This window comes from Aethalodelphis obliquidens, unplaced genomic scaffold (genome assembly GCF_003676395.1).
Source record: "Aethalodelphis obliquidens isolate GAN/ISIS:26980383/991018 unplaced genomic scaffold, ASM367639v1 scaffold2, whole genome shotgun sequence".
NCBI lineage: Eukaryota > Metazoa > Chordata > Mammalia > Artiodactyla > Delphinidae > Aethalodelphis > Aethalodelphis obliquidens.
Window position 1 is genome coordinate 81,643,933 of NW_020837946.1, and position 144,179 is coordinate 81,788,111.

Sequence of the window (144,179 nt, forward strand, 5' to 3'; positions counted from 1 at the left end):
AACAAAAACCACATTCACAGAAAGATAGACAAGATGAAAACACAGAGGGCTATGTACCAGATGAAGGAACAAGATAAAACCCCAGAAAAACAACTAAATGAAGTGCAGATAGGCAACCTTCCAGAAAAAGAATTCAGAATAATGATAGTGAAGATGATCCAGGACCTCGGAAAAAGAATGGAGGCAAAGATCGAGAAGATGCAAGAAATGTTTAACAAAGACCTAGAAGAATTAAAGAACAAAAAAACAGAGATGAACAATACAATAACTGAAATGAAAACTACACGAGAAGGAATCAGTAGCAGAATAACTGAGGCAGAAGAACATATAAGTGACCTGGAAGACAGAATGGTGGAATTCACTGCTGCAGAACAGAATAGAGAAAAAAGAATGAAAAGAAATGAAGACAGCCTAAGAGACCTCTAGGACAACATTAAACGCAACAATATTTGCATTATAGGGGTCCCAGAAAGGGAGGAGAGAGAGAAAGGACCAGAGAAAATATTTGAAGTGATTATCATAGTTGAAAACTTGCCTAACATGGGAAAGAAAATAGCCACCCAAGTCCAGGAAGCAGAGTCCCATACAAGATAAAACCAAGAAGAAACATGCCAAGACACATAGTAATCAAATTGGCAAAAATTAAAGACAAAGAAAAATTATTGAAAGCAGCAAGGGAAAAACGACAAATAACATACAAGGGAACTCCCATAAGGTTAACAGCTGATTTCTCAGCAGAAACGCTACAAGCCAGAAGGGAGTGACATGATAAAGTGATGAAAGGGAAGAACCTACAATCAAGATTACTCTAGCCAGCAACGATCTCATTTAGATTCGATGGAGAAATCAAAAGCTTTACAACAAGCAAAAGCTGAGAGAATTCATCACCACCAAACCAGCTCTACAACAAATGCTAAAGGAACTTCTCTAAGTGGGAAACACAAGAGAAGAAAAGGACCTACAAACACAAACCCAAAACAATTAAGAAAATGGTCGTAGGAACATACATATCGATAATTACCTTAAACGTGAATGGATTAAATACTCCAACCAAAAGACACAGGCTTGCTGAATGGATACAAAAACAAGACCCATCTATATGCTGTCTACAAGAGACAAGGACCTAGGGACACTTACAGACTGAAAGTGAGGGAATGGAAAAAGATATTCCATGCAAATGGAAATCACAAGAAAGCTGGAGTAGCAATACTCATATCAGATAAAATAGACTTTAAAATAAAGAATGTTACAAGAGACAAGGAAGGACACTACATAATGATCAATGGATCAATCCAAAAGAAGATATAACAATTATAAATATATATGCACCCAACATAGGAGCACATCAATACATAAGGCAGCTGCTAACAGCTATGAAGGAGGAAATCAACCATAACCCAATAATAGTGGGCGACTTTAACACCTCACTTACACCAAGGGACAGATCATCCAAAATAAAAATAAATAAGGAAACAGAAGCTTTAAATGACACAATAGACCAGATAGATTTAATTTTATTTATAGGACATTTCATCCCAAAACAGCAGATTACACTTTCTTCTCAAATGCGCACAGAATATTCTCCAGGATAGATCACATCTTGGGTCACAAATCAACCCCAGTAATTTTAAGAAAATTGAAATCATATCAAGAATCTTTTCTGACCACAGCACTATGAAATTAGAAATCAATTACAGGGAAAAAAACATAAAAGACCACAAACACATGGAGGCTAAGCACTAAGTTACTGAGTAACCAAGAGATCACTGAAGAAATCAAAGAGGAAGTTAAACAATACCTAGCGATGAGTGACAATGAAAACACAACGATCCAAAACCTATGGGATGCAGCAAAAGCAGTTCTAAGAGGGAAGTTTATAGCTATACAAGCCTACCACAAGAAACAAGAAATGTCTCAAATAAACAATCTAACCTTACACCTAAAGGAACTACATAAAGAAGAACAAAAAAAAATCCAAAGTTAGCAGAAGGAAAGAAATCATAAAGATCAGAGCAGAAATCAGTGAAATAGAAACAAAGAAAATAATAGCAAAGATCAATAAAACTAAAAGCTGGTTCTTTGAGAAGGTAAACAAATTGATAAACCGTTAGCCAGACTCATCAAGAAAAAGAGGGAGAAGACTCAAATTAATAAAATTAGAAATGAAAAAGGAGAAGTTACAACAGAAACCGCAGAAATACAAAGCATCCTAAGAGACTACTACAGGCAACTCTATGCCAATAAAATGGACAACCTGGAAGAAATGGACAAATTCTTAGAAAGGTATAACCTTCCAAGACTGAACCAGGAAGAAATAGAAAATATGAACAGACCAATCACAAGTAATGAAATTGAAACAGTGATTAAAAATCTTCTAACAAGCAAAAGTCCAGGACCAGATGGCTTCACAGGTGAATTCTATCAAACATTTACAGAAGAGCTAACACCCATCCTTCTCAAACTCTTCCAAAAAGTGGTGGAGGAAGGAACACTCCCAAACTCATTCTGTGAGGCCACCATCACCCTGATACCAAAACCAGACAAAGATACTACAAAAGAAGAAAATTACAGACCAATATTACTGATGAATATAGATGCAAAAATCCTCAACGAACTACCAGCAAACAGAATCCAACAACACATTAAAAGGATCATACACCATGATCAAGTGGGACTTATCCCAGGGATGCAAGGATTCTTCAATATACACAAATCAATCAATGTGGTACACCATATTAACAAATTGATGAATAAAAACCATATGATCATCTCAATAGATGCAGAAAAAGCTTTTGACAGAATTCACTCATTTATGATAAAAACTCTTCAGAAAGTGGGCATAAAGGGAACCTACCTCAACATAATAAATGCCATATATGACAAAGCCACTGCAAACATCATTCTCAATGGTGAAAAACTGAAAGCATTTCCTCTAAGATCAGGAACAAGGCAAGGATGTCGACTCTCACCACTATTATTCAACATAGTTTTGGAAGCTTTAGCCACAGCAATCAGAAGAAAAAGAAATAAAAGGAATACAAATTGGAAAAGAAGAAGTAAAAGTGTCACTGCAGATGACATGATACCATACATAGAGAATCCTAAAGATGCCACCAGAAAACTACTAGAGCTAATCAATGAATTTGGTAAAGTTGCAAGATACAAAATTAATGCACAGAAATCTCTTGCATTCCTATACACTAATGATGAAAACTCTGAAAAAGAAGTTAAGGAAACACTCCCATTTACCATTGTAACAGAAAGAATAAAATACCTAGGAATAAACCTACCTGGGGAGACGAAAGACCTGTATGCAGAAAACTATAAGACACTGATGAAAGAAATTAAAGATGATACCAACAGATGGAGAGATATACTATGTTCTTGGATCGGAAGAATCAATATTGTGAAAATGACTATACTACCCAAAGCAATCTACAGATTCAATGCAATCCCTATCAAATTACCAATGGCATTTTTTACGGAACTAGAACAAAAAATCTTAAAATTTGTATGGAGACACAGCAGACCCTGAATAGCTAAAGCAGTCTTGGGGGCAGAAAACAGAGCTGGAGGAATCAGACTCCCTGAGTTCAGACTGTACTACGAAGCTACAGTAATCAAGACAATATGGTACTGGCACAAAAACAGAAACATAAATCAATGGAACAAGATAGAAAGCCCAGAGATAAACCCACGCATCTATGATCAACTAATCTATGACAAAGGAGTCAAAGATATACAATGGAGAAAAGAGAGTCTCTTCATAAGTGGTGCTGGGAAAACTGGACAGCTACATGTAAAAGAATGAAATTAGAGCACTCCCTAACACCATACACAAAAATAAACTCAAAATGGATTAGAGACCTAAATGTAAGACCAGACACTATAAAATTCTTAGAGGAAAACATAGGAAGAACACTCTTTGACAGAAATCACAGAAAGATCTTTTTTGATCCATCTCCTAGAGTAATGGAAATAAAAACAAAAATAAACAAATGGGACCTAATGAAACTTCAAAGCTTTTGCACAGCAAAGGAAACCATAAACAAGATGAAAAGACAACCCTCTGAATGGGAGAAAATATTTGCAAATGAATCAGCAGACAAAGGATTAATCTCCAAAATGTATAAACAGCTCAACAGCTCAATAGTAAAAAAAACAACCCAATCCAAAAATGGGCAAAAGACCTAAATAGACATTTCTCCAAAGAAGACATACAGATGGCCAAGAAGCACATGAAAATTTGCTCAACCCCACTAATTATTAGAGAAATGCAAATCAAAACTACAATGAGGTATCACCTCACACCAGTTAGAATAGGCATCCTCAGAAAATCTACAAACAACAAATGCTGGAGAGGGTGTGGAGAAAAGGGAACCCTCTTGCACCGTTGGTGGGAATGTAAATTGATACAGCCACTATGGAGAACAGTGTGGAGGTTCCTTAAAAACTAGAACTACCATATGATCCAGCAATCCCACTACTGGGCATATACCCAGAGAAAACCATAATTCAAAAAGACACATGCACCCCAATGTTCATTGCAGCACTATTTAATAGCCAGGTCATGGAAGCAAACTAAATGCCCCTCGACAGACGAATGGTTAAAGAGGATGTGGTACATACATGCAATGGAATGTTACTCAGCCATAAAAAGGAACGAAATTGGGTCATTTGTTGAGATGTGGATGGATCTAGAGACTGTCATAGAGTGAAGTAAGAAAAAGAAAAACAAATATAGTATATTAATGCATATATGTGGAACCTAGAAAAATGGTACAGATGAACCGGTTTGCAGGGCAGAAGTTGAGACACAGATGTAGAGAACAAACGTATGGACACCAAGGGGGGAAAACCGCGGTGGGGTGAGGATGGTGGTGTGCTGAATTGGGTGATTGGGATTGTCATGTATACACTGATGTGTATAAAATTGATGACTAATAAGAACCTGCAATATAAAAAAAATAAAATTTAAAAATTAAATAAAAAAGACCACCTGAGGACAGATTAAAGGAGTGCAGGCCCTGCATACACCCTGATCCTTATCAGCAACCCTGGCCTTGAACCATTGTTATAAAACTCCTCACTAAATCCTCCCAGGTTGGGACCCACAGTTTTCAAGGGCAGGAGTCTGCTGTCTCCCTCTTTGCCTGGCAAAGCAATAAAGCTATTCTTTTCTACTTCATCCAAAACTCTGTCTCTGAGATACAATTCAGCACCGGTGCACAGAGCCCGAGTTTTTGCATCCCGACCATAAAAAAAAAAATAATAATGAAAAATAAAGGGAAGAACTAAGAATATGAGTGCAAGCAATCCACCATTGTAGAATCCCACATGACTTATAAATTGCAAAGATATTTAACCTCTCCAGTAATTAGGGAAATGGTACAATTTAAACTTTACAGTTAAACCCTTTTTTCTGCCAATCTGGTGGGTGTCAAAAGTTTATGTCTGGGGCTTCCCTGGTGGCGCAGTGGTTGAGAGTCCGCCTGCCGATGCAGGGGACACAGGTTCGTGCCCCGGTCCGGGAGGATCCCACCTACCGCGGAGCGGCTGGGCCCATGAGCCATCGCCGTTGAGCCTGCGCGTCTGGAGCCTGTGCTCCACAACGGGAGAGGCCACAACAGTGAGAGGCCCGCGTACTGCAACAATAACAACAACAAAAGTTTATGTCTGATGATATGGTGACTGTTACGTTTATTGCTGCTAGTAGTGTAAATATGTATAGATACTTTGGAGAGCAATATGGAAAATTAGGTATCTAGAGAGACTCAAATACACAAGAAGGCATGTACAAGATTGTTTATTGCAGCCTTGTTTATAGTCCCTCCCCCAAAATGACAGATACCCATCAATAAGAGAAAGAATAATTAAATTGTGCATATATACAAAGGAATATAACAAAAAAAAGAATAAACCACAATTGACATCTGGACATAGATGAAGTCTCATGACAGTTGTTTAGTGAAGAAAGAGTAGCATTAAGTACAATATGGTATTTATATAAAAGTTGAAAATTACTCTGTATTGTCTAGGAATACAAAGATATGTAGTAGAAGGATGAAGACTTGCATGATTTTTTTGCATGGAGAAGAGTAGAGAGTCCAACCAGGGCAAGAGACAGGAGCTTCAACTCTGTAAGTTTATATTTTGTAAGCTGAGAAAGTGGTCATGGATATTCATTATATTATTCTCTTGCCTTTTTATATGTCAAAAATATTTTATAATAAAAGCAAAAAGAAAAGGTAAGAGAAAAGGAAGGAGCTACTGGGTACCTGGATCCCTCCCAGTATGGGGAATGAAGGACAAGGATTACCAAACTTTTTTGTTCAGTTAAAGACCCTGGGCCCTGGTTAAAAAAGGGAGAGAGTTCAAGGCAATAGAAATAAAAGGAAAAATAAACAAATGGGACCTAATCAAACTTACAGGCTTTTGTACAGCAAAGGAAACCATAAACAAAGCAAAAAGACAACCTAAGGACTGGGAGAAAATATTTGCAAATGGTGTGACAGACAAGGGCTTAATTTCCAAAATATACGAACAGATCATACAACTTAATAATAACAACAATTAAAAAACCCAATCGAAAAATAGGCAGTAGACCTAAATAGATACTTCTCCAAAGAAGGCATACAGATGGTAACGGGCACATGAAAAGATGTTCAACATTGCTAATTATTAGAGAAATGCAAATCAAAACTACAATGAGGTACCGCCTCACACTGGTCAGAATGGCCATCATTAAAAAGTCTACAAATAACAAATGCTGGAGAGAGTGTGGAATGTAAATTTGTGCAGCAACTATGTTGGTGGGAATGTGAATTCGTGCAGCTGCTATGGAAAACAGTATGGAGGTTCTTCAAAAAACTAAAAATAGATTTGCCATGTGATCCAGTAATCCCACTCCTGGGCATATATTTGCACAAACCTATAATTCAAAAAGATACATGCAACCATATGTTCATAGCAGCACTATTCACAATAGCCAAGACATGGAAACAACCTAAATGTCTATCGATAGATGAATGGATAATGAAGATGTGGTACACATATATACAGTGGAATACTACTCAGCCATTAAAAAATGAATGAAATAATGCCATTTGCAACAACATGGATGGACCTAGAGATCATCATACTAACTGAAGTAAGTCAGAAAGAGAAAGACAAATACCATATACTATCAATTATATGTGGAATCTAAAATATGACACAAATGAACTTATCTACGAAGCAGAGACAGACTCACAGACATAGAGAATAGACTTGTGGCTGCCGAGGGTGAGAGTGGGGTGGTGGAGGGATGGATTGGTAGTATGGGATTAGCAGATGCAAAATATAGGTAGAATGGATAAACAACAAGTTCCCACTGTATATAGCACAGGGAACTATATTCAATATCCTGTGATAAACCATAGTGAAAAAGAGTGTATATATATGTATAACTGAATCACTTTGCTATACAGTAGAAATTAACACAACATTGTAAATCAACTATGCTTCAATAAAATATATATTTTTTTTTAAAAAGGAGTTTCTAGTGTTAGTGTCCCAAATATTACATGGCATATACTTACACTAAGAAATTACTCATTGTTTACCTGGAATTCAAATTTAATGAGATGTCATGCATTTTTACCTGCTCACCCTACTTACATGACTAAATTTAAATGCTGAGTCAATTATATTTCAATGAAAAATAAATTTTTAAAAAATTAAGTAAAATTTAGATGTTAGGAAAGTTACAAATAAATAAATCTTCAAATGCAGAAGTTTTTGTTAGTCATTGGACAGAGCACTTGCTACATGGAAGCAACTTGTCCTTGCTTTCAAGGAGAGTTGTTTCTTGGTATAATTTTGTTTTTGTTTTTTTAATTTTTAATACAATTGAATATAAAGTAGCTCACCTCTGTCACTTAAGACTAATAACCTGGATTGGTCGATTGGGTGGTAAGAAAGTTTTTACAAGTCACACTTCTGCCTTTTTGGTTTGGTTTAGTCTGGGGCTTTAAATAGTAGTCTTACTTATTTTTGGTCTCTTCTCGTCACCCTACTCCTTCTAAAGTATTTTTCTTTTGAGGAGTTGTAAACAAACAAGATATGCAAATGGAAAGGGGTAGAGAGAGCAGCAAGAATTTTTTAATGCTTTACATTTATACAGTTACATGACATATGAACTGAAATACTGTATTTTAATAGAGCTAAATATGAGAATACCTTTCCCAGGCATTACTATTTACTCTTTCATAACTCTCTGAATTAAGAAGTTTTGTTAAAGTGCCTAAGTAAATATGCAGTTGTTTTTCTGATCTGCATTTCCTTAGATGCTTGCTTTAAATCGTGTAACACCATCACACGCATTTATGACTGCAGCAGATCTGATGGAGGCAAACCAGCTGTGTAGCATGGACTCTAAAGCAAATATCGTACATGGTGAGAAACCTGCTTAATTAGTAGTTTTTTAAATGTTTGAGTTTATATAATGGTATGATTTTCAAAATTATAATTAACATTGGGTATAGTATTTTATATACAGAATACTTTTATATCCATACGTCCTTTAACTCAGCCCTTTAAAAGGTATTGTTCCTCCCATTTAAAGTGAAAGGAACTCGAGGCACTGCCTCACTTGCTACATTGTAAATCCAGCTGAGACTGTATTGCAGGCGTTCTCATTGCACCAAGTGTTAATGAAGGGCACTGGCTTTTAGCCATTTGGGGTTCACTATCCCTTTTGAGAATCTAATGAACCTTCTCCTCTCCAGGAAATTAAAAAATTAGATATAATTTCCAGGGGATTAGAGATTCTGAATAATCGAGGGCCCTGTGTAATTTTAAAGTTACATCATAATTGCAGCTCTGGTTTATGTGGTTAAGTGTTAGATAGTATTGTCTCGAATCCTTGTACCATCTCTGGAAGTTTAGAACGATCCTATTTTACATATATGAAAACTGAGCTCAGGGAGGTTGAGTAACTTTCTTAAGATTATTCAGATAATAGTGACTGAAACACATTTGAACCTAGAGGGGTGTCTTGACCTCCCTCCACCCCTCAAAACCATAATCTTTCACTTTATCCTTCTATTTGAAGGAAAGTTATTTCAGTCTTATGTATCAGTAAATAAACTATACCTCATAGTTTGTTCCCCTTTTATTATAGGTCTGTCAGTCTTGGAAATCTGTCTTATCATAGCAATGAAACATTTAAATGACATCTATGAAGAGGAACCCTTTAATTTTCAAATGGTTTATAATGGTGAGATGAGACATTGGTATTTTCTAACACTACTACCCCCACTGCTTATTTGAAGCTACTAATGCTGTCATTGCTTTCTGTCCAGAGTTTCAGAAGTTTGTTCAAAGGAAGGCCCATTCTGTTTATAATTTTGAGAAACCTGTTGTCATGAAGGTAAGAGTTTTAATTTTTAAAGGCTTATTTTTACATCTGATTTGATTGTATGTATCATAGTTGCACTTTCATTAATTTTGAAACATTAGGTATTATCATAGGAATTTTATTCAAAACAGACCAAAAAAAATCAATCTAAAAATGAAATGTTTGAATCATTCTGAAGAATGCAGCCAGTTCTTTTTACAGTTTTGGGGGTATACTGCCCTCTACTGTCTCTTCCTAGAACTGGCATCGTGCAAAGGATCTGCTCGTTACAGTCATAACCCTATCCCTTTATACCTCTAAGCTTGGCTTTATAATCTCAGCAGTAAAAAGAGACCGAATGGGTCATTAAGAAAACAAAAAAGAATCTCATTGGTTGGTGAGGGTATACAGAGAAAGTTTTGTTAGGGGTGAGGCATGAGTTTTAAAACTTGAGGAACTTTATTCTAGCATACCATTGTCCACCAGAAATATGAGCCACATAATGTAATTTTAGATTTTCTAGTAGCAACAAAAAAGTAAAACAAAAAAAAGGTGAAATTAACTTGGACAGTAAATTTTATTTACTGTACCAAAATCTTTTGATCTATAGTCAATATAGAAAATTATTAATGAAGTTTATTTTCTTTTGTGTTAAATCTTTGAAATTCTATGTGTTTACATTTAAAGCACATCTTAATTCACTGACTATTCATTGGAAATAATTGCTCTTTAGATTCCTTCAATTATTTTTCTTAGATTCCTTATTTAGCTGAAGTAGATTTACATTATGAAATTGTTTCAAACATACAAATTTTCTAAGTGTTAGTTTTTTAATTAAACTTAATAAAAATTAAATAAAATTAAAAATAGAGTCCCACATTTCAAATGCTCAAGAGCCCCGTGTAGCTAGTGGTTACCTATTGGACAGTACAGCTCTAGAGGACTTTATGGGAAGAAACACCTTTTTTGATTTTTTTTTAAGCAGTGGACCCATAGCTTCTTTAGCATCCTTTGTAAGGGATTAGTAGTCAATTTTATTTCTTACAGCAACCAAAAAATGTGAGATCAGGGCATTGCCATTTCTTCAAAACAATAGGAAAAGTATTTAGTATACTGGAGGTTGGTTTTTTCCTCCCTTCCTAATGTCCATATTTGTCTGATAGTCATAGCTTGTGGGAGTTGTATGAGTGGAAAGGTTTAGCTGAGCACTTAAATTTTTATGAGTAATTTGAAGCTGCTCATTTCTACCTTTTAATTAAATAAGAAAGTATTTTGCTACCTAGAAATACTTTAAATCTCCTCAGTTTTATTCAGCCAGTACCTGCAGCCTCTAGTATTTTCTCATTTTCAGAAATTAATGGTGTCTGAACTGTTTCTCTTTTCATCAGAAGAATTTTTATAGTACATAAAGAATATATTCCAACAGTATTTTTCACAATGAGGCTTAAGAATAGAAAGCTCATAATCTATTTCAGTGTCTCAGTATTTAATGGTTAGTAGGTCATGATTTAATGGGTTTTTTTTAATACATTAATAAAATACCTGAAACAACAAACATGGTTAGAAAAGACATAATACATGAATGTTGGAGGTAAGAGGAAGCAGACAGTAAAGAGCCCTGTTAAGGTGGGGAAGATGAAAGAAAGGGACTTTCTGACGGGTTGTAGTGGTCTGTCAGACTTCTTAGGGAAACAGGAGCCTGTCTTTTCCTCCATACCTGTACCACTCTGCTGAATCATTTATTTATAGGGTTAGCTGAACAGGTGTACTCCTACAGGTCTTTCCTGCCTCCCTCTCTTTTTACAGCTGTATTAAACTTTTACACAGCAAAGTCTTACAAAGGTAGAAACAAAATGTAAAGGCGAATTTGAGTAACCTAGGCAATTAGTCAAAAAGTACTGGTCTTATCAGATCTTAGGTTTTTATAGAGAACTAGAAACTGTTAACTTAAGTACTAGGAGGAGATATGACATAGAATGAGGTTAGGAACAAAAACCACGTTGTACAAACTGAATTAAGTTTGCCCTGTTTATATTCAGTGATGCAGGCACGGATAACTGTATATAGACACTGCCTCGTGTGATGTGTGAAGTTTTTATGAGGTTAATGAGAGTTATTTTTGAACTTTACTGATATCTATTAAGTTTTGTTTCCTGGTACTCTATTCCACAACTGACCAAGATCCTGACTGTTCTCTGAGTTAATGTTGTTTACTTTACTTCCCCTATTCAACCTAAACTATTTCTTTCATCTTTCAGGCCTTTGAACATTTACAACAATTAGAATTAATAAGGCCCATGGAAAGAACATCAGTAAATGCACAGAGGGAGTACCAGCTGATGAAACTACTTTTGGATAATACGCAAATTATGAATGCTTTGCAGAAATACCCTAACTGTCCTACAGATGTTAGGCAGTGGGCAACATCCTCCCTAAGCTGGTTATGAATATAACCATGGCTTCAGTTGTGGAGTTTCAGGCATACTTCTCTAAAGAATGTTGTCCTTCAACAAGATATGTTATTACATTTTCTTATATTTATAAAAATGTATTTTTGTATTTATGGGAGACTGTTACACATGTAGCATCATGGCTGTGCCTTGCCTTTGAATCACGGCACATGAGCAGTTACATGATTTATAATTCCAGTAATTTAGATTATGTTGTAGGTAGTTGTTCAAAAAATAAATATGACTATTTTAGGGATTGAATCATATGCTTATTTAACACTTGTGAAGTATTTATGTGGTACATTTGAAGAGTTCATTTCAACCCAGCAGCCAGATGTTTTTACAAACCTTAAACAAAGCAGTAAAGAAACAATGGTAAGAGTTGAGGTGTAATGAGTAATCTTTTGGCCCTTTGGGAGGTGCTGCAGTTTTTCTGTATTCATGGAAATTTGGGATTCTGTCCCAGACCCACGTCTTCTAGTTCAGGAGACTGATCAGTTTGGCTAGAAGATGGCTTACACGGAAGAAAAAAGCAAAAGGTTTGACCATTTTCTTCCAGGCTTCTTATAATATGGTACTCATGCCATCTACAGAAGAATCTTTTGTAGCATGTTTTAAAATGCAGATTCTGGGGCCTGTTCTAGGGACTAGCATTTGTCTTTCTGACACAGGCAGTTTAGGGGATCCTGTGAACCCACCCCCACAGATAATGGAAAGTGTATGACGGTGCTAACTAAACCTGCTTGTATCAAAATGTGGAGCCCTAGGAGGGAGGAACGTGGGAATGGCAAAGCATCAGGAATCCATGAACTAATGCTGGTATATGTTTAAAATGAAATTTAGTAAGCATTCGTTACGTGTTAGTGACTTCATTTATTTAAAAATATTTGATTGTCTATTATTTTCATGGAAGGTTTACTAAAGACAGACTCCCTATCCTTGTGCAGTTTGTAATCCTTTTAACTGTCAAAGACCTTATGATATTTAGTTACTGTTGTTTACAGGTGAGAAAACTAACACAGTAGTGACCCTGTCCAGAGGATTGACAGACCCTGGAATTCAACTCATTTCGTTGACACCAAAACTCAGTAATGCGTTCCTTACCATGTATTTTTAAAAGTATACTCTAAAAAACTATTTACGTGGTTTTTAAGAAGTATTGCGTTTAGAATGGAATATGAGATTTCTGTGCATAAAAATAGCTCTTTAGTAGTTGCAACCTGTTCTTTGTATACCGGCATTCTAAGTTTTCAGATCACTGTCATTTACTTTTCAGCAGTGTATTATGAAAGCTAAGGCTTGCACCCTGGTTCTATGCAATAGTCTACAGATTTTTAGGAGATATTTTGAAAAAATACTTCCCATGGTGGCATCACTATTACCAGAAGCAAGGATTTTGCACTTGAGCTAAGATTGTCCCTTTAAAAATTCTTCTCAACTGTTTAGAGAAGTACCCTCTGCTTAAAGGTACTGACCATAAAAGCACCCAAAGAACTGGCTTGAAGATTGCAAATTTTTATCAGCTTAAGATGCCACTAGAAGTTTGAGAGCCCTCACCTGCCTTACAGAAAATCCATCAATATCAGTGAAAGAGCTATGAAACACACTAGAAAAAGTAGGTTAGCAGAAGTCATACAAATGAAGCACGTGCCTACATTTCAAGGGCATTTTTTTCAGAGGAATGTTGATGTACCCCTTTCCACATTCCCTAATACAGAGAAGCTAAATATACTTAAAATTTTTTAAACTAACTTCATCTCTTAAATTGCTTAAACCATCATGAATAAAATAAAAACCAAATCTGAAAAAGCCCTAGTAAAAAGCTTTCGAGAATAATGTAAACAAATATGGCTTAAAGATATTTTCATTTACTAGAGGAGGAATGTAGCCTGTTAACAGCGCAATCAAAAGACTGAAAACCAGGTGAGGAGGAATGTTAGCGCCATCAGTGCAGTTTTCACTCATGTGATTCCCTCCAGGTGCCCTACCAAAAACAGGATCTTATTAAGAAAAAAAGTCTTTCCAATTTTGTGGACATGCATGTGAATGGCTCTGAGGAGATAAGAGCTGTTGGTCCAAACTTACCACATCATAATGCTATATGTGTTGATTATATACTATTAACTGTCTGAAGAATCTGTTTTGCAGAACAACGCTGTGGAAACAGTTTCGGTCTTTCTGTAGAGATTCCTTGCAGATTCCACCATGGTTTGCATTTTCATTTGGTTTTAGAAGACAACGCAGGTTCTTTCAAACCACCATAACCTAAGTGTTGCCCTTTCCTTCACCTTTACCCCCCAAAAATTGAGAATCCATGGGTGTGAACTGTGACGCTCAGTGTGACAAGGTAGGGCTCTTCCACCCCCCCCTTTCTTCGAAAGTCACAGGATAAACAAAAGAATTTGCAACACTAAAAATGTAAATGAATGCTAGCTTCCTTGGTGATCTCTCTCACCGATTACCCTAAGTGAAAATACCAGAATTCTTCTGTTCAACTGGTAAACTAGTTACAGTTGGGAAGAGTAGTTTATGTCTTTGATGTCTATTACCTAAGCCACTTTTTTTAAATCTCCGTATGAAAAGACAAGGTAACTAAGACCATTTAGCCTCTCTTAAAATTGGCAGGACCAACATATGTAGTTTAGTGGGAATACAATCTGTTTACACAACAAAGGAGGGAAATGCCACAACTGACAAACCTCCCTTTCACCTGTCCCCATTCTTGCAAATCTCAAGGTGTAAGCCTCACTGTAAATTATAAAGCTACTGTTCCCCTCTTTAAGAACGTATAACTAAAGAAAAACTTCATATGCAAATCATACCGTATTTATTTTTTTATTTAACTTGGGAATGGAATGGGGATAGCATACATTTTATTTGTACAATATTTAACAATCACTTACCCAAGGTGGGGTTTTATGGGACTTTTTTTTTTCTTTTTTAACTTTTTGTTAAATACTTGCAGAAAAAATAGCAAGTACAATTTGACAGTAGTACAACAACCTGTGCCCAAAACACTGACAAGAAATACAGAGTAAAGCTAAAATAACTGTTTACCAATATTTTGAGAGGTAACAAATAGGATATGGGTTGAGACTGCATTAAAAAATGTACTGCTGGTTGAATATCTGAGGTAAATGATGTTCAATCAAGATGCTACTTGTATCATTTGCCCATAAATCAGTAAATAATTTTATGCACATTATACCAAATGTTCCTAAAAAGTAGTATTTTAAAAAGGTAAAAAAGAGAAACTGGAAAATATCCGTGGTGAAGCATTTTTTTAAAACAGTAATCAGTTTATTCCACTAAACTATCATCTGGCCAGGATTTTTCCCCTACCACCTGCATTTTACTTAAATGTAGCTGTTACCTAGGAGTGAAGAAAGGGGGAAGAACAGATTCTTTTTAGTTTCATGATATATGACTCATTTTTAAGTTATAAACTTTTTTTTTTCCTGATTGTATTTTCGAAACATCACCATGAAGGATAGTGCAAGTTCATGGGACCAACAATTGTGAGGCACAGTCTCTGTTCTGGAATTCACAAGGTACCTGTAATAAACATTCAAACAAGAATCACACATCACATGCTAAAAACTTCCTAGCATCTAAAATACATACAAGAGCTGTGCAGGGCATAAACTTCGAATAAAGCCAAACACTGGTTAATCCATCAGTCCTATGGCAGTTGATCATAAAGCATTCCTTACACGGAGATCTGGGCAAGGTAGAGAGTATAAGTTAGAGCAGCAGTTCTGATGGGTGTCATAAAGGCAAAATACAAGACGAATCATAAGGAGCACCATACACATGAGGAAAAAATTACTGGGGTCTTAGTGTACCCCAAAACAAATCATTTTTCTCTTTTTGATCTTTCTTTTTTTCAGTATCCCTAAGCTCAAAGTTTTTATTAACTTGCCCACTTACACTGACTGTAAACCAAACATGAAAATGCCCTGCAAAAGAAAGTTTTAACAAGACTAGGTATCAGGACAGGTAGTCACTGGAACATTCTTATTTTACTGCTTATAAAAAGTATTTTTCTGTCAATGTAATTCTCAAAAGGATACAGGTTTTAAAATTGGTTAGCTAGAGTTTTAAGTACAATACCCAGGATTTCTAAAAATTTTTTCTAACATGAAGAGAAAACTTTATTTTGTGAATAAGTGGTCTTATAAAGTTTATCTCTAAGATTCACATAAGCCAAACATTCATCATAATATTCCCTTTTGTTTTCTTTTGATTTGATTTTTTTTTTTTAACTTTTAAAAACAGGATTGTTCACAACAGGTAGAAATTAGTCTTCAGGAGATTAACAATTTTCATGTATGAACATTCTCATTTTCCCTTCTTAATTAGTTTCCAAGTGGAAGCAAAACCAGACCAAGAAATTGAGAAGCCAAGTACTTTTTGAAATAAAGGTGAACTCAACATTGAAATGGGAATTCTTAGAAATACAACAAAGCCTTGGGTACATTATGTGACCAAGAGCACAAAGTTCTGTATGGTGTGTGGCACACAGACAACAATGCTGTTATTCTTCTTTCCCTCCCTGCTTAAAGGAGTCTTGTTGACCTATGTATTATTTATAAATAATATAATTTATTATTCCCAGAGATTAAGTGCATGTTTTATGTAAAATGTAGTGTACTGTGTGGTTAAATAGCCATTTGAAGATAACACATTCACAGTGAGCTCCTGATAGTGACACGTAAAAAATTCTTTTATAAAATTAATGTATGGATTTTAAAATGACCTGACAAAAGTACATAGCATAATACTGGCTATTTGTTGGTCATCAGTAATCCAGAAATTCAGGAAATTAATGTTTTACTTTGGCCTATAAATTTGAGAAAGAATCCAATTATATTCTAATGTAATATTGTTTTGAAAAGCACTTTGGCACCTACCTACCGTCAATTCCATTTTCTTATCAAAGATAAGGCATGAACTATCCTAAACTAATATCAGGGTTAGTTGTAAAAGCAATTCGTGGGAGGAGGCTAAGCTATGTTACCTATATCAACATTGGTTACCTCTAAATGTCATTGCATATTTTAAGTTGTAAGTTTAACTTGTTATCCCTGATTTGTTTTAAAGCAGTAACATCTGAAATCTGTGCTTAAAAATTTAAATCTCTATCCTAGGATAATTCTTGACATATCACAGACATCAAATATTACTCTGACAAGATGGCACCAAGCAGAAATATAGTGATAAAGTTACAAGTCTCGAAGCAGAGAGTGAGGAATTCTGGGTAATGACACTTCCTGAGGTGATCCTAAAACAGTGATAAAGAATGTCCCACACACTGTTTGGTGAAAAGAAATACACTACAATTTTACATCTATAAATAGGAAAAAAAAAATCTATTTTAAAAGAATAAAAATGAAGAGCTTTCCAGTGTTACAGCTCACTTTAAAAAATTTAAATCATGCTTTAAATTTTCAAATAGTCCCCAAGCACAGCACACCTAGAAAAATACGTAGGTAAGTATGCAACATTTTGGGAACTGGATATAAGATGAAGCTTTAAAATACGGGAGAAAGGGGAAAGACACCATTTTTTCATTTCAAAAAACAGCACTTTTTTTTCCTTAAATCACAAGCTAGCACAAGAAAAGCTAAAACACTGCTTTACGAATGGCCACTTACTGTTGGCACTAAGCATAGCTTACCTTTTTTCTTAAATAACACAGTGAATTTGTAATACCTTGTTACAAAACGGGTCAATTTATTATTCAAATTTTGTTAGTGTTTTCAATTTTATAATTTAGCAACCGTGGAACTGAGGTATACCTTGTTGAGGGAGGTTAAAGTAATGCTTGGAAGCCTCTTTACTGTACCCCACTTAGATGACTTTGTTTATGTACACAGAACAGCAGCACACTAAACATTCACAAGCTGTGTCATATTGGCATTACAATAGTCATTTATAGAAACACAACAGCAAATGCAATAAAAACAAGTTACCCTTTTTAAAATCTGAAATGAAAAGTTTTTGATTTAAAAAAAAATAGCAGTAGTTCATTTAAGGAATTAGTGTCTTCGGACAGACATTAAGAAATCTGATGTCAGTTTTCAAACACTTGATTAGCCAGGTCCAAAAAGATCCTTGATTTGGAGAGGGCCACATTCTTCATGTACACTTCTTCAAAAGTTTCTTTTTAGAGTTTGCAACTTTTCTCTTAGTCTCATGTCCTTCATGTCTCTGCTACAGGCAATGCCATTAAGTCTCCCAGAGCCACCTTTTGAAACGAGGGTCTTCTTTCTGAGATGTCCAGGAGACATCTTACTCATTTCACACGGAAAATAAACTGTAAGCAGTTTCGTTAGCAGCTCCAGTTCAGAGTCCTTTTTCTCAGTGTGTACACATGGTGCAACCATCATAGACTAGATTCTTTGGGAGGAAAGTCAACATTTGTCACCATCGTGACCACTGTTACAATGTCCTCTGTGGTAATGATATTTGTTAGTCTTTGCATCTGAGTAATTCTTTCACCTACACATCCAGCTGATAACCTGGCTTCTGCATCGTGATCCCAACATTCTTCTATCGTTTCACAGAGCATTGCCATTCCCTAAAAAGGAAAAACACATTCAAACACCACATCAGTTTTTGTTTTCTGTTAGGCAACAGACTAAAACTCTCACAAAAAAATTGCTATTGTTGTGGGTCGAAGAAAGTTTCAAGATTAGCCAAGTTTGATATTTGTCAGCATTCACTTTTGAGTATCTATTATATGCAGACACATGGAGAAAAGCACTGAGAGAAATCAATGTTTTTTTCTGAGCATTAGGACTATCACAGCAGGTGATTTTTTTTTCGAGTATAATTGCTTTACAATGTCATGTTAGTTTCTGCTGCACAGTGAAGTGAATCAGCCAATATGTATACATATATCCCCTCCCTCTTGGACCTCCCTCCCCCTGACCCAATCCTACCCATCTAGGTCTTCACAGAGCACCGTTTCTTTAATTCCAGAAATCCCTGACCATTGTTCATAAACCAGGTAATTTAAATGCTAACCTCTGAATTGTATTCAAAACCGAGGCTTTAAGAAGTTTACCAATTTTTATTGTTTTCTTAATATCAGCATTTCTACCTTGCAGTTAAAGTAGGAAAAAAGGTTCAAAAGCCAACCTTAAGGATTTTCTACCTGGCTTTATCCATGTTTCTAGTTATATCTAGACCAAAATAACCAGGGCAGTTTTGTTCCACCCTTCACCTACCTAGTCTCTTAAGTTCTTAAGAACTTGAAAATCATCCAGTCCCAAATCAAAATGCAAAAACTGTCATGGAGAGGAGAAAACTGGGCGCTTCACTTTCTTAAATGACCTGGGAAGGTGGTGATCAGCAAGCCTACCCGACTATCCGCAGGCTCAGAGCCAAGTACTCCTCCCCCGGGAAGATGTCCAAACGGGGGGGCACACTCATCTGCACAAGAAAGACCACAGAGCTGAGTGCCCCAAGGCTCTGACCTCACCATCTTCCTCACCAGTGAACATAGCCTTAATTCTGTTGTTTCTAGAACTCTAGTTCAGAATATCCTGTATGAAGACCACCACCTCAGAAAAAAAGAGAAATGTGCAGAGATATCAATCATTCCTCTGAAAAACATTTTTTATTGGAAATTCAAGTGCAAAGCTAACTATATAACTTACAGCATGTTTCTGCCAATAATCTCTTAGAACAGGCCTCTTTTTTTTATGCACAACAACTTCCTGCATGTCTTCAAGAGAGGGATGCTGGCCAATTTCCTCCTCAAATGGCAACATGTATTCATCTACAGGTCCTGAAATGTAAAAAAAGGGGAAAAATCATTGTAATTCAAATCTTCCTAACTTCCAAACTGGAACAAGCTTTCTAAAACACACTCTGAATCACCTTTTCCCAACTGTCATATGCTATAGTGACGGGAGAGAAACAAACCCTCAACTGTACTTATACCGCAGTGTGACGCAAACTTTAGAGGAAATCAGAAAGTCTGTAATTTGGCATGTAACTCTGCTAAGGACTGTGAAAGGAGCTTTATTACCTGTTGTATAAGGAATGCCTATCTCTGTTTGTATATAGCACATAGGGAACCATGGATCTCTGCATATTAAGGACATAATAGCTCTTTAAGGTACCCACTCTTGCAATTCAGATCAGACTGTAAATAGTAGTGCTTTCATCTCTGAAGATTTTGGGTTCGGTCTGCTATAACCATTTTTATTCTGACATGCCCAAACCCCCTACACATTCCACATGAGGAATTACGTACCCCAGAATCACACCTCTTCTCTGCCCTCACAGGAGCTGCCAGATATTGTTTTTTTAAAAATCACAAATGTACTCTACAAAAAGGGTCCCCAACGAATCAGAATGTGCCTTCACAGACAAGCAAGATTTATTCTACATGTTCTTTTTCTTAGGCCTACGCAAATATGGAAATTCAGTTAGGAGTTTGTAATAACTAATAACTGATGAGCACTTATGCTAACCAGGAACTTTATATTATTTACTTCCATTTTATCTTCACGGAGTGAAGGTGGCATTACCCTATTTTACAGATAAAAAGCTCAAGAAAAAGTTCCATCATCTGCACAAGGGCATACAGCTGTTAAGTGATAGAGTTGGAATTTGAATCCACCTCAGTGACTCTAAAGTCTGTGCTTTCAATCACTAAACTGTCTCCCGTTGACAGAATTCAGTGACCAGATGTGTCTGTATATAGACATAAACCTTGTATAAGTTCTCAAAACACACCAAATACTCCTGCGTAGAATATAAGTTATAAACAGCTGATCAAGAAGGAGGCCATCTAACTCAACCCTGTCTAAATATAAGAATCCTTGATGGCTGGATAGTCAGTCTCTGCTGAAGCATTTCCAATCACTTAGAGTACTGACATTCTAAGGTGTCTATTTAACCCTTGCTACTCAAAGTGTGGTCCACAGGTCCAGCACTGGCACTGATGGGGTAGCTTTTGTAAGAAATGTAAATATCAGGCCCCACCTCAGACCTACCGAGTCAAAATCTGAATTTTAACAAGATTCCCAGGAGTTTGGTTTGCACGTTAAAGTTTGAGAATCACTGAACTGAACCATCAACAATTAGCCATCTAAAAAATTGAAAAGCACTTACGTTAGCAGTGTTCATACTGTCCCCTCTGCTTCTATTTCTGACTTGAATCAGAAATGCCTGACTCTGAAATTGAGTATTTCATAGCACATGCAAGGCATTTAAGAAATGTAAGCATCTATCCTTATCCTATTCTTTTTCCATAAAAACTTCCCTGATAACCTCTCCTCCCCACCAACAAAGCAAGTCCTCACACCTCTAAGCTCCCATAACACTCCCTTAACATTTCTCAGGTATTAACATTCATCCAAAAACATTTGCCTATGTAGACAATTCATACTTACCTTACTCTGGAGTTAACTGTCCAGGATACATTTTATCACCTTAACTAAACTGTATATTACTTGTGTATCCCCTATAACACTACATCCAATTGGCTTGCTTTGGAGAGTTCATGTTAATGAAATTCTGAAGAAATATATTTTCCTGTAACATCTGCCATCTAACCTACTTGTGCCTCCATAAATGCACGCAATAAATGCATTTTTTCTTCCACTTTGAGCCAAAACACACTGAACAGCTTACTCTTCTTCCTATAGACTTCTAAGCTAAAATTATATCCAAATTGCTTCAACCTTTCTTAGGTTCTGGATCCATTCCCACGCCAATTTTGGAAGAATGAATGGCTGTCCATTCCTGAGCACTTTCCACTAAATTCCCTTTAAAAGCAGAGTATCCCAAATCAAGTTTCATATACCAGAGGTAGTCTGTCCTACACTGAGAAACTATTACAGTACTCAGAAAATATTCTTATAAACATAGGTTAAGATGGTTATAACTTTTATAAATTAAAGTTTTAAAAGATCAAAATAATTTACTTGGTTTGGGAGTTTAATAGGAAATTTGCCTTATATTCTCATATCCAAAAAAGTAGTATAATTGGAGAGGGTAGAGACCTTCTGAGGAGCACTAAAGACAGAATACCTACAACGCTATAATTCTGTCACACTAGGAACATAATATGCAGGTTTATAATGAGTCAATCAATGTAAATATTTTTAGGACTTGAAAAGGACTTCAAGAACAAGGACTAGGAATCCCTTAGAACCAAGGTGATGTGCTAGGGAATGTAACTTATGTTCACAATAATGTCTACATCAGATCAGACTTAACAAAGCTTTAAGGAGGCAGAATCTAACTTGTGCTGTAACACACACTCAGTTCTGGGTCATGGAGGATAGAATGGTAATTCAATCCATCACAGGAGGGCTGAACAGCCAGCCTGAGTATCCTGGGAGGCAAAATCCCCCGACTCTGTGCACCTCCTCTCACCCAAGAGTTGACTTTAACTCTTAGGTGTCTCAGGACCCTCGTGATCTTACCAAAGTAGCAGCCCTCTCCCTGAATCTGGATCAGAGTTTCAAATCTTGATTTCACCACTTATCACTCTGCAACTAAAACAGACAAGCTATTTAATTTCTATTTAAAATTTGAGCATCAAATTCCTCACAACTGAGGTGATAATTACCTCCAAAGTTGTTTTAGGAAATAAGCTGAAGGTATGTAAAGTGCCCAACAAAACATCTGGCAATGGTAATGGATCAATACGTATCAGTACCTTTCCTCTCCTGCCCTCCGCATCCCCTGCCTCCTGAGTTTTCTTTATGCTACCACCTCTTGGAGTCTATTTTTAAAAAATTGTACTTTAAAATATTACCTTTGAGAGTAATCAACCCTTTTCATACACGTGTAGTAGGTACAGGTATACATATATATATGTATATGTCTTTTAAAAAAATATATGTTCCCTTACCATCTGCAGCAGTACAGCGAGAAGCCAGTTCCCACAGGACTAATCCCATGGCGTACATATCTATCCTCAAAAATGCATCCCTTTGGAAGTTTATAGCACCCTCTAATACCTCTGGAGCCATATACCTTCGGGTACCAACCTGAAAAAGATGTTGAAAGCAAGCAGCACTTACTAACTTTGTGAACTAACATTTTATGATTTTGTAAAGAGAATCAAAACCAAGTGTGCTCTAGTATTAGGTAAGATAACTAAATTATGACTACCAGAATTTTATTCCATTTCAAATAATACAACAGCCAAGACCCTGGAAACAGTGGATGCAACCATCAGTAGGGACTGCTTAAATAAGTAAGAGTACTATGCAGCTCTTAAAAAAAACATGAGGTAAATCTATAAGGACAAATATGGAAAGATTTCCAAAAATACTGTAAGATGAAAACAGCAAAGAACAAAGCAGTATATATACTAAGATCCCTTCTGGATACAGATATATCAACAGACATTATGCTGGTCTAGGCTTCGACTTTTTCCCCCTTCTGGAAGTAATCACAAGAAACTGAACAATCGTTATTTGTGGAGAGAGGATGGAACAGAGAAAAAAGGCTGTATACTTTTTAACTGTACATTGTTTGAAATGTATCTTTTTTAAAAAAATACTCCTTTTGAGAGTTTCTCTTTCTCTGTACGAAAAAAAAAACCCTAATAAACATAAAATGAATTAGCCAAGTACAGGATGGATAAACTTTTTAAAGTTCTGTTTCCACAAAATCTATGTATTTGTTTCTTCATGAATTCTGTCTTAAATTCTTTATTGATATCTGTCCCTAACAATCTGGTATTTCTTAGTAATGTAACTATGGTTACTAAGCTAGCACAGCTAACTTTGGTTGGTGCTTGACAAGATTCATATATGAACACTTAATTTCTGTGAGATAGGTGGTTAGATTAATCCACTTGAGTTTAATAGGTCTAGGGAGCGGCCCAGATACTGGTATTTCCAAAAGCTCCATAAGTTAAGTGACTATGATCTATAGACTAGAAGTTGGGCAATTATCTGCAAATATACATATAAAGAGATGTTTAAGAAAAAACAAGGATAGATCACTAAGACACTGAAGTTCAAAAACCCAAAGTTTTTAATTCATTTAATAAGGAGAACACTTTAAAGAAAGGGTAAAAAGGTAGCTTTGCCTTTTTTGCTACTTTAAATAACTATTTTAATTGTACTGTAAGTAAGCTTTTCCCCAAAATCTACTTTTCTCCTGAAGATAACTGTTATGCCTTCCAAAGTACTTCTTTTCTTATGAAATGATGACATCTTCCTTTTTAGTATAAAATGTCCTCTCTTTTATAAATTGATGATGATATTAGAGAAAAATGTTATTTTTTTCCCAGTGTTCTTTGCAATATATAAAATATGCAATAACAAGCATTTTGAAACTTTCTGGTCCATGAAATCTAAAGTCAAGGAATCAGTGATGTATTATTCATTATTATATATATATGTAATTATTATGTATTATTAGTTATTTTTACCCTCATCATGTAAGCCAATCATGAGGGCATTAAAAGATATGAATGAAGGGAGATTAGTTCGGTGCTTTGCGATGACCTAGAGGGGTGGGACAGGGAGGATGGGAGGGAGGCTCAAGAGGTAGTGGGTATGAGGACATGCATATGCATATGGCTGATTCGCTTTGTTGTGCAACAGACACTAACACAGTATTGTGAAGCAATTATACTCCAATAAAGATCTATTTAAAAAAAATTGAAAAAAAAAGATATGAATGAATCCCCAAATTCTTTTCTTAAAAAGGGGGGAGGTTTATAAGGTACCAAAGGATTAAACTCTTCCCAAAATTTAGTCTTAAGGTAATCAGACAATCAGCTCAGAAGCCTGGTCCTAGGCTTCCTGCACAATCTCCCATCTCAGTACATTCTCCGCAAAACTGCCTTCCTTCCCAAATACATATGTTGTCAACTTTTCTAGAACTATGACTGCTGACTAAATTCTTAAATCATTAGTCAATGTTGTCAAAATTTGTTGTGCTATGTTCCTGGAGGTCAGTAGGACACACTGGGCAAAAAGAAAGCTGAGAATCAGATGATCAAATAATTTGCCTGATTTGAAAGATGAAGTAATGATTGTGCAAAATCATTTGGCTTTGTAAGGAAATATCACCTTTCAGGTCAAACTAGTTTGAAAACACCTTTCCTAGAGCCTCAGTTTCTGAGAATAAAATGTATGGATAATGTTCTTTTCCTCTTTGGCTTCCTTAAAGGCTCCCATTGCTGAAGTCTCTGTGCAGACCTTGGTTAGTAAAATTAAACTCCTTGCTCAGGGCCTTAGAAGTCCTCTGAACTCTGGAGAGAATTCAGAGAAAAGCTATAAAGTTGATTAAAGACTTAAAGAAGCAATAGAGACCAAGAAGCAAGAAACTATCATTGCTGTCTGGAAAAACAGGCACTAGATCTTAGTACATTATAACATGAATAGTGACTGATTATTCTTCCATTCCTCTTAAGATAGTGAAAGAATTAACAAGTTAAAACTAGTGAGTTAATATTAAGAACTCCCTAGAAGAATGAGGCTTATTAAAATGTGTTGGATTCTTCTTTGATTAGTTTTAAAAATAGAATCCTATGACATCTAAATTGTTTTATGAATTGCTTGATCTAAACCACCTGAGGTCCTAACAGTCCTTCATCACCATATGAAAATATCTTCCTCAGCAAATTTAACATATTACTCTTAAGAGAGTCTTTTTTTTTTTTTTTTTTTTTCCTGCAGTACCCGGGCCTCTCTCACTGTTGTGGCCTCTCCCATTGTGGAGCACAGGCTCCGGCCGCGCAGGCTCAGCAGCCATGGCTCACGGGCCCAGCCGCTCCGCGGCATGTGGGATCTTCCCGGACCGGGGCACGAACCCGTGTCCCCAGCATCGGCAGGCAGACTCTCAACCACTGTGCCACCAGGGAAGCCCGAGAATCATTTTTATAATAGATACCAATTTAAGAACCAGCACAATAATTTTAGACCAACTGATCCCAGATGCCATCTAAGAAAATATGGGACAAGATTATTTTTTCTTACAGTTTACAGTTATCCTTACCTGTCCATGGGTATCACCTGCAGACTTGCCAGCCTCAAACTTTAACGCCAACCCAAAGTCAGCAATGCAAGCTGTCAGATTGTTTTTCAACAGCACATTTTTACTTTTGATGTCCCTTGCAAATAGAAAGATAAAGTATTCAAATTCAGTTTAAACAAGTTATCTTTTAAATTTTTTGACTGTAAGTAGGAAGAGAGACTATGTATGCTTTTAAAAAAAATAGTTATTTCAAAGTATGAAATACAGAAAAGGGCAGAGGGACAAAAAGTTTAAGTCTCCAGATAGCTTGAAGCACAAGGGTACAGTGACCTAGTCGTATCCATTACATGGACAATAAGAGGGAATTCTCTCCATAAAGCAGTTTTATAAAGAGCTGCCATTCCAAAAGTACTGTCCAGCCTACATGTTATCTATGTCACTCCTAACTACCAATCATAAAATTGTTGTTGTTTTAAGATAATAAGCATATTTCAGAGTTTATAGTTAGAAACTCTCATTGACACTGAAATTTAAAAACCACAATGAAAGAATTTTCAGTTAAAGCTGAATTGGATGACACACAGGCCTACATTTTAAAACGGTCCCTTATTTTAATGGTTCTTATTACATTCACCAACTTGGCTGTACAAAAGCATCTCTACGAATGTATAAGAGAAATTTTTCACCATAAACATACACTGCTCCAGCTGGATCCTGGTGTTCCAAAAAGAGTAACCATTTTAAGGCAATCAGATGTCTTCCTCTACACATTAGCCTCAACTAGCTCATCCTAGGGCTTACTATACCCCAGTAAACACACCGGTACCATGAGCAATGGTAAATTTATGTGTGCAGACACAAAGTGTGAGACAAAGGACGCATAGATAGACAACCACAAATGCTACAAAAATCAGTTTTAGACTCAAACGATTTTTAGGGACCCTACTTATAATAACCTTTGGGGGTTCCAAAGGATTAGTTCCCTATAGGACTAGGTGAGGTGAGCAAAAATCCAGGAGGACAGGGTTAGACTATGTAGGAAGGTGAGAAGGGAAGCTATTTCTGAGGTAGAAGTCATTTAAGGTTTTCAAAATCAGAATCTACATTAGAATTGGAATAAAAGTAATGCCTCCCAGCAACCTAAGACACCACCTGATGGCACTCAACTAAGTATTTGTTAAATGAATCAGGTAATTTAAAACATCCATCTTTAAACTGAATATAAGATGACAGATTGACCCCATGTTCAAGGAAGTTAAATACACAATGGCAAACTGAATCCCATGTTTAAGGGAACTAACAGTTTCCCTTTTAAGGATATGACAATTGTTGAGTCCAAGTACTATTTCTTCACTGAAAAAGAAAATTTAGTAAACCCAATTATTCAAATAATACCTCCTTCCACCTCAACTTAGGTAATGATCACATGGTCATTCAAAACACAAGCAAAAAAGATACTCAAAATCTCTCCTTAATTACATCCCCTTATACCTATTTATAATCATCTTTGAAGTAAATCATGTTTTGAGGTAAAACAGATTTCTCCTTTGAGACAAAGAAAATACACTTTTTCTTAACTATGTTTTCGGAAATGAGACAAATTGAAACATAAGTCAATAATTAACCTTTGACAATGATGTTAATATATACATTATCCAAAATACTTCCTGGCCAATCTCAAAGCTAATTTGAAAAACAAGTGAAAATCAATGCTTCCTATAGCATGATTAGGTAACTAGGGGAAAAATAAATTTTGCCCAGGGGATTGAAAGTTTAAATAATAAATACTGAATTATTGGGTAAAATAATATAAATTTAGCTCTACCTGTGAGATATGGCGGGTTTGTGGCCATCTTTTAGGCCAGGTATATCCTCATGTAAATATGCCAATCCTCTAGCCATGGTTTCTGCAATATGACACAATTCATTCCAAGAGACCACATTAGCCTTAAGAAAGTCTGATAGTGAACCCTAAAGGAAGGGGGAAAAAAAACAACTTATGTTCTTGACAAAAGCCGTATGTATATGGAGACTTTCCTTTTTACTTTTAAGAGGTCATGGAAGGCAACATAGTTTTCCTTTCAGTGAATAATATCCAAAACGCAATCTTTCTGGAAGGGTTCAAGTTTCACATTAATAAACATTTGAAAGGAATACCACTAATCTTTAAAGGTTTGCTACAAGCACAGTTGGTCAATTTCCCATTGAGAAGGCAAAATTAACAAAAAAAAAAAAAAAAAGGTTATTGAAAATCTAAAGTTCTAGAAAATATTTTAAAAGTTAAAATATGTTGACTATAGAGATGTTATAAATAGGACTAGGAGAACAAAAATTAAAACATATGAACAACAACTAACCTAAAGAATCTTCCTCTAGAGATTACTGCCAACCTTTTAGTCAAGAATTAAGGGAATTAAAACAGCCACTTTTTTCTGACAGTGATGAAACTGATTGCCAAGAAGATCACAATTTCCTACTCCATTAATGTATACTTTCATACTAACTCTGAAAGCAGAAAAATTGAGGAAAAATAGCAAGTGTGTTTTGGTGGTAATTACCCTACAAATCAGTGACTGATCAAAGATCAGATAAATTTCCTGACCCTAGTTTTGTCACTAAGTGACATCAATTAAAGAATTTTAAGAAACAAAATTCAAGCTGAAAAAATGTCTCATGTAATAAAAGTGGACAGTAAATGGTAAATGAAAATTCCTAAGCATTGGCTATACTAAAATAATTATTTGTAAGAGAAGTACAATTGCAGCACAAGAAATCAGGGACAAAAGACTGGTATTATATAAGTAGAGGGTTAGGTGAAAAAGTTGTCATCTTTGTTCTTCTATTAAATAAATCATTTTTAAAGCAGGTTTTTATTTATAAATATTAACCAACTATAATAACACACTGTTCCCAGAAAAATAAGTGAGGGCTTTGTAGCCAACATTAGGAAGTAAGCCAACCCTGACTTCACTGAGTTAAAATGGAAAGTAGTTTTACCTTTTCATGAAATGCTGTGATTAGCCAAAGATCCACATCAACACTGGTACCTCGTTTTTCTGCACCAATGAACTGTAATATGTTCTCATGCTTCATTCCAGGCAAACTATAGACTTCATATTCATTCTGCCATGACTGTTTGTCCTAGAGTTAAAAAGAATAGTAAGAATGCAAAGAACACAGGCAAATAAACCATATCTAAGAGATTACTCAAGTAAGTTCTAAGGCAATTTTTTTTAAAGGCTAAGTATTAAGAGATTCTTTGGTTTTGTTTTGTCCTGTTTTTTAATAAAAGAAAACTTTGACAACAGGTAACAGTTACATACCAAATGCCTGCCCTGCCCCATTCCTTCAAACATACTTTTTTGTGTTTGTAATTTGTAAACATAGAAGTTGATCAGAAATACTGCACTTCTGAATCCTAACAATGGCAACACATTCCACATACAAGTTAGTACTACAGTGTAATTTTATCACGGTGTGAAGTTACCTGTGTTACTATTAAGAATAATCTCTCTGAGAGATGAAATTCAGGGAGAATGACTTCATCTAAATAGAAAACAAATTTTTTTCAAACACTAACAGCATGTCAAACCTTCTTAACAAAATGTTTAGAATACCCTGCAGAGTCAATAAGAGAGCAATGGGGTATAAATATGCAATACAATAATTTGAAACACCACAGATTCACTTGTGCCTGCAAGTGATCCATACCTCTTACATGTCTACTTATAAAGGATTAGTTTCTTTTCACAATGGGAGAATAACGAAAGTGGGAGGCACCACAGCATAACGGTTAGGAACCCTCTGGATCCAAGCTATCTAAGAACCTTTGGCATGTTACATAATCATTCAGCTTCCTGATCAGCAAAACAAGGACTGTAGTGGGTGCCCCATAGGGTCGTTGTATTATACATATATTGTGTGTTATATTATATGTATGGGTAATAATACATATTAGTGAGTACTCACATATGTAAAGTACCTCTATCTGACACAATAGAACCATTCAGTAAAATGTTAGCTACTGTTCTTGTTGTTACTCTGACGTTAATAGCATCCAAATGCGCTTCTCTAATTTTTAAGCTTCCTCACATGAAATAAGAACCCTGATCTTCTTTGTGAACCTTGGCCCAAAAGACTTTTCTTTTGAGAACTAAACTACAGTTAACAGTAATAAAAAAAAAAAAAGTAATAAACTTCTTCACAGACTCTAGGAACAGACTTTCAAGGAGGTAAGAGGGCAAAAATCTAGGTATATTAAGACAAAGAAATTGAATAATTTTGGTATAAGGAAGATCTACTATACAGGTGCAGGGGTGAAGCCTGCATCAAAAAACCCAGCCAGGATCGCAATACCATGCACAGCATTAGCCACAGGTGTGTATAAGCAGAAAACAGGAACAAAGGAATTATCATAGATCTATACCACCAACGGAGCAAAACTAAAGAATATCTCAGAGGTGCATGAGACCAGGGTTTTATAAGGTTGGCCCCCTTTAATAGAAAAACAAGTCAACAGTAAACCAATTATTTGGAGTCTTGACTCAATGCCTCTGAAAATTCACCAAACAAAATCTGAAATGATTACACCAATACTCAAAGTAGAACAAAAATGAATCAGCCTGGTAATATATCTCCAAACAGCGATTCTAAAACAAAGCACACTACTCTTTCAATATTCTGTTTGCTTTTTCTGATAATGTCAATGGGACATTAAAAGTTAACCACTCAGGGCTCCCCTGGTGGCACAGTGGTTGAGAGTCCACCTGCCAACGCAGGGGACACGGGTTCGTGCCCCGGTCCGGGAAGATCCCACATGCCGCGGAGCAGCTGGGCCCGTGAGCCATGGCCACTGAGCCTGTGCATCCGGGGCCTGTGCTCCGCAACGGGAGAGGCCACAGCAGTGAGAGGCCCGCGTACCGCAAAAAAAAAAAAAAAAAAGTAAACCACTCAGACAATGAATTATATTTTTTAATTAGAATCCTCATCTTCACTTTGCATTTCTGTAGAATTTTTACTGGCAAAAAATCTCCTATATGCTTATGTATTGTAATTCCACCACTCTAAACAAACATGACTGTTGTACCATTAATTTCTCAGATGAGAAGGCAGACATAAAAGGGCTAACCACTTCCCCCGGTATCACAAAGAACCACCATGAAACATACGGCTTGTGTTTTCAGACTGTTTCTGAGTTCCAATGACCTAGCCAGTCGCATCTTTTAAAAAATATATGCAGACTAGAAAACTGCAATAAACATACCTGTATTGGAAATATTTTCACAGCCACATATTCATTGAGTAACTGGGCTTTCCACACACAACCAAATCTTCCCCTTGCTTTCACTTCTAGTAACTGCAGTGGCTTCAAACCTAGTAATGGAGAAGGAGGGGGTGGTCCTGGGTCCTACAGATAAACAATAATAATATTATCTAAAGAGCAGCACATGACACATCTCGCTTCTAAATATCAGTATACTGAGAAATCGATTGACAGAAACGGTAGACACATACAAATGACATTAACTTCAATCTTGCCAAAACTGAATTCTCAAGCATTACTAATTACCTATAGTGATCAAAAAGCAAGAAACTTGAATTAAGAGTTTTCACAATAACATTCCTACTGCTACATATATATATATATATATATATATATATAGCAATCAGGAGAAAAGATCTAAAATCTTTTTGATCCAGTCTCACTAATTCTCCTAAGATTTTTCTGTGACCTTCAGGATATTACTAATGGTATTTTAATTTCATCCAGTTGATTATTCCTTATAGGATAAGGATTTGAAAAGTGCCAGATACAGCAAATTATGGCTATGTCTCAAAGAAACCACTCCTCAAAATCCATTACTTTCCCCAGTGAGTGTTTAAATCTTTCTTCATTAATATCAGAAATACCCACACAGCTATTCTCAAACACATTACAAATAGGTATTTCAAATACAAAGCACATAAAAGGAATATGTAAGTTAGTGTTGCTATAACCAAACTGCTCCATTCATTCTAACTTTTCCACCCGGTAACAATTTGTCCCTTTGCTTATAATTACTTCCCAGAATTGATCTGAGATATTATTAGTATTCTGGGACTCATGGGCAAAGAAAGTACAAATAATTCAGAAAATAAGTGGTCATCATATTAGATGAGAAGGTATGGAAAATGAAAGAGAAGTATACTGCTATAGTTAATTTTTTAAATGGAGCAACTATATAAATAGGAGTACAGCATCACCAGGGGATCCTCCTATACAAAGTAGAGTGGCTACCCTTCGCTGAAAACATTGTATTAGTTAAATATCTGCAACTAAAGCAAGAGGTAGAAAGCCTTTTGGAAAGCTTCCAGAGGAAAGTAGTAACATGTTTGAAGGCCTGTGTAATGAGTATTGTTAGCAAGAACTAAAATTTCTGTGGCAACAGACTTTATGACACTGGGTGGCACTTAAGACACTTGGAGATTGTATGTCACCCCTTTATCAATGCATGTCTCTCTGCCTTTACTCTCCTTCCTTAAAACAAACAAACAAACAAACAAAAACCTCCTCTTCTAATGCCTCAGGACAGTAAGTGCTCCCTTTAGGCATTATTCAGCCCCTGGATGCCACTCAAGATTTTTTAAAAGTTGGCATCTATGTTAGAAAGACCCTCAGCAATAGAAACACTGCAAAGTATTAAAGAGAAAAAATAATGTAATTTCTTCTTCTAAAGTAGACAATCTTTCTAAAATGGTTTGAGAATTCCTATTTTAAAACAGTATGATAAACCAGAAGACTTCCTGTGACCCATTTTAACATCAGATATTTATTTTTTAAATGTCTGCAAAAGTTGCTTTTCCTTCACACATTCAAAACATGAAAGGTTAGTAGAGCTAAAGATTATTTTAGTTTAACAGAGTGACAAGAAAGTCAGATGTACATCTTATAGAAGTATGGCCTCTCAAATTATGATTCTCAGTGGGAGGGGACACAAGACGCTCTGGAGAAGTTTTACCAGAACTGAATCCTCCCTCCCTCATTCCTTGACTGATCATATATATCTGCAATAAGAGACCCCACTGATCGTAGTACATGACTTATGTGAATGTGGAGACAGGAGGGAACAAGTTGAAACCACTCTTCTAGAGGCAAAGAAAACCACTCAGTGCTCTAAGTTCAAGAATTATTGGATAACTGCATAAAAGAGTAATTGTGCTAACTAAACAAAGTTCACTTTGAAAAACTTTAAATAACTATAAGGTTAAAGTCAATGATTCCCCCTCCTTTAGAGATAAGTTAGAAAAGTTGAGTTTTCAAAGCAGGGATGACAAAAATTAAAGTATGCAGATAAGGGTTGAAAGCTGAAGAGGGAAAATAACCAGGTAAAGAGTAATATAGCACTATATGTAAACACTAAAATTTTTAATAAATTGACTGATAATGTCTCTTTAGATAACATACACATTATCCATTCCCTATTCTAAAGAGTACCAACCATATGTTTATGATTCAGTCTATAAAATAGGATTTAGATGACTTAATCCACACCTCAAATTAAGAATATGTCGGCAGTTCAAAATAAGACTTTACTCTGTATGACAGACTCTAGGTACATCCACCTCACTACAAATAACTCAATTTCATTTATATTCCATTGTATATATGTGCCACATCTTCTTTATCCATTCATCTGTCGATGGACACTTAGGTTGCTTCCGTGTCCTGGCTACTGTAGCTGATTCATGTTGTTATAAAGCAGAAACTAACACACCACTGTAAAGCAATTATACTCCAATAAAGATGTTTAAAAAAAAAAAAAAAGAATACCCAAAATAAGACTTTAATATAATATTAACCTTAATTTTAGGAAACAAAAATTTCCAATGCCTATGTTTAGAATTAAAAAAAAAAATCACTGAATGTTTTCCAAATGCGTAGATAAACTTAAAAGTTTCCATAAGTTTCCAAGACTCTGTTTACAAAGTTTGTAAGCTACCGTTATTTCAGTAAGAAATCTTAGATCACTCTCCTAATGAAATTCCCATTATAGTCAGCATTATATATTAACAACCTGAAAATATGCTTTGTCAAAATTACTTATAAGTAAAAAGCTTAAATTTAGGAGAACACAGGCCAATTTTCAAAGGGTAAGAAGAAGATCTACAAAGGCACACTCCTACAAAATGTCAAAACTTTTAGAAATGATAATTCTACAATTCTTAGAAAGGTTAGGTTCAAAAATGAGAACTCTGTAACAGATTACAACTCTGTAAAATCTATACTACCAGTCAATATATCTTTTTGCTTTTCTAATAAAATGTTATCGGACTGTTCTTCTAATTCATACTTCTCAGTTCTTCCATTTAACAGCTTACATCTAAAAGAAGTTTTAACCACTTCCCTCATATCTAGCTTTTACTTATCCTATAATCTAAGAATATTAGAAATTATTTTCTGTTTATTAACAGCATTATACTAATTTACCCAAAAAAACCTCATACTTGATTCTAGGAATAAAGATTTATACCCTTACAATATATGAGAACCTGGGGAGACAAATTCAGACTTAAACTTCATAATGACAACAACATTCTGATATTATCCATAAAACATGGCTTTGCCCTGCTACAGAGAAAAACCACTTTTGGAGGGGTAACTATAAGGACTACAGAGTTCCTGAAAACATTCCCTAAGTTCCAGCTCTCTTCCAGCACCCATGCTATTTTGCACAGTTAAAAAGATATTCATTAGAACATGGCTCTGATTACATCTCTTCTTTACCCACTTGTACGTGAAAATTATGGCATCAGAAGACATGTTGAGAAGCGACAAATGACAATAGCTGGAAAAAGTGCCCCCCACCCCAGCACCACTACCCAGTATCATTACTATAACCAACAGTGGATAAAAGATTAGAGGTGAAGAGCTGTAAAGCAGTCTGTGATCATTTTACTTATTCTGAGTTCTCCATATGAAAGGTGAATTCTAATCTAAATGAAGCCTTAAACTTCCAGACAGCAAAAGATCAAGTTATACTTCTCTAGCCAGTCCATTTGCTAAAGATGCCAAAGATGAAAGAAACTACCTGAAAATATAGATTTCACATTAAAAGATAATGGATTCGACCAGAAAGTCAGCATCTGTTAAAAATGAGCACATGCTGACATTTAAGGTAATGACATACTATAAAAATTAAGCAATACAAGGTTTGTAAGGCTAAAAATCTAGCCATTAGGTGTTAACTTCTAGTCAACTAAACCAGTTGTGTTTCTAATTTCACCTTAGATAAGTATAAACACTGGTAACAATTCTTTAAAACCCAAAACTATTACTATGACAAGCCAATCATGTTTTTAATACTAGAAGTGGAAAAAAAACTACAACATAAACTATAGAGGATGGACAATAAAGCAACAACAACAAAAAATCTAAGAACAAAATGTTTAGTATGTATCCACAAAAAGTGCCACAACCATAAAACAAACATCAATGCATCTTACCTCTATCATTATATGAAAGGCGTGCTTGTGAAGAAAAAACACAGGCAAAAGAAATTACGATTTATATCCAGAATGAAATGAAAAATGACACATCAGTTACAAAAGTGAAGGAAGGAGAATAATGATTTAGCTTTTTAAAAGCTGGCAATGATCCAATGTATATTTTTTAAATGAGAACTGAGAACACTTTCCTTATAAACAGAGGAAAGTAATATATTCTTTTTTAAATCTTGGACATTACCTATCAGATAAGAGGTATTATTATATAGATGACTCTAGTATGACCCCAAGTTACCTGATCCAATGGACTTCAAGCCAGCAAATAAACTAAACCTAGTCTTAAATAATTGTTACTTATTTTTCTAAGAAGTTCTAAGGACTAACTATAAGAGTTTTTTTTAAAAAAAGCTATTTAGCTGAGAAGCTATGCGTTGGAATTGGACTCTGGACACCAGAGGGCAGTACTGCCTTTAACAAAAACTGTAGGAGCAGCAAAAGAAATTTTTATATAGCTAGAGTTAAGTTTCTCAGACAGTTGTCCTAAGAATCTAGAATCTCCAACTTCCTGAACTGCTTCATTCCCCTCTCATGGAAGACAGGAGAATCCTTACAGTGAGACAAAAAAACATTTCTGGTGCCTATGTGAGTGTGTGCAACATAAATAATACACTAGGGAAAGAAAATAAGATGGGAGAAGAGTAAGATCAGAACTGAGTAGAACACAGTGACAGACCAGGCCTACTGTTAACTACTTCCCCAGCTACAATCCAGAGTGAAGAGGGCAAGCAGTGGTGGCCCTGGAAGGAAGCATCCATGCATATTTTTCAGGCTCAGGACACTCAGATTCTGATAAAGAACAAGATTTTCATTTTCCTAGTCATCCCACAACAGGTAAGGAAGGGCCCTAATTTAAAATCAAGAGAAATATTGTCACCAGTGTAGAGAAAGACTTCGAATTCCTCCAAACACTTGACTATATTTCCCAGTTTCCAATATTTCTACAGAGAACAAATAGCACTGACGAAAAAGATTTGACAACTTGTTTATATGTACCAGTTGCTTAACTAGTTTTTCTTGCTTCTTGATTTTCATCTGTGATAATGATTCAGGATTATTTAATAATTCATCTAAAAGGCTTAGCTAATCCCACTATCAAAACATTTTATCAGTACTCCAAAGTAAAATTCATCCCTTGAAAGAAATACATGCCAAATGAGTAACTAGACTGTAGCTTCCAAGGCTTAAACATCTCTGTTTTTCTTTTCATACCAGTGCTTTCAGAGACAAAGATGCCACTGTAATAACACTGGGCAAGTAGGTGCTGTGCATGCATCTTACCAAAAAAGTGTACCTTTGCTCAATATACCTCTCAACAAATGAGTATTAGAATAAGCTACAGAACGATCCAAACTAAACAAAAGACACCAAGAGCAGGCCTCAATGCATAAACTATGTTACAAAATAAGAGGCAAAACAGAATCCAAAAAAAAATAATTCACCGAAATACACAAATAGATAAAGAGTAACCAAACAAAGTAATCTGTATTCACAACTTGGAAAATGAAACTTGAATATCATGCACTGTGACTGGAGATAATAGTGAAAACCAAATCAGCACATTAATGTCAAGTAATTAGGTTGCTGGATGAGAAAGAGCCTTGCTGCTTATTCCTTAAGGGGAAAAGAAATTAACTATTGGCAAACATCAGAAAGGAATGAATAATACTTCTCTATTCATTCAACAAATCTTTACTGAGCACCTAGTTTGTGCCAGGCACTGGCTACCCAGGCTCTCATGACACTTACTATAGTGTGGGGAAGAAAGACTAATCAAAGAACCATACTAATGAATGCATAATTATAAAATAAGAGCAATAAAAAGCAATTTAGTTACCTTGAGCACCTGTAAAGAGAAACCTAACTTATACTGGGCAAGGTAAATAAGAGAAGACCTCCTGAGGAGAGGATCCTTGAGCAACGAAATAAGTACTAGAGGGAGGCAGATAAGGTGGAAAAAAACAGTACTGGGACACATCCTAGATTTCTGTCTTGTACAACCAAATGGTTACTGGTTCCATCTACTGAGAACCAGGTCTGAGAGAGAAGATCATTACCCTTGTATTGTTAAGTGCCTGGAGACATCTAAGTGGAAATATTTAGAACGCAGTTGGATAAACAGAACTAGAATACAAAGAAATCTTTCTAGAAATATGGATTTTACATGCTATAAATATATGTGAAATATACTATAAATTTTCTCTTACCATTTAAACCATTCCAAGATTTATATTTATATATAATTTTTTTAATAACTCACTCAACAACCTCTTTGGATGATCAAGAAGAATTAAGTAGCTGCTCAACAAAGTACTTGAAAACTGACAAATTCTGAATTTGCCTCCTCTTAAATCATATAATTATCTTACATTCTAAGACATTTTACAATTGCAAATTTTAAAAAAGACTATTGCCAAGCAGACAGAAATAGAATATGTAAAGAAATAATATAGTATGTGTATCAGGACAAATGCTTCTGAGCTAAGGAAAGCAAGACATTATACATTAACAGATTTAATAATACTGATACTGTCAAATACACAGCCATGATTCTATCCAATTAGGTCTTCAAAATTACTCTATGATACACCAACTCCTACTGCTCACACCTTAACTCCTTCCAAAAGCAAAGCATGAAGGCAGACCAAGGTGGATGAATGAGGATTCTGAGTAAGTTCCCTAAGAAGTGATTAGCTCCTCAGGGTAGTCAGCACTGGAGCTGCAAGTCTGAAAGAGAGACGGCAGACATGCCTATTCTTCTGGCTGCTGCTCAGGAGCATCAGGTTTATTACTGGGTACAGAAGAAACTTTATTTTTATTTAGCATTTGTGTTCTGCAAGTGGAAAAAAGGAAAAGGACCGTGCTATACATTAATAAATTGTGATGTAATAAAATGGTTATGTTTATCTGCAAGGCTATATATAGTCACTATAAAAACTATTTTAAATGTAAATTATGTACTCTGATCCCTCCCTGTATCCTACTTTAGTTTTTTATGGACCCAACCTAATAATTTACTGAAATGAGCTATTCAATTAAAATTACTTCAATGGATAATAATAATCCTTGGACATAAATGTCCAAGGCTTTGCCATTCAGCAGACTGACTCTAGGCAAAGTCACTTCACCTATATATATACATCATGGGGTATTGAAAGATTACACTGAGTTAATATGTATAAAGTGCTCTGTATAGTGCTTGACAGAGTACTCAAAATGAAATTTTTTATTATTTGAAATTAACTTCAAAGTATTGACACATATATATGCCAATATTTTGAAATTATTTTCAAGTAAAATAATTTCAATAAATCATTTTTAATATTGAAATCAATGGTTTCAACAAAAATTCTTCCTTTGGAGTACAATTTTGAGGTCATTGGCAATTAACGGCTAAAACTTATTGAGCACTTAAAATTAGCCCAGCACCCTAGATGTGGCTCTTCTCCCAATCACTATAGAAATGGAATCAAACATTTCTCCTCCTTTCCTCCATCTTTGCCCAAAATTGTTGAAGCAATTCCCTTTTTACTCTTTTTACCCTTCCTCTCCAAGCTGCAAAGTCAAACAACCAATCAACCAACCTATGTTTAGTACACCTACATGTTAACTGTAGGCTCCCTTAGAAGGGCCAGCAAAGACTGTCCCTGAGCCACTTAACATTATACATCAAGCACAGCGCCTGGCATACAGTAGGTGCTCAAGCAACAGATGAATAGTTAAGCAAAAATAAAACAAACCAACCAAGGTGAACCCAGCCTATCTGATGCAAGCAGCTTCCACTAACAAATGGACTTCTTCATTTTTATTATCTCAAATTAATAGAAAAAGGTTTGACAGCAATGAAGTAGCTAGGAATAATGGAAGAGATCGAGGATGAGGTTCAGGAAATAAAAAACAGAGAAAAGCAAGCTCACTTCTTCCTATCTACCATCTCCTTGCCAGACAAGAAAAAGGAGATATTATGCACTCTGGTCTATATGCATCAGTCCCATCTGCAAATTGGCAAACAACGTGGGGCCCTTCACAGGCCAAAGAAAAACTGATTTCAAGATTTTAAAATTTAATATGTCATTTTTAGAAATAAGGTGCTTTGAGTAATTTTAATGTGCAGCTTTAACTTGTTTTAAGCTTTTGATACAGCTTTTTTTTTCCCCCTTTCGCTCCTTCTCCCCTTCTTTTTTGCTTTTGGACACAGAATTTCAGCCAACCTCCAAGTGGGCCTGTCTGTACATTTGTAAGAGAAACAACTTATATACACCTAACTAGAGTAATACTTTGTCAAGCTGCATATCTATGGATAATTTATGATACTTCTCCCTACAATTAGTTTAGAAGTATATATAGAAGTAAGTTGTGGGACCTCCCTGGTGGCACAGTGGTTAAGAATCCACCTGCCAATGCAGGGGACATGGGTTCGATCCCTGGTCCAGGAAGATCCCACATGCCACGGAGCAACTAAGCCCGTGTGCCACAACTACTTGAGCCTGCACTCTACAGCCCACGAACCACAACTACTGAAGCCTATGTGCTCTAAGGCCTGTGTACCACAACTACTGAGCCTATGTGCTGAACTACTGAAGCCCGTGCACCTAGAGCCCATGCTCTAGGCAAGAGAAGCCACTGCAATGAGAAGCCCACGCAATGCAACAAAGAGTAGCCCCGCTTGCTGCAACTAGAGGAAGCCCACGTGAAGCAACAAAGACAACACAGCCAAAAATAAATTAAAAAAAAAAATTTTTTAAGTAAGTTGTAATTTAGGTTATCAGTACAAAAATAATGATACAAAGAGACATTTGTAGTAGCCCTGTACTATTTCTCAGGCATATATGGAAAAAAAGAAAAAAAGGTGCTCAAGAGTTAGGCAGTAGAATTATACCACCACATTAAATATCCTAAAATAATACAATTAAAAACTATTTGTGAAGTGTAGGTTCTAGCTCTTAGCAGAAACCTAACACAAAATCTAAGCTAATAAAACATCAAATTTTGGTATTTTATGAGAATACATTAAAGCTCCACTAAATTTCACTTAAAAACATATCATACAATCAGAATGAGATAGATTCAAAGTACTAAGCTGAAAAGCTGTCATCAATATACTGTTAAAAGAAAGCAACTGTAGAATAACATTTTATAGTTTACAAAAAAGAAAAAATATATATACTCAAATGAGATTAGAGAAAGATGTGAAAAGATACACATCAACCTGTTAAAACTGGTTATTTCAGGAAATTGATAAAGGAAAAAGAGGAAGAACAAATGATTCTCTCCTTTTTTTGGACATACTTCTTTCTGTATAATTTGCCTTGCTATATAACAAGCAAGCATTTGTAGTTAATTTTTAAATGGAAGAGAAAGTGAAAGAGAGAGATGTGTTCTTAAACTCCAGCCATTCAGCAATCAACCTATTTCAAGATGTGCTTCTACAGATGTAATATTTATTTTGTAAGTATAACTTAATACTAACGTATTAAATATTCAATAAAACTCGGTAAACTTCTCCCTGCATCTTCTCCAAATAGGGAAGCAGCACACTCTCCTAAATTGACTTGGCTGAATAATGTTATGCTACTCCTTTAGTATCTTATTAATTTTAAATGGGTACATATATAAACTCATGTTCAACAGGAAAATACTACAAAGCATTGTCACAGATGGCTTGGTTTCTCAGTGGATAGTAATCTCACATACCGTGAAACGACAACCTATTATTACTTTAATATTAAGGTCAACAGCATTGTTTTGTATGCAGAACTCAATATTCCAAACATCTGAAAGCCTTTAGTCAGACCAAAATCTAGACAAAATGTCATGAAAATGTTATGTCAGGACTGAAGAGATTGATGTCATTTAAAAAGTATTAATGCTGCAATACTTTAGTGCTATTATATAGCCTTCAAAAATTAACAAGAAACTAACTTCATACCTTGTTAAAGGTAGGTAATTTCTAGCCCCTAAACTGCATTTTCTTATCAAGTGGTATTTTTTATCAGCACAAATATAGATTTTATAAGAAGGAAACTTAAGCTTACATATGGTTATGAAAGCAATGCAAACAGTTTCACTGAAACCACATTAACCACAATAAGACTTCTTAATAGAGTCAATGCATCAATTCCCTCATATTCATGACTCACTGGTACTAGAAAAACCAGTTTGCATTCAATTTACTTACTGGAGATTGTAAGAGCATCTACCTACATACAGAAAGACAGTTTCAGGACAGGCAAAAGAAAAGGTGACCCAGGTAATGCAAATTAAAAGGATGCTTCACACCTGTGATTACAGAAAGACTCGAATAATGGCATTCTCTTATAAAAACCTGAAATACTTCAACTTATTTTACCCCCAAGAAATAAAGTCCTAAAGCACATAAAGTGTTTATTAAACAATTCCTGGGTATACTGCATTATCATCTTAATATAACACTAAATGAAACAATTCAGCAATTCATCACTTACAGAATGGTTATTACATACAAACACTGCATGAGATACAGTAGTGACTACAATACATACCTTGTCTTTAAGGAGCTTACAATAAAGTATGATAATGGAACATGCTCACAAATGGCCAGAACCTTTCTCAACCTAAGTTATTTCATCTGAGTCACAAAAGAGAGAAACTGACTTGAGCACTATTTTCTCAATTCTTTCAAGGATGGCACGTGACTAATACCATTATAGATACATATGATGGATGGCTTAGGGTGTAATGGAAGAAAAGAATCAAAAGGCAGACAAAGTATGGAAGATAACATGCCATGTTCCAAACTTTGTATTCTTGATGTTGGATCACTCAGAACCCTCAAAAATTTTTAAGCACGGAAGTAACATAATCAGACATGTAAAATGTTACTGTATAGCAATAGTATAAATGGAGAGAGAGAACTGGAAACAAGAAGACAAGCTATGAGACTACAGAAATAATCTCAGCCTCCAGCGTAATAATGTCCTGAAAACCACAGGATCAGAAGGATGAAAAGGTATTGGAGTTCATAAATAACAGGGCTAAGAATAGGAGAAGTTGCTGTCTCCAAGGCTTTCACCCAGGATGAGGGGAAGACAGTGATAACATGAAAAAGTGTTAGAAACATAGTAGTTACAGGTTATAAAGAAAGAAGAATGGCTTATTTCTTAAAAAAAAAAAAAAAGCACAATTACGTTTTTCTATGTCTTTAACTATGATAGATGTATTTTAGAATATTTTTTATTTTAAAATAAATTAGAACCATAATTAAAGACCAGATTTTAAAGCATGTTTATTCCTGTATCACTTCAAAATACTAACAAAACCAGAAGAAACTTTAAACAACTTGATGTCTTAGAAATAAAGAATCCTACCATTTAAATGCCAGAACCAGCTTATTAAGAGATGTATGTAGGTATGTCTTAGTCCCCCAGAATACCCTGTAAGACTGATCGTTTACCCACAAAGAGAATAAAAGACTGAGATCAGACCAATGAATGAGCACAGTATATGTAATGTTAGCTTGTTCTGCTGAGAATCACTGTAAATTCTCTTCAAATATAGTTCTTATTGTAGGAATGATCCATCAATAAGCTATCACCAACCTTTAGCCAACGCTTTAAGAAAAAGTTTCCCTAAGAAAAGAGAATGACAAATTTTATGTCATTGTCTAAAAGTGAAGAAATTAGAAGGAAGATTGTTGCAGAAATGCACAACAAGAATGTAAGATCTTTTCCTAACTGGTCTTGAAATTAAACTTTGAATATGGGGACATGAATATGGGGTGAAATGCAGAAGACACCTTAAGACTTCAAATGTGTAGTATGTTTCCCCTACCGACTTCTCCTGTCCCTCAAAAAAGCCTTGAATAGCTAGGGCATTGGCACTATCAACTCAGAAGCACAAGAATCTTTACCTGCAACCCAATCAATGTTCATAAACCCTATTCTAAAATGTGTGCTAAAAAAATTTTAATGGAAAACAGATGACTTGTTTATTTCCCCTTCTGTCCTCTGTGAGACAATATGATCACGTTATTGCCCACTTTAGTAGTCAAACTACTCAACATCCCAAAATAGGAAAATAAATTCACTTATAGAATGATTTTGAAATGGCAGGGATGTTTACTGAATTATCTGAAACAGCAAAAGCGTCTGCTTTCTGAAAAAAAGAGAGGCAGAACAGCATAAGCAGTAAGAGCAAAGCTTTAGTGTCAGAGAGTCCTTGGTTCAGATTCCAGCTCTGATACTTGTGAGCTTTGCTATGTCTCAATTTCTTTATCTATAAAATGGGGATTATAACACTACATAAACAAACCTGTGAGGTAAAATCAGATCAGTCCTTTCCACACCTGGCTGGTCACCAGAACTGCCTGGAAAACTTATTAGAATCATAATATCCCAGGCCCCATTCCATACTTTCAGGGGCGTGGTCCAGGAATTTGTATTTCTTAACAAATTCCCAAGATGATCCTTACATACTGGTCACAACTTGGAAATCATGGGGAAATTTTTATGTATTTTTTGTATATTTTTTATATATATATTAATACATCTATGTAACTTACCAGTACTCTACTACACTGTAAATGTTCAATTAATGCTTGATACAATTATCAATCATTTTTTTGAAGTAGAAATAAAACTGAGTATTTTGTAACAAGATGGCCACTAAGTAATCTTGCAGAAGTAGTCTGCATAAACCGCTCACCAAAAATGAGACTTACGGCATGACTCTATACCGTTTCAAACAGTGAAAAATGACATATATGAAGTTCCACACTGATGACAATGCTCCTTTTCCACAACACAGTTTATGACAGAAGGAAAGCATAAAGTCAGGCATGTCTTAAATTTTTCATAACAAAGCCTGACCATTCCAGGTCATTCCTTCACAAAACTTTTTTAAGTTCATTCCTTATTTTTCAGCAATTCATACAATTCATGCAAATTCACTAGAGAACAACATAAACACTAAATAAATGTGTACAATAACATTAACCATTGCAACAAATATCTAAAACCCACAGAGATGGATACTCATTGAACATTCCTAGTCCTTATTTATGAATAATAATGCATCTTTCCTTTTTAAAAATCCAAACCCTTGAATTAATTAGCATTTCTAAATAAAGTGGCCTCAAATATATGATATCCAGCCCTTTAAATAAAAATGTCCAACCACACTTTTTTACCAATATTTTATATAAATCAATGTTATCTATAGGATTACATTATTATTTTTAAAGTTCTATTAAGAAACTTAACAAATTTGTTTTTAAGTGTAGTTTCCAGTTTGTTTCTATCATATCACAAATCCAGGGCAAATTTAGACACTTAAACACTCTTTCTTTTTTTTTCTTTTCTTTTCTTTTGTGTTAAATTCACAACAATTTAATCACTAATTAGAGACAATATAAGAAAACAAAACAAAAAAAAGTACATCTCTATGAAGCAAACTGACTACTTTGCAAAATCATGTACAGGAAATAATCATTTTTGAAAATAGAATTATATAAGCCCAAGGCGGCATCGTTATTTATGTCATTACAATCTGCACAAATACATTTAAAATATTCTTTGCACAAATATTTGTTGTACCCACCATCAAAGAAAGTAAAATGGAGCTTCCTAAAACCCCCTATCAATATATTTTATGTGCCAAATTTAATTTCCATTTGTCCATAACTCTCCTTTTGAACCAGCATCACAGACTTCTGAATTGATATGATTACATTCAAATTGGAGGTTTAGAAGGAAGTTAGCTCCCACATTTATTTCTGCTGGTGATCCTAATAAAGGCAACTGCTCTTAGGTTACTGAAAGAGACAGTTTCACAAATCAATGCATGTCACCAACAGTAAATACTCATTCTGTTAAATGTAGATATTACATAAAAAACAGTTACCACCAACAGAAAGTAAAATGCATTCTATGGACACTTTGGAGTAAACTACATATATTTATTAGGCACTAAATTTTTAAAATTTTAAAGTACTTCTTAAAGTGATTTTTAACAAATCTACAAGTTATCTACTAATGTTAAAAGTTAAAATATTTCAGCTGTACAAAATAGTGTGTTTACCTAATTTACTAAATGAGGAGTTTTACCTTTGGGCTTATTTCTTCATATACACATCTTACAAAGATTACAGGCATCAATGATCTAATGCCAACAGATTGCTTCAAGCACTGAGAAAGGAATATGTTATGTAAATAAAGCTTAAAGTGAAGAAGTTGTTTTGGTCATTAAATTATAAGACTTTACCATTTTCTTCTACCAAGTTTTAACCATTAATCCTAGTGGTATTAGAGAAACAAAGTTAAACCAAGAGATCCAGAAGGCTGAGGTAATCTGATCTTAAGAGTCAAAAGAAACACAAAAGAAACACAAAAAGACATCTCAAGCAATTAAACCAAAAGTTATCATGTTTCCTCTGCCTGTAGAATAATAACTACTTATATTAAAAGTCCTTGTAAAGCACTGAATCAGCTCCAACTGTCCACATGACAGAGAGTGAGGAAAACTTCATGAATTTATTCTGACTACCTACCCACCACACCTATATTTTCAGATATATTCGGTGTCAAGGGAGGGAGAATCAAGGGCATTAAAAAAGTTTTCAGACTTCAGTACACGCTTGATATGCTGCAAATAAAAATATATACACTTGGAACTACAAACAACACATGATGAGAACTGCTGCTCCTCTTCCCAGAACAAGAATTTTATAGATATATCCTCTTGATGCCTTTGTGAAACTTCTCTACCCCACATTCTTGGTTACCTTACTGGGTCCCTCACCATGGTTAAAAGGATTTTTTGGCAAGTAGTTTTGAAAAAGACACAAAAACTTAGGAGTGGAGGAGAAAATAGAAGGGAAAGAAAGAGCTATGATATCACTTCTCCATCATCAATTACTTCTTAAGAAAGACAGCAGAGTATATCCCACATTTTAAAGTACTATGATGACAGTAAAACTCTCCAAAGAAGAACAGGAATGGGAATACTCTTTATTCTACTCCACTTTAACCCTTAAACTTAGGACACAGCAAATTAATAAGTTTGCAAAATTAGCTAGAGTTTCCATGACAATAAATATTCAAAAATTAACCCCAAAGGAAAATGATTTGTAACAATCTACTATGGTTTCACCAGAGTAGTATTTCTTTAAAGTGTAAAATCTAAAACAACATAAAGTACAAGACAATAACTTACTTGAGTTGGAACAAGCACAGGAGGATAAGCCATCTTATGATGCCTGTACACCCAAAATGCACAAATGACAATCCCCGCAATTAGCATAAGTGGCACCAAAGAATAGAGCAAGATGTTGTAATAGGGTGGCTTTGGTGTAACTGGATTCGAAGTAGCTGTGGAAAAGAGGAGGAAGAAAACCACTCAGATTTGGTCGACAAAATTTCACAATAAATATTTATTATAGCATCAAATTTTAGGAGAAAAAATAAAGAGTAGGAGAAGATGGGAGTAAATTATTCCATCAACACAAACATGCTTTGTTTTCAGTCTGCTAGTTGAACAGACATATGCATTTTCCCTGTGAACTTACGCTGTGTGACTTCCATCTCCGGAAAATAAGAAAACCTTTCATTACACATATTGCCCTCACAGCAACAAAAATATACTTCAGGGCTATCTTTTTTTTCTATACAATCAGTCCTATAAACAAAAAGAGGAGAAATAATTAAAATCAACATTATTACTCTGAATCTACAATAGGTGTTTTTCTAAAGTTCTCAGAGATAAAATAATGAATAAGTCATTTATAGTCAACTTTGAGATTTTTATTAATATTCAATAATCAATTCTTAAAAGTCAAAAATGTTCCTTGAATCCTATTATTAAATCTCATCAGAAAAATAAATCAACAGCTGATTTTATAACAATCACATTGTCTCCTTGAAACCACTTCTTTAATTTGGTTTTTAATGATCAATCTAAGGCAACCATCTTTTTAACTGTTTGTTTAATTAGTAGAAAAGCTTGAAGAGGAACATAAAGCCAATGAAGAAGAAATTTGGTCTAAGGGTACTTTTACTCACAGGAAATACAGCTTTCCCATTTTATGAATACAAAAACTGAACACTATATATAAAAAACTGTATGTGTACACATATAAATACATACCTATACGCCTATGTATACATATAAATACACAGGCACAAAATAATTCGTGTTCATATCTCGTGGCAGAACATATTTCAACATCAGAGACCTAAACCAGGCTTGGGAATTAAGCCATTTTTGCAGGAGATTTAAATTCCCTGAACACAATGAACAGGGTTAAGGATAAGCAACAAGAGCAATATGTAACAACAAACATACAGGCCCTAGTAACTCAAAAAACTGACTGGAGGTGGGCTGACTTAAGGGGTAGGGGGAGGCAGTCTTTTATATAGGACCTGAATTACTGAAAAGATAGGGATTTAGCATCTAGATTAAATCCTAATCAACCACTAAAAAATTAGCTATAGCTAGTTTTTAAAATCAGATATTTAAATATTGCTAATAACATCAGGTAGATTTAAAGACACATTACAAATAAACTGTGAACTTTTATAATGGCTGTTAGAATAACAAGGTTGAATTTAACTCTAAAGGGAAAAGCTCAAGAAATTTCAGGGAGAAGGCAATTTTAATAAAATTAAACTTTGAAATAAAATCTATACCAATGTCTATGTAGTAGAAAATAAAAGACAAATGAAAGCTAAATTTCTAACAATTTATAAAGAAAAATTTACAAATTTAATATTTAGAATCATCAATCAAATCATAGGTTAACATGATTAAATACCTAGCCTAGTTAACTGAAGTAAATTATCAATACTTTTCGCCATTCAATTTCATTCTTTTTACCACTGTCTTTTCCTCCACACTTTGACATTTCTTGAATCTTCTTTTCCTTTCTCTTATTTATGTTACTACCTTTAATATTTGTTTTTTAATCAAATTCAGAACATAAAAGCAGAAATTCACATACTTTTAAATTGGCATTTAACCCCTAGAAACAAAGCTGATGTAGTAATTATCACTGTAAGAGCAGGCATTTGCACTGAACAACTCACTCACATTATCGAGCAAAGTATAATCTCCAGTAATACTGGTTTTAGGTGAGAAGCACAGTAGCATTTTACAATAAAAAGAACAGGGATCCCTGATTTCAACTAATTAATAAAGACAGTTTTGAATAAAGATGACCTCCAAACCTCATTTTTTCCCCAACTTCTTCCTCAATTTTTCTTTTTTTATAAATTGAGATATAATTTGCTATAACATTATATTAGTTTCAGGTGTACAACCTAGTGATTGGATATTTGCATATATTGTGAAATGATCACCACAGTAAGTCTAGTTAACATCTCATCACCACAGTTACAAATTTTTTTTCTTGTGAATTGAACTTTTAAGATTTACTTAAAAGTTGCTAAGTTCCTTAGCAACTTTCAAATATACAATACAGTATTATTAACTATAGTCACCATTACATCACATCCCCCATTATATCCCCAGGACCTATTTGTTTTATAACTGAAAATTCAAACCCTTTTGACTCCCTTCAACCATATGCCCACCCCTCACCCCCGGCCTCTGGCAACCACCAATGGTTCTCTCTATATATGGGTTCTTTTCTTTTTTTTCTTTTTCTTTTTTTTAAAGATTCCACATACTAGTGAGATCATATGGTATTTGTCTTTCTCTGTCTGATTTATTTCACTTAGCATAATGCCCTCAAGGTCATCAGTGTTGTCGCAAATGGCAAGATGTTCTTCTTTTTTATGGCTGAAAAATAGTTCATTGTATACATAGACCATATTTTCTTTACCCATTCAACCACTGACAGACACTTAGGTTGTTTCCACATCTTGGATATTGTAAATAATGCTGCAATAAACATGGAGGTGCATATATCTTTTCAAGTTAGTGTTTTCGTTTCCTTTGGATATATACCCAAAAGTGGAACTACTATATCACTGCTATTTTTAATTTTCTGAGGAACATCTATACTGTTTCCCTAGTGGCTCTACTTACTCTTTCATAACAGCAAATATCACTTAATTATCACCTCTGTTAAGAAAGAAGCTAATAATCAGAAATACAGCTAAAATGTATAATTACAGAGTAATAATCCCCAGAAAATTCAAATATGTAGAAGTATATCCTAAATACTAAATATATACCTAAATGACCATTTTAATTTTCACCAAAAGTGGAGCTAATTCAATTTTCATGAGTTTATTCAACACATTTTACTACTAATCACATATGTCCAATCAACCACAGATTCGTGGTAATCTGTTAAAGCCCCTGAAAGTGGATCAGGATGTAGCTAGAGTTCCGTGAGTGTATTAGTTATTTGGCTCCAAAAAGTCTGGTTATCTAGGATTCTGTACCTTCTGCAGTCATCAGCACCCACCCTCAGTGAAAATCCTGTGGCCCAGGCAGTTTAAGTGATCGGCCAAACATCTAGGGACACCTTGCAGAAAGATCACAGGCAGTCAATGACATATCCACTATACTTTATTTCCAACAGAATAAAACAATTTAAACAAGATTTTTTAAATAAAATGTAGCTTTCTATGAGAATTGTGTTAGTTCTGATGTAATTCTGAATGTCAAGTTAAAATGTCTCTTGGGATAAAGAACAAAGGCCTACTCTGCAAGGAAATGTAGTGAGATCAATTTCTTCCAGATACATAAAGAGGGAACTAAAAGGAAATTAAATACTATGATTAAGCTTTATTCTCCTTCAGGATAGATTTTCAACAGATATAGTCTCTCTTAAAGCAATTTTAAAAATCCTTTTTCCTTAAAATTGGTGTTTAAAAAAAACCTATAACCCTACAACATAAGGAAAGAAATGTTTCTTATCTAAAGTTCTCACTACTTGATAGATTATTCAAAGTATATTAAAGATAAAACATAAACATGCTATATTTATTTTTTTAATTTAAAATATATATCTTGTCATTACAACATGTTATAATGGTCTTCATAATCCCATCTTAAAAAAGAAACATTTAAGTGAAAATCCATGCATTGATCTTTCTCCTTTTAAAAAAATGGGGGGAGGGAAATGGAGGAAATGAAAATTATTCAACACTATCATAAAAAAATAAAATGTGTTCTTACCTGTCATAGCAGTTGATATCATCCAGCCAACAACCTTGCTTCACTATTTCAATGGAACCAGAAATATTCTTCCAGGTAGCAAAACAATGCCGCCGTTTGTCTTTGTCACCATAACAGGATTCAACACCAGTTCGATTGGTTCTATCTCTTTCCCAATTAGCATTATAGAAAATACACTCCTGAGTTTCTGATCTACCAAGTATAGCACCTATAAGATAATAAGACGACAACTTTTAATATAACTGTATTTGTTCCTAAACAGATCGTCTCGTCTCCCAGTATATGAAACTTCAAATCTTCCTGAAATGTCAATAATTTACTGCCCTACTAGTGTTATAACATTGGTTTCAGGTTTCCAGGTCAATCTCTGTACTTTAAGTATAATAAACATAATAATAAAAAGCAACCACATATATCACAAGGTTTCTCTGTAAAAGGCCAGTTTCACTTAAGAATGTCCTTGATGGAAAGCAGTACAATTGTTAATTTTTTAAAAATCTTGACCCTTGAGTAGACTTCTTCTCAATATTCTGTGTGACAAAATGGGAACTAACCAAAAGCACTGCTGCTACACACTGAAGTACAATGATTGCCTCCAAAAAAGCCCTTGCATGATTGAGTTGTGAACTAAACCAACCAAGGCTATTCAGACAAGTATTTGGCAGAAATGTTCCCAAAATGAACCAAGTAAACCTGTTATTTCAAGAAAAACACCTGACAGTATGCACTGCCAATAATAAAATATGAGTTTTCAAGCAAAAATAAGAATTTTGGAAAATTTGTATTTACCACCACAATTAGCCTGACACCTTCCCAATACTTAAAGAATTTCTGATGAGTGGTGATATTAACAAATGTGACTTTTAAATACAGAATAATGAGATGTGCCAATATTCAGAAAGTCTATATAATTCAGAAAATCAGTATTTTCCAAGTGAATTATGTATGACGTTTGAAAAACACTCATGGGCAAAAAAATCCATACAAAGTTCAAGACAGCCAAGTAGATTTTAACGTTACAGAGGACAAAAAGTTCATTAGCGGTTTCAGATTCCACACTGTAACTAACTTTTAAGAAACTTAAAAGTTAACTTGTCTTACATGGAAAAGCAAGGGAACTGGAATACCCAAAATAATTCTGAAAAAGATGTACAAAACAATTCATACTGTTTGTTTTTTCGTTGGCCGCACTGCGTGGCTTGTGAGAGATCTTAGTTCCCCACTCAGGCATTGAACCTGGGCCATGGCAATGAAAGCGCCTAGTCCTAACCACTGGACCACCAGGGAACTCCCCATATTACTTGTTTTTAAGAGTTTTACTAAAGCTTCGGCAATCAAGACAGTGTGGTCTTAGTGAAAAGACAGACACACGAACCTACAGGACAGGACAGAGAATCCAGAAATAGACCCATACACATACAGTCAATTGATACATAGCAAAGGTACCAATGCATTTAGCAGAGAAAGTCAACAACTGACGCTGGAACAATTGAACATCTATATGCAAAACAAAGAACCTCACCTCATATCAACTCATAGCTCATGCTATATACAAATTAACTCTAAACAGATCACAAACTCAAAATAAAACCTAAAACTATAAAATTTCTAGAAAAAATGAAAAATATGGTGACCCTAAATTATGAAAGATTTCTTAGAACACAAAACACATGAGCTACAAAAGAAAAAACTGGTAAGTTGAACTTCATTAAAATTGAAACTTCTCTTTGAAAGTTAAGGAAAAAAATTCAGACTGGGAGCAAATACTTGCAAAGTATATACCTTAAAAATAACTGATATTCAGAAAATATAAAGACCTCTCACAACTCAACAATATGAAAACATACTACCCAATTTCTAAAAACTGAACAAGAGATTAAAAGACATGCTTTATCAAAGAGATATGAACGGGAAATACTACATAAAAAGATATTCAATATCACTAATAATCCACAATTATCTTAAAAAAGGATTAAAATATTCCTCACTTTTCTAACTATATATCTGTGTATGGCCAAATTTCCTTCATATCAAAACAACACAACAGATTGTTGTATCACGAACTGAGTGGAAAAAACAGATATAAGAATCCAGTTGTCTTCTACTAAAACAATTATAAAGAGATCTGTAACAATTTCACTAATTTTTTTGTTGTCTTGGAAAATATTTTTCATAAAAACCTATTCTTTTGTTAACATATAATGGATTTATTGTCACTTCTAAATAACTTTTTTTAAAATTTTCTGCCTTAATTTCTAATATGATGAATACTTACAGATATAAACCACATAAAAACTCTTTGGGGTAAGTCTAAAGAAGTTCCGAGACCAAAAAGTTTGAGAACTGCTGCTCTACAGTGCTCTAGCACAGAGATATAATTATAAGCTGATAAAATCTGTGGCAGTAATGGTGCTGTGGACTCCTCAACTACGGAAGAAATAATAGTGTGAGCGGACATGTAAACTATGGCTGGTAACTCTATGTCCATTGTATTTTATAAAAGAAGGGCTGCTACTACTATTCATCTGTATATAAACAGTAGCCATTTTGTAAATTATTCCTTTTCAGAAACCTGTTGAAAATAACAGCAAATTAAGTTTCCTCCTTTACTAAATAACCACAAAGCAATCATACTCTGCCCACGTTATCTCAAAACAGGGGATGGCAAACTTTTTCTGTAAAGGGCCAGAGAGTAAATATTTTAGCTTTTGCAGGCCATATGGTCTCTTTCACAACTACTCAATTCTGCCATTGTAGCACAAAAGCATCCAGAGGACAGTAAATGAATGAGCATTGTTACATTTGAATAAAACTTTATTTACAGCGAAAATTAAATTTCATGTAATTTTTACATGTCACAAAATACTATTCTTTTTTTGATTTTTTTTTCCAACCATTTAAAAATGTAAATATCATTCTTAGTTCACAGGCTGGATTTGGCCCACAGGCTGTGTGGTCAGCTACCTCTTCTTTTTTTAAAGATTTTTTTTTTTTGATGTGGACCATTTTTAAAGTCTTTATTGAATTTGTTACAATATTGCTTCTGTTTTAAGTTTTGGTTTTTTGGCAGCGAGGCATGTGGGATCTTAGCTCCCCGACCAGGGATCGAACCCACACTCCCTGCATTGGAAGGTGAAGTCTTAACCACTGGACTGCCAGGGAAGTCCTGGTCAGCTACCTCTTGAAACAACACCCTAATTTCCACAGTCTAGCTAACCTGCCTTTCGTTTGTTTTGTTTGTTGGGGAGGAGTCTTCTGTGAACTATCACTTGTGTAATTCATGTTAAAAACCACTATTAATTATTTTTAATTTCCAAAAGAAGACTCCATTGAAGCATAGGAACAACACTTGAACTAAATAAAACTGACCTCCCAAAAAAGAACATTGCCTATAAAAAAATGCCAAATAGGTTTTGTCTTTGGCGTCAATTCCAATCAATTAAGAGTGGCTGCCAGGAGCCATGTACTGAGAAAGATTTTGAGGTAAAGGGTTTTGAAATTAGTATAGAAGGAGGCGGGAAAACATCAGTATCTTTTCTTTGCCACCTCTGGTCTTGAAAAAAGATAAACAAATGACTATTTTCTTTATTTCTTTTAATACTTCTTTATATATATATATATATATATATATATATATATATATATATATATTTTTTTTTTTTTTGTGGTACGCGGGCCTCTCACTGTTGTGGCCTCTCCCATTGTGGAGCACAGGCTCCGGCCGCGCAGGCTCAGCAGCCATGGCTCACGGGCCCAGCTGCTCCGCGGCATGTGGGATCTTCCTGAACCAGGGCACGAACCCGTGTCCCCTGCATCGGCAGGCGGACTCTCAACCACTGCGCCACCAGGGAAGCCCTACTTCTTAATATTTAATGGTAAGTTAAGATTTCAGATGATTTTCTAGATCTAGACTATCACTTGATTGATACTATCCATAGATAGAAAGAAAACTGCTTAATGGGGAAAACTGACAATCTTGCCACCCCCCTCCTCAAGCTGATTGGGTAATCAGTCTCTATCCATCACGTCTCCAACTGACCACTAAATATAATAACATGATAATTATAAAAATAAACCAAGTTATATGTATTTTTATGTTAAGCTCACATAGTGACTTTAAAGGTGTAGTTCTAAAAAGGATGACAAAAGTTACCTATATTTACTAGTCTTTAAGAGCATCTCCCAATTTAAAATTTTCTGAAACTTTAAATTTCTACCATAGGTTTATTCTATCAAGATAATTACAAATAGTTAATATGACTTTCAAAAGAAATAAATGAACATAAAAGGTCTGTGTGCAGGGTTTATTATAATGGTTCTTAACAAATGATGTGCATCAGAATCCCCTATGTGTTTTCTTGAATTCATGTTTGAGTGCCATTCTGTATGCCCCAGGAATGAGTAGTTGAAAAGTACGTGGGGGGCAGCGGGAAAATATATAGATGTATAGATATTGTACGTATGTTTTCTTTTCTCCTTTTGGCAAAGACCCACTGGTGATCTAATGTTCCTCCCCAGTGAAGTACCACTGGCTTAGTAGACTGTGACCTGAACTTGGAATTTAGTTTACAAACTGTGACCTTGAACAAGTTACCAAACCTTTCACAGCTTTGCTTCCATATTTGATTCAATTTCCCTAATAAATCCATAATTATTATGGATAATTCCATAGTTTCATAACTCACACTCAGGCAAGTTATAGCAAATCAGTAAGTCTAGTCACAGAATTTAGTATCAGAATTATTTTAGATAATAGTTCTATTACTAAAGTACTGCTTATACATAATGACTCATACTGACCATTTCATTTTTCCTACCATTTAAGAAAGAAAAAAAAGAAATACACAGGACCTGAAATTTGTTAGAACATTTGGCCATAAAGTAGGCCTGTAAAAGTCATACTCAAAATCTGAAATACGCCTCCCATGAGGAAAAAGTAAATTTTACCTACTGTAACTGCATCTGAGGACAATTAGGGTTTTGTTTTTTGAAAGCATGGAGTATTAAAATAATACACCAACACTAATTTTACACAATCTCTTCCAGAAAAAGATGAAGAGGGACTACTTAACTAATTTTCTGAAGCCAGTATTACCTTGATACAAAAACCAAAGACAGAACAAAAAAGAAGAGGGGTAATACAGACCAGTATCTCTCACTAACTTAGATGTAAAAGTTCTCAAGAAAATTTTAGCAAACAAAATCCAAAACTGTATTTTTTTTAAAGTAATACATCACAACCAAGTACAATCTATTCCAGGCATGTAAGGTTGGTTTGATATTCAAAAATCAGTAAATGCAATCTGCCAAATAAACAGGCTAAAAGAGAAAAATCATATGGTCTATCAGTATAACAGGAATAGATGGAAACTCCCCCAAAGTCACAAACAGCACCTACAAAAAAACCTACAGCCAACATCATACTTAATGGTGAAAGACTGAATGCTTTCCCTCTAATATCAGAAACAAGGCAATAATGTCTACTCCCACCACTTTTATTTAACACAGTACTGAAAGTTTTAGCTCTTGCAATAAGGCAAGAAAAAGAAATTAAAGGCATACTGATTGGAAAAGAAGATATAAAACTGTTTCTATTTGCAGATGAAATGACTGTCTATTTAGGAAATTCCAAGGAATCTTCAAACAAAAAAAATGCTAGAACTAGTGAGTGAGTTCTGTAAGATCACAGAATACAAATCAACACACAAAAATCAACTGTGTTTCTTTATACTGACAATGAACAAGTGGAACTGAAATTAAAAATTAAAAGTACCAGTTACAATTGCTCCAAAGAAAATAAAATACACATAGTCTAATAAAACATATATAGGATTTTTATGATGAAAAGTTATAAAATGTTGATGAAAGAAATCAAAGAAGACCTAAACACTTGGTGAGACATACTGTACTCATGGATTGGAAGAGTCAACATAATAAAGATGTCAATTTTCCCTAAACTGATATATAGGATTAATCCAATTCACATCAAAATCTCAGCAAATTTCTTTGTAGACACCTAAAAGAGCTTACTAATGTGTTGAAAAAGAATAATAAAGGGACAAATCACTCTTCTTGGTGTTAAGGCTTACCATATAGTTGCAGTAGCATGACAGTGTGGTACTGGTGGAGACAAAGACACAAAGAGCAGTGGAACAGACAGAGAACCCAGAAACAGACCCATACGAATATGCCCAATTAATTTTTAACAAATGAGTAAAAGAATTTTAAAGGAGGAGAGATAGCCTTTTCAATAAATGGTACTGGAACAGTGGACATGGTTCAAGCAAATATTTCTTAAATGCCCTCCCCTTTGCAATCTAGCTAACAGTTTCTGAAAGCCCAGCTCTTGCAAAAAGCCTCCCAGGCTAAATCTCACATATGTGACAATTTTCAAGTTTTCTCATCAGAACTCCTCCTTCCCACAAAATGCACACTACTTGCAATCCAATATAAAATATTTTATATTTATTCATTGTTTTTAGTTAGTTGTCTATATAAGTCCTTTCATACATCAGAATGCTATTGGATCTAAGACTGTCTTACTTGCCCTCCAAACATAAACAGTACTTAATGAATGATTAAAATGTAAAAATGTGATGTGACAACTGAATTTTAAAAATCCACCAACTAGGGCTTCCCTGGTGGCGCAGTGGTTGAAAGTCCGCCTGCCGATGCAGGGGACACGGGTTCGTGCCCCAGTCCGGGAAGATCCCACATGCCGCGGAGCAGCTGGGCCCGTGAGCCATGGCCACTAAGCCTGTGCGTCCGGAGCCTGTGCTCCGCAACGGGAGAGGCCACAAGAGTGAGAGGCCTGTATACAGCAAAAAAAAAAAAAAAAAAAAAAATCCACCAACTACTACTGCACCCCCATCTCCTTTGAAACAGATAGATGGAGTTAAAGAGTCTTTTACAATTAAGAACTGTATTAATTTCTTATCTGATTAAGATGACACTGTTTTTCACGGTCCTGTGACCAGCCTCATCCTATCACAATTTTCCTACGGTATGCAACCAACATTAAACAGAAAGAAAAGAACTGTTTTGACAACTTACAAATCTGAGGCTCACTTCTGGAAAAGTATTTTAATGCTGTCTGAAACTATCAACAAGTCATTGAGAACACAGTATAAACAGGCTACTACTGAATGCCTTCCCTAACCTTGTGCCTCCCAAAGGCAACTTAGTCTGCTAGGAAGGGTTAATGAAGTTTCAAAAATAATAAATACAACATGAAAAGCAATTCTTGTTTTCCCTTCACATGTCACTGCTTCCCACCACTCTAGGGGTAGAACACATGTCCAAAGAGAATCAGCTATGGAAGGCAGATCAAACTGAATGATGCTTTTAATCAAAAACATTTTATAGTACAAATAAAATAAAATTGTATCAAAACATTGATACAACCCTCATGCAACCCTCAATATGACGGATACCCTAATTTTCCCCAATGAGGAGATATTTTAAAAATCTTTTGACCAACTTGAAATATACAAACCTTTCTATATTTGTATGAAAAGCCTAATGTATACTTATTTTAACTCATTAATTTAGTTTTATGAATGTTTTAAAATCATGAAGCACAAAACTTTTAAAAACAATTTTATTCAAACTTCACATACGTCTTTCAACAAGTGTCATCTCATTACCTTCTTTTTGAGTCATTTAAAAGTAACAAAACTTGAATTATCTTCATTTCCGTTTAAGTTGTTTGAGAAACAGTACTTTTTGAAGTCATATAGAATATTGTCACTGGAAATGTTTCTCCAAGCCACAAACTTCCACTCCCATAATACTAAGACACTGTTTTTTTCCCATTGTTCTATAGGTATATATTGTGATGTTCATAAAGTACTTACAATATTGCTCTTAAAAGTGAGATTTTAAAGGCTTTTTTTTTTTACAACCTTTGTGAATAGTTTACAACAAATTATGATAGTTAATCAACCCTCCCAAGAATAATTTCTTATCTGTTTGAACTCTTTATTCCCCTTTTCCCTCAGGAAACTTCCATAAAAATTCAAAACTAGCACTGACTGGCATCATTTCAAGCCTGTCTTCTACAAACATTATTCTTCTATTCAAAATAAAATTATTGAGCAAGAGCCTCAAAATATTAAAAAGTCTCAAATATAAAATGACTTTTTCTGGGAATAATCTTTGAAGAAAACTTTGCTTTTATGTTGAACATATACAGATGAAAAAAATTGATCATATGCTTGTACTGTAAAACACCAAGATAAGGGCTATAAATAAATGCAGTAGGACTTTGGAGATGATAACCTGGACCTCCACTAGACTATGAGCTTCCAGAACAAGCCCTACTATCATTGCTGTATCAGCAGTACCTGGCACAGTACAGGCATTCAATAAACATGCACTAAATCAATCAATTAACAAGGAAATGAAAAAAGAAGGTTTTATGGAGGAAAGGGGACTAAAGCAGGACTATTAAGGAAAGAGACAGAACTGAACTAAACAGAGACAGAGAAGATCATGATCAAATAAACAGGAATGTGGTTAATCAGTGTTTGACAAGATTGCTTTCACTAAACATGAACGTTCCATATTCTTCAGTATTGGGTATAATCAAGGCAGATGTGCAAGACATCAAAAGTTAAGAATAGAAGTTATATTTTTAAGATTAACCTGAAAATCAGTAAACTGTGTTGGAATGGAAGGAAACTCAGCAAGCCATACTAACTACCCAATAAAAACCAGGAGTCTGTAATATCCATGCTTATCAGATGGCCACAGGTATCAAAAGGACTGGCAAATTAGGATATGGAGATCAAGTTTTTGCTTTATACAGTCTCCTATTTGGTCTAAGTGTAAGAAAGTAAGGTATAAGTGACCTGAGTTAGGTATCTGGCTGTTGATAAATGTTTAGCTTACATCATCTTACAAAATAAAGCTTTATTCTATATATATTTACCCTATGTTTCCCTTTTTTGCTAACTCTTTTTCTGATGTTATGTTCTTACTGTCATGAAAGGTATGTATTGTCCGGGATAAGCAAGGTAACTTCAAAGATAAGGCACAACAGAAAAGTGGTTTTGCCTATAGCCACAAAATGTGTGGGCTACCTATAAATGCCCAGATCTCAAGACTGAAATAATTCTATGCAGTTCTCTGGCACTCATTCAAAATACAAATTACATCAAAACAGGTACAAGCAGATACAAGTATTACCTAGACCATATAAAACAGGTTTCTGATATTAGATGTTCATTTTGGGGGGAACAGGGAGATCACGTTGACTGCAGCTAGAGGCCAATACTCCCATCAGAATAAATAGACTATTTTTTCAAATGCACAAAAGCCAAAACTGGGCATAAACTTAGAAGAATAAGAGATAAAGGTAAATTCTCAGAACAGACATCCTAAGATAGATTAAGGAACCCCCCCCCCCCACACACACACAAAGTAGTTTCTACTAAAAACAACCTACAAGTCTCAATTACTCTGAAAAGACACTAGGTACATTAAGGGGTTTTAGTGCTTCATTTACTTGGGAAAATGCAGGCTTTCTTTTAGTAAATCATCAAACTCTGATGTAAAAACGGATCACTTCAGCTGCTATGAAAGTAATGTGAAATATTACCCTTGAGGAACCAGCAGTATTAAGAGTGAGAAACTTAAAAAAACAAAACAAAACAAAACAACTCATCACAAAGTTTTCATCAAAGTAACATCTGGCAACTTAAAACGAGCACCTGAAGAAAATCAGCAATACTTATTAGAGAAGTTTTAAATAGCAGTACACTTCTATTAAAGGACAAGAATACAAACTGAAAACTCACTATATTAAATAACAGCTATATCACAACTAGCCTTATTTTAAAAATCACCAATGGCCTTCATATTTATAACTAAGATGCTTAGTACTTAGAAGAAAAGAATCTAAAATTCTTGTTTATTACTTCTATGTGTTGTGTAATTTCTTTAAAACTCATTTAAATAATTTGTTTTTATGCATCTATAAACACATCAAAGGTCTTCTGGTATCCTTTCTTTTCTATATTAATAAACATCACAGAAGTCACCTTCCCTATTTGGCTGCCCTGGGCTGTTTTTAAGTATTAGGAAAAAAAGTAAAGTCCACAATGTCCCAAAAGACTTCTGATAAACAAGTTAGAAATATGAGGAAGGAGAACAAATTTTCAAATAAAATTTCTGGATGGCAATGCAACATTTTAGGACCTGTCAATCTAATTTTTATTTTTATTTTTTTAAACTAAGCACCTTCCTACCACCAAACAATCACTTCCAAAGGAAAACACAAACACTTTCTGGCAATTTTCCCAGAAATTTTTTTTGCCTTGCCTGTTATACTCAGTACTATCAGTCTGACAAAACAGTTCAAGATTCTGTCCACCTAGCTAAAGTAATATAAACTAAAAACAGAACTTATGTTGTATAAAATAAAAATATAAACACTGTACGTTGTAACACTAGACACAGTGTGTGCATACGTGGGTGTGAGAAGGAGAATAAAAGCAGATGTCAACATTTAACCACTGGTTATCTAAGGACTCCTAATGTTAATTCCTGACAAATTACTAAGATAACCGCCTAAAATGTATTTTAACACTGTTAACTCATAAGTGACTGATTTTCCTCATATAGGTCCAAAATAAGTATATATCTACTTTTATACAGACCAGGGTTTGAAGAAAACATAAATTTCTCAAACCTCTCTCTTAAAAAGCCTTAACAAAATTTTAGAGGCCCAAAGAGAACACCAAATTTGAAATAGAATTTCCTTTTATAAAAGAGGCAAGCAAAACCTCTGTAAATAAAGCCCTTACAAATTTTAGTTTTTAATTCACTTAATTGTAGATCTAGTTCAATACAAAGAGGTTTAATAAGAGTTACCAGATCATGAAATGAAAAAAGGCAAAATATCAACTCTTAATTTGGAAATAGTTCTCAAACAACTGAGAACACAGTTTGATTATATTTAGTAAGTTTTTTAAAACACATATATTTACCAGCTTCACTCTTAAGAAACTACTGATCTCTTAGCTCTTAAAAAATTAAAATACTCAGTTAATTTTCTATGATATTTCTATAACTATTACCCCACCCTCCAAAAATGAAAGATTCATTTGCTACTTAATTCATAAGAGAAAAGGGAAAGCCCTTAAAACTAATAACCCTTTTTAAAAAATCCCTAAATCACAACAATACAAAACATGCACCCTTCCTCTAAAACCCAGAGAAAACTAAGCAAAAATTTCAGGTAAACATTCTAAATCAAATGAATATTTGATTCTAGGTTACAGTTACTGGCCTCTTGTGTAAAATTTGTAAAAGTTGTATTTGTAAAAGTCATGTTTGCCCATTTTAAAGATAAACACATCCATCTAATACCTTTCATCCATCTCTATCTTTCTGTGGAGCAAAATTTTTAAAGAACCTCATTTTTTAAACTCTTCTTTAAGTACAGAAGATGCTCTACCCCTGGCTTGTTCAATAGAAGATGCTAACTTAATCTGTGCTGAATTACTAAACACTAAATAACAAAAGACATCCATTATAAAGTTCTCCCCCAAAAGAAAGAAAAATTTCTTTAAAAGTAACATCTTTACACCTTTAAACGTAACCGTTCTCATTCTCTTAAGAAATGACTTGACATCTTTTTAGGCAGAAATATTCTTTAAGTTGGTATATTTGGTTGGTAGCCTGAAATAAAAGCATTGATTTTATCATCAACCGCCAAAGAATTTCATTTTCCTGAATACATAAAGTTTATATAGAATAATAGGAAACAGGAAAAGAGCAAACCACAAAACTCCAAATTTGTGATTCAACTGACTAGAACCTGGGAACACATTTAAGATTACTTTTCTAGGACAGTCCAAGAAAACCTGACAACTTTCCAGACCTCGACCTCCCTGTGCCTTTTTAATAATTAAAGGGGGGGGGGGGCGGGTAATGGTTGTATGAAAAGACCTGCTTTCTTCTAATTTTAACCAATATAAGTAGGCTTCTTATAACATTATGAGGGAGAGATTTCTACAAACAAAGAACAAGAAAAATAGAAGCCCAATGTTTTCCCCCTCACAAATTAGGAAATTCCACCCTTCTACCCCTCTGCCCCTTGGCGGGACACTTTTAAAGTCTACTTTGGTGACACACTACATGAAATCTTAAGAGGACATTATGTCTTTCACACAGGTAGAGCATCTTCCACATTCAACAAATATATAGTGCTGGTAAGGCATTTTGATATTTAAGTACTAAGCAAAATAGTAAAAAAAGAAAATATTTTCAAAATTTGAGATATCTTTAACCTCAACCTGGGAAAAAGAAAAAATGAGTCCTAATTTTCAAAACAAGACACTAGAAGTAGAAAGCAGGAGAGAAACTTACAAATCTTTAGGTATTTCTGAACTTCAATTAAGGCTTATTCTAATTCCTCCTGTAAGGTAAAAATAGGAAGGCACGAACGATAAATAAATGATCAGAAGGTCACAAAGACTAGGGAATTTCAAGTATGCTTCTTTAGCAATGTATTTTATTTAAAGGAAAAAACTCATGTTATTGCCTCTAAAAAAGTAGGATTTTGTGTTGGAACTGAATTTGGAAGATAAAAAGATGACTAAAAAAATATAAAATTTGAATGAGATATCCTGACAGCATACAAAAGAGCTCACTAGTCATCACTGCTTGGTATTACAGAACTGCCACACCACCAACTCCTTATTAGTAGACAGGTAGTACAGACACCTTAGAAAGCAAATAAACCCTCTATACAGGCCTTCATACTAGCTATAAAGAAACCATACTTTCATACTAGCACCCTTAAATGAATAAAACAATAAAATAATGTTACCTAGCTTGTCAAATGAAAATTTATAGATAACTGACATCAAAAAAAAAAAGAGCAAAATAATTTGGTCATAAGAAATCAAATTGTAAAAAAACTAAGCTAGTTTTTGAAGGCGGTGAGTGTCAGCGGAGTAAGAAGGTTATACTGCAAGTTATACTGCAAGTCATCAATCTCTCTCCCTGGGCTAGGGCAATAGCCTCCCTAACTGATTTCCCAGGTTCCACTTTTATCCTATTCAAACAAAATCAAGTCACTCCCCCACTTTAAAGCCATTCAATGGCTTTCCACTACCCTTAGCCTTAAAATAAAATTTGAACAAATCCTATAAGACCTTCCACAGTTTGGCCTCTGCCCAGCCTTAATTCACACCAGACAAGCGAAGTTCTTTCTTGGAACATCAAACTCCTTCAGGCCTTGATACATTCTTTCTACCACCGCCTCCCCATCCCTAACCCCTTTTAATGGGTGAGATACTGGAGTGGAGTAAGCATTGAAAAAATGCTTGGAAAAGTTTAATAAGAGTTACCAGATCATGAAATGAAAAAAGGCAAAATATCAACTCTTAATTTGGAAATAGTTCTCAAACAACTGAGAACACAGTTTGATTATATTTAGTAAGTTTTTTAAAACACATATATTTACCAGCTTCACTCTTAAGAAACTACTGATCTCTTAGCTCTTAAAAAATTAAAATACTCAGTTAATTTTCTATGATATTTCTATAACTATTACCCCACCCTCCAAAAATGAAAGATTCATTTGCTACTTAATTCATAAGAGAAAAGGGGAAAGCCCTTAAAACTAATAATCCTTTAAAAAAAATCCCTAAATCACAACAATACAAAACATGCACCCTTCCTCTAAAACCCAGAGAAAACTAAGCAAAAATTTCAGGTAAACATTCTAAATCAAATGAATATTTGATTCTAGGTTACAGTTACTGGCCTCTTGTGTAAAATCTGTAAAAGCTATATTTGTAAAAGTCATGTTTGCCCATTTTAAAGATAAACACATCCATATAATACCTTTCAACAGCTACCAAAGTTGTTTTAGATGTTGGCTTGTCTGAATCTTATAAAAGAGTAGCAGGAATAGTAAAAACCAGATTAACACACTCATTCTTATTTAATATTACAAAGTATATTCTATCTAAATCTTTCATGTTTACAATTTTAAAACATTTCCTTCAAATCTCCTCTAAACTTGAAGAAAACATTTTTTTCTTGAACACTTTAATAGACTTGCTATATTAATACTGCCCAAATCTAACAATTTTGTTCTATGTTACTTACCACAAAAGAATTATTAATAGTATCTCAATAAAATTTTCCCTCCACAACTTAATGGAACAAGATATATATACTACAGGCAATAATTTTTACTATAAGTATTCATACTTCTCTGTACAGGCATACCTCGGGGTTCGGGTTCCAGATAACTGCAACAAAGTGACTATCGCAATAAACCAAGTCGCACAAATTTTTTGGCTTCCCAGTGCATATAAAAGTTATGTTTACACTATACTATAGTCTATTAACTGTACAAAAAGCATTATGCCTGAAAAGACAGTGTACATACCTTAAGTATAAAATACTTTACTGCTAAAAAATGCTAACCATCACCTAAGCCTTCAGTGAGTCATAATCTTTTTGCCAGTGGAGGGTCTTGCCTTGATGCTGATGGCTGCTGACTGATCAGGCTAGTGGTTGCTGAATCTTTGGGTGGCTCTGGCACTATCTTAAAATAAGACAACAATGATGTTTGCCACATCAATTGATTCTTCCTTTTATGAATGATTTCTCTGTAGCAGGCAATACTGTTTCATAGCATTTTACCCACAACAGAACTTCTTTCAAAATGGGAGTCAATCCTCTCAAACTCTGCAGCTGCTTTATAAACTAAGTTTATACAATATTCTAAATACTTTGCTGTTATTTCAACAATCATCATAGTGTCTTCACCAGGAGTAGATCCCATCTCAAGAAACCACTTTCTTTGCTCATCCATAAGAAATAAATCCTTATCCATTCAAGTTTTATCATGAGGCTGCAGCAATTCAGTCACATCTGCAGGCTCCACTTCTAATTCTAGTTCTCTTGCTAATTCCACATCTGCAGTTACTTCCTCCACTGAAGTCTTGAACCCCAAGCCCCTCAATCTGTGAGAGCTGGAATCAACTGCTTCCAAATTCCTGTTAATGTTGATATTTTCACCTCTTCCCATGAATCACAAATGTTCTTAATGGCAGCTAGAATGGTGGTGAATCCTTTCCAGAAGGTTTCCAACTTACTTTGCCCAGATCCATCAGAGGAATCACTCACTATCTATAGCACCCATGGCCTTATGAAATGTATTTCTTAAATAATAAGACCTGAAAGTTGAAATTACTCCTTGATCCATGGGCCACAAAATGGATACTGCATTAGCAGGCATGAAAACAACATAATCTCATTGAACATCTTCATCAGAACTCTTGGGTGACCAGGTGCATTGTCAGTGAGCAGTAATATTTGAAAGGAATCTTTTTTTTTTCCCCCTAAGCAATAGGTCTCCATAGTGGGCTTAAAATATTCAGTAAACCATGCTGTAAACAGATGTCCAGGCTTTGTTGTTCCATTTATAGAGCACATGCAGAACAGATTTAGCATAATTCTTAAGGTCCCTAGGATTTTCATAATGGTAAATGGCATTGGCTTCAACTTCAAGTCACCAGCTGCATTAGTCCCTAATAAGAGAGTCAGCCTGTCCTTTGAAGCTCTGAAGCCAAGCACTGACTTCTCCTCTCTAGCTATGAAAGTCCTAGATGGCCTCTTCTTCCAGTGGAAGGCTGTTTTGTCTATACTGAAAATCTGTTCTTTAGTGTAGTCACCTTCATTCATTATCTTAGCTGGATCTTCTGGAAAACTTGCTGCAGCTTTTACATCAGCACTTGCTGCTCTCACCTTGCAGTTTGATATTATGGAGACAGCTTCTTTCCTTAAACTCAGGAACCAACCTTTGCTAGCTTCAAACTTTTCTTCTGCAGCTTCCTCACCTCTCTCAGGCTTCAGAGAACTGAAGAAAGTTAGGGGCTTGCTCTGGATTAGGCTCTGGTTTAAAGGAATATTGTGGTTGGTTTGATCTTCTATCCAGACCACTGAAACTTTCTCCATGTCAGCAGTAAGGCTGTTTTGCTTATCATTTGTGTGTTCACTGGAGTAGCACTTTTAATTTCCTTCAAGAATTTTTCCTTTGCTTTCACAACTTGGCTGTTTGGCACAAGAGGCCTAGCTCTTGGCCTATCACAGCTTTCAACATGCCTTCCTCACTAAGCTTAATCATTTCTAGCTTTCGATTTAAAGTGAGAGATGTGTGACTCTTCCTGTCACTTAAACACTAAGAGGCCACTGTAGGGTTATTAATTGGCCTAATTTCAATATTGTTGTGTCTCAGAGAATAAGGAGGCCCAAGGAAAGGGGGAGAGATGAGGGAACAGCTGATCGGTAGAGCAGTCAGAATACACACAACATTTAACAATTAATTTTGCCGTCTTGTATCGGTACAGTTTGTGGTGCCCCAAAACAATTACAACAGTAACATCAAAGATCACTGATCACAGATCACCATACCAAATAACGAAAAAGTGTGAAATATTGTGAGTACTACCAAAACTTGACACAGAGACACGCTGTGAGCAAATGCTGCTGGAAAAACAGCACCGCTAGACTTGTTCAACGCAGGGTTGCCACAAACTTCCAATTTGTAAAATATGCTATATCCATGCAGTAGTTAAGAAATTTGGTTTTCAAAGAGTAAAAGAGCAGCATGATAAATGTAGCACTAACAGTTTTCATCAAGTATCAAAGGAAGAGCAGAACATAGACATTCTAGACTAGTCTCCTTCAGAAAGCTTTCATATAAACCTCTATAAAGCACACTACTCATAGTTAGTCCACAAATTTTATCACCTTCGCTAATATAACTTGCATTTGAAATGTCATGTTTACACTGAAAACAAGGTATGTCTACTACAACAATAATCAATAGCTGGTAAGATTTCCTATCTAATGAATGATTTTTGTGTGTGTGTGGCTGCGACACGCAGCATGCGGGATCTTAGTTCCCTGACCAGGGATCGAACCTGCACCCCCTGCAGCAGAAGCACACAGTCTTAACCACTGGACCGCCACGGAAGTCCTCTATACGAATGATTAAACTATTTTCTAATAAGCCACCACCTATATACCCCATTAACAAAACCAGAAAAACTCCTCTTTACTTAAACTAATAGTAAAAGGAAATTTTTGCGTTCAGGAGTATGACAGACAACCTCGGAAATGTAGAACTGAAGAAGAGTAAATAAAGTTAAACTATTTACTTTTAAATCTGATAGTGGAAGGGGGTTAACACATTGATACATCCTTGCTTATGTCCTAATAAGTTCAGTACGTTAAATGTCTTAAAAAGAATTGTTGGGCCCACCCTGAGTGCCATTCCACCATTTTTTCAACATCCTCCCACCCAGAAATGTTTATATCTACTATTTTCTTAAGGAACAAAGATCCACAGAACCCTAACAACTATCAGGGCTGTTCCCAGTCTTTTATTTGTGAAACATTTAAACATGAGGTTAAAAAATTCTTATTAGTAAGCCACTGAAAGATACCAAAATAAGATTCAAAAAAGTTCAAATATAGGGCATTTTCCTCCAAGTTAAAAGCTACTTTTCCAGTGCCAGAAACTAATTAAGGACACAGCTGGCCAATGTGTAGGTTTAGGGCTACCCTAGAAATGGAAAAAAAAGCAAAGGAATTCAGAGACACAAAAACTTTAGCAATAATGCTACTGTTGTTGCCCTTTTTCATACTCAGTGATGTATATGTGCACTGAGGAGATGGAGAAGGGACAGGAGCAACCGGAGATAAGAAAAGGATGGAGATAAAAAGCAGTTGAAAGGACATGGGGAACAACTGCAACCATCCGAGTTGTTCTCTGTTAAGCAGCTGGCTGGCTGGTGACTCAGGGGTCAACAATTCTAATCCCTGGCCTTCATTGAATCTGAAAACCAATTCCTGGTGGAATTTACACACCCTCTTCCCATTTAGCACTTATACCCACCTGCCCCAATTTTCAGTGAAGAACAATTTTGCTTTTTAAAAACAAACTAAGAATAGGGAATGACTGCAATAAAAGTTTGAGCCCAACAGGAACTTAAGTATCAATAGGTATTAAAAGCCTCATAAGTCTGATGAAGAGAATGGAAGTGATAAGCTGATGAAAATTATGTCCTAGGTGCCACAAAATCTATGATCTCTCTTTAACATTAGCATTTTTCAAATATAAATTAGCACTTACAGCATATACCTAACACTTGAGAAGAGGTTTAGGAGTAAATACCTAAGAGAAAAGGCAGCAGCACTGGTATAAGTAAAGAAAATGGGTTTTATCAAACCAATTTTTAATTTTTTACTTAGTCTGGTACTTAGGAATTTTAAATCTGTAATAAGCGATTTCATTAATTATACCATACAGTAAAAAGGGAAACCAAGAAGCCAGGGTAAGAGACAAAAATTGAGATATATTACAAGAAAAACAGAAGTAACAGTGATTGAGCAGACCGTTTAAATAAGAAACAGGAAAAAGGACCAAAAACTGAGGATTGTTCATGGGAATAAAGGCATTTAATCAGTTCAAGAGGTGAACGCTAGTGTTGCAGATCATGCTTGCAGGAGCACAGTACTAGGCATACAATAAAGCTCAACAGCTTTTCTAACAGAAGTACTACACACTGCCTATCTTATTTTCTGCTTCCCTATTTATTTTGTCACAAAATCTTAAATTTTCACTAATGGATGGTAACATTTTGGAATCCCTGAAACTAACTTTAAAAGGAAGGCTAAGAAGTATAGACTCAGTCAAGATCCAACAATGTCCTACGATTTTCTTTCTTATAAAAATGTTTTCTGTGATATTAAACAGCTTTAACCTGCAGGTGGTAGATTTGTCCCTTCATTTTGACATCTGTGGTAACACCATCTTGAGTTCCTATGGGAAAAACATACACAAACACATGTAGAGTTCTAATGTGCAATATTTTTATATTCACTTTCAAGCTGGAAGCAAACTATTCCTAATTTATGTTGTGCAGCCAGTGCCTACAAAATTTATGCCTCTAGAGGAAACAAGAAACAGAGCCATGCTTCTCAAAGTGTGGGCCATGAACAACCTCCATCTAAATCACCAAAACACTCATTTCTGGCCCCAGTCCAGACCAACTAAATTGAATTCTCTAAAAGTGTGCTGTCTGGTCAACACACTGCATGCTTAAAAACCATTTAATAAGTATTTCTATATATTAAATTATGTGTAGGGATTAGACACCAAAATAAGAATGTTTTAAAGCATGAAATGCTATAACCAACACAAGGTATATACCCAGTAACAGTCTGCCCTCTCTGGAAATGGAAAAAATGGGGGATTATATTCTATCCCCAGAAAACACCCTAGTAGTGGGGGTGGTTTTTTTGTTTGTTGAGAGCAGAGGGTTTAATGGATGGAACAGTATGAAAGTACAGATAATCCCTAAATAGGACAACCTAAACAACTGAATCACAAAAATTCTTTTAAAAAATTATTCCTAATATTATTAGGAATTATTATTCCTAGTATTAAACACTTTAATGCCTAAATTAAAAAATTAAAACAGGGACTTCCCTGGTGGCGCGGTGGTTAAGAATCTGCCTGCCAATGTAGAGGACACAGGTTCAGTCCTTGGTCCAGGAAGATCCCACATGCCACAGAGCAGCTAAGCCCGTGTGCCGCAACTACTGAAGCCCACGCACCCTAGGGCCCACGTGCCGCAACTACTGAGCCCGCATGCTGCAACTACTGAAGCCCGCGCGCCTAGAGCCCATGCTCCGCAACAAGAGAAGCCACTGCAATGAGAAGCCCGCGCACCGCAACAAAGAGTAGCCCCCACTCGCCGCAACTAGAGAAAGCCTGCGTGCCGCAACGAAGACCCAATGCAGCCAAAAATAAATAAATAAATAAATGAATTTTTTAAAAAATGTATTACAATCTATAGGAGTCTAAAATTTAATTATCTTTTCACCTAAACTTATGTTTACAAACTGAAAGATATCTTACTTGATCCTCACAACAATCCTACAGGGGAAATAGGAATAGATATCATTATTCCTATCCAACTCCTACTCTAGGCTTATAATACAATGAACTTACAAAAAAGATCTCAGAGTCATCCCTTCTGGTGGTTCTCAAACTAGATGCGGTGTGGATCAGCTATACCTGAGTGCAAAATAAAACTTCCTTGGCTCTACTCTCAGAGATTGACTCAGTGGGTATACAGTGGGGATCAAGAAACTGCATTTTAATCCAGTACTCAAGGTGATTCTAATGCTGTGAGGTCCTCAAACCAGAGTTGGAGAAACACTAATCAATTCAATTCTAATTGAGTCCCAGAAAGATAAAGTGATTAGGTCACTGTGGTGGAGCTGTGACTCAATTCCAGATTTCTGTTCTTTTTTTCACTATCCAAACAATTCACAAAACAAGACTTAGAAAGTCTTTCTTCACTTAATAGGAATTACGCATAAAGAAATTTTCATCAACTGTTACCAGCCTAAACTCTGAAAACTGCTTTGAGGGGTAATAGCTCAGAAGATGTGGTGTAAGCATGTATTCCAAGAAAACACTATAGTATCTCTTTTTCCTCCCTCTGGATATTCCAAACTAAGAGGAATAACAGGAAGATGTGTCATACTGGGCAAAGTCACTGAATACATAATCTTATTCAATCCATGTAATTCTATGAAGTAGATGCTATTTCTGCCCATTTTATGGATGAAGAAACTGAGGCTTGGGTGGTTTTACCTCACCAAGGAACGTAAAGTTAATGGTCAGGACAGGACTGGACCAAAATTGAAAGTATGAGCTCTTAACCTCACTTACATATTGTGGCCAATGTCCCTATCACTAGGTCCTCTTATTCACTGCTTAAGCAATAAATATTGATATAGTATTCTGCATAATCTTTCATTTGCTCTTAAGTCACCAAGAACTTGGTCCAGTTCCTATTTCATAAAAATCAATCATTTACCTCAGAACCTTCCTCTCTACTATATTAGTGTAAATCATCCTCCCCTGCCTCCCTGCCACCCACACTATTTCTCTGCAATCAATTTTGCCTGTTGATCTCAGTGGTTTTTCTTGGGTGCCATTATGAGTAGCTACTGCTTTCCTCCAAACTATAATGACATAGCCTAGGCTAAAAAGCCCTTAGTTGGGAAAGCTGTTTTCCTTAAAATGATAATTATTTTGTTCTTCTTATAGAATACTGGCCATTGTCAAGTCCTGCCATTTCCTATTTTCACCTTCTTTTGAATCTCTGCTGTTTTCATCTTCCAGCTGGTTTCCCACCATCTACCAAAGTTGTTTCACACCAGTTTCTCAATCTGACTCCCTCCTGAAGTTACAAACCATTTCATACAAAATTACCTGCACCAAGTGTATCTTAGAGATTCAGCAAACACTCTACGACACCTGAGTTGTCCAATACAGTAGTCACTAGCCATGTGTGGTGACTGAGCACTAGAAAGATGGCTAATCTGAATTAACATGTGCCGTCAGTGTAAAATATACACTGGCTTTCAAAGACTTAGTACAAAAAAAACTAATAATTTTCATACTGATTACATGTTGAAATAATATTTCTAATAAAATGTATTAAATGAAGTATATTATTAAAATTAATCTCACCTTTTTTTTTAATGTTTTTTAATGTGGCTACTAGAAAATCTAAAATTATATTTTTGTATAATTTATATGCTCACAGTATGGCTTGCATTATATTTCTTTTGCAGCACTGCTCTAGACACTCCACCATCCTGAGCTTGATTGGCCCAATGCCCTCACTGTAACACATGCCATATGTGATCTTCTTAGAACATACTCACTCTATCTGTTCAGTCATCTCCTAAAAGCTATAACAATTAGTTCACCCCATTAAAAAATCCAAAACAATGCTTTATCACAAATAATATACATGCACAGTTTAAGGAACATCACTTGGAAATGAAGCTACCATGGATGTCTCCAAAGTGGGAACTACAAGCTAGGTGTCAAGTAAATGAGCTACTCAGAGGCACATAAAACACCCTGCCTATTCTAAAAATAGTCCTCTCTTATACTTGGAAATTATTCTCTGGAATTTTTCTCATTGCTTTTTCTCCTTTGTACATAAAAGGTGCCCCCAAGAAGGTGACGCAATGGCTATCTCTAACAAAGGAAAATCCTAGAAACCATAAGAAGACAAGTAAAACTTCCATCACTAAAAGATCTATACATAAAACCAAATGAATAAGATTTTGGGAGTTAAAGTATATGTTATTAGGAAAGAAAATCATTATAACTTTCAGAAAGGATGCATTTAACAACATCTGTCACAAATCCTACTCAACCAGATGACCTGGAGATAGTAGTAGGTGACTCAGATTCCTACCATGGTCACCTGGTAGCAATTCCGTCAAAGGAAGAAGTCATACCAACACTTCTTTAATTGTATAAGCCAAGGGATGCATCAATGACAAGTTTCCTGAATTTTCAGAAGTGGCAGTGATAAACCAAAACATCAGATGAAAAACCATGGCAATCTGTTAATGTCAGACTGATAAAGAAACAAAAGATAGAGGTTTCTCTTGAGAAATACTCTGAAAATATAAAGCAGAACACAATGTAGGCTACCAATGCTTTAAATCAACTACTTAACATATTGAATATCCATGGAATCCAACTTTCCATTAAGATATAAGAAGCTTTTTACATCAAGGCATATTTTACTTTTAATTGGGCTTTACATAATGTGTTCAATGTGGAGAAATAATGTACGACTCCTTTTTGATAGGTGCAAAACTGGTAGGCAGGACACATTTAAGAAGTTAACTGTCAATCATTTAAATTTTACTGGGTAGAATATGTACACGCCAAACCATGGGCTCTATGTTTCCAATGCTGATTCAAAGGAGGAAATGGAAAGTATGTGATCAGGTTTGCCACTACTTGGGATTAAAAAAAAACTTGCATCAGAGAGCTAGCAATCTTCACCAGTAAGAATTCCTAATACAGCAGCTACTTAAATTGTTTCTCTCCTACTCATGCCAAAGACCAACCAACAAACAAAATCAAGTCACAAGGAATGTTAATGGGAAGTAACAAGAGAAGAGAATGAGCAGAAAAATAAACAAGATCTCATCTTGAAGAAGAGCAAGAAGATGGCACTGTGAGCAGTGTTCTAAGATGATCCCGAAAGCAGGAGGCAAGTTTGTCTTTAAAATGAAATCTTAACAGATGGTTAAGTAGGGGACTCAGTCCTCAGAATATTTATAAAATGAGTTTTTCAATACATATCTGCTCAATTCTACTGAAACCAAAAAGATAGTACAAGGCTTAAAAGCAACTGTTCCACACTTTTTCTTGCTAGGACTTACCTGAAGCAGATAGCACAGCTTTTTACCTTTTTGTTTTCTTTCACAAAATATTGATACATCAGCTTTAAAAATTTATTTATAATTAAATACACCATATATACATAAATGCACAGGCACCTAGGATAGATGCTGTGCAGAATCTCCTATGAAGGATAAGATACAAAACTCTTTATTTAAATAAAACTCTGACTTTAAAAGCAGACCAAATTAAATTATTTCTTGATGTCCCTTCAGGTCCTTAGAATTTAGGTATTAAAATTAAAGAAAGTGATTAGCAGAAGGCAATTAACAATTAATTTAGTAATAATGTACTAGCTTGTCGGCATTTACTCAACAGTGACCAAAAGGAAAAAGAAAATGTCTTCCTAACAAATTCTTAATATCATAAAAATCCACAAGTGTAAGAATTAGAAGTTGCGACATTGCAGGGGAAACACCTTTCCACGTATGTGCTCTGGGCACAGGAGGGGAGTTCCGAACATCAGACAATACCCATATCTAAGCACTCCGAGTAAGCAAAGTGTTATGGAAACACACCAAAAGAAATAAAACAGTCCCTTTCTGCCCTTGGGGAATCTGTAATCCATTCTGAATATCAGATATACCAAAAATTTAGAAATTGTTTAAAATAATATTTTTGCTTCGTTGCAAACAAAGTACATGAGGAATGTGAAGACTTAAAGGGATAAAAAGGATTAATTAGAAAAGACTTCACAGAAAAGAAGCAGTTTATGAAAAATATTCTAGCTATATTTGGAAAGTAAAGATATCTGTCAAAGGAAGAGGGTACTCAAGGAAAAGAATGGCACACATGCAGAAAGCAGTCTATACTGAGAAATAATAAAAAACAAAGCCCATTAAAAGGAAAGAAGGAAGAAGTGGGGTCTTCACAATAGAGTGAATGGATTAACAGGAGAAATAAATGAAAAAAGTCAGGGAAAACAGTTCTTGCAACTAAAAGGTGTAGGATAATTACCTATGGTATCAGAGTCCCTCCATAGTGACAGGTCAGCAGGCCTGAAAGTGTAAAGGGTAAATCTCTGTCCTAGGCAGCCCACAGGGTACTAGGATAGGCCAAAGAACTTTACAAAGTGTGACACCTGCTCTCAAGTTGTAAATGCTTGAACAAGAAAAATCAGAAATGACTTGTTAAATTCAGCACTCTGGCAAGGTATACTTTACTCAAAGACTAATTCAAAAACAGCAGGTAGGTAGAGTTACTTGAGATTAAAAGCACATTTTTGATTAAAGAAGTAACAGAGATCACCAGGTAGAATATTAAAAGGAGGAAGAAATAGGCCAACACTTTAACTTGAGGCTATGCTACATGAGATGACCACAATGACTAACAGGCATGTTTGAATATTGAAGGTTTCCTTGTACTTCAGACATTTTTCACTCCAGTAAAAAATTTTTCTCTTTGAAGAGAACACACACTCACACCCTCCACACACACCCTCCTCTCACACCCACACGCATTCCCCCAAAACACACCCTCACACCCCCACCCTCCTCTCACACCCCTACACACACGTCTCCTCACACACCCTCCTCTCTCATACCCCACCACACCCTCACACGCCCCCGCCCCTTCCTCTTACACACCCCCACACGCCCTCACATGCTGTCTCCTCACACGTGCCCACAAGCTTCACACCCCCACACTCACGCTCTCCTACACCCCAAGCACATCCATATCCCGCTCAACGCCAAGTATGCTACCTCACTGTCCCCCCCATCTGAGCTCCTGTCCCTACCTTCACCTTTCCTCCCCCAACTCTCAACCCCACAGCAACCACCTTCCCGTCTATCTAAATTTTAATTCATCTTTCAAGGCTCATTGAAGTCTCGTTTTCTTTATGAAGCTCTCCAGGATACCTTTACCTTTTGATGATTTTTCTTGGTCTTGGGATTTCTTACTTACCCAACTGGCATTCAGCTGGTTTCTCATGCAACTTAGCACTTAAATATAAACTATATTGTAACATTTACTGTCGATTTATATATAAAATTCTCTCCTCAACTAGAGCATAAGCACAGGCCACAGCTTTCTGTTTTCTCTACAGGAGCACAATAAAGGGCACACCCCTTTGAATGACTGTTACCTATATGCTATTCCCCTTTCTGACCTAATTTTGTCTAATAGCTCCCCAAACACATTTAATCCCTGGATTTCCTTCCACAATTCACAATATCACATTTAAACACACAACTAAAAGTGTCCCACAGTAATAAACTGGTTATTGGTTTAAGGGAATACACAAAAGACAAGAATGAATAATCAGTCTCCCTTATGAATGATGTAAAATCAATTTTAACATTTTTACAAATAACCTGAAAAGGCATGGGTACAGCAAGACCTCCAGACTTACTGATGTTACCGTGTCAAAAGGGAGCAACTTTAGAAAGTTCTCTTAAGGGTATAAAAGTATAATATTAGAATATTTTCTAATATTAAAGGAAGAATAATGTAAACTACCCTTACTGAATGATAATCTCTCTGAGGGGAAAAAAAAACATAGCAGTTATCAGGATTGTTTTAAAAATATTAAAATAACAGAAAGTACTGATATATTCATAAAGGGCAGCATCTTATAATCTTTAGGAAAGGAACTAAAACAAACAACAAAAAAAAAACCCAGACATTTCTAAAACTTTGCACAAAATAAACAGGTTATTTCACATTGTTATTTCAAGAAGAAATAGAGCCTTTCCTCAAAATTCAAGAGTTGGTGTAACTTCTCAGTTTAACAATCTACAAGGGTTGTTACGGGGGAAAAATGAAAATTAAAATCTTAAAGCATAGCATCCAAGACTCCATCTCATTTGTACTGAATTTATTTTTCTAACCATATCTCCCATTACATTTTCTACCTTTTCTCTCCTGTCTAAAAGAAGTATTCAGCCTATCTATAAGTATTATCATACTTACCGCCTCAATGCTCTTACACATGCTGGCCACTCTGAATTGAATCTTCTCCATCAAAGGCCACTTGCTGAAATACTACCATTCTTCCCAGGTCCAAATGCCACTACCCCCACATACAATTCTGATTACAACTAATCAATGAACACGAGCTGAGCACCAACTCTACCAGCACTGAGTCAGGCACCTAAAATTCAGAGACGAATCCCTTACAGATCTTATGTGAACAGAGAAAACTGGAGAAAATGTCAATAATGTAGGGAGTATAACAATAAGTGGATGAATAAGATGCTATGGGAATACGGAAAGGAGTACCTAACAGTCTGCCTAGGAAAGAGTGGCCCCACAGGAACTGCAGGAAGTACAAAATGAGTAGAGTCTGGGGGCAAAAAACAAGTATGTGGGGAGAGGGGAGAGATTAGGAGGTTTTTTTAGTGTTACAGGATCAAAGTGGGAGGCAGTGATGGCAGGAAATTAAGCTGGAAATGAACAGTCCCAGAGGGTACTATATGTCATGTTAAAAAGTTTGACCTTCGTCCTACGTAGGTGATGAGAGAAGTCGGTGGGGGGGATTTAAGCTGTTGAGCGTCAGGGTCAGATCTCCACATTCATGATAGATCTCAGTATCTACAGTCTCCATGGTTTCTAGCAAAGAGTATAGAAGACAGGTTTTCTTTTTCCCTGGTGCTTTTTTGTTTGCTTTGTTTGGAAGTGGGAGGGAGAAAGGTCCATTTAAGAGTCTAGGCAAGGAATGGTAAGGGTAAAACTAACACACTGGTGATGGGAATGGAAAAGCAAGAATAGATTCAACAAATATCCAGAAGGTAAAATTTATAGGATTTAGTAATTTCTTGGATTTGGCAGAACACTAAGAAGTAAGCATTGAAGATGGCACCCAAGTTTCTGGCTCCAAGAGGTTTAAATTTTAATCTTTCCCTTTCTATTAGCTCTCTCCTGAACCAACTCCTCAAGCACATAAACATCTTAACTTTAGCTTTCTTCCATCTCTTTACATCCCTTCTCAGCCAACATTTCCTAAAAAGTAATCAACCACCACCAAACCTACTTCCTTATTCACAACTCACTCCCCATCTTCTACAACATGGTTTTTGTCTCCACCATTCCACTGAAATGTCTCTTGCTAAAGTTACAAATAATCTCCAAATTTACAAATTTAGTGGTGACTTTTCAGGTTCTATCTTACTTAATCTCTCTGGCACCATCAAATACTCCCTCCATCTAGATTTCTTACAATGACACTAATCTTCCTTCTACCTTTCTGGCCACAGCTGGTTCTCCTCTACAAGCTCTTCCTTGTCCTCTCCCCCTACGCTGAAAAAATTAGTGTTTCAAAGCGTTTGATCTTTGGTTTTCTTTTTTCTTCTTCTTCTGCCAAGTTGATTTCATGCCTGTAAATCTACTGGCCAAAGACTCAAATCTTTCTCCAGCTTAGACCTATATCATCAACTACTTTATCAGGATGAACCACAAGTACTTTGACCTCACCCTGATGAAAACTTAACGCATCTCTTTATGCTAAATAGCACTAACCTGATGAAGCACTCTCTGGCTCAAAATGGCCCTTCCACAGCCTTCAACATGAAGTTAACACTCCTTCGAAAATCAAGTCCTGATCCCTGCTCACCTCTGCACTCACCCATCACTGTTCCACATGCCCCATAATATGGCTTATGATCTAGGTCTCACGAACTAATTCCAGTTCCTCAAATTTGACATGTAATAATTATTCATGCCCCATATAAGTTGTTTCCTCTGCATCTGTCTGGCCACTCTCAGTTCCTTTAGTCCCTTTCTACTCAAAGTACGGTGCCGACAGCATGGCATCGCTGGGAGCCTGTTAGAAAGGTAGAACCTCAGGCCCCACTCCAGACACAATGAATCAACATCTGCATTTTTAACATTATCTCCAAGTGATTCATATGCCTATTAAAGCCTGAGAAGCTCTGCATTAATTTACTATGACCACTATTATAATATACAACAGGTATCACAGAAAAGGGCAAATCTAGCACACATCACTTTCAGAGCCTTAGCCTAAATCATTCCCTTACACACACTGCTTTTGACTGAGCAGTAATGGATTCTGTAATTGACTCTCCTGTTCTTACAGTCACCTCTCTCCCTCTGGACTTAATACTTCATACCATTTTGCTGGTATTGACATTGGCTCCACTGGACAATTCTCACTCTCTGCCCTGAGGCTTTATGTCCTTAGACCTTGAGGTTTCTATACTGGCTGTCTTACCACCAGGAAGTACATCCACCAGACTTGATAAGACAACATAAAACAGTCTTCCCACTTTGTTCACCTGATAAAATTCTAATCATCCTTCGATCACCTCAAGCATCACTGAGGGAAAACATTACCTGACTCCCTCCAAACTGAATCAGGCTATTTTTTGTTTGTTTGTTTGTTTTTTGTTTTTGCGGTGTGCGGGCCTCTCACTGTTGTGGCCTCTCCCGTTGCGGAGCACAGGCTCTGGATGCGCAGGCTCAGCGGCCATGGCTCACGGGCCCAGCCGCTCCGCGGCATGTGGGATCTTCCCGGACCGGGGCACGAACCCATGTCCCCTGCATCGGCAGGCGGACTCTCAACCACTGCGCCACCAGGGAAACCCCAGACTATCTTTTTCTACAGTCCCAGGCACTCTAATATTGACATAATGTGCTGCATAATTTTTAGTTTACTAATCATTCTCCTCCAACTAAGCTGTGTGTCCTCTAGAGTAAAGACTGTGTCTTATTCATCTCTATATTCCCAGTTCTGACATATGCTTATTGTTTACTGGATGGCTAATAAATAAGTCTGGAGCTCAAGAGGGAGATCAAAGTTAGAGATATAACTATGGATACCTATATTTAGAAGAGAAATGGGATTACTTCAGCAGGGAAGGTTATATGGACTAAGAATTCCATAGGGTTGAACTCTGAGAAATGCAAAACTAAAAGGACGGGCAGATTGAAAAACTGGCGTGGTGAGGAGCTGTAGTCAGAAACACTGAGAGAGTTAAAGGGACAAAAGAATTTCAACAAGGAACAGGTAGACAATAGCATCAAAGTTACAGGAAAGTCAAGTAGTAACCGAATATAGATAACAAGAATCCTTTAGATTAGGCAATTAGAAAATCATTAATCTTTGAGGGAATTATTTCACATACTTTAGGATAACAAAGAAAACAGAAGGTAGGAAAGAAACTTTTCAAGACAGTGAGAAGAAAAAGAAAGACTCTTTCACATTAACGTATTCAATAAATATTTATTGAGCACTGGACACTAGGGATGCAGTGATAAACATGAGGGCCATAATCCCCATCCAAATGGTGCTTTTATTTTAGCAGCAATAAATTCAGAAAAAACAAAGCCCAGAAGGACTCAAGAAGACTAGACCAAGTAGAATCTGAAAGGCATCCCTCACCTAGTGAAGTCCTAAAAGATAACCAAAGTGCCCCCCCCCCCGGCAAAAAAGAGAAAGAAATGTCTGTTAGTGCCTAACACCATTAATTTTAATAATTAACATATGAAATGTTTTTATATTACATTTTCAGTTTCAGAATGTGTATTATGTTTAGAGTATAAGGTTTATCACTCCAAAGTGACTAGTTTCTTAGACAATCAAAGACTTCATATTCCTTTTGTAAACTCCATAGTAATTGGCATAATAATTAGCACACAGTAGGTACCCCTTAAATGACAGATGATTTCAGTTATAGCTACATGGATTCAGGATACAATAATACTAAAGTTTTTCTATAAATTCAGTCACTTAAATTCAAATCAAATCCCTATGGATTTATTGGTTTCTACTACTCATTTGCCACCTTTTATTCATTATTCCTAGCCTAAGAAACACAGAAGTAAGGGACTTCCTTTTCTTTCTATTCTCTTCATCATCTTTCAGTTTCCTGCAAGCTGATTTATAATTTAAAAGTTAAAGTAACAGAAAACTGAAGTCCTTGGATTTGGAAAAACAATGTGTGTGTTAAATCTTTTTACCAATCTTTTTTTTTTAATTAATTAATTTATTTAAATTTTTGGCTGCGTTAGGTCTTCATTGTGCGGGCTTTCTCTAGTTGCGGCGAGCGGGGGCTACTCTTCATTGCGGTGTGCGGGCTTCTCATTGCGGTGTGTGGGCTTCTCACTGCAGTGGCTTCTCTTGTTGCGAAGCACGGGCTCTAGGCACGTGGGCTTCAGTAGCTGCAGCACACAGGCTCAGCAGTTGTGGCTCGCGGGCTCTAGAGCGCAGGCTCAGTAGTTGTGGCACACAGGCTCAGTTGCTCCACGGCGTGTGGGATCTTCCCAGACCAGGGCTCGAACCCGGGTCCCCAGCATTGGCAGGCGGATTCTTAACCACTGTACCACCAGGGAAGTCCCTACCAATCTGTCTTAATATGAATGCAGGCAAGGGAATCACAAATCCAAATGCCAGAACCACTCATTCTTGTCTATCTAACATGTTCTTCCTCACCCACCAATCATAGGTAACAGGCACCAAGTAAGCAATTAACAACCACTATCATTAAATTCTTTTCCAAATATGAGTCAAAAAGAACATTGGATTTGTCTGGTTCTACATGAGCAAATTTCAATTAATTCAACCTCTCTGAATCAACGATAATCATTTTTAAAAGATGCATTTACTTTGATCATTTGATTCACTAATTACTCAAGTGGTGATCAGAGCAAATGAATTCTGACCTAGTTCTGATTCTGGCTCACTGTATAACCAAAAGGAACAACTTCTGTTTCTCAGTCTTTAAACAGCTGTGGACAAACAATTACTTTCATTTAAGAGGTGGAGAAAGTTCTGCTATATCAGCTACAGTACCCATGATATATTATCAACAATTCAATTTGATAACTCAGCATTTTTTACTACATCATAGGATTTGAGGAGTACCACAAATAGCAGCTGCTGTCAGAGTGGGAACGGGGGAGGGAAGCCTGGCAGAACAGGTTCAAAGAAAGTCGCATTGCACTGGAATTGGTAACTCCTGTTTTAATACACATTTTAGAATATGTGATTCAACAGAATAATAGATTTAATCCCTGCAGATCTAGGCTACATACACTGGCTCTGGTACTTATTTAGTTAGGTATCCTTAGGCAAGTCGCTGAATCTCAGTTTCTTCACCTATAAAATGGGGATAATACTTATCTTGTAGAGTGAGTCACACACATTATCACTAAAACTTAAAAGCACTTAGCCCAGAGCATGCAATAAGCAGTGACTATTAATAATGGCTGTTTTAACAAATGGTAATAATTAATAACATCATTGTTTTACATAATGACTGAGCTGTGATATAACTTGCCAGTTCCAATTTTGACCAAAGAAATGTAATAATGTAAAATTGTGGCACATGTGTAATGGGCCTTAACCTAATAATGGCCCATTAGGAAAACAATTTTAACCATTCTTCATCAAGAGCAAAAAGTGATTAACAAAAGCACTTCTGAAGCAATCAAAGGCAGGATTTACCTACAAATTTCCTTCAGCAATAATTAACATATGTGGATTTATGATTGCCATCAAGCTATCCAAGCAAGAGCAAAACAACCTCTGCCCTGGAATTAGAGCTCATTTTAGTGCTTCCTACTGCTGTATTGCTACTTCTGGCTCCCGCCTTGCCCAGCGCCAAGCATGAATTTCTTAAAATGTGGTATAAGGATTATCTGCAAAGCAACTACCTCTAGTATAAATGGCTGCAAACACTTCCTCCCCTAGGGTGGGAGACAGCAGAGGATAATGAGGCAAAAGTTGGTCTTTACTTTTATAAAAGAACAAAGAACTTAAAAATTAGGGTTTAAGTTCTAGCTCCACTGGTTAGTGACTTCAGACTAATTCTATTATCTTAGAGTCTGAGCTAAAAAAACAAACAAACAAACAACATGAAACCTATCTCAAATAGGGTCACACAGGATCAAATAGGAACATACATGAAATCACTTAGAAAATTATAAAGCATTAATAAAAAGAAGTTACCCTCCCAGAAGTGATGATATTCAAATATTGAGAAAATAAAACTACATACACTTTTGGAAGTTACAGTTATTCCCCTAACATACCCACTCCCTTGTCTTTTTTTTTTTTTTAACATCTTTATTGGAGTATAACTGCTTTACAATGGTGTGTTAGTTTCTGCTTTACAACAAAGTGAATCAGTTATACATATACACATATCCCCATATCTCCTCCCTCTTGCATCTCCCTCCCTCCCACCCCTCTAGGTGGTCGCTAACTGAGCTGATCTCCCTGTGCTATGCAGCTGCTTCCCACTAGCTATCTATTTTACATTTGGTAGTGTATATATGTCCATGCCACTCTCTCACTTTCTCCCAGCTTACCCTTCCCCCTCCCCATGTCCTCAAGTCCATTCTCTAGTAGGTCTTTGGCTTTATTCCCGTCTTGCCCCTAGGTTCTTATCACCATTTTTTTGTTTGTTTTTTAGATTCCATATATATGTGTTAGCATACGGTCTTTGTTTTTCTCTTTCTGACTTACTTCACTCTGTATGACAGACTCTAGGTCCATCCACCTCACTACAAATAACTCAGTTTCGCTCCCTTTTGTCTTTATCTCACTTTGGAAAAAAGATTTTGAGGTACTCTCATTTGTGAATATATTGATACTACTGAATGATGCACTACTCCACTCTATAGTTTTCTGAAAAGATCTCCCCATATTTCTATATAAAACAATACCACCAAATTACATAACTGGAAATGTTAGTGCAGTCGTCCTTGGGTATCCAAGGGAGATTGATTCCAGGACACCTTCCCCACCCCTCCCAGGGATACCAAAACCAGAGGATGTTCAAATCCCTTCTATAAAATGATGCAGTATTTGCATATAACCTGTACATTCTCATGCATACTTTAAATCATCTCTAGACTACTCATAATACCTCATGCAATGTAAATGCTATGAAAATAGTTGCCAATGTGCAGCAAATGTGGCACTTTCTGGAATTTTTTCCCCAAATATTTCTGATCCCCAATTGGTTGAATCCATGGATGGGGAACCCAGGGAGAGCCAACTGTATTCTTCCCTGGATACCAGCTGCTGTTTTAGAATTAAACCAGAGTCCAATAAATACATAAATAAATGTAAATGTTGTAAATAAACCAAACAGTACTGTATCCTAAACAAAACAGCATGGCCATCTGCCAAAGATCAGTTTCTCACTAAATATACATTAGCAACTATTTTTTTAAAGCCTTTTTTTTTTTTAAGAGCAGTTTTAGGTTCACAATAAAATTTAAAGGAAGATGCAGAAATTTCCCATATACCCCCCTGACCCCACACATGCATAGCCTCCCTCATTATCAACATCACTCACCAGAGTGTTACATTTGTTACCGAAGACCAACCTACACTGATACATCAGAATTACCCAAATTCCATGGTTTACCTTAGGGTTCACTTTTGGTGATGTACATTCTATGGGTTCAGACAAATGTATAATGACATATACCCATCACTATAAAATCACACAGAGTATTTTTACTGCCCTAAAAATACTGTTCTCTGCCTATTCATCCCTTTTCTCCCACCAGATCCCTGGCAACCACTGATCATTTTACTGTCTCCATAATTTTTCCTTTTCCAGATGTCATATAGTTGTAATCATACAGTATGTAGCCTTTTCAGACTGGCTCTTAGTAATATGCATTTAAGGTTCCTCCATGTTTTCTCATGACTTGACAGCTCATTTCTTTTTAGTGCTGAAAAAATATATAATTGTCTGGAGGTACCACAGTTTATTTATCGATTAACCTACTGAAGGACATTTTGGTTCTTCCAAGTTTTGGCAATTAGGAATAAAGCTGCTATAAACATCTGTGTATAGGTTTCTGTGTGAAAATGTTTTCAATTCCTTTGAGTAAATACGAAAAAGCATGATTGCTGGATCATATGGTAAGAGGATTTTTAGTTTTGTAAGAAACCACCAAACTGTCTTCCAAAGTAGCTACACCATTTTGCATTCCCACCAGAAATGAATGAGAGTTCCTGTTGTTCCACATCCTTGCTAGCAGTTGGTGGTGTCAGTGTTCCAGATTTTGGCCATTCTAATAGGTGTGTAGTGGTACCTAGTTGTTTTAACTTGCATTTCCCTGATGACATATGATGTAGAGCATCTTTTCATATGCTTATTTACCATCTGCATATCTTCTTTGGTGAGGTATCTGAGGTATCTTTGGCCCATTTTTTAATCGGGTTGTTCATTTTCTTCTTGTTGAGTCTTAAGAGTTCTTTGTTTATTTTGGATAACAATCCTTTATCAAATATTGCAAATATTTTCTCCCAGTCTGTGTTTTATCTTTCAAGTAATATTTTTATTGAGTTATTCAGAATGCCTACTACATGCCAGATATCATTCAATGCACTTTAGATATGTTAACTCACTTACACTTTATAACAACTGTATAAAGTAAGTACCATTATTATTTCCATTTTCCAGATGAGAGAGGTTAAATAACTTGCCCTAGGTCACAGAGACAGAAAATAATGGAGCCAAGATATATCACCAGCCACTCTGGCTCCAATGCTCTTAACCTACATCAAATACTAACTTAGCGCTATAATGAATGAGCCTAAAAGAACTCCAGGTCAGCTGGAAGACAGACACATTCGCGAGCAATTATAATACAGAACATGGTAAGCAGTACCATAGGGGTAAGAGATTGGGCTAAAAGATATTAAGTCCAAGTCTTCAGATATTACTAGTTGAAACATTTTCTATATGAATTAGTAATTCCCATTGCAAAATCAAGAATCTCAACTCAGCTTGATAAAGATAAACACATTTTACAAATATCTGTCATCTTTCCATTCAATTAACCAGGTATCTGCTATCATTTCATTACTTTTCTAGTTAAGAACAACAGCCTTCCTATCAGTCTACTTCTTCCCAAGACAGTTCCAAATCAAGTTAGAAATCAGAATCAGCATCAATTTGTTTTCACCATACTTGCTAACTTAATACATAAGAGAAAGAGATGTCTTAAACATTGATTCTGATTTTTAAGTACCTAAAATGGGTAACTAAGTCTAGACTAACCAAGTATTGCTTAAGAGAGGCTTTCCTTTAATAATTAAAAAAGAACTATTTTCAGTTAGCATATCAAAGCTACAAGTCTCCAAAGCCAAGACTTCGGCTTATATCACAATTAATAGCAGGCCCTTTTCTACCTACACCCACTTATACACTGCCACTTGGGAACAGCCAATTCATCTGGGTGGCCAGGTGGCCCAGCTACTTGGGTTTCCCTCCTCATTCTCCTTTCAGCTAAAGACAAGATTATATTACTCTTCCTCACTAAACCTCATCCTCAAACCCTTCCTTGCTGTTTCTAGTATGAATTAACAGTCCATGTTGGTGGTGAGGTATGAAGGAGCAGGGATAGTAGTACAGAAGAGAAATAAGAAAAATTAAAGGTAAAATGACAGAGCCCCTTCTTTTCTAATACATCATGTCATTCTTCATATAGAGTTCCTAACCATTTTCTTCCAGTGGCCCTGTCCTAATACTTAAGCCAATGTCTCAAGAAATCTGGTGAGCTGCCACCAATTGGGATGTTTTTCATCCTCTGAAACACAACGGAAGTCATACATGGCTTCTTTCCCTACAGGAGAAATAACATGGTATAAAGTATCAAGCACATATTCTGTTTTTTTTTTTTTTTTTTTTTTGCGGTACGCAGCCCTCTCACTGTTGTGGCCTCTCCCGTTGCGGAGCACAGGCTCCGGACGCGCAGGCTCAGTGGCCATGGCTCACGGGCCCAGCCGCTCTGCGGCATGTGGGATCCCCCCGGACCGGGGCACGAACCCGTGTCCCCTGCATTGGCAGGCAGACTCTCAACCACTGCGCCACCAGGGAAGCCCAAGCACATATTCTTAAATAAGGTAAGAATCTGTTTGAATCTCAATTATGATGCTTATTAGCTGTATGACCCTGTTTTCTCACCTGTAAAACAGGTTAACTACCTCATAAGGTAACTCTTTACCAGAAACACACTGTCCCAAGCGGTCAAGAGGCTTCCTTTATATTTTTCATTTGGCTCTCATATGCAGTAAGAGGGGAAAAAAGATCTCAGGATCTCAAGACCTCAAACCCTTAGAACCACAGGCTTTCAAACATTCTGACTACAAATCACAGTAAGAAATACATTTTTCACTGTGACCCAGTACATGTATACATACAATCACACACATAACTGAGGTTTCACAAAACAGTACTACCCCTACTGTGTATGATTCATCCTGATATCTTCTATTTTCTTTCATTCTTCTCTCCCCACCACCTTTCTCCTCCCTAATCACATACACAAAGCGCTTTTTAGTCCTGTCACCATACCACCCTATTGAAGCCCCAGGGAGCAGGGTACTTGAAATGAGAGAGCAGGGAAGAAGGAAATTCTGAGAGTGCTGGGGAGAGTCTGTTTCTTCTGGTCTCAGAAGGAATACTAAATCCATTTTCCCTCAGACACAGTGTTATTCCTAGGGATAAAGCTGTATTGCTGGAATACAGAACACAAGGTAAAACAGGCTTGTAGATTGGTCTGGGAACGTAACCAACACAGATGACGATCATCCTATAAGAAAATGCTTCCCAGGTTCCAAACAAAGTTTTTGGAAAATAATATATTTATTTCTAAGTTGGGGGAAGGGTGCTACTTATACAATGCAGTATGCCAGGGGTTGGTAAACTATTGCCCATGGGTCAAATCCAGTTTGCAGCTGTACAGATGCTGAACAATGGTTTTTACATTTTCAAATGGTTGAAAAAAAGAATATACTATTTTGTGACACATGAAAATTATATGAAATTCAAATTCCAGTATCTATAAATAAAGTTTTATTGGAACGCTGTCACACTGACTCATTTACGTATTGTCTATGACTGCTTTTGTGTTACAACTGGCAGAGCTGAGTAGCTCCAAAAGAGACTGACTAAAATATTTACTATCTGGCCCTTTACAAAAAAGTCTGTGGACTCTATCCTAAGCACTTGAAAGCATTCAATATTCATTCACAAATATTTGTTGAGCACCTATTACGTGTCAAACACTGGGGAAACTACAGTGCATAAGTCAGATATGGTCCCCCTCATAAGTATTAATGGAAGGCAAGTGGGAAAAAAAGTTTGGAGGAATAAGAAACAGTTGATTTGTTTGTAGGAGCTATGGGTCACTGTAAGGAATAGACATTCTTCTAAGATTTTATATTCAGTTGTTCACAGAATTAATTCCTTTATTCACAGGGTAAAGATAAATGTCTACTGATGAAGAATCACAAATTCTGAATTAAAAGTGTTATTACAGTTCACTTGAACCTCTCCTATTGCTCTCCTTGAAAAAAATCATTTATTACAAATATTTTGAATAACATTATGAAGTTTTAAAAGCTTCATATATATGTATGTGTGTGTATACATATACACACACATATATGAGTGTGCTTATGTCTGTGCATGCAGTCTTTGATCCTCACTGTAATCTTGTGAGGCAGTATTATAAACTCCATTTTACAGATGAATAAACTAAGGTTATAGAATTTTCTCAAGTTCACATGGTATATCACACCATGGTAAAGAAAGGCCCAACACAAAAATTTTCTCCCTACAGAATGTTTGTTGTTTCTACTATACCTGCCCCCAAACTGCATAATTAACTACTTTCACTGAATTTGAAATGAAGGACCTACTGCTATTTGTTTGTTTTTGAGAAAACCATTCTTTGCAAGCAACAGCTACGCTTGTACCAACAAGATTAGCTTCTATTTCTGTAACTAGTCCTTGCTGGGTAACCACATGTTCCAAAGGTAGAAAATTCTATAATCTTGTAACAGACTAGGCTCATCTACTCTTATGCTCTCTTAGTGAACCGATTTCTTTCCGTATCATGGAAATAAGACTAGATATTAATTATAAAACTCCTGCTTCATCAGGGTTGCTAAATATATGTTGCTAGACTAAGAATTACAAATCTTGATGTAGGGCTATTCTTGGGCTACAGCGGTGAAAGATCTGTAGATAAAAGACCAAAACTACCCTTCACTGATTCAAAAAGAAAAAATATGTAACAATATTCTTCTCTGACCCTAAGCTTTTAATTTTATTTCATTCTTCAGTTTGAGTAGTTTATTCTTCATAAAAATGATTCTGACAGAGATAGTTAATTTAGAAAACAGTACCTGATAGTTTGTTAGGTCCTCTCAGCAGTTAAACCCTACTAATTTAATTGCTTCTATTATTTCTAGCCCTCTCAGCTAACAGGCAATCTCTATTTACATTTTAACAAACAACTAAATTAGCAATTAATTTCCTAATTCAACACCCAAACTGGTATTATGTATCTCTAAAGAACTAAAGAACAGAATATTTTAAAAGGTTACCTGGAAAGATTTACTATGCAATATTTATAGAGAATAAAAGGATGGTCATTTAGAAAGGGATTTTATTCTTCTTCTGAATGCCTACTAATCAAATTGCTTTACTATCACCATGCTCATCTTGAATAATTAATATCTTGCAACTGCCCTTACTCATTTTTTATCATTTCCTTTTAGCTTTGACTTCTCATTTCTCCCCAAACCATTTTAAAATGTACTTACAGAAGTTAATTTCAACTCTTAGCTTAAAAAAAAAAAAATTAGCAAATTCTACTCACTAATCTTGTATGTATGAAACTCCACTACCAAGTAGCACAAAGCCTAGCAACCAGTTCTTCTTCTAGAACTACTTTAAGGTCATAATAAATAAAATGGCCTGTAATATTTACAGGGTGAAGCTACACTTCTTTACAGAAGAAGATGGCTAACCAAAGACGGGCAGTTAGGTTTACCTACTTCCAAAATGAAAGAAACTAAATGAAACCAAGTGAAAAGAGGCAGCCACTATTATATTGCTAAATTCAGTAAAGTTTAACAGTCTCTTCTGGCTTTATCTCTGTGTAATAATGCAGTTTTTCCCTAGTCAAAGATGATGCTGCTGAACTTCTGCCAATATAGTTGATTTCCCTGTGCCAAGCACCACCTCCCCCTCCCACTAACAGTAGAGGCTTGAAATCTTTCAGATAAAAATATTCAAGCTAACTACTTAACAGAGGCGATAGCCCTGAGTAAAAATAATAGCCTACAGTATTAACTATTTATCCTTTCAGCCTTTATTGTAAGACCTTGATAACCCGTAAAGATATCAAATTCCTAAGAATTAAGATACAAAATATGCTGAGTTTTCTGCTTCTAAATCTTCAGCCATATCAACAATACCGTATATTACATGTTAAAACAATAAAGAGGTAACATTATTTTTTTAAAAATAGGCATTTGAAAAGAAGTAAAGCCAAAGTTTCAAAGAGAAATAGGAATGGTTAGTAAGAATATAAATTAGCAGGTGCATGGAATCTAAAGATAGGCATTTGCCACAAAAATTCAATAACCTCTGGTCTGTGTTTTCTCTCTGAGTTTTTTTTTTTTTTTTTTTGAGACGCTGTATTCAGTTCTCACATGCACAATAAGCTATCCATTTTTCTTAAGTAATAATAAGTACGGGAAAAAATGGGGTAACTAGTAAAATAAGACTGGTAAGTGTAGGCAAGTTCTAGAATACAAAGCTAGAAAGGATCTTAGAGAGTCTCTCTAGCTTAGGAAGACATAACAGTCTCCTAACTGGTCTCACCTCCTCACTCCTACACACCTCCAATGTATTTTCCGGAGAGCTGCCAGTGATCTTAACACATAACCCAGGTCAAGCTCCTCCTTAAAGCTCTTTGCTTTCCATTGCCCTTTGGATTTTATTCTCTTTCCCAGCTTAGATCAAAAGCCCTGCAGGATCTTGTCCCTATCTATCTCTCCAGTCCCATCCTTGCACTCATTTCTTCAGGCAGCCAGCCAAATATTTACTGAGCTTCTACTCTGTGCCAGAAACCGTGCCATGACCTGGGGGTACTGTGATGAATAAGTGAGAAACTCTCTCTCACAGAATTTACGCTCTAGTAGTGGAAAGAACAGATGATAAATAGGTAGATAAATAAACTGAATAATTAGAGACTGTGATAGGTGATGTGAGGCAAATAAAGAGTTACCCTCTCAGAACCCTGTCAGAGCACATATGACAAGTTGTAATTATTTTATTCATTTGACTACTTACTTTATGACTGTAAGCTCTGTGAGGGCATTATCATGTCTGTCTTGTTCACTGCTACATCCCAACCACCTAGCAGTACCCCTAGCATGTAGTTCAATATTTATTTGTTAAATAAATGAATACTTATTTCATCCTCTTTAAGTTAGTGATGAGTAAAGTCTTCATGGTTACCAAGGTCAAAGAAGAGTCAGTAGGAAAGCAGGAATTTAAATGAGAGACTCTTAAGTTTTAATCCAAAATATTATACCACATTCAAAATATTGACCTCAAAACTCCACTGATCATGTTTACGAAGCTTGTGGCTGGTAGCTGGTACTGGTACCCCCAAACTGACTTGAGAATCTTTCAAGATTTTACATGAAAAGTTTTAAAACACTTAAGGTTTAGGTGAAATTTCTTATGAGAAATACTTTAAATTCCAACAAATACATAAAGATGAAGGTTTAATGCCAATGTTTCCTTTTCACGCATGCTAGAACAATGAGACCTTAAAGAACTCTTTGTAAAAGAACTATGATAGCTGAATGTTCTAGATGTTTCCTGGCACCTACTTGGCAGCGTTATTGATATTTTCTTTGGCTGAATCATTTAGTCAGAATATTATTTCATATTAACTTATAAGTAATTTACGAGCAAATTTTTAAAGCCTCCCAACAACTGAATCTGTATTTTTAAATGTTTTACATATTACGTTTTTAAAGATAGGTTAAAAACTGACATGTATGTAAGATCTACTATGAACCAGCTACTGTGTTATGTGGCATATTATTTCATTTACTACATCTTGGTTTACAAATTTAAAAAATTAATCTCAGCACTTTAGAAATTTGCCAACATCTGATAACTTGCCCATGCCTCTTCCTCTTGAAATAATGCCTTGGAACAAGCTTGATTTACAATATATCATAAAGATGTGAAGACCAACAGATTTTTCCCAGTAGAGGTCTCATTTCTATAAAATATAGTTAGTAATCATAAGTAGGAAAAAAATCCTTTCTCAAAAGCTTTAGATAAGATAGGCTTATTACTATGATATGTAAAGACGATTCATTTTAAAAAGGCAAGCCCCCCCTACATGAGTCCTCCTAATAATTATCTCATTGCTTTACATTTATTTTTCTTCAGCAACATTAGAGAATATAATGATTTCCAATATGATTACAGCTACTGATAGTCAGCCAAAGAAAAAAATACTTTTATCTAGTCCAAAAGAATGGTTTAGGATTCAGGTCTGAATCACATATACCAACTTCAGAAAAGTTTCTAAAACTACTTTTATAAAACAGTATAATTTACTGTGAAGAAAATGCCTCACATAGATTTCAAAGAATATAATCTGAATGACCAGTATGAGCAATCACTGCAATTACTGTAATCTGACCATTATTTAAACACAAACAACACATTGAGCTACTAGAGCTTAGAATTAACTCAACCTCACAATGGAGACATATACACCGTACAGTGTATGTGTGTTAAAGAATATTATATGCTCTCACGTTTTTTATGAACTCTTATTTTCCCAAATCTATGTTTATATTTTCATTCATGCTTATATTCTAAATTCATCTCTGTCTGTAGAATTTCTTTAGTTATGAAAGTGCTTACCATCCTACCTTAATCTTCAAGCTGTTTTTCTATTTTATAGTCCACATACTATAAGTATTTGGGACATCTATCAGGGTCTCCATCATCCACCCGCTTACCTCCTCTTGGTTTTAATTACTTTTCATCTGGATTTAACCCTCTCAACTGAGATTGTTCTACTTCAAGCAGTTATAAACATTTTTTCATCACAGAAATCTCTTCCTCAGATTTAGTCAAAAATTCCTCCATTTCAACTTGCCTTCCATCCACAGTCAAGTTTACTCACAAATGCTTTCTGTATTCCTCATCCCATTTTGTTCCTAATCCCTCATATTAAGATGAATATACTTAACCTCCTGCCAAGACATTTTTTTTTCCTATTATTGGGAGCTATCTCCTCCAACAAGCCTTTCCTAAATGAAAAAATCTGAACTGTTCAAATTACAATCTAATTTTGTTCTAGCACCTTTGTGTGTCCATAAGTCATCCAGCTAGTCCAAGAGAGATACTAGCTCAGTCAGGGTAGGTCCATGTTCTCCCTTGGGACCAGTTTTCCATATATTCTGCACCTAGGCACAAGTTCTCCTTTGCAGATTAAATAATGAGCATATTTTTCACTGCACATATTTTTTATTGCACATATTTACATAGGCAGCTTCCTTCTCTACTCAGAGGATTGGGTCAAAAGAATAAAGCCAGTATTTTTTAGGAGTTTAGAACCCATTAGTGGGTCACTGAATTAATTAATGGGTCATAATCAAAAATTTGTTAATGAAATAGAATAAAAAAACAAACAAAAGTGTCCTGCACACAATAAGTTCATGAAACTTCTATTTCTGATAAATACACATACACATTTATGTATATGGGAACTGAGTCAAGACAACGAGTATTTCTTATTGTGGGTTATGGTCAAAAAAGCTGAAAGCCACTGAATTTGAAGCACTCTACGATGTCTTCTAAATCTATACAATTCAAATTATATTAAAAGATTTAGTCTAAGGAACCGAGACACGGCATTAAAAAAGGGGGCAGAACTTAAGGATACTCAAAAAACAACCAGCAAAATCACTTTTTCTTAATAAAATGTCACTATTAAACTATATCCTTAGAACTATAGAATCATAAAGCTTTTAGAGTAGGAAAAAAGTTCAGAGATCATCTAATCCAAGTTTATCGCTTTAATATACAAAAGAAACTCAGGCCCAGAAATGAAAAAATGTCACTTCATTTATTCAGTAAGCATTTGCTAAGCACGTATTGTGTACCAGGTTTTAGGAGTGTGTTTGTGGATAAAGAGAAGATGTCTTCAAAGAGCTCAGAGTCTACACTGTATATATGCAAGTAAATATTTACATTAATTACTGAAATCAAGGTCATTTATAAAGAACAGAAATCAACTAACTCAATCTGGGCTGAGTGGCAGAGAACTTTTGTTTTTAAAGAGGTGGTACTTCTCAGTCTTAAACACAAGGAGTTAGCCAGGTAAAGGAGAAAGAAATAACATGTACAAAAGTACCATACTAATATACAATAAAGGAGGACACATTCAGGAAACTGAAGGTTGAGTTTGTATATCTGGCATATAGGACTCATGCTGAGGAGGAGCCACAGCAGAATACCTAGAATTTATCTGACATTTAATCTTCAAACCACTATGTGAGGTAGGCACTATTAATATCCCCATTTTGTAGATGACAAAACTGAAGCACAAAAGGTGAAGTGATCTGCCTAAGGTTAAGTTGTGAAGCGAGGATGTAAAAGCAAGAAAGTCTAACTCCAGAGCCTATACTCTTATCCTCTATACCAAGAGGTTAGAGAAAACAGGCAGGATCTAAATGAAAAAGGACCTTGTATGCCCTTCTAAGACTTCAGATTTTATGTTAAAGGTGACTCACAGTCCATGAAAGGTTTTAAGCAGGAGTGACATATTCAGACTTATTTTTTAATGAGGTCATTCTGGCAGGTATGTGGTTGGATTGGAAGAGGAATTAGTGGCAGGGAACTTAGCTAGTCATAGCTAGAAAGATACTACAATAATTCAGGTAAGAGAAATGATAGATGAGCTGTACAGCGGCAGTGCTGGCACCAGAACCCAAGTCTACTGACCACCACAACCGCTTAAGAACCTCCCATTTTTCCCCTTAAGTCACCATACTAATAGTTTAAGAAATCCAACCTCAGGAACAACAGCACATTCCCTTTAGGCCCCTTTATTAAACAAAGCATAACCACTAGATGTGTTGCGTATATGAAAGTGACAGAACAGTTGGAGAATGACAGAAAGTCAATTGCTATCTGCAGTTTTCTCACCTTCTTGACTTCTCCTTCTCCTTCCTCTATATACTATTCCTGGAACTTTCATGTTCAATAGTCAATTTGAAATCAATGTTCTGTCTAGACATGACTATTATAACCAACCTAACAATTAAATACACCACAGAGGAAGTCTAATGTGGTCCCAGCTGTGGCAATAAATATACTCTCTGGTCTGGTCAAATTTTGGCTTAAACAGAGGTGATGAATGAATAATAATAAGAGATAGACTTTCTGAAAGCAGCAAGAGTTAAAGAAAAACAGAATATTAAAAACGGATATGAATCAGAGCAATGTAAAGTTCAAGCCATTTGTTTCCAAGAGAGTAACACCAGTCCCAAGTGTGTGTGGTATTCCAGAAACCAACAAATGAAAGAACAGTAGAAAAGACTATCTGGTCAATTCTCAAGCATTCTAAATTCAATCCCTTTAGATTTAAACCAAGGGTGAGCCCTCCTGAGCCACCCTTGAGACTAAGGAACAAGTGGGTTCCACAAACAAGCAGCCTACAGTATAGGGAGGAAAGTACAGAAGGGACAGAGAAGATAAAGAAGAGAGGAAAGTAGAAAGGGAATCACAATGAAAGGGAATGGAAGAAATGATGTTACAGAATATGGAATAAAACTGAGGCGTGCTAGTGACCTCAATATCAAATGTTGCCAACCTTAGCTAACTTACTGAGGGGCACCATGATAGTGGCAACATTAGAGAGCATGAAAAGACACATTTAAATCACAGATTTATGAGACACCAACGATGAGAAATAAGGATAATGACAAAACTAAAAAAGCAACAAAATAGTTTTAGAGTCTAAAGAGACAATTTAAAGATTACTAAAATCTCATTTGGTTTAGTTATGCTTTTACTTCTCATGAAACAATGAGTCTGATGGACACAAAAGGTGAAAATGTCAGTTAGTACCCGAGATATGTCTGGGGAGATGTGTTACAAAGAAAGTATGAGACTTACTTGTATACTTTTCTGTGGGAGCAATTTCAGAATTTTTCCTTTCTATTGGTTAGTGCTACTTATTTTAAGTATTTCACTGTAATTCTTATCCTGGCTGGCTGGGTAACTTCCTTAAAACCAGAGTTCAAAACAAGGTAAACATTTTTTAATTATGGTCAAATTTTAACCCCAAAAAGGACAAGGGTCTGCAATAGATCACAGAATATTACTTAGCGGTATAGCCTAAATGAGTCTAATGGTAACCAAAACCCAGATAATGATTCTCAAAAAAATTATGTAATTAAGAAATTACTTTAAAAGTTTCTTAAAATTAAGGTTTGCTAGGTAAAGGAAATACTCTTAAAAAAAAAAACTCAAGGTGTAAATTCAGTTTTTCCATTCAGGTAAAATATAATAGTGAAAATATTTCTTCCATACGAAACTTACGAAATTTTCAGATACCATATTAATCTCTCTCTCTCCCTCTCCCTCCCTCCTCCTTCTCCTTCCTTCCCTCCCCCCCCCCACCCCCGGTCCACACACACCTGCTGCCAGCACATCACTCACAGTAATTTCAATAAGGATAAAAGGAAATATTCTTAAAGATGATCATTATTGCAAAGAAACTACTGAATCAAAACAAATATAATTAAACTTGATACCTTGACCAATCATTTATCATATCCATGAATATGCAGTCTTCATAAGTACTCCATTATAACAAGTGACTGGAGAAAGTTTATTCAAAACAGTCAACAAAATATTTTTATTAAAGCATAATAGGATGAAATAATGTGTATACCTATAGCCTATTTTTCTAATCATTCTAATTTTACAAGCTAATGAAAACTCTCAATACAAGGTCAGCTGGAGATCATCAATACCATGTACCTGTAAAATTTAGATGATTAACTGTGTCAGGGGGAGCAGAGACCTTTTACTAACACACTAATGCTTTTTAAAATTAAGAGTTTAGAATAGGGCTTCTCAACCTGAACACTATTGACATTATGAGCCAGATAATTCTTTGTTGTGGAAGGCTGTCCTGTGCATTATAGGATGATTAGCCAGCATCCCATCCTCTATCCACTAGATACCAGTAGCACACCCTCCCCTCCTCCCACGCAGTTGTGACAACCGAATACATCTCTAAATGGCCCCTGGGAGAGAGCTGCAGGGCTGGGGAGCAAAAGTCACCCAAGCTTGAGAACTACTGTCTTATCATAAACAGAAAAAAATGAATTGAGGGAGAGGGTGTTGTTTTGTTTTTCTTCTGGTCTTAATGTTCCAAGATATTATATTTGAATTTGATCACGGATTATATTTGAGAGATTCTGCCTTTGAAAACAAAGCATGTAATATCTATCACTTGTTAGTCAAAGTTCAGAAGAGTCCCAGAAGATTCACTGTACTGCCAATGACCCCTCAACCACACATACACACACATCCGTGCACACATACACACACAGTACTGCCTAGCTGAACTGAAGAAAATGCACAAAATTACTGTATTTGCATTTCTTATTTCATCAAATATATGGACCAGACTGTTCCAGTTCCCACAGAAACCAAGAGAATTCTCAACTTATCCAATGCAACTCAAATACAATAGCTGCATCACTCTAGATATGATAAACCTAAGTCCTAGAGCAAATATTAAACTCATCCTCACATTTTAACAAATTTGGAGGATGATACAAACTAACCATAATGCTTTAAAAACAAAACAACTAAGAAGTAGATTGTTGTTTTGAAACAGAACCTGAGGAAGGATAAGAGTAATGAAAAAATTCAAAATCAAAGGGAATGTGAAGGCATTTCAGCATGAGGGAAAAACTCAAAAATGTTTCCCCCAGAATGAGAGGAGTGAATTATACACTTAGCCATATCCCAGAGGAATAGTCTACATAATCAGTCTCCAGTATACATACCATGGGATGGAAAATGAAAAATCAAAGTCCACAAAATACTAAAAAAAACAGTAAACATCCATCCTAAACATCTGAAATAAAACTGCTCTTTACTACTGTTCTTCACCTGATTTTTAAAACAATCAAATACCCATAAACAAAAAAAAATTACAACTTCAGAAATTTTTTAATTCTCATAAAAATAGCCATTTGCATGCTTCCAGCAGGTCAGATTACATATTACATAGAAAAATCAATTCGGAAAAAAAAACATAAAAAATTCTTTTTTAGAGTGCATTTGATGCATAACAAAAGCCCTTCAAAAAAATCAGATACTTTAATAAAAATCTTCATGTATAAATATGGATGAAAGTCTTGTAAGATTTATTTCAATTATCTTCAACAGAATTATATTTTAGTTGAACTAGGATTGTTTATTTTTTTAAAAAAAGATGCAACGATACTTAGTTTAATGTAAGTGCAATATCTATGTGCTCTCCAGCAACAAAATTACTTTATTTCAAAATTTTAGCTATTAACCTCCTGACTCAGTGAAAATAATCCTACAAGAAACTAATGCTCAATTCTTTTTATTCCCAAGCCAAGCAGAGGAAGCTGTAAGATTTGTAGCGACAGCCTTCTTTTCCAGAAGTAATACCTTGAGACTGCTCAAGAATAGCCTCCTTCACCAATTAGTGTGACTCAGGTGGGTCTGGGAGGGAATAATGTCCACAATTCTTTGGTCAGTGGCCATGATGCCCCTCCTCCTCAAGGGCAGAAGATCAGAAAAAGGGATGAGAACAAGAGGAGTTCACCAACCAGAACATATAGGGCCAGAGGAGGAAGAGTACTACAGGAAAAATTAAAACTACATGGTTAAGTTATGTCACAAAAGCTAGAGGTTTAATGTTATCCAGTATTCATTCATTTCAGAGACACCATTGTTTATCTTCCTCCCCAAACCGTGCACAAAAAGAACTGTCAGCCTGCCTTAAGCATGTTCTTTCTTCCATTTAAACAGACATGATTCTGTTGGTTAATCTCTGGCAATGATCGCCATTTCACAACACATTCAGCCCACCCGGAACTGATCAATACCACTACAGACATAAGACTAGACTTTATCCATTTATTAACCACAAGGAAATGTACCATTCAGCAAAATTCTATACATTACAAAAGATTCTATTAAAAAGGGGGGCAGGGAGGATGGGTGGACACGGACACACACACACACAAATACACACACCACAGAGGTACACAAAGAAAAGACTACCACCCTCTAATTTCCCTGTGGCAAACGAGATAAAGACATGGCCACAAACCTGTCAATTCGTTGTCCCCCTATAATTCTATCTCACAACCTAGTAACTGAAAATTGAATTTTATGATAAATAGATCCACTGCCACTTTAAAATTGTTTCTTCTATCAAACTAACTCTCCTCTTAGGTACATTTGCACACCTCTGAGCTAGATGCTGTATTCATTTACAGAATTTCAAATACAAAAGACTAGTTTTCCAACCACTGGTTGCAACCACAGAACGTTCTCACAAAATCAAAATTTCAAATATAAATGGGCCAGATTATTCTTCCAACCCTGGAAGACTACAGTGTATTTGGCAGTGTGAACAATTTCAAATGGGCTGTTCTAAACCGAAAACAATGCTTCAATACAACGCGTTTAAAATAAGTATTCCGTAGGTAAGCAAAATCTCTGCCAGAAAAGAGCACATAAATGGTGGTTGAAAGCCAGCACATTACCAACACACAGCGGCATACCTCTTCTGCACTGGGTTATTGCTAATACTCCAACAACAACAACTACAACTATTTTTAACACTGCTGGACACTGAAGTTGAAGAAAACGTGAGGGGAGACCCAGATGAAATTGCTGATATAATGCATTGTTTCTCACGGTCAAAATTAAGTAGCAGCTGACTTTGATCTCTGTTGTGATAGTCACTGAAGCACTAATTAAAAGACGTTAAAACACAAACAACAACAACAACAAAAAAAACACCCTTATTTTGGAGGATGCCACACTAAAGGACATTTTGGAATACGCCTTTCGGGTCTCAAACCTTTGCATAAATTGTCACTTGTGGTATTTGCGGCTTAATTGCAACCCAACCAGCGCTGTCATCCAGTGTTACGGCCACAAACCATGACTTTCTCACTTCCACAACAACAGAGCAGTCACTCTTACCAACCTAACTCAAAACGAAGAAAATTCATGGAGATTTCCATATCATAATCAGCCCTGGGGGGCGGCCGCCGAGGGGCTTGGGGTGGGGGGAAACCTCCCCAGGCTCCTCTGAAGCTCGTCGACCCGACAACAACCGCAGCCGCCAGCAGCGGCAGCGGCAGCAGCCCCGCCGCGCCGCGCTCCATGCACCTACCTGAAGAACAAGAGATAAGAAAGACGGCAAACGCCAACTTTGCAGCAGCTCCCATTTTCCCGAGGCGCCGGGGAAGCCGTAGGAAGTTCTCGCTAGATATCCAGTTCCCTGGGTCTTCCTCGGAAACAAACCTCCTGGTGTAAAATCAACCGTCATAAAACATATTCGGAAGCCCCGACCAAAAAAGCGTTCACGGGGTCAAAAAAAGAGGGAAAAAAATGAAAAATAAAAACAGCGAGCACAACAATTAAAAAAAAAAAATGCACCACGGGGGAAAAACCGCCACACACAAGCACAACACACAAAACCAAACAACGAAAAGCCAACAACAACAAAAGCGGGTTTAAATCACTGTCAAAATCACTGTCAGCTCCGCTCGCCTCTCGGGTCTCTCGGAACAAAACGCCAGGCTGAGGCGACGAAGAGGCGGCGGCTGCGGCGTCCGCTGCCGCCCGGACAGTCCGGGAACCGAGCTGGGTCCGACGTCCGGACCGACCTTCAGCCCGGACACCCAAAGTCCCCCGGACCACTGGCGGTTGAGCTCGCGGCGGTGGCGGCCGAGGCGGCGGCGGCGGCGCGGGGAAGGAGAGGCGAGCGGCGGCGGCAGCGCAGGCGGCGGCCAAGTTCTGGTCCAGGCTCTGGCTCCGGCTCCAGGCTCCGGGCTCGGCCGCGTTTTCGGTTCCCTGGCCTCCGCCGGCCCCGCCCCCTAAACTTCCGGTTCCGGCCCGAAGCTGGAAGCCAGGCACCGCGGAGGAACGCTCCGCAGCGGCGGCGGCTGCGGCGGTGGCAGCGGCGGCCGGGCGCAGCGCGCGTGCCGGGCCGGGAGCGCGAGGAGATTGTCGGGGAAGCAAGGCGGGAGCGGGGGAGGGGTGAGAGAGCGAGGGCGGGGCCGGCAGGAGGGCGAGGAGGCGGGGCGGGCGGAGGCTCGATACCGCGAGGCCTCTTGGTTCGGCCTGCTTGGCCTGCTGGGCGGTGGGGCTACAGTGGGTGGCAAGTAAATGCTGTTGGGGTCTCGAGTGCCTGGTTTCCTAACCGTGCTCTACTGGCCTCTCTGCGGAGCGCACGCCCGAATGGTCACGGGGAGCCCAAGAGGAACAGGACCCCGGGGCGGGGCGGGTGACTGGTGACTCCTCCGGGGGGGGGCGTCTGCGGCGCCCTGTCTTTCCTCTGGGGGGACGCCTCGTCCGCTCTGAAATCCCGGGCGCCGGGAAGCCGGGGGTGGGGAGTCGGTCCTCCGCGCCTGCCGAGCTGCAGGAGCTGGTGTTTGTACCCCCCGTCCTAGCGGTGTGTCCCACCCCTGTGGCTTCTGTTTTAAGCGTTTTGTCTTTCGGCTAAAAGAGAAAAGAAATGGGGAAAAATAACCCGCGGATGATGGGCTGTCCACCCGTGCAGGATTTCCACAGCAATTATCATGATGTGCAATATGAATCCATTCCCACCTTCCCTTTTGTACACAAAGCATTGTGTTGAGAATTGTTCTGCATGTAATAGGTTCTCAAATATTTAAAACGCGCTTAAGAGGAAACCTGCAGATTTCGATCGACATATCTGATGATCAGACAAGTGTTTACTTTTTCAAATTTTAGTTCTTTTAGGGCTAATTTTTACCCCTTAATCCAAGTTGATTGCTTAAAAGATGCTGCTAGGCATGGAATGGGATCCAAAATGTAAAAGTAGGATCTCTGCTCACAGTATTTGCTGTACTCGAGTTGACTACAGAATACAAACTGAAGAGAGTATTAAAGGTACTAGCTTTGTTATTTACTACACTTTAGCGAGCTCCGTGAAGATGGGGGTCTTACGTCTTCTTCCCCGTTTTATGCCAGCCCTAAGAGTGTCTAGCCTGATATGATAGGTGCTTAATAAATAACTGTATAAGTGACTAGGGGATAACTGCCTGTTTCTTAAATACAATATTCTCACATGTAATCTACAAGTTTTGGGGTTTTATTCATAAAAAATAAAACATCTGGACTATATGGCTAATTCATGTTTTGCTTATGGTTTACTGATTCCCACATTTTCCCACAAAGCCAAGCCTTCTCCCTTGTACTTATAGAGTCTTATTTTTCTCTTCCTGTAAATTACTGTGTATTTCTATTAAGTTCATCCTGTAATTATCTGGCCATTTCTACAGCTTGTCAAGGTTATTAGTAATCATTGTGGCTCTTTAAGCTCTCTCCAAGATTTCCAGTTCCCAAGTCGTGGTGCTCAGAATTTGAATGATACTGTGCAACAGTTAAGTCCCTAGTTGGTCTTCAAGGTGTCTAAATGTAATCTCATATTATGTAGTTCTCTGGACTTTATGAGCTGGTCAAGGAATAAATATAAATCTTCCATTCCCTAACATTTCTGGAGTAGAAGAGTGTATTTTATTTAGTTCATTCAGGAATTTGATGTTAGTTATGCCCTGAATCAGGCCCCACTGTTGTCTTATCTCTGCATCGCTTCAATATTTCTTGAATTGTGAAACCAGAGCGAGTGGAATAACTGGAATAACCAGCAATAGGACTAAAACTTGAAAATATATTCCTTATCTTACCACCCAAATTTCCAGTATAAGAACGGAAGAGAAGATGAAAAATATTTTTCTGTAATATGAAAGAGGAGCAACAAGTCAAAGTCTTCACTAGACTATTCTCTAATAGTTAAAATAACTCCATGGTAAAAGTTATTAACATCCAGTAACAGTAACTATCCATTTTGTTCCTGAATCTGTGTTCACTCCCGCCCTCTGCATTTCTTAAAAATTCAAAAATATTTACTGTATATAAAATAGATAACCAACAGACACCTACTGTGTAGTACAGGGAACTAAACTCAATATCTTGTAATAACCTGTATGTGTGTGTGTGTGAATCACTTTGCTGTACACCTGAAACTAACACAACATTGTAAATCAACTATATTTCAAAAAAAATTTTTTTAAAACCTAGGTATAATAGAAGTATTATACTTAATGTTGATGATTCTAAAGACATGCCTATATTAATTAGATCAACAAACTAACTTAATATTGAATATTCCCCAGTTCACATGAACCAGAAACCTACTGTGGCTAGTTTCTTTCATTTTTAGAAATATTTAGTTTGTAAGTAGAAAAAAAGAATTCAAAAAAAATTTAACAGAGTAAGACATGAGAGTATATGACTAATTCCCACTTGAATTCCAAAGCTTAAAAAGAAGACAGAGGTAGCTGCAGCTAACCCTACTGCCCCTCTTTCCTTCCTATTTTCTACAATCACTTTTTCTTATCTACGAATCCAACACCTCCCTAACACAATGCAAGCTGTACAAACTGGATTTAGGAAGGAAGGAAAGGAAAGGAAAAGGAAACATGAAAGGAATTCTGGTCTGCCTGAGCATTAGACTGTTATGTGTTAAACAGCTTCAGCTAACATCACTCAGTCCCCAAACCTGATACCTAGCCTTGTAGCCACTCCAATGCCAGAATTTCTTTTTAACATTTTTTTAAAATAACTTTATTTATTTTTGGCTGCATTGGGTCTGTTGCTGTGCGTGGGCTTTCTCTAGTTGCCGCGAGGGGTCTACTCTTCACTGCGGTGTGCAAGCTTATCATTGCAGTGGCTTCTCGTTGCAGAGCATGGGCTCTAGGCACGCGGGCTTCAGTAGCTGTGGCACGTGGCTCAGTAGTTGTGGCTTGCGGGCTCTAGAGTGCAGGCTCAGTAGTTATGGCGCACAGGCTCGGTTGCTCTGCGGCATGTGGGATCTTCCCGGACCAGGGATTGAACTCGTGTCCCCTGCATTGGCAGGAGCATTCTTAACTACTGTGCACCAGGGAAGTCCTTTTTTTATTATTATTTTTTTTATTTGGCTGTGTCGGGCCTTAGTTGCGGCACACGGGCTTCTCTCTAGTTGTGGCACTCAGGCTCTAGAGCACACAGGCTCAGTAGTTGCGGCTCATGGGCTTAGTTGCCACACAGTATGTGGGATCTTAGTTCCCCGACCAGGGATCAAACCCACGTCCCCTACATTGGAAGTTGGATTCTTAACCACTGTGCCACCAGGGAAGTCCCAATGCCAGAATTTCAAGTCCAGAGTCTTGACAGAAGTTCAATTGAACTTCCAGTTATTACCAGCTGGAAGACTCTAGAGAAGCCAATTTACTCTAGAGATTCAAGTGTGTGTTGGCTGGATGAGGAAACAGAGGTAAATGAGTACCATAGACTGCTTCCAGAACAAAAGTTGATTTCTTCCTATGCTTGAAATTCACATGGCTCAAAAATGTATAGATTAAGTTTAAATCTTCAGCTCCAAGGTAGGGCTGGAATTGAACTGGGCTGGAATTGACCTTGCCTTTGAGATTGGATAGTATGCCATGTATCATGAGGAAATTCACCTTAAGGTATTCACCTGTCTTTGGATATACCAACAGCCACAAATAAGCAAGGCATGCCAAATCTCTCTTCCTTCATGTTCAGGAAGGTGACAAAATCCCTTTGGAGTATGAGGGATGTTGAATTCCTCTTAGATGAAGGATTTTAAAGTATTTCTGCTGCTTTCAGCTACTGTAAAAACCTACTCCTATGTTCAGATAACATGGACATTCCTGAAGTGGCACAAGTAAAGAATTTCTTATATACCTAAGCTGTAAGGCATAATATAAGGGGAAGAAATTTAGTAACTTGGTAAGTCAAAGGCAGGCAGATAATAATCAGCCTATCTTCCATGAATATCCTTCACACCCTAAATGCTCAAGGTGGGAAGAAAATTCCCTATATCCTAGCTTTTGGTACTGTTATAAGGATGTGGGAATGGCTAAGGGATAAAACATTAAGGCAGAATATTTTAGGTCAGGAAAGTGAGTTAGAAGAGTTAAGAGAAACTAGCTGTGATGGAAATAATGTATTCAGCACTTTGATTACAAGGCTATACCAACCCAGCTAGTAATAAAATCTCAACAACCAATTGGTTTTTCTGTAACATCCCAAGGGTAACATTTGACTTTTTCTCCTGCTAGCAACTTGTTCAAAATCCAGTAAGTATGTGGGAAATAGAACAGGCTTAATTCAGGGAAGGTTTTTGTGTCTTTTTTTGCCCATCCTCCAATTTATACTCATGACCACAGGGACTTAGTTTTCTATCTTATTTCTAATAGTTTTCTAACTATTTTATTTCTAAATTTTATAACTTTTATAAATGCTACAACTATTTTATTGCTTGGTATTCTAACTATTTTATTTCTGATAGTTTTCAACTATTCTTTCTATAACAAAGAATAGTTGAGACTTTGAGATACCCTACCTAACCCAATGCCAATGACTTAAGACATTCAAGTTGGAGTAAACCAAAACTGCTCAAAGTACAGTTCTAAAACTAGTGTTAACCTTAAACTGTTTGTTACTGATCTTCAATGAGACTAGTACAGACATTGACAACAACTGTTTAATTTTTGTAGAAACTTGACAGAGTAATTTTACTACAATTGAAGGTAATAATAAAAATAAGTGAGCTTATATTTTGTTTTTATTTATAGTTCATGTTTTTAGTAATTCAATGTTATTGTATTTTACAAAAGTCTCATAGATTGGAAATTTGCCAACTACAGTTTGAGAGGCATTGAAGTGGAGAATAGGCTATATACCCAACATTCTTTCTCGAAAACAGTGCCCTTCATCCATTTTGACAAATGCTTAAAATCTTAAATAAAGCTTTGATGCTATAGTCCTAAAATATTCTATAATGCAAGACTGCATAAGAATCAGTCATTTTCATTACATTGTCCATCTTCATCTGTGATATTCATTTATTTGACAAGTAATTATTAGCTACAAGATTTGTGCTATATGTTGATTGTATAGTGATAAATGAAATGTATACAGTCTCTGCCCTCATTGAGCTTATAGTATTATAAGGAAGACAGAAAAATAGCAAGTAAACAAATAATTGTCAAATGGGAAGGATTATTTCTAAATATTAACAGGATGTTGAGATAAAGAATAAGAGTGATAGTACTGGATAGGAAAAACAGGCTTATATAAGAGAATGATTCAGGAAGGACTGACTAAGGAAGTGGCATTTAAACTGAAACCTACAAGATGAAAAAGAGATAGCTATGAGAGGAGCTAGTTAAGAAGGAAAAGTATGTACAAAACCTACCATATGCTGAAGAAATTGAAAGGAGGCTCTTGTGGCAGTGAAAGAGTGGTATGAATAAGGAGACAGAGGGATACAGGCCCCAGACTCCAAGATCTTATAGGCCAAAGTAAGGTTCTTGTATTTTATTCAAAGTGAAGTGTCCAGCCATTGGAGGATTTTAAGTAAGGGAGTTACATGGTCTGGTTTATGTTGAAAAGATCACTCTTGCTCTTGTATGGAGAACGGGTTGCAAGAGATTACCAAAGAAAGCAGAGAGCTAGTTAGAAGGATGTTGCAGTAAGTCAGGCAAGACATTATGGTACAACGAACTATTATGGAAAGAAGCAGGCAGATTCAAGATATATTTTGGAAGCAGAATCAACAGGATTTGCCGACGAATTGGATGACTCCTACTTTTTTTCTTGAGCAAAGGAGCAGAGGTAAGATTTAGGGGGAGAGATATATGATAGGGAAGGAGGTAAAGAGATGAATAGTGAAAGATCTCAATTTTGAAAATGTTAAATTTGAGACACCTGTGAGACATCCAAATGGAGATGTAGAGCAAGCAATTGGATGGAGGTGACTGAAGTTTGGAAGAAAATGGTCTCACAGATACAAATTTGGGAACTGTCAGCACACAAATGGTATTTAAGGCCATGGAAATGAATTAGAGTATCTAAATAAAGAGTGGACAGAGAAAAGAAATTTAGTGAGTAGAGGATTAAAAGCCAGGAAAGGGGATGAAAAAGTAATGAAAAAGCCAAAGAGATGAGATAAAAACCAAGAGAGAGGCAGATGTCATACATGAAAGTGTTTTGTAAAAGGGAAATAGGAACAGTATTGAAATCTATAGAGACATAAGTAAATTGAAGAGTAAAAATATAAGGGTCCACTGCATGTGGCATCATGGAGAGAACTGCTCTCCTTGACAGTAGTTTCAGCAGAAGCCATATTGAGGCAGGCAGGAAGAAGAAAGGGCAAGCAGAAGCCGGTGAGTTTGTACAACTTGACACTGGAGGGTGATGATAGTCTCGGCTGAGAACTCTAAATTCCCTGAAATATAAAGCAAGGTTTTCAGCTTAAAGTGGAAGGGACATGATAAAAAGTTAAAAATAGTCCTGATTGAGGTTGGAGACAGAAGCATTATAGTAGAATTGCCAGACTTGAGCACCCATTTGAGGTTGGAGATCATGTTTATCATGACTCCAGTCTGCCCAGCTGTGTGTGGTTATTTCCCAGAACACATAGTTATTGGCACCACAGAGAAGGCAGATGAATGAGTTCTTCAATGGTTGGATTTGAGGAAGAAAGGAACAAGGAAGTTATGGGAGTTGTATGGGAGTCATTGGGACAATGAATAATGGAATTTGAGTCTTATAAGAAGAAAGTATAGCATAGAAGAGGCTGTTGTGGATAGAAAGAAGTGATACGTGTAATGGATTAGAAGGCTGACACCATTCAGAGGAATCCTTGCTTCCGGGCAGATATTTAAGCAAGTGAGCGAGAAGAATAGGAGAGATAATCTAAGAATAGAATTCAATGTATGGAGGGGAGTCATATCTGGTGACGACAGTGGCCAGGGATTTACCACTGCAGTGATAGAAAAAAATGGTCCCTGGCAATGAAGAGATGAAAAAATTGGATATCAAAACCTCCAGGGAGCTGGATGGGTCATTTGCAAGGATATTGAAACCACCCAGAATGGTGACAAAGATTAGGCTGGAAAGTAAAAATTAAGACTTCAAGAATTCAGGAATGTTACGTGAAGGCTGTTCGATGACAGCATTCTTCAACATTATCTCTAACAAGATCAATGGTTTTTAATGTGTTTTCATACACATTCTTACTTAATTTTCATTACAACTTTATGAAGCAGGTTGCCTTGATAATATTATTACCATTTCATAATAAGAGAAAAAAACTGAGTCTCAGATAAACTACAAATATATTAGAAGCAGTTAAAAGGAGGCACATGGTAAAGAGAGACAATTTATTGTCTTCTATTTTATATTAAATTCAAATTTATGAAATAAATTGAGGATAATTTATTAAATATTTAAAAGCATTCTTTTTAAGGCCTCCTTTTCAATGGCACCTTTCCAAAGTACAAGTATATTTTAAATTTCTCTATATACAAAAAATTCAATTTTCATATTTTTATCAGAAGCATAGACTCTGCAAAGTAAGATAAAGCACCAGGCAAAGGAGTAATCTGATCATTTCCCTTTTATAATATGGTTAGAGCATTTAAAACAATCCATGCTGAGATAAAATTATCATAAAATTTAAGAATAATTATTATTAAAACTCTATTTCTGAAGAATTATAAATAAGAAAAGGAAAAGGATAGATGTGAGTTTATTGTTATTATTGTGCGTAAATGTGAATTTTTGCAATTTGGCAGTAGAGAATAGTACATGTGTATAATATATAATACTTCTTACAATTAAAAAAAAACAGTGGGGGGAAGAAAGATTATTTTCCTCTCTATTTTAAAAATAATTTGTTTTCTCAGGCTAAACTACTCTGGATTTTCCTACCTGTTTAAGCATGCAAATTAGGCAAAACACTTAACTTCACTTTATTGTGCTTCATTTTAACTTAAATCAGAAGAATTTTAATCAAAGCAGTACTGAGGCTTTAGGGGAAACTTAATTGTAGGAATGTTTGTAGTAATCTTAACTGGTCAAAATATATGCACTTCTTCATATTCAAAATCTGTTATTACTAGCTACTCTAGCAAATAAGTGATAATTTTATCCCATTTTTCAGGTGAACAAATACAAATGTTAAATGGCTTGCCCAGGGGCACAAATTGAATCAGTAGCAGAAGTAGGATTATAACTCCCAACTACTGACTCAAAGCTTAGTCCAATGAGCCATGCGTTTCTCAAGTAGTAAGCATATTAATTGTCCTTCCAAGCAGGAAACAGAGCTCTAAGTGGAGCATGTTCCATCCAGAAGACCTATGCTACATAGTAGAGAGACATACTTCTCTCACTTAAAAAAAAAAAAAAAAAATTACCCACCAAACTGTCAATCTCATCTTTTTGTGAGGAGGAAATATATGTTATATATTCAAAAAGTAGTGCAAAATATATGTCATTAAAAGGCACTAAATTTTGTACTTGTAAAACCAAAAAGATGTTTTGATTTTATCTTTCAACACTGACATTAGACCTAGGATACACAGAACAGTGAATCTTCAATATTAGATAAAAACCTACATAATTCAGGAATCCATTTTCCCTTTGTGATTTAGGCTAATCATAGAAAAAAAGCAACTGTACAAATTTTATTTAATATTTGAATAGATGCTTTCCTGACTCATTTTTCTTACTTCAAGTCCACCCAGGTACATAATTTTTCTGACTCAATTTTAACTCTGCAGTTTCAAAACCACAAATAAGAAGACTATGTTGAAAGTAGAGATTAAGGAAAATTGCAAATTGAAAGTAAATGGTTCAACTTCCACTTCTGGCTATGATAGAATAGCTTATACTACTTTAACTCTCCTATTGAGAAGAACTATTTGAAAGTATATACAACAATTGTTTGAAGTCACTAGACAGGAACTAAGGAAGCCAGCACTGGAGGGACCAAGATCCCAGAGAGGAGAAAACTATAATAAATTGAGCTCCACATTCACCTCAAATGTTCACTTATATATTTGCAGATTCATGGCATGGGTAATACAGGCTAAGAACATGTCAACCTGGGCTTATAGCAGTCTCACTGGAGTAGGGAGACAGATGTTCAAGCTTGAGTGTAACAGGGTGATTAGGATATGAAAGACTAAGATCCAGAAGTTGAAAAAATTACAGAGGAGGAAGCCCAGACTTCTGTGTGATTTCCCCTTACGGTGTGTGCTGACTCTTAAACCGTGCAGGGTAAAATGCAGAGAAACTAAGTGTAAAGGAACAGCTTGGAGGTTAAAGAGTGAGCAGAGATTTTTGGCAGTCTTGGAGACCTTGGGAGACAAAGATGAAAGTTTAGAGACCATCAAGGTGCAAGAGCCCAAGTAAACACCTCGGGATTTCATAAGAGAACCCAAGAAGTCTACTCCTTAAAAATTAAAGGCTATGCTTTAAGAGTTAGAACAAACTGGAAATTGATGATGCTAAAAGTCTGAAATCCAGCATCCACTGGAGTAATGTAATAAGTCCATCCATTACATGACTGGGGCATATTAAATCCTTTCTGGAAAAAGATGACTTTATGTAGTGTCTGCAACTTTTTTACACACAATGTTCAGCATACAATTTAAAAATTACCAAGGATATAAAAAAGAGGACCAAATGGAAATGCTAGAACCAGAAATTACAAGAACTAAAACAAATTGAAAGATGAGTTTTTAATGGATTAGGCACATTAGAAAGAAGGACAGTGAACTAAGAGAGAAGACTGTCAAAAATATTCAAATTTAAATATAGAGATTGAAAGAGGTAGAAAATACAGGAGAATAAGAGCTATGTGGAAGAGTTTAAAAGTCTGATATACCTGTACTTGGAGTCCCAGAAGGATAGAATTGCATGAATTGAACAAAAGCAACATTTCAAATACTATTGGCAACTACTTTTAGAAAACTGATGAAAGACAGGAAGTCATATATTCAAGAAGCTCCACAACACCACAGAAGAAATACAAGGAAGCTATACCCAGAGCATCATAATCAAACATCTGAAAAACAATGATAAAAATAAATGTTGAAAGTAGTCAGAGAAAAAATATATGTATACATTACTTTCAAAGGAGCAAAAATAAGATTTAAGTCTGACTTTTTGATACAAACTATGGAATCCAGAAGACAATGGAATGTCATCTTTAAAGTTCTGAAAGAACATAATTCCCAACCCAAAATTCTATGCTCACAAAATATCCATCAGAAAAGAATGTGAAATAAATACACTTTCAGACAAACAAAAGCAGAGAGAATTTGCTGCTAACAGATTTATAGTAAAAAAAAACTCTAAAGGAATTTTTTTCAGGTTTACACATGGAACTGCAGGAAAAAAATTAAGAACACAGGAAAGGGTAAATTAGTAAATCTATACAAATAATAGTAGTAATGCATTATAGGATTTAAAATATATGCAGGGGCTTCCCTGGTGGCGCAGTGGTTGAGAGTCCGCCTGCCGACGGAGGGGACACGGGTTCGTGCCCCGGTCTGGGAAGATCCCACATGCCGCAGAGCAGCTGGGCCCGTGAGCCATGGCTGCTGAGCCTGCATGTCCAGAGCCTGTGCTCTGCAAAGGAAAAGAAAAAAAAAAAAAAAAAAAAAAAAAAAAAAAAAAAAAAAAAAAAAAAAAAAAAAATATATATATATATGCAGGATTAAAATAGATGACAACACTAGAAGTGTTATCCGAGAAGTGTAAATGTACTAATTTAAGGTAGACTGTAACAAGCAAAGGATGAATGTTGGAATCTCTTATTTATGATAACCAACAAAATAACAAATATATAACTAATAATCTAATAGATGTGGCAAATGGAATAATAAACACTTGATTAATCTAAAAGAAGATGGTATAATAGGAAACATAGAGTAAGAAGGTAGATTTAAATCCAAATACAGCAATAATTACACTTAGTTGGATTAATACTCCAATTAAATGAAAAAGATGGTCAAAGTGGACAGAAAAACAATAATCAACTGTATGCACCTTATGAGATACACCTGAAATATAAGGACTCTTAAATGTATAAAGTAATAGTTATGAAAAATATAATATGAAATAATAACCAAAAGAAAACAATGTAGTTATACTTATACCAGGCAAAGAAACTCTAGGGCAAAAAGTATTACTAGAGAAAAAAATGAGTGCTTCATAATGATAAAGGGATCAACAAGATTACAAACTTAAATTTTAATATAACTTACATAATAATAAAGTCTTAAATATGTAAATAATGATATTACAGATAAAAATGTTTCAGTAGTTTGTGTCTTTCTAGTATTAATACTTTGCTCATTTCAGCTTGGTTGTCTAATTTGTTGACATACGGTGTTCATAGTATTCCATCATAATCTTTCCTATTTCTGTAAGATTGGTACAAATGGCCCATTTTTCATTTCTAATTTTAGTAATTTGAGTCTTCTTTCTCAGTTCTTTTTCTCTTTTTTTTTTTGATCAATCTAGCTAAAGGATTGCCAATTTTTTGATATTTTCAAATAATCGATCTTTAGTTTTGTTGTTTTTTCTTTATTTTTTTCCCTACTTTATTTATTTCCTCTCTAATTTTTGTTTTTCCTTCCTGTTTGTTTTGGATTTAGTTTGCTCTTCTTTTTCTAGTTTCTTAAGGTGGAAGTTTTGGCTATTTGAGATATTTCTTCTTTTTTAATCTAGGCATTTATAACTGTACATTTTTCTCTGAGCACTTCTTTCACTGTATGCCATAAGTTTTAGCATGTTGTGTTTTCATTTTCATTCATCTCAAAGTATATTCTAATCTTCCTTGTGATTTTTTGATCCATTTATTATTTAGGAGTGTGTTGTTCAATTTTCACATATTTATGAGCTTCTCAAATTTCCTTGTTATTGATTTTTAATATTATTACATTGTGGCCAAAGGACACATATTGTATGATTTCAATCATTTTAAATTTATTGTGGCTTCTTTTATGGCCTAACATATGGTCTATCCTAGAGAATTATTCCACGTGCACTTGAGAAGAATGTGAATTCTGCTGTTGTTGGGTGGAGTGTTCTATAGATGTATTTTAGGCCTAGTTGTCTTATACTGTCATGCACTTTTCAATTTTCTTGTTGATCTTCTCTCTCCATTATTGAAAGTAGGATATCGCTGTCTCAAACTGTTTTTTTTTTTTTTTAATTTTTTTTTGGAGCATCGTTGATTTACAATGCTGTGCCAGTTTCAGGCATAGACCAAAGTGAATCAGTCACAAACATCCACTCTTTTTTTTTTTTTTTTTAAGATTCTTTTCCCATATAGGCCATTACAGAGTATTGAGTAGAGTTCCCTGTGCTATACAGCAGGTTCTTATTAGTTATCTGTTTTATATATAGTAGTGTGTATATGTCAATCCCAATCTCCCAATTTACCCCTCCCCCCATCCTCTGGTAACCATAAGTTTGTTTTCTACATCTGCAACTCTACTTCTGTCGAACTGTTGTTTTTGAATTGTCTGTTTCTTTCTTGAATTCCACAAGTTTTTTCATGTATTTTGGAGCTCTGCTGTGAGGTGCATATATATTTAAAGTTGTTATGCCATTCTGAGGGATTGACTCATTTATTATTATAAAATGCCCTTCTTTGTCTCTAGTAACTGTTTTTATCTTAAAATCTACTTTGTTGGATATTAGTATAGCCACTCTAGGTCTCTTTTGGTTACTAGGTCTCTTTGGTTACAGTAACCAAAGAGATTTTTTTCCTATTCTTTTACTTTCAACCTTTTAATTCTTTGAATCACACATGTGTCTTTTATAGACAGCATATAGTTGGATCATTTTTTAAAAATTCATTTTGCTGATATCTGTCTTGATTCAAATGCTTAATTCATTCACATGTAATGTAATTACTGGTAAGGTAGGATTTCATTTACCTGTTTGTTTTTTGTGTTCTATGTCTTATGCCTTTTTTCCCTTTCTGTATTCTTTTTTGTTAGATATTTCCTAGTGTACTACTTTAATTCCCTTGTTGTTTATTCTATTACATTATTTTGAGGGTTTTTTTTAGTGGTTTCCCTGGGAATTACAATTAGCATACTAACTTAAAACAATCTACTTCAGATTATTACCAACTTAATTTCAATAATGTATAAAAATTTTGCTCCACTATAGTTCATTTTCCCACCCCAACTTTTGTGCTATTATTGTCATACAAATTATATTTGTATATATTAAGTCCATCAATGTGGTTTTATAATTTATGTGTATATCTTTTAATTCATACAGGGAAATAAAAGCATTACAAACAAAAATACATTTTTAATCTTTGTTTTTTGACAGTTTGACAATATGATTTGTCTGTGTAAAGGGGTTAATCTCTTTATGTTTAACACACTTTGGGTTTGTTGAGCTTCCTGGACCTATAGATTAATATTTTGTATCAAATTTGGAAAAGGTTTGGTCATTGTTTCTTTAAATATTTTTTGTATCTCTTTCTCTCTTCTTCTGAGACTCCTATTATGCATATGTTGGTATTATTGACAGTGTTCCACAGACCTCTGAGGCTCTGTCCATTTTTCTTCATTAAGAAAAAAATTTCTGTTTCTCAGACTGGACAATTTCTATTTGACCTATCTTCAAGTTTGCCCATTCTTATTCTGTCAGTTCAAATCTGACCTTGAGCCCCTCTGGTGAAATTTTCATTTTGTTTATTGTATTTTTCAATTCCAAATTTTCTAATTGGTATATATATATATATATATATATATATATATATATATATATACACACACACACACACATATGTAATTTCTATCTTTTTGTGAAATTCTCTATTTGATGAGCCATCTTTCTCATACTTTAATTCTTTAGCTATGATTTCCTTTCATTCTTTAAACATGTTTACGGTAGCTGATTTAAATTCTTTGCCTAGTAAGATTTACATCTGAGATTCCTCAGAGGTAGTTTCCATTAACTGCTTTTTTCCCCTGTGTATTGGCCATACTTTCCTGTCCTAGCAAGTCTTGTAATTTGTTTTGCTGTTGTTGAAAACTGGAGTTTTATATAATATAATGTGCTAACTTCATAAATTAAAATCCCCTCCTTCCAGGGTTTATTGTTGTTGGTGTTTGTTGTTGTTATCATTCCCAAGTTAATCTCTTTCAGCGTGTTGAAACAATATGTCCAAGATTTTTCTAAGAGGATCTGTGTGTGTCTGTGTTGGGGCATGACTTCAGTGCTCTGGCATTTTATATCTGCCTTAGCCTTCATTTCCTATGTGCACAGAGCCTCTGGTTGTGCTAGAGGTGAGAGAATAGGGCCTTCCCTGGTCTTTCTGGGGCATGCACACAGACGTGCACGTGCATGTGGCCTCCTAGATACCCAGGAATATGTTGGAGCTTTCCAAAGCCCACTATGGACATCTATTGTCCAGAGTTCCCTTTTACATTTTTTGGCAAGCCACTTATTTTTCTCAAATGGTATCTCTGTTTTAAACAGCTATGATGTTAAACAATTGCTGCTCAATGTTTTTGACAGTGCCCTGGGGATAGAGCTCTCCTCACCAAGCAAACTCTGGGTTAGTCAAAATAAAGACAAGCCTCATGAATGGGGCTTTTCCAGGAAGCTTCCAGACAGGTCGAATAATGACAATTGACTGAGGACTTTGGGGAGTTCCAAATCCATTCTGCCCTCTTCAGTGTCTACTAGGGTGCTTTTCACAGCTACTATGGTGTGAGGCTGCTTATTTTCAAGGCTACCATGGATCTGGGGAGAGGGCAATCAAAATAGGGCAAGTTAAAATGTCACAAAGCTCACTGTTTTGTCAAAATTCAATTGTTTTTCTTGAATAAATGCTCTTCAGATTGCTGTAAATCTTTGGTTTATTCCCAGATGTCTGAAGAATTTGATTTTGACAATTTTTAATAGTGTTCTCATTGCTTTTATAGGACAGGAGATTTTCAGAGTGCCATTCCAAAAGTGCTTCTGTATTCTTAAAGTGAAAATATACAGCAATCAAAATAATGAACAACTGCTTCATACAACCACAACTATGACTCTCACAGAAATAAGGTTGAGCCAAAGAAGCCAGACACAAAGAGTACATACCATATGATTTCATTTATATGAACTTCCAAAACAGTTAAAATAAGTCTATAGTGATTAAATTCAGAATAGTGGTTATCTTTGGGATAGTCAACTGGAATGAGGCATGAGGAAATATCCTAGGATGTTCGTATTGTTCTTTATTATCTTGACTTGGATGGTGGTTACATGGGTGTATTCATTTACTAAAATTCTTTGAGCAATGCACTTTGTGAACTTTACTGTATGAATTTATACTCTCATAAAAACTTAAAAAGTAAATAAAAGTAAATGGTTAACCTCAGGCCCTTCTTTAATTCTTAGATATAGATTCCCTTGCAGAGTTTTATGCAAAGAGTAAAAGGTTTCATATTCAGGGTTAAGAGATTCATATATGTGCCACTGAGATATAGGAATGATTTCTTTTTAATACTATTGTTTATACTAATAACAGAAGCCTATATGTCTGCAATGCTCTATAGTTCTTAAATTGCTTTCACATATCTTATCTGTACAACTCTTGAAGTTGGAGGTCAAATGTTATATTTTCCCTTGAGTAGACTCAGTTGTAGAGTCAGAATTTGTGCATAGCAGAGTAAAAATGGATACTTTTCATGTATTATTATTAGATGATTATGCTTCTTTACCATACTTACATTTTTTTTTAGAATATTGATAGTCACCAACTTATCAATATTAGATTGGTGCCCACGGTTTTAGAATTCTCTATTAAATCATTCTTAAAAGATGATATTAATCCTTGATTCTTTAGGTAATCCTAGGATTCTAGGAATAGACAGAATTTTAAACCTCCTCTTTTAAGTCTCTCTGTGAGATACAAGGGTATTTGTCATTCAGCTTAAACATACCTTATGATGAGATTTCACAATGCTAATTCATCAAAATATCACATACTTTTTACAATAAGGAAGTTGTCCCATGATTATACTCTCTGTTTCTGCAGCCTGCTCTTTTTCAGCCTTCTACTCAAACATAGAATGATTGATCACAATCTATGATTCCTTTCTAGATATTTGAGGAATATTAAGACCTATCCTCACATTAATGACCTTTTCCCTACTTCATTTAGGCTTTCCTCCTGTCATTTACTAAACATTCATATATTGGTTGAACTTCTCCCTGTCAGGAAGAAAGGGAGAAGTAATTGTCATTCTATCTATGCTATGAAGTTTTGTCATTCTATCTATGCTATGAAGTTTTATTCTAGAAAACAGTACTCTGTTTAAGACCTGGTCAGTGATCAATATAAAGGTTTTGTTATTATTTTTATTGTTTCAGTTATATCATGATTACCAGATAATATTCTGCCTGTTTATGTAAATTTCTAACATCTATTTCTCTTATTTAGGTTATTTAATCTGCATTTGTCCCCATTAAAGGTCATTAGATTTGTGAAGATGACTTAGAATTTAGCCATGTTTTCTTAAGTAATAGGCATGCCAGCTAACTTTGCATCTTTGGCTAGTTTAATAAGTATATTCTCAACATAAATTCTGAAATCACAAATGAGAATAATAAATAAAGCAGGACTTACAAAGCTGCTATGCATTTGTGGATAGCTACTAGAAAACCTTAATTTGCTTTTCAGGCAAATGAACAATAGCACACAAGTGAGAAAGTGCTATTTATAAAGAGAATAAGGGGCTATAGAAATTTATTTATGCTTTGGCAATTAAGTTCCAAATGGCTGATGAAATGCCACTCTCAGATCCCAAACAGAAATCAACTTTAGCTGGATTTTCTCTGCCCCTCATTTTGAGCAAAAAACTTACCTTCTCAATCACTTAAAAATGCAAGGAGGGGACAGATTTCTCCTCCAAATATCTCTCTACAGCCTGATACCCTTTTCTCTCTCTGGAGCATACCTTTCCCATTATATCTACCAAAATACAGTATATACAATCTGTTCAGTTCCATGTCTGATATTAGCATCCTTTTGGACAAGTTTAGGAAAAAACTATAGATAGATGAAGTAAGTTACTGGTTAAGATATTGCTTCATTAGCTCAGTACAGCCTGAAAACAGTAAGCCATCTCTCTTAAGCAATCTCAGTTCTTTCATTTTCTGCTCTCTCCTTGAGTCCAAACCCTTGAAATCACTGCCTTTTCTTTCTAGTTCCGTCTACCCCCATTCTCAAGCTGAGGGCAGATAAACCTTTTTGAAAAACCATATCATTGAAAGTGCAGGGTCCTTTTCTGCCTGGATCAGTTTCAGGCTAAAGCTGAAGTTCTTGTAGGCATCTGAATGTTCAGTCTGTCCAGGGTCACTGAGATCAAACCCACAGAAATCCCGTGATCAGGCTTCCTTCCTTTATTCTGGATGTGTGGTAATATGCAGAGACTGCCTGAGCTCAGCTTTTCATTATCAGCCCTTCCTGAGTTTGTTCTTCACCTTCTTTTTTCATGTTCTTTACCATCTGAACCTAGAGTTTTCTTAAAACCTTATTTCTTCCTAGCACCCCTGTGTAATCCACACTATGTTCCCCTCTTTCTTCCTCTAAACATATACAAACAATATCAATGACCTACCTGAGTGGCCCCCAGTTTCCAGCATTCAGGGATTACCACCACTTTGCTATTACCTCTCTACTTTTCTCATCAAATTATTAAATACAGTAAAGTAATCGTATATTTCACCTCAATTATACTTTAATCTCTCTCTCTGGACATAGATCCAGTTTGGGGGATGATGACAAGGGTAATTTAGAGGATAACTGATAAGATACACCACAGCAAAAGAGATTGAGAATGTACTTTAAGCTTTGCTTATTTTAATTTTTTTGTTATAGAAAATGTTCAAAATATACCAAAGTAGAGGAATACTATATTGAACTCTCAGGTATCCATCACCCAATTTCTACAATTATCAGCTATTTTTTTAATATATTTTTGGCCACTGTATCATATTAAAATTGCTTTCTCAAAGATTATTATCCCCAATGACCAAACTGTTTTTTATTCTAAATCTGGTCCTGAAACCAAACTAAAACACAGGAAAAAAAGAGGAAAAAAAGAAAAACAAACGAACTGAATACAGAGGGATATCTCTTTTATATTATCTTTACCACATAAAGCAAGTTGCAACATAAAATGTCTTATAAATTCTCCCTTGAAACAATGGCTGAAGGGAATTCTAGATTATTGGAGTTTGCTTTTCTTTTATCACACTAGTGTTGTCATAGTTACCCTACAATGTATTCTTCAATGAAACCTCTGGACAAAAGATAGAATCAGTTTCAATCTAGGCAGGTTAGGGTCTGGGGATATCTATTTATGAGGAAGTATTAACAGCTGCAGCATCTCATCAATAAGAGGGAAGAAGTTTTCAAAGAGCTGAAGTAGTCTGGTTTATACCACCTCTAGGTAATGGGAGAATCTGACAAAGCTACAAAGAGTAGTTAGCCATCACTGTGTTTCCAGTGATTCACATGATGACAGTGAATCAAATGATATTTAGTGGAAACCTGTCATGAGGATAGTCTCCTTAATATCTTTTATTGATGAGATAAAAGAATTCAGAGCATACTGTTAGACTCATAGTGAACTGAATTAGGTGGTTTGCTAATATCCTAGGGCCCAGAGAGAAATGACCCTGAAAGTTGGTAAAATGTTAGTCTGAAAACAGGGTGTGGAATCAGAGGTGACAAATAGAAGGTGAGGTTTAAGTACAAAGAAACTTCCATAAATTCAGTTTGAAAGATAATTCTTCCACTATGCTTTTCATTTGATGGACTTGCACTAAAACAATGTATCCATATGGATCTTTGAAAAAAAACTTTAAAATTCTGTATACAAAATGGAGGAGTCTCCAAGATTAATGGCACAATCAACAAAAGTAGAGAAAATTTTACCTTACAAAATAAGATTTAAAAGGTGTAAAGTATGTTCTGAAGAATGCTATGGTCTGAATGTGTGTGTCCACCACAAATTCATATGTTGAAATCCTAACCCCCAAAGGTGACTGTATTAGGAGGTCGACTGTATGGGAGGTCTTAAGTCATGAGGGTGGAGCCCTCATGAATGGCATTAGTATTCTTATAAAAGAGGTTCCAGAGATATCCTTAGCCTCTTCCACCATGTGAGGATACAATGTAAAGTCTGTGACCCAAAAAGGGCCCTTGATCAGCCAGGCTGGCACCCTGATCTCGGACTTCCAGGCTCCAGAACTATGAGAAATAAATTTCTGTTGTTTATAAGCTACCCAGTCTGTGGCATTTTGTTATAGCAGCCTGGGCAGACTAAGAGAAGGATAATACTGAATGGTTTTTTTTTTTGGGGTTTTTTTTTTTTTTTTTTTTTTTTTTTTGGTATGTTTAGAAAAGATTAAAAAGAAGAGAAAGATTTAAAGGAGCACACATTCTATTTGGGCATAATTCCCTTACTCTTAGGTAAAGGAACAAAAATAAGTAAAAAATGTATTCTACTTAGTTCTCTTTCCAAAGTGTAGCTTTGACAGTGTACTTTTTAGCAGAAAGAGTCCACTGGCAATGAAGAAGATAGTTTTATTTATTTACTTATTGATTTGGTGGGTTTTTGGTCTTTTTTATTGAATTATAATTGACATACAATATTATATTAGTTTCAGGTATACAACATAGTGATTCCATATTTTTATATATCATGAAATGATCACCGTTAAGTCTAGTAACCATTTGTCACCATACAAAGTTATTATAATATCATTGACTATATTCCCTATGCTGTACATTACATCCCCATAACTTATTTATTTTATAACAAGAAGTTTGTACCTATTAATCCCTCTGACCTATTTCACCCATCCTTTGCCCCCTCTCCTCTGGCAACCATAGGTTTGTTTTCTGTATATATGAGTCTGTTTCTGTTTTGTTCTTTTTATACAGTATTTGTCTTACTGTGTCTGACTTAACTTCAACTAGAATAATACCCTCTAGGTCTATCCTAGTTATCGCAAATGGCATGAATTCTTTCTTTTTTACTGTTGAGTAGTATTCCATTGTATATATACCACATCTTCTTTATCCATTCATCTATTGGTGAACACTTAGGTTGTTTCCATATCTTGGCTATGGTAAACAATGCTGCAATGAACATGGGAGTACATATCTTTTTGAATTAGTGTTTTTGTTTTCTTCAGATAAATACCAAGAGCTGGAATTGCTGGATGATATGATAGTCATATTTTTAATACAACTCAGTACTGTTTTCCATAGAGGCCACACTAACTTATATTCCCACCAACAGTGCATGAGGTTTCCCTTTTCTTCACATCCTCCCCAATAATTGTTATTTGTTGTCTTTTTGATAATAGCCATTCTGACGAGTGCAGTGTGAAGGTGTGAAGTGGTATCTCATTGTAGGTTTTGTTTGTATTTCCATGATTTTTAGTAATGTTGAGTATCTTTTCATGTGCCTGTTGACCATCTGTCTGTCTTCTTCGGAAAAATGTTTATTCAGGTCCTCTGCCCATTTTTCAATTGGGTTTTGTTTTTTGTTTTTGTTTTTTTTTGATATTGAGCTGTATCAGTTCTGTATATATTTTGGATATCAATCCCTTACAGGATATATTGTTTGCAATTATCTTCTCCCATTCAATAGGTTGCCTTTTTGTTTTGTTGATGGTTTCTTTTGCTGCGCAAAAGTTTTTTAGTTTGATGTAGTCACATTTGTTTACTGTTGCTAGAAGATAGTTTTAACTGACCTTTCACTCTCCCCAGCAGCAAATGGTTGCTTATGACTAGGGCCCTAAAGGAATAGCTTCTCTGGGGTGGCACAGTCTTTCCCTGTCCTGTACCCTAAAATGTCATATGTTCACATAGTTCAAAATTTTCAAAATATGTAAAAAGGAACACAGTGAAAAGTTTTGCTCTCACCCTGTCCACCATTTACATAGCTCTCTCACACACACATACAGAGAGTGCCATAATCAGTTATTATTTTCTTATATGTTCTTGCAGAGTTTCTTTATACATCTTTTTTTTAAAAAGTAGCATACAACGTATCCTGTTTTATCGATTACTATTTTTTTTTGCCTTTAACAATATATCTACATATTAATGATCAATACTAGAGAGATCCTCACTTTTTTTAAAGCCACTGTGCAGTACTTTACACTGTAAATGTTCAATGACTTTTTAACCATTCTCCTATTGATGAGCATGTGAGTTGTTTCTAGTTTTTCTTTCAAGCAATACAGGCCTGGATAATGTTACACATAATGTCATTTCACATATGGGCAAATATATCTGTAGGATAAATTCCTAGAAGTGCAATTGTGAGTCAATGGGTATATGCAGTTTCAATAAACCTTGCAAAATTTTCTTTCATCAGAGTTGTACCAATTTCAACTCTCCCTAATGTATGAGAGGGCCTGTTTTCCTATAAGCAATAAAATGTATTATCAAGCTCTTAGACCATTGCCAATCTGAAAAGTGATATCAGTGTAGTTTTAATATGTATTTCTTTTCTTACGAGTGGACTTGATCATCTACTTATGTTTACAGGCCATTTAGATTTTCTTTCTATGACTTGAATATATATATATCTCTGCCTATATTTCTATTATATGGTTGGTCTTTTATTGGTATCTAGTAGTTCTTCATATGTTAGGGAGATTAGAATTTATCTGTGATGAGTTTCTCAGTTTGTAACTTACCTTTTGACTTTGTTTATAGTTTTATATGTCATTAAATTTATTATTTTCTTTCATGGATTCTAGATTTTGAGTTATAAGGACCGTCTCCACTGAAATACTAAAAAGGAACTTCCTGTGACTTCTTCTAATACTTATATGCTCTATTTTGTATGAACATCTTTCATTCATTTGAAATGTATCCTGGTTGTACTAGAGTATGGTGTGTGGTATGAATCCAACATCTTTTCTCCACAGGTAGTCTGCCATCATTTAGTGAGGTGTTTACCTCTTCACCGCTGATTTGAAATGCTATATTTTTCATATATTGAATTGCGGTATGCATTTGGAATTATTTCTGGACTTTGTATAATATTCTATTAGTCATTTTATCTAATGATGAACCAGTACCACACTTTTTGTGTCCAGGTTTTTATGTTTTAATATCTGATAGTGCTAATTTGTCCTCATTGCCCCTTTTTCCCCTCAGTTTTTCTGCCTATTTTTGATTAATTATTTTTCCATATAAACTTTATGATCACTTTGCCTTGTTTCAAAAACCCCACTGTCAATATTTTTCTTATTGGGCTCATGTTGAAATTATAAATTAACTCAGAAAGAATTGTCATCTTTTTGGTATTTACCAACTAGGTACATCTTCCCTTTGTACAAAATTTCTTATATGTTTTCCAGTAGTGTTTTTTTGTTTGTTTGTTTGTTTGTTTGTTTTGCGGTATGCGGGGCTCTCACTGCCTTGGCCTCTCCCGTTGCGGAGCACAGGCTCCGGACGCGCAGGCTCAGCGACCATGGCTCACGGGCACAGCCGCTTCGTGGCATGTGGGATCTTCCCGGACCGGGGCACGAACCCGTGTCCCCTGAATCGGCAGGCGGACTCTCAACCACTGTGCCACCAGGGAAGCCCTCCAGTAGTGTTTTAACATTTCTTATTAAGTTTATTAATGTGCCTTTCATCTTTTTTCTTTTTTTAAATGAGTACTTGAATCCATTATATATTCATGCCATTTGTTGTCTTTTGTGTATTAATTTTGTGCCCCACTACCTTGCTAAATAGCTTTTTGGTTGAATCTCTTGAGTTTTCTAGGTATATAATCATAATATTTAGCTGGATGAATCCTAATGGATGCTGTGGAGAAAGAGAAATTGGGCTTTTCAGTTTAGTGCATGGAAGTTCCTTCTGACAAATCTCAAGAATGACAAATATGGACACATTATGGACTCTTTGATACTCTGGACCAGACCAGGTAATGCCCAGTATTCAAAAGCTGTAGGATCGTTTTAGGAAGAATTTACTGGAATAAGGATTGTTTTCAAACAAATAATTCATTATTATCTTTTTGTTTTGTTTTGTTTTTTGTTTGGGGGGGTGGTTTGTGGTACACGGGCCTCTCACTGTTGTGGCCTCTCCCGTTGTGGAGCACAGGCTCTGGACACGCAGGCTCAGCGGCCGTGGCTCACGGGCCCAGCCACCCCGCGGCATGTGGGATCTTCCCGGACCGGGGCACGAACCCATGTCCCCTGCATCGGCAGGCAGACTCTCAACCACTGCACCACCAGGGAAGCCCCCATTATTATCTTAATCTCAGTTATCATAATTGTCATCACATGTTACATGTAAATATAACTTGTATTGAAAAATTAACTAATATAAAGCTACTATTTGTTACCACCATTGTTATTACCAAAAATTTCAAAGATATCTCTAGGATATTGATGTAAGGTTCAATGGAGTTTAACTCTAATACAATATGGCAAAGAAAAAAATCCAGTTGTATGCAACTAACTGTCCATCAGTCTTGCAGTAGAATTTGTGGTTAAGTAGCCTAAATGAGTTGCTTAGTTTGTGATGGGCACAGAAAATCCTCCTTGCTGAAGTTACTAAACCCTCCTCACCTAACAATGATATCCTCTGTTGATCTTCAGGGCATGGTGTCTCATCTGTTTAGTCTGTCCTTTTATTTGACTTTCATTGACTTTGTGGCCAAGCCTGTTTTCTTTGTTTGATATGTTAACCCAAATATGTAGGTGAACTCAACCATTTAGTGATGGGCATGTAATTTTTAATAATAACACTTATTTTATTTGATAACAGAATGCAATTTTCACTAGTAAATGGAGAAGCAAATGTTTGACTTTTGAGTAATAGCTTGCTATCTTTTAGAGGAATTGTCCAACTGCCTTTTGCTAGGAAACACAGACTTCTGGTTGCTGAATTCCTGCTAACTTTTTTTTTTTTTGTATATACAATGTTCAACCTTAGATTAGATATATTCAACTTAAGGTCTTCTTAAAGTGCTTGCTAGGATATTAGCACCTTTTAGTGCTAGTTTCTGGAGAGCTGCAGCTGTCACCCAAGTCTTAGTACTGAGCTAGCCATAATAACATGAAATTTGGTGTGTTGAAGAATCTTCTCATTTGAGGTACATCACAAGTTGTCCATATTAGAAAAAATATACACAGTCATACTGGGCTGTGTGCCAAAGAATATAAAAGACGTGCAATAGAGGAACCAAAGATTGTGAATGTGTAGATTTGTACCTGTTGGCACTGAAATCCTGATTTGGTCTAGTAAATTCAACTTTATTGCCTTGTTTCTGCTTTGGTTGAATCTCAATATTTTACCTCTCGTCTACAAAATTCTCTAAAAATAAAGCCAAGATATAAAATGCTTTTAAAATCCTAAATAAGTTTTATATAAATTTCAGTTTTCTCTGAGACATTACTTCTAAAATAAAACCAGTGAAACTTCAGAACAAATAACATGAAGAACTGACATCTTAAGTCACTATTCTGTGTGCACTGAGAGATGCTGGCACTTGGAATACTCTCATCATGCAAATCAAAACTACAATGAGATCTCATCTCACACCGGTCAGAATGGCCATCATCAAAAAATCTAGAAACAATAAATGCTGGAGAGGGTGTGCAGAAAAGGGAACACTCTTGCACTGCTGGTGGGAATGTAAATTGATACAGCCACTATGGAGAACAGTATGGAGGTTCCTTAAAAAACTACAAATAGAACTACCATATGACCCAGCAATCCCACTACTGGGCATATACCCTGAGAAAACCATAATTCAAAAAGAGTCATGTACCAAAATGTTCTTTGCAGCTCTATTTACAATAGCCAGGACATGGAAGCAACCTAAGTGTCCATCATCGGATGAATGGATAAAGAAGATGTGGCACGTATATACAATGGAATATTACTCAGCCATAGAAAGAAACAAAATTGAGTTATTTGTAGTGAGGTGGTTGGACCTAGAGTCTGTCATACAGAGTGAAGTAAGTCAGAAAGAGAAAAATAAAAACCGTATGCTAACACGTATATATGGAATCTAAGAAAAAAAAAAAAGTCATGAAGAACCTAGGGGTAAGATGGGAATAAAGACACAGACTTACTAGAAAATGGACTTGAGGATATGGGGAGGGGGAAGGGTAAGCTGTGACAAAGTGAGAGAGTGGCATGGACATATATACACTACCAAACGTAAAATAGATAGCTAGTGGGAAGCAGCCGCATAGCACAGGGAGATCAGCTCGGTGCTTTGTGACCACCTAGAGGGGTGGGATAGGGAGGGTGGGAGAGAGGGAGACCCAAGAGGGAAGAGATATGGTAACATATGTATATGTATAACTGATTCACTTTGTTATAAAGCAGAAACTAACACACCATTGGAAAGCAATTATACTCCAATAAAGATGTTAAAAAAAAATAGGGGGCTTCTTTTGGTTTCAAGTGTGAATTACTTATATAAATGTCCTTTTAGAATCTGTTTATGTAGAGACCATATGGGATGTTAGAAAATGTTTTCACTTATTTCACAGGCCATTTGATTTGCTAATATACTTAAGTTTCAATATTCAATAGTCATTCATGTAACATTTTCTTTTATTGATGTGGTTTTGAAAAGTTTCAGGTACCTATGTGCAAATGCTTCTCAAGAACATTTCCTTGTCTCTGGGGTGTGCTATGACTTTTACCCTCTCTTTGTCTTTTTTCTGGATTATTTTAAAAACATAGTGGTTTTCAAACATAGTGCATGTTTCAGAGAAAAGAATAAGACTTGGAGAAGAGCAGAGGTAGAGACAAGCCCATGTTTCTTCACATGGCCAGCAGAAGGGCAAAGGAAGGCCTTCTCTACTATTTTATGATTGACCAAAACACTTTAAGAGAACACTTTAATAAAAAGGTCCCTAATTTTATTCCTGGAAGTCTTTGATTATCTCAGTCTTTTGGCCCAAACTGATAGCAAATCAACAAGCAAGAACTTGAAACAATTTCTCATCCTTTTGCACAGTGGGAGTATGGGGCAGCTGGTAGGGTTAGGGAGTTGTTGGGTTTTTTTTTTTCATTTTAGCAGGTATTGTATATAAATTACTTTATTCCCACATCTTCTCAATTGTTTCTTCCCTTTTTAAGCCCTTTTCCTCTCCTACTTGGCAAGATTTGGCTTTTCATCCAGAGATCTTTTTGCAACCTTTGTTCACTTTTAGCCTGTTGATAATCACCTTGCTGGGTTGAATGCCCACACGGACAGTTGTGCCACTGGCTTCTCCTGCTGCACACGTTCAGTGTAGATGATACATTTCTTCCTGTAAACTTGAACTGCTTTGCCAATTTGCTGACCTTTGTAGTGTCCTCACACAACCTGAACGTCATCATCCTTTCAGATGGACATGGGTTGGACATTGTACTTCTGTCTCAGCTCTTTGGAAAGAGGGAAAGACATAATCTTCCTGTGGAAGTGGTAAAGTGAGTTGAAATGCTTTTATGGTTCTTCCTCTGGTCACAAGTCACAAAGGGATTGAACTTCATTTTGGCTGTTGCTGCTTCGGTAATGACCACAACAGGGAAGAGAAGATGGAGTTTTCAGAGAAGTTTCTCTAACTGTAATCTCTTCATTTGTTTGAGTGTGCAGTTCTGCCTTTCTAATCTCTGGTCAGCCTTTTGCCTGACCTACTCAATGTTTTTCCTTTGAAAAGCTGGAATTTATAATTTTCACACATTTGGAATCCTAGTCAGGCATTTAGTTGCCCCTTTTAAAATTAAGGTTTGGTTTAATCTTTTTTGTTGCTGTTGCTGGTGGTAACTTTCTTTCTAAGTTTAAAGAGGCATGTTTTAGACATATTAGGAAGAGAATGGCCTCTGGAGTCAGACATGTCAGGGTCTGGACCTGTATTCACCATGTACTGATTTTTCACTTCTTAAATTAGTTATATTACATGTCACGTGTAAGTTGGTTGTAATAAGAATTGGTCTTATTACCATAAGACCACAGGTCTTATGTGATTGCACATAGGATCTGCTATGAAAATTCACTGACATCACACTTGTAAAGTACTACCCAGAGCCTAACACGTGAGTAACACTCTGTACACATGAGATTTCTTAAAATTTATTTGAGGTATTATTGTATTCTAATACAATAATAAGTATTCTAATACAATAATAAGTATCTAATAAGTATTCTAATGCTTATTTATTTTTGTGAAAGGATTTATGTTTAAAAAATAAATATATGTATATATAATTTCATTCATTCATCAAATATTTGTTGTACACCGTATTTATGCCAGGCACAGGTTTAAAAGGTGGGAATATGTGGTGAATATTTAACAAATATTAAATTTATACAAGATTTTGCATTCTTATGGGGAAGATAGACAATAAACAAAATAAACATGCAAAATATATGTCAAATGATGATAACTGCATTGGAAAGGGGGTTGTGCCCTGAGCAGGTAATGCTTGAGTGGAGACTTAAAGGAGGTTAGAGAGTAAGCTGTGTATCTACCTACGGGAAGAGGGTGTAAAAGTTAATAAACAGTAAGCTCAATTAAAACACAGTTTTCTATTTTATTCAATTTATTTATTATTTATTTATTGTTTATTTATTTATTTTTATTTTTTTTAACATCTTTATTGGGGTATAATTGCTTTATAATGGTGTGTTAGTTTCTGCTTTATAACCAAGTGAATCAGCTATACATATACATATGTTCCCATATCTCTTCCCTCTTCAGTTTTCTATTTTAAATGTCAAGGGGGTGCTCTAATGCCCTACCATAATAGCAGAGCCCAACAGGAAGAGGAAAACTTCCTTTTGCCTGGCAAGAGCTCAGCCAAGGAAAGACTGTCACAACTCATTCAATGAAAAGCCACTATAACTTCAAAATCTCAATTCCTCCAATGGACTCTTTGTTTACTATAGCCCTCCCAACTTCCTTTTCCCTCCTATAAAAGAATTCTTCTCTCCTTCTTGGGGGAACTTGCATGTGGCTCACCACGGTTGCAGACCCTGAATTGCTATTCTTTGTTGATCCTGAATAAACCCATTTTTGCTGGAGAAATAACTGGCGGTCTATTGTTTAAGGTCCATAAGGGGATGGTAGGTACATTATCCTGAGGCAAGGAGGTCAGTGTGTCTAGAGTGAAGTAGGAGATGTGGTCAGATAGCAGAGGCTATATCATGAGGAACCTTCTAGGCTATATGTAAGGACTTTTGGTATCACTCTGGGTGAAAGTGGATCCAGTAGAGAGGTTTGAACAGAAAAATGGCATGATCTAATATTTTAAAAGAAAGCACTCAGGCTGCTCTGTTGAGAAAAGACTATTAGAAGGACTAGGTCAGAGGCAGGGGAGACCAGTGAGGAGGCTGTTACAGTGAATTGCAGGGGCCTGGACCAGAGTGGTAGGTGGCAGAGGAGGCAGTGAGAAGTAATTAGAATCTGGATGTATTTTTGCATATAGGGTTGATATGACTTCTTGAAGGATTATTGTAGGGAGTGGGGAAAGAAAGATAAGTAAAAGGTGACTCCAAAATTTTTGGCCCAAGAAACTGGGGCTAGTTGCTAGTCACTGAGAGGGAAAAACTGCAACATTAACACATTTGGAATGGAGGTAAATATGGAGATCAGAAGTTTGGATTGGAAACATTTAAGATTAAAATGCCTATTAGGCTTAGAAGTAGAAATGTTCATTGGGCCTATAAAGTCATGGGACTAGATGAGAGCTACCAGGGGAAGAGTGTATGTAGACAAGAGATGAAGCCCTGGGCCCCTCTAGCATTACGAGGTGCTGGAGATGAGGAGGAACTATCTGATTTGTAAGTATGTTGCTTGTAGTGAAAGTGTAGGGGAATATATTTTGAGGAAAATTACGTATATTCCACCTTGCTTCCCAATTCAAACCCTAAGAGAGTGAGGTATTGGCTTCCTGGAATAACAAATATTGCATATCTCTTGCTTAAGAAGCATATAATACTAGAAATGGTCGCGGAATTTGTACAGAAAGTAGATTTTAAAAAGTCATCTCCACACTGGAGATACTAAAACCCCTAAAAAAAAAAGTCTACAGCAAGCATCAGTAAATTTAGAAATGGCTTATAAATACACCAAAAGTAGAAAAGTGGGGTAATGAACAGGACTGGAAAGTGACGGCCAGTGTTTCTAGGAAGTAGAACCATGCAGCTGGTTTAGAAATGGTTTATGTTAGTGACAAGCCTTGGTGCAGGTTTCTAAAGAGAATATGAATTTGTAGAAAGGAGAGAATTTCAAAATCGAGAATGGCTTATTATCCACTGGATTAGCAGGGCTACTTTTTCAGTGAGTGAGTCATTTCTTCATTACTTTATCACTCAGTATCCCTGAAACAGAGGGCTCACTTGGAAGGAGCAACTGAGGAGAATTTAAGGAATGAACTATCTCTAAAGGTGTAGGTAGGGTTGAACCGGTAAGAGGGGCCTGGCTAGACCTTCTATAGGCCCAGGGAGCAGGGAAGGCAGCTGTGCTGCAGCTGCAGGAGAGGATCAGCTGACAGTAGCTGTGCCCTTCAGCAGAGGAACACAGGCACTGCTAACCTGCAGTCTGGCATGGAGGGAAGCAGAAGAATAAATACTCAGCCTCACCATCCTTCCATTTCCTGATGTCCTGTTGGAGCCTCTCATTGGTGGGATGCAGCGGGAAACCAGAGGGCAAGCAAATCTAGAGATGTGGTCCATACAAGTCAGCCTCCTGGGGCACAGATCAGGTCAGGAAGGATGGAGAGTGGATGGAGAGACAAAATGAAACCATCCAGTACACTTATCTCCATAAGAAAGTTTATAATAAGTTTCTGGGAAAAGTCAGAGGATTATGAGAATTTTGGCACCATTAAGAACTTTGAACCATCATGAATGGAATGATAGATTCCCACTCCTTCAATGTTAAGTCTTTAAAAAAAAAGCTCACCTTATTTTCCCCTTTCTTCCTTTATTTGGCATCATTGTCCTATTTGATTGTTTTGTTTTGATAAAGCTCTGCTTATATTTGTTATTCAGTATTTATAAAGGCCTTGACATGCCTCTTCCCATATGAGAAGCGTCTGCTTCTAAGCTGGGTACCAGGTTTAAGCTATACAAAGTCTCGCTTGGCTATGGCACTGCGTAGTTTGTTTTCAAACTTTTCTTCTTATTAGTTGTACAGATGGTCCTCAACTTACAATTGTTTGACTTAGAATTTTTCTGCTTTTACGATGGTGAGAAAGACATGCATTCAGTAGAAACTGAACCTTCAGATTTTGAATTTTGATCTTTTCCCAGGCTAGGGATATGTGGTACTATCTTCCTTCCTGATGCTGGGCGGTTAGCTGTTGCTCCCAGTCAGCCACATAATCAAGACGGGAAACAACTGATACACTTATGACCATCCTGTACCCATAGAACCATTTTTTCACTTTCAGTATAGTATTCAATAAATTACACGAGATATTCAACACTTGATTATAAAATAGGCTCTGTGTTAGATGATTTTGCTGAACTTTAGGCTAATACAAGTGTTCTGACCACATTTAAGTTAGGGTAGGCTAAGTTATGATGTTCAGTAGGTGTATTAATGCATTTTCGATTTATGATATTTTCAACATATGATGGGTTTATTGGGACATAACCCCATTGTAAGTTGAGGAAGATCTGTAATTGGATAACTTGTCATTAGAGATAGTTAAAATTCTCATTCTAGCAAAATAGTCACTTCCTAAATTGTAATTTTCCCCCTTCCATATACTGTTTCCTGTTAACCTCAATATTTGCAACCATTCTCTTTATGACTCTAAAACTTTCTCACTACAGACACCTCGTGAACATATTCAGTTCAACTATATAAGTAGAGTCAGTAAGATGAGGTAGAGTCTACAGAAAACATGTCACAAAATTATAATATTCAGGATGTGTAAAGTTATATTGAAAATTATCTTAGAACAAACATCATAATCTATTAGGAATATGCCAATCATTTGTAAATATCCATTACTTTCTCCTAAATGCATGTAGCTTTTGTCAAGGACTGCTAACTCTTCCCTAATATTGATTTTCTCCTTCTTTCTTTAGTAATAGAACTCTCAACATTTAGCTGGGCACAAGCCTGCTCAGATAAAGACCACATTTCCCAGTCACTCTTGCTGCTACGTTTTGGCCATATGTTTTAGGGTCCGAAAAATGGTATGTGAGCAGAATGCAGCCACACTGGTGAGAGCTGCAAAAGCCATCTTAGACCAGGGATGAAAGCCATGACTTGAGAATGGTAGAACAAAGTAGTAAGTGTCTAGGTCCTCAAGACCACAGAGCTGCTATATAAGCCCTGGACTGTTTATGCTCTAGCTCCTACAAGAGAAAGAAATCAATGTCTATTTGTTTGAGCTATTGTTTCTTGGCCTTTGTGACAGCAGTCAGACGTATCCCAATTTACTCATGGTCCTTCTAATAAAGGCCTGTGTGCTAAAGTACAACAGTAGTTGCATTTATTATCTGTTGATAGAGAACATACATAATGACAAAGAGGTATTATAAATGCAGGAAGATTTTAAGTGAATTTTTTAAAATTAATCACAGCTACAAGCATTTGAACACATAAGTGAGATATATTGTTTATTCACTCTATTGATAATGCTTGGACTGGCAATGCGGACTTAAGGACTCTGCCAGACCCCTACTCCACATGAATTTTTGAAGTCCATGGACTTAGGCCTTAGAGTTGAAAATGAGATTAGGCAGTATAAGAGCCAGCTTAGAAGGTACAAATAAAGTCTGAAATGCCAGGTCAACTATACTGCTGTAGACTATAACCAGGTACATGAAGAGAGCTGAGGCCCAGAGGGTCCAGCATCTAGAGTGGACACTGTGGCAACTTCCCCAACATCACTTTAATGCTTTCCCATCACAGAGCAGTCATCCCACTTGGTAGGGGGGTGCTGGGTTGAATAGTGTCCCCCCAAATTCATGTCCACCTGGAACCTATAGAATGTGACTTATGTGGAAATAGGATCTTTGCAGATATAATCAAGTTAAGATGAGGTCATGCTGGATTAGGGTGGTCCCTAATCCAGTGATTGGTGTCATTATAAGAAGAGGGAAATTTAGACACAGACCCATAGAAAATCACCATGGGAAGACACAGGCAGAGATTGGAGTTATGCTGCCACAAACCAAGGAACACCAAGGACTGCCAGCAACCACCAGAAGCTAGAAGAAGCAAGGAGGGATTCTTTCTTAGAGTCTTCGGAGAGAGCATGGCTCAGCAAACACCTTGATTTTGGACTTCCAGCCTTCAGGATGATAAGAGAACAAATTTTTGTTGTCTTAAGTCGCCCAGTTTCTGGTACTTTGTTATGGCAGCCCTAGGAAACTAATACAATGGAACTGATCCTACCCCCAGTTGCAGGATGGGAATATATTCATGTTTAACAACGAAGGCATGATCCATCCAAACAGAAGAGATGCCTCCTGCATTGCTGGAGCTGGGTCCAAATGGATTCCTGCTTTGCAGATGTTAACTCTTTACTTGCTGGATAAAGACGGATCAGAGGGATTCAGGCTGATGCAGTGAGGAACATCTGGGAGACTTAGAGCATTGGCTTCTTATCACCTGGTTTAGAAGCACTTCAATATTTTAAAAACCTATGGAGTTGTATCAGTGTGTGCCAGGCATATGCCTTGGTTGGTCTTTCCTTCTTGCCACTACAGGTGATTCAAGAGTGGTCCAAATTGGGCCAATCAAAATGAAGCTCAGGACTTTTATTCTTTGGCTGGGGGAGAACATGCCCTTTCTTGGGAGATGTGAATGGGAAAGAACCCTGGTTGCTGTGAGCTGAAATTTTACAGCCTGGAAAGAAGCTAGCCTAAGGACAGAGCCAACAATCAAAGAAGGAAGAACTACACAACTGCAGCCAAATCATTTGGAACTCTGGTCATTTGCACCTCTCCCATCCTTTGAACTATTAGTTATTTGGGCCAATAAATTTGCTTTATTGTTTCTTCAAGTTTGAGTTGGTTTTTCTGTTGTTTGTAACTAGAAGCATCCTAACTGATATAGTCCCTGGAACTTTCTTAGCAGATATTTATTAGGTCCTTCTCTTTGAAACATCTTATTTTGATGTAATTATTTTGTAATTACCTTTTACCTTTGTGTTCCGTTAATAAATGAGACACGAGGCAGGCTTTAAGGAAATAGGACTTTGATGAAAGACTACTGTCGTCAATTTTATACTGAATCCTTATTTTAGAATACAACTCAAAAGCAAATAGACACGTGTATTCACACACACACACACACACACACACACACACACACACACACACCCCTGCAATTTCCCCAACTGCATTCCGTGCCGTACATAATAAGAACTAACTTGTATTATAGATGCAGTTGACGGACAAAATGGTACAAACAAATGGGAGAGCATCTGTAATCTATGCGGAATAGTGGAAAAATAAAGTATTAACTCAAAGAAATATGGCTTTGTGAATAAAATTCTCTTCCTTAAGAATAACTGAAAAATAAATCAAGTGGTAGTGCAAGGGCCAATTTAAATATAGAGGTTAGCAAAGGAATGGAGATGGAGAGAGATGAATAGAGGCAGCCAGGGAAAAATCATGAAGCTGAAACTCCTTTTCCTCTGTCTCAGCCTTCAAAATAAATCTCTCTTTTGCAGGGGCCATTTCAAAAACAGGGCTAAGGAGGGGCAGAAACAAAGCACCAGTGTCCTCTGTGGCCCCTAAAAATGAAAAATTTGAGTTAACTCAGTTGACTTAGGTAACCTTGAATTACTGTTCATCTATTTGCATTCTGAATTTGAGGCTTCTTGCTTTATACTCTGCAGTTACTGTCTATACATTGTTAACAATAAATATTAGAAAATGCAATTCCAGATTTAGCCAACATTTCAGTCACCTCTGATTGACTTTGAAATTAGTATATTGCTCTCAATAATAATGAAAAAGAATTTTAGAAAGGAAACCATGAAGATGATAAAGTAGCTTTTCCCAGTATGCAATGCATGTTAAATTGCTGGTGTCTGAAGAATATGGAACTGAGATTTTATCAATACATGCAGTATCACACATTTCCTATTTTAGTTGCTAATTAGTATTCAGGTGTGCAGCAGAATACATGAAATTAAATGCTAATGCTGTTTCATTTGTGATTTAACGTGTACAAGTTGTTACTATGTACAGCATTACCTTGTCTATGCACATGTATAATTGTTTTTTTCTTTTTTCTTTGTAATCATATTATCTTCATGTATCATTTGATTCAATCTTCTAAGGGCATGATATGAATAAATATTCTCGGTTTCAAAAAAATCATTACCTTCTATAGTTTAGAAATGAAAATAAGAGCTATTTGAGAGTCATTTTTAAAAGGCTTTAAATGAGGACTTAGTTTAATTGGCCCACTAGTATAGAAATTTTAGCTTTTTCCTGTATTTTGTTTCACTTAATTTGTGATTAACAGCTACATAAAATTGAGAACCACCTAATGGAAGTAGTTTTATAAATATTGCATGCCATTTTATGTTCTTCAATTTGTACTTCCCTTATCATGTATTTTTATGTTAAAAAATTTCAAAGTTAATGTGTTAGGAAGTAACTAGCTACTTTAGTTAGATTTCTCTTCCTTAAAGAAAATTACTATAATGGTCACTTTTGCTAAAATGCAATTACTGTCACTAACAGTCAATCATATTTTTATACAAGAAACTTTAACAACCTTTGAATGCATTAAGAAAAGTATATGAAAAAGACTCAGTGTGAAATAAGACTAGACAACCAACCTTCCTCCACCTGAATATTTGATGTGAAAAAACTCAGCTTCCTTTCTTGTAATTCATTTTAATGCCTATCTAAGATCACTGTGAAAGTTTTGTAATATAGTAGTAAGCAAGTTTCTTAGAATATCATTGAAAAATGCTATGTGTATTCAACAACTTGTTACTATTATTGTTTCTGGTGAATAGTTTACCCCTAATCCATAAGAAGCTGTAGTTCTCAAGTTTTTCGAGTTAAACCAAAAGACATAATTTGAAAAGGTTTAACACTGTTATATTCCAATAGATGAACATATCTCCACATGAAAAGTGAAGGTTAGGAAATACAAACTGTATCAGCTCTTGGCTTTTATAAAAAGATCACTAGTTGTGGTCAGAAACATTTTTTGTGTGTGTCTCAAAGTATTGTGTAGTCACATGGAGATGTATTTTTTCCCCAAAGCATCTGTAATATACTCATGAAGACAGAATACTAAATATACATGAGATTACTGCTACTCAAAACATTATACTCCTCGTATAGTATTGGGAGAAACAGATGACTTGGTCCATACTGTTATTTAATAAGATGTATTAACATGATGAATATGTTTAAGTGGGACATTAAAATATACTAAAGAGGGCTTCCCTGGTGGCGCAGCGGTTGAGAGTCCGCCTGCCGATGCAGGGGACACGGGTTCCTGCCCTGGTCCGGGAAGCTCCCACATGCCGCGGAGCGGCTGGGCCCGTGAGCCATGGCCGCTGAGCCTGCGCGTCCGGAGCCTGTGCTCCGCAACGGGAGAGGCCACAACAGTGAGAGGCCCGCATACCACAAAAAAAAAAAAAAAAAGATTATTTTATGTAGCTATTGTACTAAAACACAAATTAACGTCTCGTAGCATAGCCAATCACAGCTCTGTTCTCTCTCTTAATCCTCCCTGTCCTCCTCTCTACTCTCACATCTGTTTTGTCTATTTCCTGTAGTATCTTTAATGGTATCTCCGTCCAGCTAGTCTCCTAAACTGTATACATGAAAGGAATTCTGATTCCTCCCTCCTCCTTAGCTCCTTCATTCAATCCATTACTACTCATTTCCATTTGAACATTACAGGATGTCTAGTTTAGCCCCATGTCAGGCTTCTCTGTAACCTCCATAAGGTCTCTGTGTAATCAGTCTCTCTCCTTTGTCATTGTCCCTTCTCCCTGCTTCCAGAGCTATCTTTCCAAACTCCTTGACATGACATATTATTTCCATCCCATTCTGTCTGTTCTCACTCCCTGTCAGCTTCCTGGATATCCCTTCCACTGTGATATAGTTAATCCACAATGTCCTATTACAGTGGATGCTGTCTTTCTTCCTGGAATACCATTTTCTAGGGTCTCTGATTAGAAAATTATTGTTTCTCTATCAAGATCTTCATCTAAAAGGCTTTCTCTGACACCCCAGGCAAAATGACGTGTTTGTTCCTCTGTGCTGTCACAGCTGTCTGGATACCAGTGGTTCGTAGTACTGTCTGTGTTTCTTGAGCTTTCCTCTCCTCTACTCTGAGCTTCTTGAGGACAAGGATGTATCTTATTCTTTTTGGTATCCCTAGTGCTAAGCTTAGTGCGTGACAATACAGTGGGCTCGAAATCAGAGCGAAGAAATGAGGGAATGAAGAAATTCTTTGGTACTTTTAGTTGTGAACAAATTTCAGTGCTATGACTTAAGGATTAACATTCTGTCCAGAAACAAAGCCACTAAGAAAAATGATAATTTTAAGACAAACGATAAAAATTAACTTTTACCAATTTACCTCAAAGTAAAATCCATTACAATTAGAGGTCGTTCTTCATTATTAGGAAGCCTCTCCATTTTTATGGATTCTTTTTTTTTTTTGTATTAAAAAGTATGAGTTGTGCATGACCAATGGGTTACAGCAGCATGCATCATTATTTGTTAATAAAAAAAATTCCAAGCAAAGGCAAAACATTCCAGGATAGCTGCTGGACATTAGATTTCTTTCATTTCCCTCAAAGCTAAAGCTGCCCATAAAGTTCATCTGGTGGCGATTTTTTGAATGCATTTTACACTGAGATAGCAGCAGGCCAGTGCTATCTACAGAAAACTGCGTTTGGTTCTACTGCCAATATGTGCTTTTTTTCCTACAGTTCATCTGTTATCAGAGAACTAATAAAGGTGCTTCTTTATGTCATTGTCATGCTTTCTAGAAAAGGGAAAAGAATAATAACATAAACTTCAACATCTTCCCTCTCTCAATTAACAAAGATCTTACAGCTCTTTGATTTAAAATACATTTGCATTAGACACCATTTTAATCTGGCCATGACCCCTGGATTACTTCAGGAGTGGCTCCTCCTTCATTCTAGGGATTTCGGTGGAAATGACAGACCCAGTGTCCCGCCAGCTTCTGCTGTGGGAGCGGGCAGGAGACCCAAGCCTGTTCAATCATAGTATCTCATCCTTCTGTCTTACAGTGTTTGATGCAAGTGGTGGGCAAATGATCTGGACAAGGCAATTTGGAACCATTCAATGTGTGTGTGCACGTGGGGGTGGGAGGAGGAGAGAAATGGCTTATTTATTTTTTGCATTCAAGATGTAAGGATGCACACTTGGGAGATACTGGCAGTTATGTCTTCTGACAGGTGGAGATAGCCTGCTTAGGGTACGAAAACATGACCCTTACCCATAAAGAGAAGCAGAGACTAGCATAGTTGAGAGATGGTGAATAAACCCTAATGATATTATTTGCACCCCTGAACTTAGCTATGCCTGAAGTGACAGCCATCCTTAAATTTCCAGGTATACGAGCCAATAAATCCCCTCTTTTTTTCTTAAGCTAGTTTGAGTTCTTGCAACCAAAACAGTATGCATCAGAGTGACATTATGATGAAAAAAACTAAGTGTTATGGCTGTTTAAGTATGAAATGTCAGGGTTAAATACATAAACTCATGATCTGTTACCACATGGGAAGTAGATTCTGGACATGGACCCTCTGACATCTCTCAGTGTTTTCTGCCCTAGAACACTTGAAAGTTCTAGCAAATCATTTTATTTCATACTCTCCTATTTTAAATACAACTTTCAGTTGATTCACAATAAAAGTACTAACTTTTCCCCTGTCTTTTCCCCTGTCAATTTCCCCACATTCTCTTCCCATGTGGTTTCAGGTTAGAGGTGGCCACAATTGAAATTTGAGCGGGATTTGGCACCAAAGGGCAGCCACTTCTAGGCTCAGAGGATTGCTGCAGGGCAGGTGCTGTTGAACCTTGTGCATATTGTCACAGACCTGCTGTTGGCAAGGAGCACCTCCTGGGCCCACAGCACCTCCAGCTGCCATCGAACTCCTTCAGCTTCTGAGAGTCCTGGGCCGGGGGCACATACAGCTCTGTAGCAGAGGATGCTGGCTTATCTCACAAGTTGCCCAAATCACTGGGACTGGAGGCAGTGCTGATTAGGTGAACTTTCAGTTTTTCCTCACAGGCTGCAGTTTGTCCTTGGTTGCCCTACTTCATTCTCTTCCTGACTGCTGATACTCAGGCTTAGCACCAGATTTAGAGGCAGCAGACATCCATGACTGCATAAGACTAATGCCTACAGTAGTGAATTCCTTGTTCTCTGTCACTCATACTGGCTTTGCCTGTCTGATGGAACCCTAACTCACAAGCAGGTTGTTTTTTGTTATTCATTTCTAAAGCAATCTGAGAGCTTCTCTCTTATTGGGAAACAACACTGATGAGGTTGAAAAAATACAGGCTTTGTACTCAGGCTTTACATGCTACCTTTGGCACTTTGGTGCTTGTTATCTGTGTGTCTTTGACCAACTTATTTGATCTCCTGATGCCTTAGTTTCTTCAGCTATCAAATGGGGACAAGTATATCTGCCAATGGGACTGCTATTGGGAGTCACAAAGAAATAGCATTTGTTTTGCCACTAGACTATTGTTCATTATTGCAGTCCCAACATCTAGCTCAAAAATTACTATATTGTACCTATTCCATAATCTTTTCTAAATTGATGGATAAATGAGTATGTGCTTAATTCATGTTATTCTCCTCATTCTTTATTTGAGGAGTTGTGGTAGAGTAGATTTTTGCTCAGATAATACTTAGTCTCTCCCTCTTCAACATCTCCAAGAGAGAAGTTTATTTCCCTCTCCCGTTGATGTTGAACTTAGCCATGTGACTGCCTTGGCCAGTGGGATGTTAGAAATATGAGCAAAGGTTTGACATGTGCGTCCACACTAAGATTTTCCCACTTTCTCTTCTGTCTCCAGCAAGAAAAGAATATACCCAAGTAGCTACTGCTTCAGCCTGGGCCTCTGAATGAGACCAGTGAATGAGAGCAATTCTGGTCTAGTCTGAAGCAAAGACACTCCTCCAGCTGACCCACAGATATGTGACTAAGAATCAATGCTTATCTTTCTGACTTAAGTACTGGGGTGGTTTGTTACAGAACACTCGACTGATACAGAGGGGGTTAATTGTAAAGATAGAACATATACTTATAGATTTAGCATGTAAAAGAAACTTTAAAATTCACTTTGGTCAATATGCCTATTATAAATTAGATAGATAGATTTGAACAATAGTTTAAGACTCTCTTTGGTCAGATTAATCCATCTTCTAACATAGCCCATAAGTACCAATTCTGGTCATAGTCCTGAAATAGCTGGAAGGGGCATTCAAAGAGCATAAGACTTGGCAGCTATCCTCGAAAAGTACAAGAATATGTCCTTAAGAAAAGTGAGAATCTTCTTTAAAAAAAAAAAAGATACCTCATCTCAGAGTCTTCAGCTGGCTCAGTAGGATCTTTTTGTTGCTTATCATTTGGACATGTAGAAAGAATTCTGCACTACTTACAGGCCATGACCTTGGAGAAGAAGAAAGTCAACTTCATTTCCTCATCTTTAAAAGGAGGATATAATAGTTACCACCCAATGGAGTTGTGAAACCTAAATGAAAGCATGAATACAAAGCTCTTAGCACACTGTCTGGCACATAATAAGTGGCCAGTATCAGTTAGCCCTTGTTGTAGTTGTTATTCTCATGTGTGACAGAATGTTTGGGTAAGAGGCCGGGTTAATTCTGCCATGCTAAGCCATGGTGAAGTGATAAGTATATCATATTTTTTTTTTTTACAACTATTCTTATGGAGTCTGTTGGATCAGATTTAAAATTTCCTTTCCTTGGGTAAGGAATCCAAATACTCTTAGTTATCTTAGCTGTTCACTTATGAATTATCTACTATTTTTTCACATTTCTTATTTTATTTGTAAAGACTATGAATCAAGGAAGGTGTGATTTGAGCCAACAACAGTGGAACAATAATAGCCTGGTACAGAGGACATATTTTACGATTTTATTTTATTTTTTCTGGCAATATTCATTCCCATCCTATCTTTCTCTATTCTTAGCCAAAAGTTTGGTAGGTGGGACTTACCCTATTTTCAGCCCTGGACTGGACCTTGTTTGGCTTTTCAGTGTCTCTTCCCTGTGGCCCTTGTGATTGGTTCAGAGTTAGGCATGTGATCCAATCTGGACCAGAAATATCCTGAACCAAAATTTGTATTTGACTGTTGGAGTTTTTCTTTTCTTGGCTGGCAAGATATTAAGATATCAGCTGTGCAGTTGCTGCAGATGGGGCCACTAGGGGCAAACACATGGAGCTAGAGAATAAAAGCAACAGCAAGGAAGGTAAAGTGTGGAGATGGAGACAAGTTGCCTCACGGGTAAAATCCATGAAGCTGCTAAATTCAGCCTTGCCTCAAGTCGGAACTGCCTCTGGATTTCAGCTCCTTAAGCACTGTTTAAAGCAGCTTGAGTTGGGTTTTCTGTTATCTGCAACATAAAGAGTAATGCACCTACATGCCACAACCTTATTTATATATGACCTGTGAAGAGCTCAAGTGATCAGTAATAAAGATAAGGTTTTTAAAAGACCTTTTTTAAAATAAATGAAAGTTCTGCTTTAGCACTGTGGCACATTCAGCTGGCTGCCCATTTTTCACTGTTTTTTTTCCTTCCTTTTGACTTCGGGTGTGTAGCAGAATAAGGATCCCTTAACTACACTTTCAAAACACTTTCTTAAGAAAATATAATGTAAGACATAATGCTAGATGAAAAAGCAGGACAAAAAATTTCTATATACATACACACATATAATACGTGTATAATTCTATATGTAGTATAATCTCAACTATGTAGACATATATAGGAAAATATTACTTTCATAATCAAAATATAATAAACATTTTAAAAAGTACTTCTTCCACTATTAACATAGAATGTTGTCCTTTTTAGGCATGAAACACCCCCTCACTATCTAGACAGTCCTTGTGACACTTGTGTTATGCTCATTTGTCACACAATCATTTCACTTTAGAACTAGATTGTGATCAAACATTACAGCACATTAATTCCCCAGTGAGACAAGGTAGAATATAGTGTGCCCTACTGTTTTGTCACATTTTCCCCTTGTTATTGTAACATTCTTTTAACATCACCAAATTTTGTTCTTTTATCAAAATGATTGACTCCTAAATTGGAAGATTTGTTTGATGGTTAGGCTCCGTATCTGGAGTTAGAGAGTTCTGCTTAAGATTTATAAGAGCATGTGAGTGGCGTTATCATCGTCAGCCTTACATAACACATATATCAGGTACAAGGTTTCCCATTCTTGAAACTGTAGTTCAGAAACAAAGAGAAAGTAAAAGAAAAACTTTCCATTCTTGAAGGTAAGTGTAAAATGTTTTAGTGATTTTTTATGCACTCTCTAATCATTACTAAATTTTATTGCTCTTATTTTGATATATACCTTTAACAATATTTGTCCTTCTGGTGAAGCAAAGGAAATGAGTTGTTCAAGGTAGAGGGCTAATAAAGCTGACATCAATTTAATAAGAATTTTGAAATATCATTGACATGGTTGATTTGTAAGCTCCATGACTAATTTTGTTGCTTTTAATGGTCATGAGAGTATGTTTACACTTTCAGGAGTACAGACAAAGTGATGGAGTGGTTAACAGGAGGGGAAAAAGTCACAAAAGGGTATGATGCATATGTCTTCCTAATGAGTGATATAATAGCTAAGGTGTTTTTAAAATGTGAGTTATTTTCTAATGTCTTTGACCATACATAGCTTCTTAGGGCTGAGCCTCTTAGCCTCTGAGATGCAGCGTTGAGGAGTTGTGGTGAGAGAAGAAAGAAGAGAGAAGTGGAAAACAGCCTTGAGGATTTGCTCTGTGCTGGTTCCACAAGGAGGTGAGAATACTGTAGTTTTCTCAAAGTTGACTTTTAAAACTCCGATGATACAATGCAGCCACGGTTATATAACACTGGTGACAGAGAAAAAAAATCTACATTCATCATTTAGGTTCTTTTGGTGTTTTAATGAGTGAGATACTCAAGGTCATTATTCGAACTAAAGGATAAAACTAATTAAAATAAGTAACCTAAGTAACCTAAGTAAAATAAGACAAATTATCACAGGGTGTTACTAAACTTTGATTCAACCTAGATGTTAAGTCATGTATCTTGACACATTAAATCACAGTAAATGAACATTTCCTTTTCTATCAAGATATGTATCCTAATATACTCAATTATAGATAAGATGATAGATTTCTGTCAAAATATTTACACTAATATGGCCTGGCCCACTAAGCTGAGGTGTTAGCGCAGCCATTTCTCACTAGGCACTCTGTTCTTCACGCCTCTGCATGAAGCACCCTGTGAACAAGTGAAACTAGACAAAGCACAAAGGAAAAGAAAAAAAAAAAAGCAAGCTGCAAACCCTCTGAAAAATATGCCTCTGCACCTCTAGCTCTTGAGGAGGTTGGCATCTTCAGTGGAGTCTCCTACTGCAGGGTGACCTTCAAGATGGTGGAGGAGTAAGATGTAGACATTCACCTTCCTCCCCACAAATACATCAAAAAAAATCTACATGTCGAACAACTCCTACAGAACCCCTACTGCATGCTGGCAGAAGACCTCAGACTTCCCAAAAGGCAAGAAGATCCCCATGTACGTGGCTGTGTGGCTGACAGGGTCTTGGTGCTCCAGGCGGGTGTCAGGTCTGAGCCTCTGAGGTGGGATAGCTGAGATCAGGACATTGGGCCACCAGAGACCTCCTGGCCCCATGTAATATCAAACGGTGAGAGCTCTCCCAGAGATCTCCATCTTAACGTTAAGATGCAGCTCCACCCAACGGCCAGCAAGCTCCAGTGCTAGATGCCCCATGCCAAACAACTAGCAAGACAGGAACACAACCCCACCCATTAACAAAGAGGTTGCCTAAAATCATACTAAGTTCACAGACACCCCAAAACGCACCACTGGAGAAGTCCTGCCCACCAGAAAGACAAGATCCAGCCTCACCCACCAGAACACAGGCACCATCCCCTCCACCAGGAAGCCTACACAAGCCACTGAATCAACCTCATCCACTTGGGGCAGACACCAAAAAAAATGGGAATTACAAACCTGCAGCCTGAGAAAAGGAGACCCCAAACAGAGTAAACAAAATGAGAAGACAGAGAAATAGGCAGCAGATGAAGGAGCAAGGTAAAAACTAACCAAACCAAACAAATTAAGAGAAAATAGGCAGT

General features: G+C 36.2%; 2 protein-coding genes and 1 pseudogene across 8 annotated transcripts in view; 1 reads left to right on the plus strand and 2 right to left on the minus strand.

Annotated features, from left to right (window-relative positions):
• The window catches only part of ORC4 (origin recognition complex subunit 4), a 95,349-nt gene extending 83,101 nt beyond the window's left edge, over positions 1 to 12,248 (plus strand). For all 4 annotated transcript variants that reach the window (XM_027131679.1, XM_027131670.1, XM_027131698.1 and 1 more), the window contains 4 exons: positions 8,328 to 8,436; positions 9,164 to 9,259; positions 9,345 to 9,412; positions 11,638 to 12,248. In XM_027131679.1, coding sequence (XP_026987480.1) covers positions 8,328 to 8,436; positions 9,164 to 9,259; positions 9,345 to 9,412; positions 11,638 to 11,826 — 462 coding nt within the window. In that variant the 3' untranslated portion in view covers positions 11,827 to 12,248. The remainder of the gene's footprint in view (positions 1 to 8,327; positions 8,437 to 9,163; positions 9,260 to 9,344; positions 9,413 to 11,637) is intronic.
• A 2,397-nt stretch (positions 12,249 to 14,645) lies between these two features.
• ACVR2A (activin A receptor type 2A) lies at positions 14,646 to 100,661 on the minus strand. Of its 4 annotated transcripts, none has more exons than XM_027131642.1 (11): positions 100,040 to 100,661; positions 50,464 to 50,671; positions 46,883 to 46,992; positions 46,531 to 46,685; positions 31,064 to 31,207; positions 28,798 to 28,941; positions 27,626 to 27,771; positions 25,822 to 25,936; positions 22,712 to 22,850; positions 19,497 to 19,627; positions 14,646 to 18,412 (listed from the first exon to the last, which is right to left on the minus strand). In XM_027131642.1, the coding sequence occupies exons 1-11, from the start codon at positions 100,092 to 100,094 to the stop codon at positions 18,218 to 18,220; spliced, it is 1,542 nt and encodes a 513-aa protein (XP_026987443.1). In that variant the 5' UTR covers positions 100,095 to 100,661; the 3' UTR covers positions 14,646 to 18,217. The 4 variants fall into 4 exon arrangements, 3 of the variants coding, with proteins under 3 accessions (XP_026987443.1, XP_026987456.1, XP_026987446.1); XM_027131655.1 differs by lacking the exon at positions 100,040 to 100,661 and adding an exon at positions 49,725 to 49,807 and having other exon boundaries at positions 18,218 to 18,412; positions 50,464 to 50,571; XR_003438219.1 differs by lacking the exon at positions 14,646 to 18,412 and adding an exon at positions 22,281 to 22,352 and having other exon boundaries at positions 19,600 to 19,627; positions 100,040 to 100,600.
• Positions 100,662 to 126,888: 26,227 nt separating this feature from the next.
• LOC113625038 (60S ribosomal protein L26 pseudogene) lies at positions 126,889 to 127,324 on the minus strand (annotated as a pseudogene).
• Between the last annotated feature and the right edge of the window lie 16,855 nt (positions 127,325 to 144,179).

Coding starts and splice junctions, on each gene's coding strand:
- ACVR2A (XM_027131642.1), bottom strand. CDS start 100,094: ATGGGAGCTGCTGCAAAGTTGGCGTTTGCCGTCTTTCTTATCTCTTGT. Junction 50,672..100,039: donor TCTTATCTCTTGTTCTTCAG/GTAGGTGCATGG, acceptor ATTATCTTATAG/GTGCTATACTTGGTAGATCA. Junction 25,937..27,625: donor AAACCCGCCATATCTCACAG/GTAGAGCTAAAT, acceptor TCTATTTGCAAG/GGACATCAAAAGTAAAAATG.